Consider the following 121,896-nt stretch of genomic DNA (forward strand, 5'->3'; position numbering starts at 1 on the left):
TTCTTTTCTCTCTGGCAGGGGTTAGGACTATCTCATTCATGATATCTCCCTCCTGGGAGGGGCCAGACCTGTGTCTGTGAATGTCTGTTGATTGCAATCCACTAATTATAGTGACTCTGGGCAATGAAACCCCATCTTCTCCTCTACTAATGCAGACATTTTCATTGTCTCTCTGTCTGGTTAGTGGAATTCTCATTCGGGAAGCTGTGCCCTACTGCATCCAACAGTGGTTCCCATTGTGGACCATTTGATGGGGTTCAATGTCTGTGCAGAAAATAGGTCACTTTGGTACCTCTCCACACATGAAGGAATGATTGTGAGGACACATATGTTTCCCTCAAAGGTTTTTGAGAGTCATCAGATAGATACTCCCTCCTTCTCCTGACACCAAACTCAACATTTCCTTGCAGCTGCAATGATCCTGTCCTCCCAACCTCCTCTACCTTCTAACTGGAGGCCTCTGCTGGGTCCACTGGGTTTTTTCTTCACAAGCTTCCCCCCATACATTCCTGACCACCTCCCATTCCTCCAGTCTCAACCAAGGCAGGTCTGCAACACCAGAGTCAGGCAGCAGGTCGTGCTAGAGTTAAGGACCTGACTTATGGGGTGGGGAGACCTGGGGAATGGCTGTGGAAGTTCTGAATCCCCAGATTCCCCAGAAGGCTCTGAACTTGAAGAAGCTTCCTCCTCCTCCCTTGCTGGAGATGATATGGAGACCACTACCCCCCCCCCTCCAAGTTACATGTCTCATCAGGATATGTCCCCACCCCCTTCCTGGCCTCTAGGCCTCTAACTACAGTTAAGTCACAGCATTGCCAGCTGGGGACATGCCTCCACCTACAGTCCAGTCAAAACAGTAAAAATAAATGAGATCACTTCCTAGGAGGATTGCAGAAATCCATGCCCATCTTAAAGGTAAAGAGGATGCAGGGGTGATGGTCCCTACTGTATCTCTATATAATTCACCAGTATGGCCCCCAAAATAAGCCCTGGGGAATGACAAACTGCAGCATAATCAATCAAGTGGTAACCCAGATCCAGCCACTATAGTTTCTTTGGTTTTTGTTGCTGTTGTTCAGTCACTCAGTCATGTCTGACTCTTTGAGACCCCATGAACGACAGCATGCCAGCCCTCCCTGTCCATCACCAACTTCCGGAGTTTACTCAAATTCGTGTCCATTGAGTCGGTGATGCAATCCAACCATCTCATCCTCTGTCATCCCCTTCTCCTCCTGCCTTCAAACTTTCCCAGCATCAGGGTCTTTTCCAATGAGTCAGCTCTTCTCATGAGGTGGCCAAAGTATTGGAGTTTCAGCTTCAACATCAGTCCTCGCAATGAACACCCAGGACTGATCTCCTTTAGGATGGACTGGTTGCATCTCCTTGCAGTCCAAGGGACTCTCAAGAGTCTTCTCCAACACCACAGTTCAAAAGCATCAATTCTTCGGTGCTTAGCCTTCTTCATAGTCCAGCTCTCACATCCATACATGGCTACTGGAAAAAACCAAACCTTTGACTCTACAAACCTTTGTCGGCAAAGTGTATCTAGGTTTGTCATAGCTCTTCAGTAGATGTAGATTAATGTAGTCTCGGGAACATGGTATGTGGCTAACAGTTTAGTGAGTGCTGTGCTTTCCATTGTCATCTAAATTATGAATCAGTAAGAGTTTGTGGCAGATGAAATGAACAATGCTATACATTTATGATCCAGTCCAGGCTGTGTTAACTCTCTCAACCCATATATTGGTCAGAATATGGTCAGAAGGTGTTTAGTCCCTCTGGTTACCCCTCAGAATATTGCACTTATCTACTTCCATTCATGATGTCATGCTAAATGGACCAGATGAGGAGAAAGGGGAACTTGGAAAGTGATATGCACTCTGATGGAAGGTCAACCCTACAAAGATTCAGGAGCCTTCCATAGCAGTAAAACTTTTAGAGCATCAGTGGCCTGGGGTCCACCAGGAAATCTCATTCAAAATAGAAGACAAAGTGTTGTATCTCACACGTCTCACCATGAAAAAGGAAACATGAGTACTGGGAGGTCTCTTAGAGATCTGGAGACCAGGAAAGACTGCTTTGGCTCATATTCCAAGTGACCTAAAGTAGCTTGCCATGTTAGTCTGGGTCCCAGAGAGGGTCAGCAGGCGGGGTCTTGCAACCTCTGCTGCTCAAGCCCTATGATACACGCGGGATGGAGAGCAGGCAGGTCAAGAGGGCACCCACAGGCTGCATGAGCAGCCTACCAGACCCGCATTTCATCCTCACCTGCACTTCCTGCCACGTGAGGGATTCCAGATGAGAGACTTTGGGAGAAGGAAAAAGCCTGAGCTCATCTGATGCTCACAACTCTGCTGTAAGGCAGACAATAGCATCGCCCTCATTCTGCGTTTGCATAAAGGCGGCATGGAGAATGCAAATGAGTTGCTTGAGATGACACACTTGAAAGGCAGATAACGCAGCCTCAAGCCTAAACTCACTGTTCCCAATACCTTGCTATTTTTTTTTTTATTTTTTCTATTTTTATTTATTTTTTTAGACTGTATTTATTTTATTTTTCCCCATTATTTTTATTAGTTGGAGGCTAATTACTTTACAATATTATAATGGTTTTTGCCATACTTTACAATATTGTGGTGTATATGTGAATGTATATGTAAATGTGGTGTATATGTGAATATTATAGTGGTTTTTACCATACTTTACAAGATTGTGGTGTATATGTGAATGTACAGTAATGTGGTGTATATGTGAATGAATACATTCACATGAATCAGTCATGGGTGTACATGTGTTCCCCATCCTGACCCTCCCTCCCACCTCCCTCCCCATCCCATCCCTCAGGGTCATCCCAGTGCTCCATCCCTGAGCACCCTGCCTCATGCATCGAACCTGGACTGGTGATCTATTTCACATATGATAATATACATGTTTCAATGCTATTCTCTCAAATCATTCCACCCTCACCTTCTCCCACAGAGTCGACCGGTCTGTTCTTTACATTATACAGAGCTAAGTAAGTCAGAAAGAAAAACACCAATACAGTATATTAACGCATATATATGGAATTTAGAAAGATGGTAATGATGACCCTATATGTGAGACAGCAAAGGGACACAGATGTAAAGAATGCCTTGCTATTTTCACCGATCAGTTCTGTCCACTGAAAAAGCATGTTGGAGTTGTTATACTATAAGTCACCGTTTGCACTCAAGGGGGAACGACCTCTTTTGTAAGACCTATGGCTCAAAGACCCGTTTCAAAGACACAAGTCTATGTATATATAAGTAGAAATATAAATGTTACTCTCAGGGAAATGAAAATACACATGCAACCATACAGAAAATGACGACATCTCAGATGATGATTAATAAACACAGAACAAAGACAAAAAGCCACTTAAAGACAGACAAGAGATGCACTGACCTGAGAAAGATATGGAATGTTATTCTGGTCAATTCCCGCTTGCTGAAATCAGAAAAAAGGGGGGAAAAGAAAACATTACAGCAAGGAGTGTTAACAAAGAAAACTAAGTGTGAGGCCAATTTGTACACTAAAAAGAAAGGACTCCAAGAGCAAGAGTGCCTTGCTGGGCTGGTACACACCCAGATCAAGAAAAATGGCAGGCTAAAGTATGTCTTGTGGGGCTTCCCAGGTGGCTTAGCGGTAAAGAATCCGCCTGCCAATGCAAGAGACGCAGGTTCGATATCTGGGTCAGGAAGATCCCCTGGAGGAGGAAATGGCAACCCACTCCAGTATTCTTGCCTGGGAAATCCTCTGGATAGAGGAGCTTGGTGGGCTACAGTCCATGGGGTCACAAACAATCAGACATAACTTAGCGACTGAGCAACAACCACAAAAGAATGCCTTGCACACTTAAGCATAAACTTACATTTGCTCTTAAGATAAAATTTAAAAAGACCTGCCAGATTTTGAGTCTTTGTTGTTTTGTGAAGAGCTTGGCTTCATTTTGGATGTCATACAAATGTGTTCTAACTTTTCAAATACTCAGAAATAGCTACTAGGGTAAACCTGTGGCCCACCTCATATGTTTCCTTTTCTCACTGGTTTTAGAGCTGTTTTTGGTGGGAAGGTAAGCTTGGTATAAATTATCCTCAAGTCACAGAATAGAAACCATTGTAAGATTGTTTTTGATCACAAGTGCATTGGAGGGTACATTTGAAGTACCTATTCCTAGTTTTTAGTTGTACTGTTTACAAAATAGTTAAAACTACCCATTTCTGTTTGTGTGACAGTGATTGTGGGGTGGAGGTATAGTTGTATAGGATACTAAACTAATACAGAAAATAGCACAAAAGCCGTGGCTAGAAATAGATTTCTGTACCTCTGCAACTTTAAGGAACCGTCCCAATTTGGTCATTCTTTCGAGGAACTTGATGTAAATATCCAAACTTTCCCTGCATTGCTTCTTCCCCATGTCAAAATATTTCTCTAAAAATAGAAAAAAAATGACAAAGTAGCCAGTATTGTAGCAGTCCCAAGTTTCATTCCTTTCTGATGATTCTATGTTAATTCTGCATATGATTTTAACTTCTTGAAAACAATTACAGTTTTAATCCAGTAATGTTTTGCTTTAACAAACAACAACACTGCACATCTAAGTATAACCAACAGATTTTTTATACAGGAACTACTGCATGCTGGACACTGGTGCTGGTAATATATATGGCATTTAATAGCATACACATATAATTTAGATGGTTTAGTTTAATTTCTACAAATTCTAGTCTGGAATCTTTTTTGAGTAACATCAGGTTCTGATGGTCTCTGATAGAGGGGCTGTATTTCCTACTCTTTATAACTCAACAAATGTACCAGGCACTTCCTAAATGTAAAAATTATCTCAAATTGTCAACAACGAAACTGGTTAGGGCTAAATGATGACTGAAATTTCCTAAAAAGCCTAAGAAACATTTGTTTGTATATGATCAAAACAATAATTTGTAGGCTGTATCTTAGGAAAGTTAGAATTGTACTATTTGATGTTAGTTGAGTGGGACTTACTGTGTAATGAATAAATATGGCAATCCATGTTAATTTCCCAATAAATTTCCCAGAAATATCAGTTAGCACTTATATACAAATTGAAAAGTTCTAAAAGAGACACAGATGTATAGAACAGACTTTTAGACTCTGTGGGAGAAGGTGAGGGTGGGATGTTCAGAGAGAACAGCATTGAAACAAGTATACTATCAAAGGTGAAACAGATCACCAGCCCAGGCTGGATGCATGAGACGGGTGCTCAGGGCTGGTGCACTGGGAAGATCCAGAGGGATCAGATGGGGAGGGAGGCGGGAGGGGGGATCGGGATGGGGAACACATGTAAATCCATGACTGATTCATGTCAATGTATGGCAAAAACCACTAGAATATTGTAAAGTAATTAGCCTCCAACTAATAAAAATAAATAAAAAAGAAAAAAAATAAAGATGTTTATAACAGGGCTGAGTGGAGAATGAAGTAGTAATATATGCTTTCATGTGGATGAACCTTGAAAATATTATGCTAGATGAAAGAAGTCAGATACAAAAGGTCACATATAATTCTATTATTATGAAATGAAAATAGGTAAATCAATAGAGGCAGAAAATATATCAGTATTTCCTAGGGATCGGGAGAAGGCATAAGTAACTACTGACTACTAATGGGTATAGGGTTTGGTGATGATGAAAATATTCTGGAATTAGACAGTAGTGATAATTGCATAACTCTGTGACTATACTAAAAACTACTGAACTGTACATTTTAAAAAGTAAACGCAATAATTTTCAATTAAAATAAGTGCCAATTTATAATGTATATTGCTTAATAGTAAGCTTAAAAAAAGCAATATGATGTCTAATTATGTAAATATGTATGACCTTGTAAAGATCTTCTATTTTGAACCTAAAACACAGATGAATCTCAATGTAGATATAAAGGGTTTTTACAAATAAAGTATTTTTACCAATTTAGTTTTTAAAAAGTCATGTTTATTTTAGCTTACCTAGCAGATTAAGGATCCCCTCATTATAGGCTGCAAAGAGGCGAAGAGAATCCTTAAAGAGGAGCATGAAAGCGGCATGTATTATACCATTAGTTAGTTCATCAGCATTTGCCTGGAAATTAAAGAGGAATCGATTACCACCACATTTTTTTTCCCTCTCTCACCTACAATCAAACAATGCTGCTTAACAATATTTTTTTCAAAAAAGGATTTATAAACCTCTTACATTAAAATTCAGAAGAGCGTCAAACTGAATTTGAATAACTGGAAGAGTGTTCAGCAGCTCCTTAGTGTTCATAGTTCTCATCACACCATCTGTCCTATAAAAGATAAAAGAAGTTCATAACATCAATGCTAATTAAGAGTTTGAGAAGCACTGTGACATCAGCATCTTGAAAAATAGCTGCGTTTTTGCCAAACTACATATCAGAACAGATATATACTGCAATACTTCTTGCTTACAAACTAACAATATTTACCTACCCTCTCTTGGTTTTGGTGATGTCTGACTCCATCAGTCTATATGCGAGTGACTTTTCATTCAAGTACTTGCTATATCGTCTGATGAAAGCTGACATAGTATAGCCTAAAAATGAAATACCTTTTATTATTTCCAGTTTAACCAATGTTAACCATTTACAACATACATCAACAAATGCAAAGATTTATCATTCCACATTCACGCATATCCCTCAACAATATCTTTGAAACATAAAACACTAGAATGGCTTTTATTACTCACCGAGTACAGTATTTCTAAAACTTTCTGTTAAAGATTACTTTTAAAACGAGTTTATGCTTATTTATTTATTTTTAATTTTAATTGGAGGCTAATTACTTTACAATATTGTGGTGGTTTTTGCCATACATTGACATGAATCAGCCATGGGTGTACATGTGTTCCCCATCCTGACCCTCCCTCCCACCTCCCTCCCCATCCCATCCCTCAGGGTCATCCCAGTGCACCAGCCCTTCCTCAAAGTGTTGATATCACCTTTGGATATGGTATTGATGGTGACATTTCTGAACTGGAGAAATAACTGAACTTTACTAGTTCCTTTCACATTTTCACAGACACTATTATAAATCCTTAGCACGTTCCTGTCACCCCCTATCCCCTTGTTACCATCGTTCCGGTCTTCCTTTCACTCAACAAATGACCTTGCCCCTACTTCATAGACAAAATGTAAAGAGAAAGGTCATGACAGAAACTCAGCTGCTCACTATGGGCCTTGATTCATTTATTCAATTTACTTATTCAATTAACAATTATTCAGTGTTCACTATGATACTGTAGGTTCAGGATTGAACAATACAGACCCCCCACCCCCCGCCTTCCTGCCAAAAAAAAAAAAAAAAAACAACACCCTGCCTACACGGATCTTATACTCCAATGGTGACTGATAGACAAGCAAAAGAAAAGAAAAATACAGAGATGTTTAGTTGCTGAGAAGTGGAAAGAATAAAACTCAGACAGAGAAGGGATAAAGGGACCATGATCTTTGGGAGACTGAGCAAGGAAAGCCTCACTGAATAAATACCTGCATATGTGTTGCGTCAATGAATTTAGAAATTACTTTCCATCATAAAACGTACACCACATTACACCCTTCATCATTCAGAACCATTTTTTTTAAACTAGGCATGGTTTCCAGACCATTTCCCTCCTTGCCACAAAGAAATATTTCCATCAAAGAATCATCTTACCTTCTACGACACTTTTATCCAGAAAGTTGTGTAAAGTGAACAAAGAACTTCTCGATGCAAGATGTTGGATAAAACGCTGTCAAACAAGTGTGCCAAATTCTCAAAATTAGTTTTGGTTCACAAATAGAGTTCATTCATGATTTTGTCTTTGTGAATACATACTTAACATAATTCTATCATACATATCTTCTATTTCAGGGGCATTGATTAAGGTGAGCACCATCACACCCTGGGCTAGCCAACATAAGGATCTGTAGTGCTGCCAAGTCTGTTGACATACCCCCCAAATAAACAAGGGGTTAAACATTAAAGCTAATGTGAATACACACTTTTCACCCATGCCTTTCTATCAGTAACACCTCAGGAGTTAGGGACACTGACCCACCATGCAGTCAAAAATTCCCATATAATCCATAGTATATAAAGTGAAAGTTGCTCAGTCATGTCAGACTCTTTGCAACCCCGTCAACTATATATACAGTGCATGGAATTCTCCAGGCCAGAATACTGGAGCAGGTAGCCTTTCCCTTCTCCAGGGGATCTTTCCAATCCAAGGATCAAACCCAGGTCTCCCACACTGCAGGTGATTCTTTACCAGCTGAGCCACCAGGGAATAAAACCCACATATAATTTACAGTCAGCTATCTGTAGATATCATACCACTGTAACTGTGATTCCATCCATGCCTATGGAGTCAACCAAGCATGGATACTGTAGTGCTGTAGTATTTACGATGGAAAAAAGCCACATACAAGGGGACCTGTGCAGTTCAAACCTGAGATATTCAAGGGTCAGTGGCAATTACAGGATTAATTATTTTGATCATTCATGTTAAATTATTTAACAATTCAATTAATAGAAAAATAAAAAGAATACTTTGATACATCTCTGGACCCCACTGCCCAGAAATGGCAACTGCTAACTTTTGCACATATCTCCTTCAGTTCTACTTTTTGGCAGGAATTTATTTATCATTTATTTATTTATTTGGCTGAGTTAGGTTTTAGTTGCAGCACAATGGACCTTCATTTTGTCACGCGGCATCTTTTGTTATGGCGCACCGACTCTCTAGCTGTGGCGCATGCTCAGTTGGCCCATGGCATGCGGGATCTTAGTTTCCCAGCCAGGGATTGAACTCTCATCCCCTACATTGCAAGGCAGATTCTTAACGACTGGACCACCAGGGAAGTCTCTTCAACTCTATTTTAAAATAAGAGGCATAAGGCCTTACAGATAAAGTTAATAGCGGCCTTTGTCTCATCCTCAAGTTCAATTTACTTCTCCTACCTGGAAGGAAACATTATCAAAATTTTCATGTGCTATCTTTGCATCCTATTCTCTTTATAGTTTCATATATATACCTGTCACATGGACAAATATGGTATGAATTTTTAATATTTATAGAAATTATATTGGACTCTAAATATCATTCCGTGGCTTACTTCCTCTACTAGCAAAATGGGATACTTTATTAAATACTGATTGCAAAGATAAATTCACAAGTAAAAATGGAAAAATTGGTGTTTTCGTATCTACTTCCATGTACTTTCCCTACTTGTCATGAATGAAAGCAAAATGTAGTAAGCCCCTAACACACTGAGCATATTCAGCAATTGTGTCCTGACAGTCCTTTGTACTAAAAGGAAGGAATAGACGCCATGCTCACCTCATTTCCATACACCATGAGGTGATGGACAGTAACCAGGGCTTTGAACACCACCACCCAGCTGCTGCTACCAGTTTTCTCAGAAAGAATATCAGCCAGATGGACAACACTCATATTTGTTCCATTTATGTACTGGATCAGATCTAAATTAGAGACAGTGACAAGCATTAAAACACAGACTGAGAAAAAAAATTTCAAAACCAAAATTGGTAACTTTACCTGAAATCCAGATGCAATCAAATCTGAGACATGATAAAGAAAATCATCTGAAACATTTTCTTCATTTCAAGTAGTAAAATTTGTGCATGCCCGTGCTAAGTCACTCAGCCGTGTCTGACTCTTTGCAACCCCATGGACTGTAGCCTACCAGGCTCCTCTGTCCATGGGATTCTCCAGGCAAGAAACCTGGAGTGGGTTGCCATTTCCTCTTCCAGGGGATCTTCCCAACCCAGGGGTCAAACCCACTTCTTCTGCATTGCAGGCAGATTCTTTACCACTGAGCCATCTGGTACTAACCTGGTAGGTGATACTGAACGCCTGTTTATCCTATTTGTTCCATAGTTAATGAGGATTGTGATTGCATTGATTCTGCTCACCAGTGTCTCCCTAAGACCCAGCACAGTAGCTGGCACATACCAAGTTATGGAAAATACTTGTTAAATAAATGGATAAGACTCAAGAAGGTAAGTAACATGCTCAAGGTCATACAGGTAGTTCAGTGGAAGGGCTGGGATTTGAAATCAGGTTTGTTTGACTCTGAAGACCAAGGTATTAAACATTTTGTCATTGTGCCTCGCTCAAGAAAAGTGTCATTCCATGAAGGTTCAGTAAGGAGCTTTGTCTCCCTAAGTCTGACTTTGTGATTTACATCTTTTAATTTCTTACTGCTTTTTCTTCTTGAGTCCACTTCCCAACAGCCTTGTACCTGGTTTACTGCAACAGCTTTCTGCTTTCCTGCCTCAAGGTTATAACCATTAATTAATTGACTTTTACAGCCCCTCAAAAGGTAAGTTTCATTATTTTGTTTTCCTACTGAAGAACATACAATGATTCCTTGCTGTTTATCAGTTCAAAAGTTCTCCTTGCTTTCCAAACCATCTATAAACTATCATTCTAAAACAACTTCATCCGTAGCATTTATCCATTATGCAGCATCTTCATATGCACAGCAGTAGGACAGGTACTGAAGAGGGGGCTTAACAAATATGCTAGTGGATTAGAGTGACAGACTGACCCTGTAAAGTAAGATTTACTTATTCAACAAACATATATACTCAGTGTCAATGCCTAATACGTTCCAGTTGCTGTGCCATGTTTGGCAGGCTTCCCTGGCGGCTCAGTCGGTAAAGAATCTCCCTGCAATCCAGGAGTCATGGGTTCGATTCTTGGTGGGGAAGATCCCCTGGAAAAGGGCATAGGAACCCACTCAAGTATTCTTGTTTGGAGAATCTCATGGACAGAGAAGCCTGGCAGGTACAGTCCACAGAGTTGCACAGACTTGGACACGACTGAAACAACTTAGCAAACATGTCCATGCCATGTTTAAGGTTATGAAGAATGAGATTCTCTGCTATATTTTTTATCTTTAGGTCCGCTTCATTCCTCTTTCTGTGCAGTTTCCTCTGCAACCTTTTTATTTCTGCTTTGGCATGATTTCAGTCTTTGGACTGAATCTTTCAGTTATGCTGGTACTGATTCAAGTGCCCCTGTTTGGTTCCATGCACCCTTCACATTGGTAATTATTGCTTAACCTTCAGGCTTTGAAAAGTTAATCCTGGTACATGTTACATCCTAGTGCAGGGCTGGATTATATATACTGTCCCAGAATCTAATATGGGACCTGTTGAGAATAATCTTCAGGAAACTTTAAAAATATATATAGCGAGGGGAAATTAATCTGCTTAACTTTGGCGAACTGTTAGTTGCTGCAATGGGTGTTTACCCATTATCATGATGATAAGAAAAAATTATAGGAGACAAATGCACATTAGGTCAATGAATAGTTTTGAAGCCAAATAGCAAAATCAAGAGTTGATCAAAAGGCTGAATCGGCTACAAAAGTTGCAATAGCAATGGGATTTACATCTATTGCCAACAGCACAGATTGTTTATGAAGCCACTGTTCTGGTGCAAAGACTCAGACATGACTGAGTGCGCGCACACACACACACACACACACACACACACACACACCCCCATACACCACTGCTCTGGCACAAAGTCTGACACAACTGAGCACACACACACACACAGGCACAAACCCATACACCACTGCTCTGGAGCAAAGAGTTGGACACGACTGAGCATGCACACACAAAAACACACACAACCATCTGCCACTGCTCCAGTGCAGAGCCAAACATGACTGAGCACACTCACACACACACACACACACACACACACACACACACACAACTGCTCTGGCAAAGAGTCAGATATGACTGAGCATGCATGCGCGCACACACACACACCCATATGCCACTGCTCTGGCACAGAGTCAGACACAACCGAACACACACACAAAAAAAAACCACACACACACACACAGCCATACACCACTGTTCCACCACAGATAGTCGGACACTATTGAGCACACACACCCATATGCCACTGCTCCTGTGCAAATAGTCGGACATGATTGAGCACACACACACACACACACACCCATATTCCACTGCTCCAGCACAAAGAGTCAGACAGGACTGAGCACAAACACACGCACACACACACACCCATATGCCACTGCTCTGGTGTAGAGTTGGACAGGACTGAGCACACACACACATGCACACTCCCATATGCCACTGCTCCAGCGAAAAGAGTCAGACATGACTAAACATGGACACACACACACACACCCATACACCACTGTTCTACCACAAAGAGTCAGACACTACTGAGCACACACACACACACACATATATATGCCACTGCTCCAGTGCAAAAAGTCAGACACGACTGAGCAGACACACACACACACAGACACACACCCATCCATCACTGCTCCAGTGCAAAGAATTGGACATAACTGAGCTCACACACAGACATACACACACCCATACACCACTGTGCAAACAGTAGGACACAACTGAGTTCGCACACAGACACACACAAACATCCACACGCCACAGCTCCAGCACAAAGAGTTGGACACGCCTGAGCACACACACACACACATGCACACATCCACATGCCACTGCTCTGGTGCAGAGTCAGACACGACTCAGCACACACAGACACACACACACACACACACACCCATATGCCACTGCTCTGGTGCAGAGTTGGACATGACTGTGTACACACACACACACACACAGAGCCAGCCGCCACTGCTCCGGTGCAGAGAGTCAGACATGACTGAGCATGCATGCATGCACGCACACACACACACACCCATATGCCACTGCTCCAGCACACAGAGTCAGACAGGATTGACATGCACACACACAAACACACCCCCATACGCCACCGCTCTGGTGCAGAGTTGGAAAAGACTGAGCGCACAAATACACACATACACTCACAGCCATCTGCCACTACTCTGGTGCAAAGAGTCGGACACGACTGAGCATGCACACACACACATCCATATGCCACTGTTTCAGAGCAAAGAGTCGGACATGACTGAGCAGACACACACACACACAGACACACACCCATCCACAAAGAGTCAGACACTACTGAGTGCACACGCACACACAAATACACACACACCCATATGCCACTGCTCTGGTGCAGAGTTGGACATGACTGAACACACACACACACACACACACGCCTCTGCTCTGGCAAAAAGAGTCAGACATGACTGAACATGCAGACACACACAGACACACAAACCCATCCGTCACCACTCCAGTGCAAAGAATCAGACATGACTGAGCACACACACAAACACACACACACCAATACAAAACTGGATAGGCGCAGAGTAGGACATGACTGAGTTTGCACACAGACACACAGACACACACACACCATCCGTCACTGCTCTAGTGAAAAGAATCAGACATGACTGAGCACACACACACACCAACACACACACACCCATATGCTACTGCTCCAGTGCAAACAGTTGGACAGGAGTGAGCACGCACACACACACACATGCACACACTCATATGCCACTGCTCCAGTGCAAAGAGTCAGACAGGACTGAGCACACACACACCCCCATCCGCCACTGATCTGGTGCAGAGCTGGACATGACTGAGTATACACACACACACACAACCATCTGCCACTTCTCCGGGGTAAAGAGTCAGACACGACTGAGCATGCACACAAACACACATACCCAACACCACTGCTCAGGCGCATAGAGTCAGACATGACTGAACTCACACGCAGACACACACACACACACACACACCCATATGCCACTGCTCTGGCACAAAGAGTTGAACACGACTGAGCTCACAGACACACACACACACACACACACACACACACACATCCATATGCCACAGGTCTGGTGCAGAGCTGAACATGACTGAACAAACACACACACACATGCACACACACACATATGCCACCGCTCTGGCGAAAAGAGTCAGACATGACAACACACACACACACAGACCCATTCGTCACTAGTCCAGTGCAAAGAATTGGACATGACTGAGCACACACACACACACACCAATACAAAATTGCTCAGGCGCAAAGAGTAGGACACGACTGTGTTCACACACAGACACAAACACAAACACCCATCCATCACTGCTCCAGCACAAAGAGATGGACAGGACCGAGCATGAACACACACACACACATACCCATACACCACTGCTCTGGTGCAGAGTGTGACACAAGTGAGTGCACACACACAGAGACATGCACACCCATATGCTACTGCTCCAGTAAAGAGTCAGACACGACTGAACATGCACACACACACACACACCTGCATATGCCACTGCACTGGCACAGTCAGACATGACCGAGCACACACACACACACAAACACCCCCCAATACAAAACTGCTCAGGCGCAGAGAGTAAGACACAACTGTGTTCGCACACACAGACACACACACCCATCTGTCACTGCTCCAGTGCAAAGAATCAGACATGACTGAGCATACACAATCACACACACACACCCATATGCCACTGCTCCAGTGCAAAGAGACAGGACTGAGCCTGAACACACACACACACCAATACACCACTGCTCTGGTGCAGAGTCGCAAATGACTAAGAACACACACACGCGCGCACGCACACCCATATACCACTGCTCCAGTGAAAAGAGTCAGACACGACTGAACACGCATGAACACAAACATACACCCATATGCCACTGCGCTGGTGCAGTCAGACATGACCGAGCACACACACACACCCATACACCACTGTTTCACCACAAAGAGTCGGACACGACTGATCACACACACATACACGCACACACCCATATGCCACTGCACTGGTGCAAAGAGTCAAACATGACTGAACACACACACACCCATATGCCACTGCTCTGGTGCAGTTGGACACGACCGAGCACACACACACACACACACACCTGCCCATTCGCCACTATTATAACTCAAACAGTCGGACACTACTGAGGGCATAGACACACACACACCCACATGCCGCTGCTCCAGTGCAAAGAGTCAGACACGACTGATCACACACACTCACACACCCACACACCCACATGCCACTGCTCTGGCGCAGTCGGACACGACCGAGCACACACACACACACACACACACAGTCATCTGTCACTGCTCCGGCACCAAGAGTCAGACATGACTGAGCACGCATACAACACCCCCACAACCACACACAACTGCTCTAGTGCAGAGTCAGACACGACTGATCTTACACACACACACACACACACACACACACACACACAGAGCCATATGCCACTGCTCCACCACAAAGAGTTGGACACTACTGAGCACACATGCATATGTCACTGCTCACACACACAGCCATATGCCACTGCTCTGGTGCAGAGTCGGACACAACTGATCACACACACACACACACGCACACATCCATATGCCACTGCTCTGGTGAAAAGAGTCAGATACAACTGAACAGACGCACACACACACACCAATATGCCACTGTGCTGGGGCAGTTGGACACAACCGAGCACACACACCCATACACCACTGTTCCACCACAAAGAGTCAAACACTACTGAGCGTGCACGTGCACGCATGCACACACACACACATCCACATGCCACTCCTCTGGGACAAAGAGTCAGACATGACTGAGCATGGGCACACAAATGCAGACACACACACCCATCTGCTACTGCTCTGGTGCAGAGTTGGACGTGACTGAGCACACACACACACACACATCCACAGGCCACTGCTCTGGGACAAAGATTCAGACATGACTGAGCATGCACACACAAATACACACACACACAGACACACACCCATCTGCTACTGCTCTGGCACAGAGCTGGACACAACTGAGCACACACACACACACACACACACACACACCCATATACCACTGCTCTGGTGCACAAGTCAGACAGGACTGAGCACGCGCGTGCACACACACACACACACACACAGCCATCCGCCACTGCTCTGGCACCAAGAGTCAAACACGACTGAGCACGTACACACACACACACAGAGTCACATGCCACTGCTCCACCACAAAGAGTCAGAGACTACTGAGCACACACACAGACACACACTCATATGCCACTGCTCTGGTGCAGTCGGACACAACCGAGCATGCACACTACTGTTCCACCACAAAGAGCTGGACACTACTGAGTGCGCAGACATACACACATACCCCTATGCCGCTGCTCCAGTGCAAAGACTCGGACATGACAGAACACACACACATAGACGCACACACCCATATGCCAAGCTCAGGCACAAAGAGTGGGACAGGACTGAGCATGAACACACACACCCATATGCCACTGCTCTGGCACAGAGTCAGAGACAACTGAGCACACACAAACACACACACATACAGCCATCTGCCACTTCTCCAGTGCCAAGAGTCAGACATGACTAAGCATGCATACAACACCCACACAACCACACGCCCCTGCTCTGGTGCAGAGTTGGACACGTCCAAGCAAACACACACACACAGCCATACACCACTGCTCCACCACAAAGAGTCAGACACTACTGAGCACACACACACACAGACACATGCACACCCATATGCCACTGCTCCAGCAAAAAGAGTCAGACATGACTGAACACACGCACACACACACACACCCATATGCCACTGCTCTGGTGCAGAGTCAGACATGACAGCACACACACATACACACACACACACACACACACACACACCCATATGCCATTCCTCTAGCACAGAGTCAGACAGGACTGAGCACGAACACACAGACACACACACATGCACACACCCATAAACCACTGCTCAGGCACAGAGTCAGACACGACTGATCTCACACACACACACACGCACACACCCATATGCTCCGACAAAAAGTCAGACGCGACGGAACACACACACACACACCCATATGCCCCTGTGCTGGCGCAGTTGGACATGACCAAGCACGTGCACACACACACACACACACACACACATATGCCACTGTTCCACCACAAAGAGGCAGACACTACAGAGTGCATACACACACACACACGCACACACACCCCTATATGCCACTGCTCTGGAGCGAAGAGTCAGACATGACTGAGCACACACACACACCCATATAAAACTGCTCTGGCGCAAAGAGACAGGACTGAGCACACGCACACACACACACACACACACACCCATACTCCACTGCTCTGGTGCAGAGTCAGATACGAGTGAGCACGCGCGTGCACACACACACACACACACACACACACAGCCATCTGCCACTGCTCCGGTGCAAAGAGTCAGACACAACTGAGCTGCACGCACGCACACACACACAACCATATCCCACTGCTCTAATGCAAAGGTCGGACACGACTGAGCGTGCGCATGCACACAGTCACCCATAAACCACTGCTCCGGTACAGAGTTGCACACCTCTGAGCATGCACATACACACACACACACACACACACATACACACACCCATCCGCCACTGTTCCGGCACAAAGAGTCGGACATGACTGAGAATGCACACACACACAGACCCCCATACTTGCTCCACAGGGAGTCTCTGGGCAACAGATAACTTTAAGAATGGGACCCCTCTCAGAAGCCCGAGTTGTTACTCCGCTGCCTATTATGTCCCAAGGTTCAGGCTGAACGTGCAGAGTTCGACGTTTGGAGTTAAAGAGACCATAGTTTGGGTTCCAGGCTCAATCAAAGGCACTGGAGTGCGAACGCCCCCTCCCCCACGCCCCCGTGCCCATGGCCATGCGGTGGGAGGGAAGGGTGCTGGGGCTGCGGCAGGGCCTGAGCAGCCATAGAGCCTACTCACCCGCCAAGTGTTTCGGCTCGGGTTCGGTGGGTTCGTTGGTGGTCGCCGCGAGGGCAGCCTTGGACGCAGACGATCCCATAAGTGCGTCGCCGGCTGCCAGCCACGAGGATAATGGCAGCAGAAGCTGGTCCCTCCTCTTCCGGCCAGCTGACTGAGCCTGGACCCGGGCGATGGGAGGGGCGCCTGAGATGACGGAAGAAAGACCTTGCGTGGCAGCCGGCCTTCACCGTCACTCTGTCCTGCGCCCCCTGACGCGGGCCTGCAGAATTATGAGGTGAGGCATGAAGTCACGAGGCACCGGGGCCGAGTATAGGGAGTTCAGGGGGGTAGGACCCTGCGTGAGGCAGAGCATCTCAGGCGACCAAGGCATGATAGACCCTCAATAAGAGAATAAACAACTGCCATTGAGTGAATATCATGAGAAAGAGGGACATGTTGGGGACCACAGATGAAAGATCTGGAGATCTTTTGGTCTTTGGAAGTTAAGTGGTCATGTGACAGTGCTGTGGAAATCCTTGACCTGGCCTTCTTAAGGAGGCTTCCGTCACGGGTAATGGGACTTGTATCCTGCCTGAGTCCCTGGCCTTCAACCCTTCACCCAGCATCATATATGGAAGTTCATAGACTTCTTCATACTATTCCGTCTACCCCTGCAGTCTGTAGTGACCTTAGTACTCTCAATCTTGATAGTAATGTATGCCTTCTGTCTCTTTTTCTTCCATGATTGATCTGGCTAGACAACTATCAATTTGATTGATCCTCTCAAAGGACCACGGTTTGGTTTCATTGATTTTCTCTGTATTCTCTTTTCTATGTCATTGATTTCTGCTCCTATCTGTATTATTCCATTGCTTCTACTTACTTGCAGTTTATTTACCTCTTCACTTTCTAGTTTCTGAAGAGAGGTTCGATTCCTTGTTTAAGATTCTTTTTTATAATATAGGACATTAGGGTTAAGTACAGCTTTTGTTTCTGTCAAAGATATTATTTCAGTCTCTTAAATATTATTGAGATCTATTTTATAGAACAGAATATATGCGCTACAAAGGTAAATGTTCAGTGTACCCTTGAAAGCTGCATATTTTTTAAATTAATTTATTTTTGTATTGAAGGATAATTGCTTTACGGGATTTTGTTGTTTTCTGGCAAACTTCAATATGAATCAGCCATAGGTATACATATATCCACTCCCTTTTGAACTTCCCTCCTATCTCCCTCCCCATCCCACCCCTCTAGGTTGATACAGAGCCTCTGTTTGAGTTTCCTGAACCATACAGCAAATTCCCATTGGCTATTTTACATATGGTAATGTAATTTTCCATGTTACTCTTTACATACATTTTACCCTCTTCTCCCCTCTCCCCATGTTCATAAATCTATTCTCTATGTCTGTTTCTCCACTGCTACCCTGTAAATAGATTCTTCAGTACCATTTTTCTAGATTCTGTATATATGCATTAGAATAAGATATTTATCTTTCTCTTTCCAACTTACTTCACTTTGTATAATAGGTTCCAGGTTCATCCACCTCATTAGAACTGACTCAAAGGCATACCTTTTTATGGCTGAGTAATATTCCACTGTGTATATGTACCACAACTTCTTTATCCGTTTATCTGTCTAGGGACATCTAGGTTGCTTTCATGTTCTAGCTGTTGTAAATAGTACTGCAATGAACAATGGGATACATGTGTCTTTTTCAACCCTGATTTCCTCAGGGAATATGCCTAGCAGTGGGATTGCTAGGTCATATGGTGGTTTTATTTCTACTTTTTTAAAGGAATCGCCATACCGTCTTCCATAGTAGCTGTATCAATTTACATTCCCACCAACAGTGCAAGAGCATTCCTTTTTCTCCACACCCTCTCCAGCATTTTTTGTCTGTAGACTTTTTGATGATGGCCATTTTGACCAGTGTGAGGTGATAGCTCATTGTAATTTTGATTTGCATTTCTCTGATAATGAGCGATGTTGAGAATCTTTTCATGTGTTTGTTAGCCATCTGTATGTCTTCTTTGGAGAAATGTCTGTTTAGGTATTTTTCCCACTTTTTGATTGGGTTGTTTGGTTTTCTGGTATTGAATTGTATGAGTTGCTTGTATATTTTGGAAATTAATCCTTTGTCAGTTGTTTCATTTGCTATTATTTTCTCCCATTCTGAGGGTTGTCTTTTCACCTTGCTTATAGTTTCCTTTGCTGTGCAAAAGCTTTTAAGTTTAATCAGGTCCCACTTGTTTACTTTTGTTTTTATTTCCATTACTCTAGGAGGTGGGTCATAAAGGATCTTGCTTTCACTTATGTCATCAAGTGTTCTGCCTATGTTTTCCTTTAAGAGTTTTATAGTTTCTGGTCTTACATTTAGGTCTTCGAAAGCTGCATTTTTTTTTTCCTGCTCAATGCAGTGTTCCATTAAATGTGTTTTACAGTTATTTGTGATACAGTTACTTGTGATACAATACAAGTGACTGAAGCTCTGTTCATTTGTATTTTTATAGCCTTTGTCCCCCACCATGAGCTTCAGGTTGGAGACTTTATTTTGCTATGTCTTCAAGTTCAATGATCTTAGCTTTTGCAGAGTCTAATCTTCTCTTAATCCCGTTTTGGACAGTTTTCATGTCCAGTAAGGTGTTTTTCATCTCTAAAATTTCCATTTGATTCTTATCTTTCAATGTTCTCTTCATTAGGTTTACATTTTCCTTTAAACCCTTGTGGATAGCACAATAACTATCAAGGTTGTATGTTTGTCAACCAATTCCTTCATCTTTGACATTTCTGGCTCTGTTTCTATTGACTTATTTTTCTCTTTGACGTAGCTAACATTTTTTCTGCTTATGCAATTTTATGTAGATGTCAAATATTGTTAATTTTGCTTCACTGAGTGCTGTATTTTTATATATTCCTTTACAGAATGTTGAACTTTGTTTAGACAGGCACATACATTACTTTTATATCTCTTCTATCCTTTCAGCATATGTTTTCTCAAACAGCTTTATTGGTGTTTAATTAATAGATGATATTTAATTCACATATCATGGTGCAGTGGTAAAGAATCTACTTACCAGTGCAGGAGACCCAGGTCTGATCCCTGGGTTTGAAAGATCCCCTGGTGGAAGAAATGGCAACATAGTCCAGTATTCTTGCCTGGAAAATTCCATGGACAGAGAAGCCTGGAGGGTTGCAGTCCATGGGGTTGCAAAGAGTCAGACACAACTGAGTGACTGAGCATGCACACTATCATACCATTCACCCATTTAGTCTACAAATTGGTAGTTTTTAGTATATTCAGAGTTGTATGACCAGCACCAGGATCAATTTGAAACAGTTTACAAAGAAACTCCACACTCATTAGCCATCATTCCTCATTTCCACCTAAACCTCCCATCCCTAGTCAATCACTATTCTACTTTATGTCTCTGAAGATTTTCCTATTCTGAATATTTCATATGAAAGGACTCAGTCAATATGTGGAACTTTGAAACCGGGCTCTTTCACTTAGCATAATATATTCTAGCTTCATTGATGTTGTAGCATTAATCAGTACTTCATTTCTTTTTATGACCAAATAATATTCCATTGTATGGATATACTACAATTTATCCATTCATTGATGAACATTTGAGCCGTTTCCATTTTTGAACTATTGTGAATACTGCTTCACATGCAAGTATTTCTTTCAATACCCTTTTTCAGTTCTTTTAGATACATACCTAGGAGCGGAATTGCTTGTTCATATGGTTATTCTGTGTTGAACTTTATAAGGAAGTGCCAAACTGTTTTCCACAGGACTGAACCTTATTACAATTCCACCAGCAATGTATAAGGGTACCAATTTTTCCACATCCTTGCTCATATTTCTTTTCCATTTGTTTGATTATAGCCATCTGAGTGGATGGAAAGTGGTATCTCTATGTAATTTTCATTTACAATTTCCTGATGACTAATAATTTAGTAGAATTTTTTCATGTGCTTATTGCAATTTGTGTATCTACTTTGGAGTAATATCCATTCTGATCCTTTGCTAATATTTTTTTTATCATTTGCTAATTTTTTAATTGGGTTATTTATCTTTTTTCAGCTTTATTGAGGTATGATTAACAAATAAAAATTGTATATATTTACGTTGTACAACATGATGTTTTCTTTTAGGGTGTGAAAGATAAGGACTGTGAAATGATCACCATAATCTAGTTAATTAACACATCCATCATCTCCATACTTGAAATATTTTCTGTGGTTAGAACATTTATGATCTATTCTTTTAGCAAATTTCAAGTATGCAATATTATTAATTATGGTCACCATGCTGTGTGTTAGATCCCTAGAACTCATTCATCTTTTTTAATGAATTCATCTTGTAACTGAAAATGTGTATCCTTTGATCAACTTCTCCCCATTTCCCCCAGCCCCAGCCCCCAGCAAACATTATTCCACTTTCTGGTTATATAAGTTCAACATTTTCAGATTCCATATATAAGTGAAATCATATATCATTTGTCATTCTGTGCTTAGCTTATTTCACCTAGCATAATGTCCTCCAGGCTTATCTATGTTGTTAAAAACGGCAGAATTTCCTTTTTTTAATGACTGCATTTTATATATATACATACCTTTGAGATATTGCTTTCATTTCCTACAGATATATGCCCAAAATTTGGATTGCTGGATCATATGGTAGTCCTATTTCTAATTTTTTGAAGAATCTCCATACTGTTTTGAAAATGGCTATACTAGTTTATATTCCCACCAACACTGTATAGGGTTCCCTTTTCTCCACATCCTCACGGATACTTGTTTTTTGTTGTCTTTTTGATAACAGCCATCCTGACATGTGTGAGGTGATAGCTTATTGTGGTTTTGATTTGCATTTCGTTGATGATTCTCAGTGTTGAGCATCTCTTCATGTGCATGTTGGCCATTTGTACGTCTTCTTTGGAAAGTGTTTATTAGGTCTCAGGTCTATTCTTAAATTAGATTGCTTGTATTTTTTTGCTATTGTTATAAAAGCTTCTTATATATTTGAGGTGAAAGTGAAAGTCACTCAGTTGTGTCCAACTCTTTGTGACCCCATGGACTATATAGTTCATGGAATTCTCCAGGACAGAATACTGGAATGGGTAGCCTTTCCCTTCTCCAGGGGATCGTCCCAAACTAGGGATTGAGCCCAGGTCTCCCACACTGCAGGCAGATTCTTTACGAGCTGAGCTATCAGGGAAGTCAACTTGAGGTATTAACCTCTTATCAGATATATGATATACAAATACCTTCTCACGTTCCATGGGTTAACTTTTCATTTTGTTGATGGCATCCATTGCTGTATAGCTTTTTAGTTTGATGTGGTACCACTTGTTTATTTCTGCTATTGTTGCTTTGGCTTTCAGTGTCAAATTTAAAAAGTCTTTGCCCAGATGGATGTCAAGGAGCATACACCTAGATTTAATTCTAGGAGTTTTATCCTTTCAGATTTTACATTTAAGTATTTAATCCATTTGAGTTAAATGTTGTGTATGGTGTAAGATAGTGGTCCAGTTTCATTCATTTGCTTATGGATGTCTAGTTTTCCCAACACCATTTATGGAGAAGACTACCACCTCCCCATTGTGCATTCTTGGCTTCCTTGTCAAATATTTAGTTGATTGTGTATGTGTGGGTTTATTCTTGTACTTTATTCTGTTCCATTGATCTATGGGTCTGTTTTTATGCCAGTACCATAGTGCTTTGATAACTGTAATATTTGAAATCCAGAAGTTCCCAGCTTTATTTTTCTTGCTCTGGATCATTTTGGCTGTTTGGGGTCTTTTGTGGTTCCATACGATTTTTAGTATTGCTTTTTCTATTTCTGTGAAAAATACCATTGGAATTTTGATAGGGATTGCATTGAATCTGTAGATCTGCCACTGCTAAGTCGTGTCAGTCATGTCCAACTCTGTGCGACCCCAGAGACGGCAGCCCACCAGGCTCCCATCCCTGGGATTCTCCAGGCAAGAATACTGGAGTGGGTATCCATTTCCTTCTCCAGTGCATAATCTGTAGATCACTTTAGATATTATGATCATTTTTAACAATATTCATTCTTCCAATCCAGGAACACAGGATATATTAGAATTTCTTTTTTATTTTTATTTATTTGGCCATGCCATGAAGTTTGAGGGATCTTAGTTTCCCTCCAGGGATTGAACCTGGACCCTTGGTAAGTGCAGAGTGCTAATGACTGGACTGCCAGGGAATTCCCCATGAACTCAGGATATGTTTCCATTTGTTTGTGTCATCTTCAAATTCTTCCATTAATATCTTATGTTTTTCAGGGTACAAGATCTTTCATTTGCTTGGCTAAAATTATTTCTAAGTATTTTTTGATGCTATTGTATATGTGAATGTTTTCTTAAATTCTTTTCCAGATAGTTCATTAGTGTACAGAAATACAACTGATTTTTGTATGTTGATTTTGTGTCCTGCAATTTCACTGAATTTGTTTATTAATTCTAGATTTTTTTGGTAGAGTTTTTAGGTTTTTCTACAAATAAGACCATGCCATCTGCAAACAGAAATAATTTTTCATCTTTCTTTCCTATTTTGATGGCTTTTATTTCTTTTTCTTGCCTAATTCCTCTACAGAGGACTACCAGTATTATCTTAAAAAGAAGTGGCAAGTAGGCACCCTTGTCTTGTTTCTGATCTTTGAGAAAAAGATCACTTTTTACCACTGAGGATGATGTTAGCTATGGGCTTGTCATATGGCTCTTATTATGTTGAGATACATTTCTCCTAAAAAAAAAAAAACTGCAGAGTTTTATCATGAAGAGATGTTGGTTTTGTCAAATGCTTTTTCTGCAATTGTTGAGATGATTATATGATTTGTATCCTTCATTCTGTTAATGTAGTATATTATGTTTATTGATTTGTGTATGTTGAACCATCCTTGCATCTTGGGGATAAATTCCAATTGATCATTTTGTATGATCCTTTTATCATGCTGTTGAATTCAGTTTGCTAGCATTCTGTTGAGGATTTTTTCCATTTTGATTCATCAGGAAGTTTGCCCTGTAATTTTCCCTCCTTGTAGTGTCTGTATCTGATCTTGGTATAAGGATAATGATGGCCTTACTAAATGAAAATCAATATGGTCCTTCCCCTTCAAATTTTTGGAACAGTTTAAGAAAGATTCATTAATTATTCTTTAAATGTTTTGTATAATTCACACATGAACCCATCTGCTCATGAGCTTTTCTGTACTGGTAGGTTTGTGATTACTGCTTCAATCTTATTTATTGTTGGTCTGTTCAGATGTTCTATTCATGATTCAGTCTTGGTAGGTTGTAAGTTTCTAAGAAATTATGCATTCTATGTCATCTTACTCATTGGCATATAATTTTTCATAGTATTCTCTTATGATCCTTTGTATTTCTTTGGTATCAGTTGTAATGTCTTCCTTTTCATTTCTGACTTTATTATTTGAGTCTTCTCTCTTTTTTTTTCTTCATTTAAGTAGCTAAAGATTTGTAAATTTTATCTTAAAAAACCAACTCAGTTGTGTTGATCTTTTTGTTGCCTTTCTGGTCTCTATTCCATTTATTTCTTCTCTAATCTTTATTCTTTCCTTCTTTCTGCTTTGTGTTCAGTTTGTTCCTTTTCTAGTTCCATGAAGTGTAAAATTAGGTTGTTTGGTTGAATTTTCTCTTTTTGCTTAATGCATGCATTCATTACTCTAAAATTCCTTCATGGATGTGCTCTTACCACATCCCATAGGACTTGTTGTCTCCATTTTTAATTTGTCTCAAGGTATTTTTTAAAATTTTCTTTTGATTTATTCATTGACCCAGTGATTATTCAGGAGTGTGTTAATTTCCATGTATGAGTACATTTTACTCCTGTTATTGTTTTCTGATTTTATACCATTGTTGTCATAAAAGATACTTAATGTGATTGCATTTGTCATAAATTTAAGCCTTTTGTTCTCCAATTATGATCTATCTTGGACAGTATTCCAGTCCAATTTATCTATTTTTTCTTTTGCTGTTTATGCTTTGGTGCCATACCTAAAGAATCATTGCCTATGGTAACGATGACCCTATATGTGAGACAGCAAAAGAGACACAGATGTAAAGAACAGACTTTTGGACTCTGTGGGAGAAGGCGAGGGTGGGCTGATTTGAGAGAACAGCATTGAAATGTGTATATTACCATATGTGAAACAGGTGACCAGTCCAAGTTCAATGCATGAAAAACGGCACTCAAAGCTCGTGCACTGGGACAACCCTGAGGGATGGGATAGGGAGGGAGGTGGGAGGAGGGTTCAGGATCGGGGACACATGTACACCCATGGCTGATTTATGTCAATGTATGGCAAAAAACCATTACAATATTGTAAAGTAATTAGCCTCCAATTAAAATAAATAAATTAATTTTTTAAAAAAGAATCATTGCCTAATCCAGTGTTAGAAGTATTTACCCCTTGTCTTCTAAGAGTTTTATAAATTTAGCTCTTAACAGGGAGGTCTGTGATACATCTTAACTAAATGTTTGTGTATGATGTCAGGCAGGGGTCCAGTTTCATATTTGTCTCTGGTTTTCTTTTCTTATGATGACTTAGTTTGGTTTTGACATAGGATAGAATGAGTTAGGAAGTACTTCCTCCTCTTTTATTTTTGAATAATTTGTGAAGGATTGGTGTTAATTCAGAATTAGCATTAATTCAAAAGTTTCATAGAATTCACCTGTGAAACCATCTGGTCCTGGGCTTTTCTTGGTGTGAATTTTATAATTTACAAAAATAAAATTATGCTGTCTTTTATATTTATCTATGTTGTTGCCTTCACCACTGATATTTATTTCTTTGTGTGATTTTGAGTTACTCTCTGATGTTCTTTCATTTCAGCCTGAAGGACACTCTTTAGTATTTCTTGTAAGACAGATCTGTTAATGATGAATTATCTCCATTTTTTTTAATCTAGGAATGTCTTTTTTTAATTAATTTATTTTAATTGGAGGCTAATTACTTTACAGTATTGTAGTGGCTTTCACCATACATTGACACAAATCAGCCACAGGTGTACACATGTCCCCCATCCTGAACCCACTTCCCACTCCATCCCATCCCTCAGGGTCATCCCAGTGCACCAGACCTGAGCACCCTGTCTTATGCATCGAACCTGGACTGGTGATCTATTTCACATATGGTAATACACATGTTTCAATGCTATTTTCTCAAATCATCCCACCCTTGCCTTCTCCCACAGAGTCCAAAAGTCTGTTCTTTACATCTGTGTCTCTTTTGCTGTCTCACACATAGGGTCATCATTACCATCTTTCTAAGTTCCATATATATGCGTTAATATACTGTATTGGTGTTTTTCTTTCTGATTTACTTCACTCTGTATAGTAGACTCCAGTTTCATCCACCTTATTAGAACTGATTCAAATGCATTCTTTTAAAAAGCTTAATAATATTCCATTGTATATATGTACCACAACTTCCTTATCCATTCATCTGCTGATGGACATCTAGGTGGCTTCCATGTCCTGGCTATTGTAAACAGTGCTGCAGTGAACATTGGGGTACACTTATCTCTTTCAGTTCTGCTTTCCTCAGTCTGTATGCCCAGCAGTGGGATTGCTGGGTCGTATAGCAGTTCTATTTCCAGTTTTTTAAGGAATCTCCACACTGTTCTCCATAGTGGATATACTATTTTGCATTACCACCAACAGTGTAAGAGGGTTCCCTTTTCTCCATACCCTCTCCAGCATTTATTGTTTGTAGACTTTTGGATAGCAGCCATTCTGACTGGCGTGAGATGGTATCTCATTGTGGTTTTGATTTACATTTCTCTGATAATGAGTGATGTTGAGCATCTATTCATATGTTAGCCATCTGTATGTCTTCTTTGGAGAAATGTCTGTTTAGTTCTTTGGCCCATTTTTTGATTGGGTCATTTATTTTTCTGGTATTGAGCTGCATGAGCTGCTTGTATATTTTTGAGATTAATTCTTTGTCAGTTGCTTCGTCTGCTATTATTTTCTCCCATTCTGAAGTTTGTCTTTTCACCTTGCTTATAGTATCCTTCTTTGTGCAAAAGATTTTAAGTTTGATTAGGTCCCATTTGTTTATTTTTGCTTTCATTTCCATTACTCTGGGAGGTGGGTCATAGAGGATCCTGCTGTGATTTATGTCAGACAGTGTTTTGCCTATGTTTTCCTCTAGGAGTTTTATAGTTTCCGGTCTTACATTTAGATCTTTAATCCATTTTGAGTTTATTTTTGTGTATGGTGTTAGAAAGTGTTCTAGTTTCAATCTTTTACAAGTGGTGGACCAGTTTTCCCAGCATCACTTCTTAAACATTGTTTTTTCTCCATTGTATATTCTTGCCTCCTTTGTCAAAGATAAGGTGTCTATAGTGTGTGGATTTATCTCTGGGCTTTCTATTTTCTTCCATTTATCCATATTTCTATCTTTGTGCCAGTACCATACTGTCTTACTGACTGTAGCTCTGTAGTATAGTCTGAAGTCAGGCAGGTTGATTCCTCCAGTTCTATTCTTCTTTCTCAAGATTGCTTTGGTTATTCGAGGTTTTTTGTATTTCCATACAAATTGTGAAATTATTTGTTCTAGTTCTCTGAAAAATACCGTTGGTAGCTTGATAGGGGTTGCATTGAATCTACAGATTGCTTTGGGTCGTATACTCATTTTCACTATATTAATTCTTCGAACCAATGAGCATGATATATTTCTCCATCTATTTGTGTCCTCTTTGATTTCTCTCATCAGTGTTTTATAGTTTTCTATATATAGGTTCTTTTGCTTCTTTGGATAGATTTATTCCAAAGTATTTTATTCTTTTCGTTGCAATGGTAAATGGAATTGTTTCTTTAATTTCTTTTTCTATTTTCTCATTGTTAGTGTATAGGAATGCAAGGGATTTCTATGTGTTAATTGTATATCCTGCAACTTTACTATATTCATTGATTAGCTTTAGTAATTTTCTGGTGGTGTCTTTAGGGTTTTCTATGTAGAGGATCATGTCATCTGCAAACAGTGAGAGTTTCACTTCTTCTTTTCCAACCTGGATTCTTTTATTTTTCTTTTCTGATGGCTGTGGCTAAAACTTTCAAAACTATTTTGAATATTAGTGGTGAGAGTGGGCACCCTTGTCTTGTTCCTGACTTTAGGGGAAATGCTTTCAATTTTTCACCACTGACGATAATGTTTCCTGTGGGTTTATCATATATGGCTTTTATTATGTTGAGGTATGTTCCTTCTATGCCTGCTTTCTGGAGAGTTTTTATCATAAATTGGTGTTTAGTTTTGTCAAATGCTTTTTCTGCATCTATTGAGATAATCATATGGTTTTTATCTTTCAATATGTTAATGTGGTGTATCACATTGATTGATTTGCAAATATTGAAGAATCCTTGTATACCTGGGATAAAGCCCACTTGGTCATGATATATGATCTTTTTAATATGTTGTTGGCTTCTGTTTGCTAGAATTTTGTCAAGGATTTTAACATATATGTGCATCAGTGATGTTGGCCTGTAGTTCTCTTTTTTTGTGGCATCTTTGTCTGGTTTTGGTATTAGGGTGATGGTGGCCTCATAGAATGAGTTTGGCAGTTTACCTTCCTCTGCAATTTTCTGGAAGAGTTTAAGTTGGATAGGTGTTAGCTTTTCTCTAAATTTGTGGTAGAATTCACCTGTGAAGCCATCTGGCCCTGGATTTTGTCTGTTGGAAGATTTTTGATTATAGTTTCAATTTCCATGCTTGTGGTAGGTCTGTTAAGATTTTCTGTTTCTTCCTGGTTCAGTTTTGGAAGGTTATACTTTTCCAAGAATTCGTCCATTTCTTCCAGGTTGTCCATTTTATTGTCATATAGTTGCTGATAGTAGTCTTTTATGATCCTTTGTATTTCTGTGTTGTTTGTTGTGATTTCTGCAGTTTCATTTCTAATTTTGTCGATTTGATTTTTCTCCTTTTTTCTTGACAAGTCTTGCTAATGGTTTGTCTATTTTATTTTCTCAAAGAACCAGCTTTTAGTTTTGTTGATTTTTGCTATAGTCTCCTTTGTTTCTCTTTCACTTATTCCTGCCCTAATTTTTATGAATTCTTTCCTTCTACTAGCCCTGGGGCTCTTCATGTCTTCCTTTTCTAGTTGCTTTAGGTGTAAAGTTAGGTCATTTATTTGATGTTTCTCTTGTTTTTTGAGGTAAGCTTGTATCACTGTGAACCTTCCCCTTAGAACTGCTTTTACTCAATCCCATAGGTTTTGGGTTGTCATGTTTTCATTTTCATTTGTTTTGATGCATATTTTGATTTATTTTTTATTACTTCTGTGATTTGTTGGTTATTCAGAAGCGTGTTGTTTAGATTCCATATGTTTGTATTTTTAATAGTTGTTTTTTGTTCCCCTGTAGTGGACATCTAATCTTACCGCATTGTGATCAGAAAAGATGCTTGGAATGATTTCAGTTGGTTTTTGTTTTTTTTTTTTTTAATTTACCAAGGCTAGACTTATGGCCCAGGATGTGATCTATCCTGGATAATGTTCTGTGTGCACTTGAGAAAAAAGTGAAATTCATTGTGTTGGGGTGAAATGTTCTATAGATATCAATTAGGTCTAGCTGGTCCACTGTGTCATTTAAAGTTTGTGTTTCCTTGTTAATTTTCTGTTTAGTTGATCTATCCATAGGTTTGAGTGGAGTATTAAAGTCTCCCACTGTTATGTGTTACTGTTAATTTCCCCTTTCATATGTGTTAGCATTTGCCTTACATATTGTGGTGCTCCTATGTTGGGTGCATATATATTTATAATTGTTATATCTTCTTCTTAGATCGATCCTTTAATCATTATGTAGTGTTCTTCTTTGTATCATTTCATGGCCTTTATTTCAGAGTCTATTTTATCTCATATGAATATTGCTACTCCTGCTTTCTTTTGGTCTCCATTTGCATGAAATGACTTTTTCTAGCCCTTCACTTTTAGTCTATATGTGTCCCTTGGTTTGAGGTGGGTCTCTTGTAGATAGCATATACAGGGGTCTTGTTTTTGTATCCATTCAGCCAGTCTTTGTCTTTTGGTTGGGACATTCAACCCATTTACATTTAAGGTAATTATTGATAAGTATGATCCCTTTGCCATTTGCTTTGTTGTTTTGGGTTCAAATTTATAAACCTTTTCTGTGTTTTCAGTCTAGAGAAGATCCTTTAGCATTTGTTGAAGGGCTGGTTTGGTGGTACTGAATTCTCTCAGCTTTTGCTTGTCTGTAAAGCTTTTGAATTCTCCTTCATATCTGAATGAGATCATTGCTGGGTACAGTAATCTGGGTTGTAGGTTTTTCTCTTTCTTCACTTTAAGTATGTCCTGCCATTCCCTTCTGGCCTGAAGAGTTTCTATTGAAAGATTCAGCTGTTATCCTTATGGGAATCCCTTTGTGTGTTATTTGTTTTTTCTCCCTTGCTGCTTTTAGTATTTGTTCTTTGTGTTTGATCTTTGTTAATTTGATTAATATGTGTCTTGGGGTGTTTCACCTTGGGTTTAACCTGTTTGGACTCTCTGGGTTTCTTGGACTTGGGTGCCTATTTCCTTCCCCATTTTAGGGAAGTTTTCAACTATTACCTCCTCAAGTATTTTCTCATGTCCTTTCTTTTTGTCTTCTTCTGGGACTCCTATGATTCGAATGTTGGGGTGTTTCACATTGTCCCAGAGGTCCCTTAGGTTGTCCTCATTTCTTTTAATTCTTTTTTCTTTTTTCCTCTCTGCTTTATTTATTTCCACCATTTTATCTTCTACCTCACTTATCCTATCTTCTGCCTCAGTTATTCTACTGTTAGTTCCCTCCAGAGTGCTTTTGATCTCAGTTATTTCATTATTCATTATTGACTGACTCTTTTTTATTTCTTCTAGGTCCTTGTTCAACATTTTTGCACCTTTCAGCCCTTGTCTCTAGTCTGTTTATCTGTAACTCCATTTTGTTTTCAAGATTTTGGATCATCTTTACTGTCATTATTCTGAATTCTTTTTCAGGTAGACTCCCTATCTCCTCCTCTTTTTTTGTTTTGTTTTGTTTTGTTTTTTTGTTTTGGTGGGTATCTATCATGTTGCTTTACCTGCTGACTATTTCTCTGCCTTTTCATTTTATTTAGATTGCTGTGTTTGAGGTGGCCTTTCTGTATGCTGGAAGTTTGTGGTTCCTCTTTATTGTGGAGGTTGCTCCCTGTGGGTGGGGTTGGACGAGTGGCTTGTCAAGGTTTCCTGTTTAGGGAAACTTGCGTCTGTGTTCTGGTGGGTGGAGCTGGGTCTCTTCTCTCTGGATTGCAACGAAATGTCCAGTAGTGACTTTTGGAGTGTCTGTGGGTGTGGTGTGACTTTGGGCAGCCTGTATTTTCATGTTCAGGGCTGTGTTCCTGCATTGCTGGAGAATCAGTGCGGTATGTCCTTCTCTGGAACTTGCTGGCTGTTGGGTGGAGCTTGGTTTCCGTGTAGGTATGGAGACTTTTGGATGAGCTCTTGTCACTTCATGTTCCCTGGAATCAGGAGTTCTCTGGTGTTCTCAGGTTTGGGATTTTAGCCTCTTGCCTCTGGCTTTCAGTTGTATTCCTACAGTAGCCTCAAGACTTCTCCATCCACACAGCACAGATGATAAAACATCTAGGTTAATGGTGAAAAGATTCTCCACAGTGAGGGACAACCAGAGAGGTTTACTGAGTTACATAGAGCAAAGAAGGGGAAGGGAGGAGATAGAGATAACCTGGGGGAGAAAAAGGAGAGTCAAAAGGGGAGAGAGGAATCAAGCCAGTAATCACACCCCTAAGTAAAAATGGGTACTGAAGATTAGAATCTTTTTTTTTTTTTTTAGGAAATGCCTGTCTGTATCTAGTTTGCTGAGAATTTTTATGATGAATGGGTGTTGGATTTTATCAGATGATTTTTTCCCTTCATCTGTTGATATGATCTTGTGATTATGAAGATTAGATTCTTAAAGGTACAAAATTGATAACAAATACCAAAAAGCAAAGATTAAAACTCTAGAATAGAGATTAGACCCTCAAAAATACAATATTAAAAATACAAAACAAAATGAATCACAAAAATTATAATATATATATATATATATATGAAATTTGCTTTAAAAATAGGGTCTTTTGTTGCAAGGTAATAGTAGATTATAAACATGAAAATTAAAAGAGTAATAAAGAACTTAAAAAGAAAAAAATTAAAAATGATAATAGTAAAAATATATCTAGGAATTTGTCTGGAGTTGTTGGGGGCACTGTGGGGTCAGTTCAGTTTCATATAGTTCCTTGTTCCAGCTTATACTTCTTCTTGAGGTCTATAGGCCCCTTCCAATGCTTAGTCAATGCTAACTACAGGGTTTTAATCTGTTGCACCTGTCACTTCTAGAGTGGTTCCCTCTTCTTTGTTTATTTTGGCTTCCTCTGTCTACAAGTCTCTTCAGTGTCTAATTTCTGCCCTGACACAAGGGGGCCAAGGTGGTCACTTATTTAGGCTCACTTGTTCAGTTGTGTTGTGGGGAGGGAGGAACACTCTAAACAAATATCACTGGCATGTGTGGGGTGTGCTCACAGTGGATAGACCACACTTGGGTTTGCCCCAGCTCACAGCAGCGTGTGCTTTCCAGGTCTAAACTGCTCAGGCTCCAGGTTGCTCTGCAGGGGAACTGTCCAAAGTGGGCCCTGGGTTTCATGCACTTCTGGGAATGTCTTTTTATAACTTCACTTCTGCATAGTTTTCTTAGATATAGCTTTTTCTTTCAGCATTTCAATTATATCATCCCACTGCCTTCTGGCCTCTGGTTTCTAATGAGAATTCAGTTGTCAGTATTATTGAAATGTCCTTGTTTGTGATGAATTATTTTTCTTTTGCTGATTTCAAGATTTATTGTCTTTCGCTTTAGACATTTTGACTATGTGTTCTAGGTACGGGTCTCTTGAGTTTACCATATTTGGAATCTTTGAGCTTCTTGACTATGTAGATTCAAATAGTTCACCAAACTTAACAAAATTTCAGTCATTACTTATTATTCTTTTTCCCCTTTCTCCCCCTTTTCTTTATCTGGACCTCCCATTATGTATGTTGGTAGGCTTAATGTTGTCTGTTGGGTCTTTGGGTCCTGTTCCTTTTCATTTGTCTTTCTGATTCTCAGTCTCAGATAACTGACCTATCTTCAAGGTCAGTAATTGTTTCTGCCTGCTCAAGTATGCTGTTGTGCCTCTGTAGGGAATTTTTCATTTCAGATATTATACTTTTCAGCTCCAGAATTTCTGTTTTGTTCCTTTTAAAACTTTTTCTGTCTCCTGTTATTATCTTTCATTTTTTAAGGCATCATTCTATTGCTTTCCTTTTGCTCATTGAACATATTTACAACTGTTGATTTAAATTCTTAGTCTAGTAAATCCAGTGTCTGGGCTTTGTCTAAGATAGTTTCTATTAATATCTTTTTGGCTGTCAGCGGGTCATGCTGTGCTTTTTTTGCTGTCATAGTTTTTTGTTGGAAATTGGACATTTGTAGTACTGTAGTATGTAACTCTAAAAGTTAGATGTTTCCTTCTCCAGGGTCTGTTGTTGCTCTTTATTTAGTGAATGACTAAGTAAATCATGGTGCTGCCACCAGATAGAATAGTAAGTGACTATTTAAGATGATAATTGTGAAGTCAGTGTACTATGTAAAATTTTAAATATTATGTCAAATGAATAAAGTCTACATATAAAAATATAAGACGCATTAATACTAGAACTGGGTAAAAACAGAAATAAAGAGGAAAAGAAAGGAATAGCAAAAGTGATAGTAATTGTATTATGATGATATTATAGGTGAGTTTTCATTTGTACTTTCCAAGTTTTCTTTATTATATTACTTTTTGTGCTTTTATTTTTCTTATCCATTATGGTTTATCACAGGATATTGAATATAGTTCCCTGTGCTATACAGTAGGACCTTGTTGTTTATCCATTCCGTATATAATAGTTTGTATCTGCTAACCCCAAACTCCCAGTCCTTCCATCCCCCACCCGCTCTCCACCTTGACAACCAGAAGTCTGTTCTCTATGTCTGTAAGTCTGTTTCTGTTACTTTTTGTGCTTTTAAATATTGGACATTTTATTTTAGTTTTTATTATGAAAGTAGTACATGTTCATTGTTGAAATTCAAAACACAGTTTACAGAAGATTTCAAAGTGAAGAATAAGGCTCTGTTTCTCTGGTAAAGAATCCACCTGCAATGCAGAAGACCCCGGATCAATTCCTGGGTCAGGAAGAGAAGGATTTAGGCTACCCACTGCAGTATTCTTGGGCTTTCCTGGTGGCTCAGATGGTAAGGGATCCACTTGCAGTGCCGCACACCTGGGTTCAATCCCTAGGTTGGGAAGGTTCCCTTGAGAAGGGAACAGCTACCCACTCCAGTATTCTTGCCTAGACAATTCCATGGACAGAGAAGCCTGGGAGGCTTTAGTCCATGAGGTCACAGATAGTCAGACACGATTGAGCAACTTTCACTTTCTCAAGATAATTAGCCAATTATCATTTTTCATGTAGTATTTCATACATTGTACATACATGTGTATATAGAATCTTAATTCTTTATGATGTTAAACTTACAGAAAAGTTGGAAGAACAGTACAAAGAACTCCCACATACCCTTCACCCATATTGTTCCATTGTTAACATTCTGCCATAGTTGTGCCGTGTGCATGCATGTGTTTGTGTGTGTGGACCATCATTATCATTAGGCTTTTTCTGAACCATTTTTTTTTAGAACAAGCTGCAGACATCATGCTCCATCATCCCTAAATACTCTAATGTGCTTCTCAAAAATCAAAGACACTCTTATACATAACTACCACATTGTCAAGCAAAAGGCCAAGCACATACAGGGAGCTCTGCTTAATATTATGTGGCAGCCTGGATGAGAGGGGAGTTTGGAGGAGAATGGATACATGTATATGTATGCCTGAGTCACTTTGCTGTCTACCTGAAACTATCACAACATTGTTAATCAGCTATATTCCAATACAAAATAAATGTTTACTTAAAAAAGGTGAAGAAGGAGCAGGAAGAACATTGCAAGCAAATGGATTTGTGAGGGAGTTGGATTCAAATGTGCCAAAGTTCAGTGTGGAGAAGTTCATAATGCAAGGAATAGAAGAGGAAGCTGGGAAAATAAGCAGCAGTGGCATTGGAGAGGCATACTAATCCAAGAAATCTGAATTCTATCCTTGGGACAAGAGAGAGGGGAAACACACTTTTAAACAGCTGTGTGGAGTGCTGTGATTCACTTGTAACTGATCAGGACCCTATGAGGCCTTCCTAGAACAGACGCCCCCACCTATGTCCTCCACCTGTCTTTTGCCTCTTTTTAAAAAACCTTTAGTCAAAGAATAAATTTAATAAGAGAAGTGAGAAAATGAAGAAAGAAAGGAAAACAATCAGGCAAGACCAAATAATAGTAATTTAGCCATTAAACAAAGTCAAGGACCTTTAGTTCTTCCTCAAGGACTATAGATAATATTCTGAGCCATGTCATTTGAGCTGTTTTGCAGATTTTGAAATCCCCTCTAGTATGCTACCCACAAGCATGTAGTCCTCTAGGCTGGCTGGAACCAGAAATTTGATGATGCTGACACCCAATTACCTCACCACCAACCCATCAGAACAGTATCCATGAGCTGATCTTGCCTTGTTCCTTGAACACTATAAGACACCTCACTGTCCCTTCCAGGACGGGACACATAGTCTTAAGGGTAGGAGCCCACTGTGGCCCCCTTTTCCTGGCAAAGCAATAAAGCTACTTCTTTTTACTTTACCTCCCCACTGCCCCAAAAAGGCCAAGCACCAGAGTGCCTAATTGGGCTTATAAAGTACAAACAACACCCCCTTTTTAGATAAAGATGACTGCAGCACCAGTTGTGGGACACTCCACTGCCAAGGACCCCCCTCCAGACTGCAGCTCAGGAGTTTATATTCTGTAGTTATACCCTGCCTGGCGCAGGGCTCAGAGACTCATACATCAGCAGAATACAGAAGGCAAAGAAAAACTGTCCCAGGGCAGCCTCCTAGGGGAGATAAGAAGGTGAGAGGGAGATAGACTCACAAACCTCCCATCCTTGTGTTTCAGTTGGATCACAAGACATCCTGCCAAGACCCAGATAAGTCACAGCTTGAGCTCTGCTTGAACAGATACATGGAAGGTCATGAGGGCACTTTGGTAGGCCCATTCTCTATATCTTCACCACTGACTTGTCACATACCCAACTAAGAATTCTCAGGAGCATAGGTCACCCCATCAAGTATACTGTAATTAATTGTACTGATAGAGGCTTATACCCAATCCACACAGGACCAGACTATGACTGTGATTCCCTAGTATTATGATCAGGCCCACTTGGAGGACAGACTTCAGCCAGGCTCCCCAGTGGGAAGTAAGCCAGTTAAATATCTCATTGATCCAGGCACAGTAATGGGTTTTGCGGCTACACATACCCTGCCTTGACAAACCAGCAGGAAGTCCAGGACATCATCATTACCACTTACACTGAAGAATATAGAGTGGTTTGTGTATGGCAGGCTAGTATAGGCATGCTATTCTGAGAAATGGAATTATGTCCTGCCATTATCAGTAAATGAAGGCTGTCACAGTCATCAGCGATTGCAGCCACCATGTGGTGAATTGATGAGCCCTGAGGGAACTCAGGAAGGAAAGAACACCCACCATCCAGCAGCCATCAGACTGCAGCCACTCCCAATGGTGAGCCCTGAGGAAACTCAGCATAAAAAAACACAGGATACTGACCCCAGATAGCTGAGGTGCACATCAAAGAAATGATCTCAGTGAGCCCAGACTTTTGCATCTTCCCATACATAGAAAAGCACCAAATTCCTTAACTTGAGATAGCTAGGTGTTTTTTGTTTGTTTGTTTGTTCTCATTTATTTTTATTAGTTGGAGGCTAATTATTTTACATTATTATAGTGGTTTTTGCCATACATTGACATGAATCAGCCATGGATTTACATGTGTTCCCCATCTTGAACCCCCCTCCCACCTCCCTCCCCATCCCATCCCTCTGGGTCATCCCAGTGCACCAGCCCCAAGCACTTGTCTCATGCATCCAACCTGAACTGGCGATCTGTTTCACACTTGATATTATACATGTTTCGATGCTATTCTCTCAGATCATCCCACCCTCACCTTTTCCCATAGAGTTCAAAAGTCTATTCTATACATTTGTGTCTCTTTTTCTGTCTTGCATATAGGGTTATCATTACCATCTTTTTAGTATACTATATTGGTGTTTATCTTTCTGGCTTACTTCACTCTGTATAATGGGCTCCAGTTTCATCCATCTCATTAGAACCGATTCAAATGTATTCTTTTTAATGGCTGAGTAATATTCCATTGTGTATATGTACTACAGCTTTCTTATCCATTCGTCTGCTGCTTGGCATCTAGGTTGCTTCCATGTCCAGTCAGAATAGCTGCTATCCAAAAGTCTACAAGCAATAAATGCTAGAGAGGGTGTGGAGAAAAGGGAACCCTCTTACACTGTTGGTGGGAATGCAAACTAGTACAGCCACTATGGACAACAGTATGGAGATTCCTTAGAAAAACTGGAAATAGAACTGCCATATGACCCAGCAATCCCACTCCTGGGCATACACACCAAGGAACCCAGAACTGAAAGAGACATGTGTACCCCAGTGTTCATTGCAACACTGTTTGTTTGTTTTTAACAGTAATCTTTTGTTCCTACTACTTGTCCTTTGTTGCAAAACTTCTAAATAACCTGTCTTCTCTCTCCTACCACCTGCCTCCTTGGATCACTTCTCTCAGGGCTACTTGAGATGCTGCCTCCTAAGCTTAAGTCCTAAAAATTTCTGTCAAATAAAACATAACTCTCAATTTTTATGTGTATATTTTTTCAGTCAACAATTCATGTAAGAAGTTGTAGCAACCTCAGCAGCAGCATTTTGTTGAGCTGAGGGTCAGAGTCCAATTTTTTTTTTTTTTGGCCATGCCATGCAGTTTTCAGTTGGGCCCTTGGCAGTGAAGTGTTGTTGCAGAAAGGGGAACCCTTCCAGGGCTCGAGAATGGACTTTTGTCTAAAAATCAGAAATGAATTGTCTGAGGAGTCACACATGCTGACAAAGCAACAGACTTTATCGGGAAAGGGCACCCGGGTGGAGAGAAGGAGGCTAAGGGAACCCAGCAAGACTGCTCTGCCAAGTGGCTCACAGTCTCATGTTTTATGGTCATGGGGTTAGTTTCCAGATTGTGTTTGTCCAATCATTCTGACTCAGGGTCCTTCCTGCTGGAGCACACATTGCTCAGCCAAGATGGATGCCAGTGAGAAGAATTCTGGGACCTGGTAGGACATGAGTCCCTTGGACTGCAAGGAGATCAGACCAGTCAACCCTGAAGGAAATCAACCCTGAATATACATTGGAAGGACTGATGCTGAAGCTCCGATACTTTGGCCACCTGATGCGAAGAACTGACTCACTGAAAAAGATCCTGATTCTGGGAAAGATTTAAGGCAGAAAGAGAAGGGGGTGACAGAGGATGAGATGGCCAGATAGCATCACTGACTCAATGGACATGAGTTTGAGCAAATTCCGGGAGATAGTGAAGGATAGGAAAGCCTGGTGTGCTGCAGTACATGGGGTCTCAGAGAGTTGGACACAATTTAGAAACTGAACAACAATTTCATTTTTATTTCATACTGGAGTAGATTTGATATCAAATGTTAGGGTTTGTTTTAGGTGTTCAGGAACTTTTGTTTTAGGTGTTCAGTTATACAAAGATGTATATCTATTATTTGGGGGGGTCCTTTTCCCCAGATAGGTTATTACATTGTGTCCAGAAGATTTCCCTGTGCTATTCAGGAGGTCGTTTTGGATTACTTACTTGATATTCATTAGTGTGTGCATGTTAATTCCAAAGTCTTAAATAATCCTTCCCCCCTGACATTTTTTTGATAATCATAAATTGGTTTTATATGTTTGTGAATTTGTTTCTCTTTTGTAAACTAGTTTATTTGTATGAATTTACAGATTCCATCTGTGATATCTTATAACATTTGTCTTTCTCGCTCCGACCTACTTCACTTAGTATAATGTCTTGGTGCATCCACACTGCTGCCAATGCCATTATTTGTTTGTGTTTTATGGCTGAGTAGTATTCCCATGTAGGGTTATACCAGTTAGTCCTGTTTTCTGTTGATGAACATGTTGGTTGATTCCATTTCTTGACTATTGTACATAGTGCTGCCCTGAAAACAAGGGTGAACATGTGACTTCAAATTATGGTTTTCTCAGGATCTAAGCCCAGAAGTCACATTGCAGGATCCCATGGTTCCTCTATGTTTCGTTTTTTAAGGAACACCTATACTGTTTTCCATCCTGGCTTGCAGCCATTTACATTCCCACAAGAGTATAGGGGAATTGCATTTGCCCTCCACCCTCTGGAGCATTTATTCTCTGTAGATCTTTTTGATGCTGGCCTAAATTACCTCCAGTGTGAGGTAATTTCTCATTGTAGTTTTGATTTGCCTTGATTTAATAGTGAGACGGAGTATCTTTCACACGCTTTTTGATCTTATACAACGTGAGTACAATTGACCTCTTGAAACTGGCTTCTTGAAAGTCGGCCCATCTTTAAATTCTTTCCTGATAATTTACATGAGGAGATTACTTGAGGGCAGGTGTCATTTACAGCCCCGCAGGCCTTGTGAAGTTTGAGACCATTTCAGCACCGGTTTTAAAGCTGTTACAGGAAACAGCCACAAGGTGGCAGCATTTCTTCGTGCCCAAATCTGGTTACTTGGGCAAGCAGAAAGTGAAAGTGTTAGTGGCTCAGTCATGTCCAACTCTGTGACCCCGTGGACTGTAACCCACCAGAGTCCTTTGTCCATGAAATTCTCCAGGCAAGAATACTGGAGTGGGTTGCCTTTTCCTTCTCCAGGGGATCTTCCTGACCCAGGGATCCAACCTGGGTCTTGCAAGCAGATTCTTTTTTTTTTTTTTTTTATTAGTTGGAGGCTACCTGTTCCTGGATTGTCAATGATGGAATGTGCCAGAAGAAACACTTGAGGCTTGTGTCCCACTACTTCTTCCCCCTTATGCTTTATGCTCCAGACACACCCCAGTTCCTACAAGACTACTCTGCAGAGGGTGCTGTCATCTGTTGCTGGGGTGACCCTCAGGAAGAAGCCTGGAGGTGGGAATCCCATGATCAGGAGACATGGAGTCAGTCCAGGGAATTTTTCACAGCTCTTCCAGCCCAGAGGCTCCACCATCCTTTGGCTGCAGTAGGCTCGGTTTTTCTACGAGGGCCTGCCTGGACCTGGAGACTGTGGGCTTATGCAGGGGCAACAGGCAGTCCAGGTCCATTGGGAGGGGCAGGCCCCTTGGCTGGCATGTCCTCCCAGTTCCCTCAGCCCCACGACACTCCAGCCTTTGACCCCAGGCATGCTTAGGCTCCCAGGATATGACACCAGCCCAGGTCACCAAGGCCTGAGGGGAATAGACTCAGCATTTCTTCTTCTACTTTTACATATTTCAATATGAATTGGAGTGTATGGGTGATTATTTGCCTTTTCATACTGTTGATGTGGCTCTTGAGGCAAGAATATTGGAGCGGTTTTGTCATTTCCTCCTCCAGTGAACCACATTTTGTCCAGTGGAGGAGGGAATGGCAAAGGAGAGCTGAGAAAGCCTTCTTAAGTGAACAATGCAAAGAAATAGAGGAAACCAATAAACAGAACAGGAAAGACTAGAGATCTCTTCTAGAAAATTGGAGGTACCAAGGGAACATTTTCTGCAGTGATGGGCATGATAAAGGATAGAAATGGTATGGACCTAACAGAAGCAGAAGAGATTAAGAAAAGGTGGCAAGAATACACAGAACTACACAAAAAAGATCTTAATGAACTGGAAAATAACGATGATGTGGTCACTTATCTAAAGCCAGACATCCTGGAGTGTGAAGTCAAGTGGGCCTTAAGAAGGATTACTACCAACAAAGCTAGTGAAGGTGATGGAATTCCAGCTGAGCTATTTCAAATCCTAAAAGATGATGAGGTTAAAGTGCTGAACTCCATATGCCAGCAAATTTGGAACACTCAGCAGTGGCCACAAGACTGGAAAAGGTCACTTTTCATGCCAATCCCAAAGAAGGGCAATGCCAAAGAATGTTCAAACTACCACACAATTGTGCTCATTTCACATGTTAGGAAGGAGGTCATGCTCAGAATTCTTCAAGCTAGGCTTCAATAGTACATGAACCAAGAAATTCCAGATGTACAAGGGTTTAGAAAACAGAAGGAAGCAGAGAGCAAATTGCCAACATTCTTTGGATCATAGAGGAAGCAAGAGAATTCCAGAAAAACATCTACCTCTGCTTTACTGACTATGCCAAAGCCTTTGACTTTGTGGATCACCACAAACTGTGGAAAATTCTTTTTTTTTTTTTTCATTTATTTTTATTAGTTGGAGGCTAATTGTATTTTCTCCTGGTCTTTCTTTTTGTCTTCTTCTTCTGGGACTCCTATGATTCGAATGTTGGGGCATTTCACATTGTCCCAGAGGTCCCTTAGGTTGTCCTCATTTCTTTTGATTCTTTTTTCCTCTCTGCTTTATTTATTTCCACCATTTTATCTTCTACCTCACTTATCCTATCTTCTGCCTCTGTTATTCTACTGTTGGTTCCCTCCAGAGTGTTTTTGATCTCATTTATTGCATTATTCATTTTTAATTGACTTTTTTATTTCTTCCAGGTCTTTGTTAAACATTTCTTGCATTGTCTCAATCCTTGTCTCCAGACTATTTATCTGTAACTCCATTTTGTTTTCAAGATTTTGGATCATTTTTATTATCATTATTCTAAATTCTTTTTCAGGTAGATTCCCTATATCCTCCTCTTTTGTTTGGCTTGGTGGGCATTTTTCATGTTCCTTTACCTGCTGGGTATTTCTTTGCTTTTTCATCTTATTTAGATTGCTGTGTTTGGGGTGGCCTTTCTGTATTCTGGTAGTCTGTGGTTTCTTTTTATTGTGGAGTTTTCTCCCAGTGGGTGGGGTTGGACGCTTGGCTTGTCAAGGTTTCCTTGTTTGGGAAGCTTGCGTCGGTGTTCTGGTGGGTGGAGCTGGATTTCTTCTCTCTGGAGTGCAATGGAGTGTCCTGTAGTGAGTTTTGAGTTAGGTCTATGAGTTTGGTGTGACTTTGGGCAGCCTGTATATTGACACTCAGGGCTATGTTCCTGCGTTGCTGGAGAATTTTTGTGGTATGTCTTGCTCTGGAACTTATTGGCTCTTAGGTGGTGGTTGGTTTCAGTGTAGGTATGGAGGCTTTTGGATGATCTCTTATTAATTGATGTTCCTTGTAGTCAGAAGTTCTCTGCTGTTCTCAGGTTTTGGGCTTAAGCCTCCTGCCTCTGGATTTCAGTCTTATTCTTCCATTAGCCTTAAGACTTCTCCATCCATACAACGCTGATAATAAAACTTCTAGGTTAATGGTGAAAAGATTCTCCACAGTGAGGGACACGCAGAGAGGTTCACAGAGTTACATGAAGAAGAGGAGAGGGAGGAAGGAGATAGAGGTAAGCAGGAGGAGAAAAGGGGGGATTCAAGAGAAGAGAGACAGATCTAGGCAGTACTCTGTTCCCAAAGTGTTCTCTGCAGCCCAGAACACCCACAGAGAATTGGATTGAGAAGTGAAGGGGGAGGGAGGAAATAGACGTGATCTGGGGGAGAAAAAGGAGAGTCAACAGGGGGAGAGAGTGATCAAACCAGTAATCCCACTCCTGAGTAAAAATGGGTACTGAAGGTTGGATTCTTAAATGTCCAAAATTGATATCAAATACTGAAAAACAAAGATTAAAAATCTAGAGTAGAGGTTAGACTCTTAAAAATACAAAATAAAAATATAAATTTAAGAAATACATATGAAGTTCACTTTAAAAATAGGGTCCTTTTTTTTGCAAGGTTATAGTGGGTTATAAAAATGAAAATTAAGGAGTAATAGAGGAGTAATAGAGGACTTTAAAAAAATTAATTAAAAAATAATAATAATAGTAAAAATATATCTAGGAATTTCTCTGGAGCTGTTGCGGGCAGTGTGGGTTCAGTTCAGTTTCAGATAGTTCCTTTTTCCAGCTTACACTTCTCAATATCTATAGGCCCTTTCCAGTGTAGTCGGTGTTAACTACAGGGATTTTAATCTGTTGCACCTGTCACTTCTAAAGCGGTTCCCTTTGTTTATTTGGCTTCTGTTTGCAGGTCTCTTCAGTGTCTAATTTCCGCCCTGACACAAGTGGGTGGAGGTGGTCTCTTGTTTAGGTTCGCTTGTTCAGTCCTGCTATGGGGAGGGAGGGGCACTGTAGACAAATATCACTGGCATGTGTGGGGAGCACTCGCAGTGTTCCGGCCACACTGGGTTTGCCCCCTGCTCACAGCGTGTGTGCTTTCCTCGTCCACACTGCTCAGGCTCCAGGTTGCTCTACAAGGAGCGGGCCCTGAGCTGTGTGCACTTCCCAGGCCCAAGCCGCTCAGGTTCAGGTTCTCGGGTACTCCCCAAAGGCACAGGCTCAGTTGGACCTGCGTTTTATTCCTTCCCCGGCCCGAGCAGCTCAGGCAGCCAGGAGCTTGACTAGCACGCTCTCCCAGGGTGTGGTGTGCCATAATCCCCTCCGCAGTCCCAGCCTCAGTTTCCGCATGTGCCGGTTGGGTGCGCCTTGTGTCCCTTCTGGAAAGCTGGTTTCTGGCTGCGACCCTCCCAGCGGATGTCAACCATCCAGAATCTCAGGAAGTCTTTGGTTAGAGACTGGAAGCCTGTTTGCAGTTTGGTAGGGGATGCCGTCTCTGGGGCCGAGTTTGCCGCCTCCCCACTGCCTCCTGCCTCCAGTGGGGGATGGGCCGGTCCGCAGCCAGCTAGCTCTTCTCTGGTATTGTTCAGTCCTTTGTTCTGCAAACGGCCAGCAGTGCCTTTGGTTAGGGCTTTTCGCAGGTTAGTTCTCTCTCTCTTGCTATCCCACAGTTTAAGTTGCTATCTCATGTTAGCTCCATCAGATTGCCCTCAGGGCTTTCAGGCCTGGCCCTTACCCTAAGCAATGCCGCCCGCTCCTCTCCGTTCAGCCCCCACTTGCTGGTGGCGGATGCGAGCGTCTGGGGTACTTTTCTGCTGGGAGTTGCTTTTAGGCATATAGTCTGTGGGTTTTATTTATTTTTCCTCCCAGTTAGGTTGCCCTCCGAGATTCAAAAACTTCCCCCAGACCCGCCAGTGAGAGGGTTTCCTGGTGTTTGGAAACTTCCTCTATTAAGACTCCCTTCCTGGGAGGGATCTCTACCCTTAACTCTTTTGGCTCTCTTTTTATCTTTTATATTTTGTCCTACCTCCTTTCGAAGACAATGGGCTGCTTTGCTTGGTGCCTGATGTCCTCTGCTAGTGATCAGAAGTTGTTTTGTGGTGTTTTCTCAGTGTTCAAATGTTCTTTCAATGAATTTGTGGGGGAGAACGTGGTGTCCCCGTCCTATTCCTCCACCATCTTAGCTCCTCCTCGAAAATTCTTAAAGAGATGGGAATACCAGACCACCTCACCTGCCTCCTGAGAAACCTATATGCAGGTCAAGAAGCTACAGTTAGAACCAAAACTGGAACAACGGACTGGTTCCAAATTGGGAAACGAGTATGTCAAGGCTATATATTGTCACCCTACTTAGTTAACTTATATGCAGAGTACATCATGAGAAGTGCTGGGCTGGATGAATCACAAGCTGGAATCAAGACTGCCAGGAGAAATATCAATAACTTCAGATATGCAGATGACACCACCCTTACAGCAGAAAGTGAAGAGGAACTAAAGAGCCTCTTGATGACGGTGAATGAGGAGAGTGAAAAGCTGACAAAAACTGAGATCGTGGCATTCGGCCCCATCACTTCATGGCCAATAGAAGGGGGAAAAGTGAAAACAGTGACAGATTTTATTTTCTTGGGCTCCAAAATCACTGCAGATGGAGACTGCAGCCACGAAATTAAAAGGAGACACCACATGTCTTGGAAGCTTGCTCCCTGGAAGAAAAGCTTTGACCAACCTAGACAGCATATTATAAAGCAGAGACATCACTTTGCTAACAAAAGTCCATATAGTCAAAACTATGGTTTTTCCAGTGGTCATGTATGAATGTGAGAGTTGGACCATAAACAAGGCTGGGAGCCAAATAATTGATGCTATTGAACTGTGGTGTTGGAGAAGACTCTTGAGAGTCCCTTGGACTGCAAGGAGATGAAACCAGTCAATCCTAAAAGAAATCAACCTTGAATATTCATTGGAAGGGCTGAAGCTCCAATGCTTTGGCCACCTGATATGAAGAGCCAACTCATCAGAAAAGACCCTGATGCTGGGAAAGACTGAAAGCAAAAAAGCAGAAGCAGCCCACAGAGGGTGACATGGTTGGATGGCATCACCCACTCAATGGACATGAGTTTCAGCAAGCTCCAGGAATTGGTGATGTACAGGGAAGCCTGGCATGCTGCAGTCCATGGGGTTGCAAAGAGACGGACATGACTGAGTGACTGAACTGAACTGAATGGTCTAGTGGTTTTCCCTACTTTCTTCAATTTAAGTCTGAATTTGGCAATAAGGAGTTCATGATCTGAGCGACAGTCAGCTCCCGGTCTTGTTTTTGCTGACTGTATAGAGCTTCTCCATCTTTGGCTGCAAAGAATATAATCAGTCTAATTTCAGTGTTGACCATCTGGTGATGTCCATGTGTAGAGTCTTCTCTTCTGTTGTTGGAAGAGGGTGTTTGCTATGACCAGTGTATTCTCTTGGCAAAACTGTTAGCCTTTGCCCTGGTTCATTCTGTACACCAAGGCCAAATTTGCCTGTTATTCCAGATATCTCTTGACTTCCCACTTCTGCATTTCAATCCCCTATAATGAAAAGGACATCGTTTTTGGGTGTTAGGTCTAGAAAGTCTTGGAGGTCTTCATAGAACCGATCAACTTCAGCTTCTTCAGCGTTATTGGTTGGGGCATAAACTTGGATTACCATGATATTGAATGCTTTGCCTTGGAAACGAACAGAGGTCATTCTGTCATTTTTGAGACTGCTTCCAAGTACTGCATTTCAGACTTTTTTGTTGACTATGATGGCTACTCCATTTCTTCCAAGAGATTCTTGCCCACAGTAGTAGATATAATGGTCATCTGAGTTAAATTCAGCCATTCCAGTCCATTTTAGTTTGCTGATTCCTAAAATGTCAATGTTCACTCTTGCCATCTCCTGTTTGACCACTTCCAATTTGCCTTGATTCGTGGACCTAACATTCCAGGTTCCTGTACAATATTTCTCTTTACAGCATCAGACTTTATTTCCATCACCCGTCACATCCACAGCTGGTTGTTGTTTTTGCTTTGGCTCCATCTCTTCATTCTTTCTGGAGTTATTTCTCCACTGATCTCCAGTAGCATATTGGGTACCTACCAACCTGTGGAGTTCATCTTTCAGTGTCTTATCTTTTTACCTTTTCATACTGTTCATGGAATTCTCAAGGCAAGAATACTCAAGCGGTTTGCCATTCCCTCTCCAGTGGACCACGTTTCATCAGAACTCTCCACCATGACCCGTCTGTCTTGGGTGGCCCTACACTGCATGGCTCATAGTTTCATTGAGTTAGACAAGGCTGTGGTCCATGTGATCAGATTGGTTAGTTTTCTGGGAAAAGATTAGGAGCATGTTTTATAGCCCGTTTCTCTCCCTATGCAAAAATCTCTGAGCCAAGGTTCTGGAACAGCACATGGGTACACTGGCAAGCTTCTTTGAGTGATACCCCAGCTCTAGGACCTAAATGGTCAGGGCCAGGGTTAGTAGCCTGAGGTTTTTTCAGGCACAGAACCACCATTTCATGGCGTGGGCAAGGTGATCAGGGACCTTGATCTCAGTGCTCCATATCCAAGTTAGAGTCTCCTCCCATGTCTCAATTGCTCTTTCCTAGGACTTAGCCAAAGCAGCAGGGAGGTGGGGGCAGGATAAGAAATGCTTAAGTCCTGTTTCTCATGGGAAGAAAGCCCTCCAGCTGGGAGCTAGGGCTAGGTTGAACCCTGTGTTCTTGGCTGCACAAGTCTGGAATGGAATCTCGTCTTTACTGAGCTAGGAGAAGGAAAGGAGGGAGGAGATCTGTCACAGGGCCCAAGAGGGGGCTTTTGTCTAACGCCTGGAAGTCAACTGTCTGAGGAGACACACATGCTGACAAAGCAAGAGACTTTATTAGGAAGGGGCACCTGGGCAGAGAACAGTAGGGTAGGGGAACCCAGGAGAACTGTTCTGCCACGTGGCTTGCAGTCTCAGGTTTTATGGTGATGGGATTAGTTTCTGGATTGTCTTTGACCAGTTATTTTGACTCAGGGTCCTTCCTGGTGGTGCACACGTTGCTCAGCCAAGATGGATTCCAGCAAGGGTTCTGGGAGGTGGTGGGACATGTGGCATCTCCTTTTGACCTTTTCCTGAACTCTTCTGGTTGGTGGTGGCTTGTTAGTTCCATGTTCCTTACCACTACCTCCTGTCCTAAAATAACTCACGCAAATGGTTACTATGGTGCCTGGCCAGGATTGGCAGTTCCAGTCAGTGTGTTTCCCCTAAGAGATCTCAATTCAAATACTAGAAATTCTTAGGGAATTTTTGTGGATTTTCTTGAGTTTCTATTTGCTCCTCAGACTACTCCCAGGGACTTTAATAATTCAAAGATAATTTTTATAATTTTCACAGGGGAGGGGGTGTCTGCAGAATGCCTCACACTGTCAGGATGGAAGTTGATCAAAGTGTCATCTCTGAAAGAAGCTGAAGTTAAGGTACAGGAGAGAGAAATTTGTGGGGAGGCTACAAACCTGCTGGTACCAATAAGCACTGCTCTGAATTTACTCATTGTTTTAAGTGGCCTTTTGTCAGCTCTAACAAAGGAACTTTGGTCTGGGCTTATCTCATACTTTGTCTGCCCCAGCTCCAGAACCAGCCATTTCTCTCAGAGGGGGCCCTGGTTACCTTTAGTGAGAACCAATATCTGGGTGCTTGATGTGTTCATAGCTACTGGGGTATCATTTCTTCTAATCTAATGAATTGGACAGAGTCAGGAAATACATGCATCTATATGTGCACACAGCCCTATATCTGTGTATACATAAATTTTTCCTTGGAAAAAACTTTCACATTAATACTTCCAATTTCAGTCCAAGACCGTAAGATTCATTTTATCCTTCCCCCTATTCATGTTTGTATGTCATTTCTCTGACACTGACAAACCTGGCTTTCATTTCCATCAATATATTTACTTATTTGCTACATCATTTGGCCCCAACCAAGGCCCTCATCCCAGCCCTGCTTCCTCAGGCATGGCATGTACTTTGACACTTCTGAGTACCCACCTCCTCTCCCCACATTCCTATTTTACAAATTACAACTCAGATTATCAGGTTAGAAAAAGAATTTCAAATAGCCATAAATGTATCAGTGTAAATAGCTTAGAAGGGACACATGCTGAAGGCTGGCCTGTAAAAATACTCAAATCATCTTATTCCCCTCAGATTTTCTTTTTATCACTCTTGTTTGACAAAGTACATACCATACCTCCTAGTTCCTTATTTAAAACTTACAACTCTTTATTTTGCAATAATTACAAATTAACAGGAAGGTGCAAAAATAGTACAGGGAGTCCCAGTTTCCCCCAGTGGTAAGATCTTACACATCGCTATAGTCCAACTTCAAAACCAACATATTGACAATGGTACAATACTGCTGACTAGACTATAGAGCTTATTTGGTTTCACCAGATTTTACATGCACTCCATTTGTGGGTTTTTTTGTGTAGCTCTATATAGTTTTAGCACAGATATACATTCATGTAATCAAACCACAATCAAGAAATAGAACTGTTCTATCAGCATAAAGGAACTGCTTGTGTTGTTACCCTTTATAATCACCCATATCTCATAACCCCTCCAGTCCCTATCCCTGGTAACCATTAATCTGTTCTTCATTTTATAATTTTTTCATTTCATTATAATGTTATACATATGCAGTCATACAGTAGGTGACCTGTTGAGACTGACTTTTTTCATTCATCATAATACACTTGAGGTCCATCCAAGTTGTGTATATCAATATTCTGTTTCTTTACATTGCAGAGTAGTACCCATGGTGTGAATGGTTGGTTTAACTGCACACTCAACTGCAGGACATCTGGGTTGTTTCATTTGGTGCTATTACAAATAAAAGTGCTAATAACATCTGTATAGAAGTTTTTGTGCCAAAATAGGCTTTTATTTCTTTGGGATAGGTGTCCAGAGAAACAATTGCTGGGTAATAAAGAACATGTTTGTTTAGCTTTCGATCCCTGGGTCAGGAAGGTCCCCTGGAGAAGGGAATGGCAGCCCACTCCAGTATTCCTGCCTGGGGAATCCCTATGGACAGAGGAACCTGGCAGGCTACAGTCCATGGGGTCCAAAGAGTCAGACATGACTGAGCAGCTAACACTTTCACTTTAATGTTTAACTTTATTAGAAGCTTCCAAACTCTTTTTTTCAGAGTGGCTTACCATTTTACATTTCATTCAGCAAGGTATGAGATATCCAGTTTGTATGCTCAACAGCATCTACTATTGTCACTATTTAAAAAAAAATTTGGCCACACCCCGAGGCATGTGGGACCTTAGTTCCCCAACTAGGGATCAAACCCAAGCCCCCGGCATTGAAAGGCAGAGTCTCAATCACTGAACTGCCACGAAGTCCCCATTTTCACTATTATTTTCTTTAGCCATTCTGATAAGTACATAGTCATAATTCCTTGTGGTTTTAATTTGCATCCCCTGATTACTAATAAGATTCAATATTTTCTCCTATGCTTACTTGCTATCCACATTCCCTCTTCAGTGCTATGTCTATTCATGTCTTCTGCTCATTTTCTAATTGTATTATTTTTTCCTCTTGACTTTATATATTCTGAATTCATTGCGATAAATGGTTTGCAAGTGATTTCTCTCAATAACATCTTCCTCTTAAATTGTTTGCAGAGCAGAAGTTTTTCCTTTTGATAAAGTCCAGTATATTAACTTTTTCCTTTTAGGACTGTGCTTTTGGGGTGAAGGCCAAGAGCTTGTTGCCTAGCCCAAGATCCTAAAGATTTTTCTATGATTTTTTTTCCCTAAGGGTTTTACAGTTTTACATCTTACACCTAACATCATGATACATTTTCAAATTTGTATAATGTGTACAGTTTAGGTCAAAGTTCCTTTTGTTTGCCAACTGCACCAACATGATTTGTTGAAAAGACTATCCTTCTTCAGTTGAATTGCTTCTGTACCTTTGTCAAAATCGATTGGGCTGTCTTGATCACTGCAGCTTTATAGTAAATCTTGAAGTCAGGTAACGTGAGTCCTCCCAATTTTTCTTCTTCAAAATGGATTTAGCCTAATTAATTTTATTCCTGGATATTTTCATTCTTCCTACAGGGAAAGAAAAGAATAGAGAAGAACTGTGGCTGTGGGAAATGAGGGAAAATACAACATTTAGACTACATATGCCCTAGGAAAGTTCATGACCTTTTCTGGGTTCTGTTCCTAAGAGATGAAGTCTGACATCCAAATTATTATGGTACAGGTAGTTCTGGACTATACTTTGAAATTTGAAAAGCAATAATTTAGGGAGAAATGGGAAGAAAAAACAAAAACCAACCCTTTATCACTGTTGTTGGCATTAGGACTTTCTTTGTCATCTTTCTAACTCCTTCAATTCCCACTGTAATTTCTAGTATGAGGTAGGCTTGGCTCTTTTCTGAAGACACACTTATCATTTGTGGTTACACATGGTAAGAAGGATGCAACAGAACTTTTTAAAGCGTGATTTCTGTTACATCCTAGGTCCTAAATGTTTCTGGAAAAACACATTTATATTATACTAGAAGTTCTTAGGGTCTAGGATCTGCTCAATAGGAATTTGCTTCAAGGTCAAATGTGCCAGAACTCATGTTTTTGGTTATAAAGAGCACCCACATAGATTCAACCTTTCCTAGGTATCTCAGAATACCTATTTTAGAGATCAGGAAGGAAGACACGAGATACATGGCTGTCAGTGGGGGCAAAAAGTATAGGTAGAGTCACTTCTTTCCACTGACCCTCGTGTACTTATTTGCTTGTCCAACATAAGCATCCTAACTACAAAACCAAACATGAAATACTCTTCTTCCTTTAGCTCATTCCAGGGGAAAATGAACATTTAAGATATACTCCCCAGACATTTTATTATAGAATGTCCTTGCCAATGAACCTTTCACAGTCTTTAAAAAGCTTTCATATTCTACTTAAATCACCCTGCATCTGCTCTGTGTAGGCCAGTTCCAGGTAGGAGGGTTCATTAAGCCCCAATGAAACTTTCTGGAAGATGTTTTGTGTTTGTTTACTGCAGGCATAAGACACACCCACTGGGATATAAAAAGAGCTGCTCCCTCATCTTCCTACCCATCCTGTACGTGAAATTGCAGACTGTGTTTAATACAAATTGGAAGCAAAGCATTTTACCCCATTCTGTCTCCTGCTTTATTCTAGAGAAGAAAGTTCTTGCAGAAGCTCTTCCTTTTCTTGTTGCAGCTCCTGCACATGCTGTTGGTTTTGCTCCAGTCTGTCCTCCAACCACTGTAGTAGAGGTCCACTGACCGCTGACATCTGACTACACAGATTCTTGGTAAACACTTCAACAGAAGCAAAACACAAGGACAACGTTCCACCATCAGCAGCCCCATGCCAGGGAGTACAGGAAGAAGGGGAAGGAGGAGAACATAGAAAAAGTATAGTAGTAGAACTGACAGACAGCTTTGGATGGGCAGCCAGGGGAAAGCAGGATAACTAAGCAAAGAAGATACCTATTCGGAGGTTACCCTGAACATCCCTGGACCCATAATCCAGAGGGAAGCCTGCCTAGGCAGAGAGCAGAAAGATAACCAGCTTTTCACTCTCATAGCGAAAGGGCTAAGACCTCCAAAAGGGTCTCTTTCCCCAAATTTCAAGACTTTCCCACACTAATCCATAATCTATGCTGTCACCATAGATTGTGCTGTGCTTAGTCACTCAGTCGTGTCTGACTCTTTGCAACCCCTCGGACTGTAGCCCACCAGGATCCTCTGTCCATAGGGATTCTCCAGGCCAGAATAACTGGAGTGGGTAGCCATTCCCTCCTCCAGGGGATCTTCCCAATGCGGAGATTAAACCCCGGTCTCCCATGTGGCAGATGGATTCCTTACCTTCTGAGCCACCAGGGAAGCCCCATTACTCTTGCCTATTCTTGAATTTCATATAAATGGAACTATAAATTATGTAACAGTTTACATGACGCTTCTTTCACTTGGCCTAATGGTTTTGAGATTCATCAAGGTTGTTCATGTGATGCTTTGATGATTTAGTTGCTAAGTCGTATCTGACTCTTATGACCCCATGGACTGCAGTCTGCCAGGTTCCTCTGTCCATGGGATTCTCCAGGCAAGAATATTGGAGTGGGTTGCCATTTCCTTCTCCATCATATATCAGTAGTTTGTTCTTTTTGTTTCTGAGCAATACTTTTTTGTATGGATGGATCACCCTTTGTTGATCCATTCGCCTACTGAAAGACAGCTGGGTGTTTCCACTTTTTGGCTATTGTGAATAATGCTGCTGCAAACATTCCAGTCTTCCTTTGGGCAGCATGTATAGTATTCAGTTGTCCGCAGGGTTCAATAGAAAAGTTGGGGGGGGGCATGCTTAGCGACTGGCAAAGCTCTTGGGAGAGAAAACTCCAGGGTAATTTGTACTCACCAATTCAGTTACTTCAGCTAAATTTGCTTTGGTCATGTGAGTATTTTACTGCTTATACTTTAGGGAAAAAAATCTTACCTGAGCCATTATGGATCTTGGTTACTGAGTCCAGATGTGTAAGGCTAAAGGGATAGGATAAAATAGATTAGTAGCAGAGCATCAATTCATCTAATCTGCCTGGCACCAGTCTGCTGCCAGAACAGATAAATATGGATCATTTAACTTTCCATTCTTGGTAAATTTTTCATGACTGGGGGGACGTACTTTCATTCCAAACACTGAAATAATTAAAAGAAATAATCCGGAAATTACTGTCTATCACTGAAGGCGTCACATAGTACATGGGGTTAAGTTAGATGTTAATTTTTTCTAGCATCTAAAAAATTATCTTTGCCCCAGGAGGATGCAAAGTGCATCAGGAGAGAAACAAGTGGTAAAGAGACTGTTATCATACAAGGTTAGAAACCTGATGACTGCAAACTACCATAAAGGTTTTTCATAGGAGAGCGAAAAAGCAAAGGGGGCTCGCAAGTTGAGCTGCCAAAGATGACAGGACGGGAGGGAATGGGGACCAGGCCCTGAGAAGTAGGAAGATGAGCAGCGAGGGTCTTACCTGTGGATCCTCCTATAAGCATCTTGTTCTTCTTGGCACAGGATCTTGGGCAGCTCAACTGCTGACTCAAGGCATACTTTCCCAATGGTTATGTGAGGTACAATATGAATTGGGATTTCAATTCTCTCATACCTGGAAGACAACCAGGTCAGGTCATGTCAGTTTTTGTTTCCAGCTTTATTGAGGTATCTTGAAGGCAAGAGAAGGGGACGACAGAGGATGAGATGGTTGGATGGCATCACCAACTCAATGGACATGAGTTTGAGTAAACTCTGGGAGTTGGTGATGGGCCTGGCATGCTGCAGTCAATGGGGTCACAAACAGTCAGACAAGACTGAGGGACTGAACTGAATTGATGCAAACAGCTGATTCACTGGAAAAGACCCTGATGCTGGGAAAGATTGAAGGCGGGAGGAGAAGGAGATGACAGAGGCTGAGATGGTTGGATGGCATCACCAAATCAATGGACATGACTTTGTGTAAACTCCGGGAGTTTGGATGGGCATGGAGGCCTGGGGAGCTGCGGAACAGCCAGGAAGAGATACCCCACGTCCAAGGTAAGAGAAACCCAAGTAAGACGGTAGGTGTTGCAAGAGTGCATCAGAGGGCTGATAGACTGAAACCATATTCACAGAAAACTAGCCAATCTGATCACACGGACCACAGCCTTGTCTAACTCAATGAAACTAAGCCATGCCGTCTGGGGCCACCCAAGACAGACGGGTCATGGTGGAGAGGTCTGACAGAATGTGGTCCACTGGAAAAGAGAATGGCAAATCACTTCAGTATTCTTGCCTTGAGAACCCCATGAACAGTATGAAAAGGCAAAATGATAGGATACTGAAAGAGGAACTCACCAGGTCAGTAGGTGTCCAATATGCTGCTGGAGATCAATGGAGAAATAACTCTAGAAAGAATGAAGGGATGGAGCCAAAGCAAAAACAATGCCCAGTTGTGGATGTGACTGGTGATAGAAGCAAGGTCTGATGCTGTAAAGAGCAATATTGCATAAGAACCTGGAATGTTAGGACCATGAATCAAGGCAAATTGGAAGTGGTCAAACAGGAGATGGCAAGAGTGAACACTGACATTCTAGGAATCAGCGAACTAAAATGGACTGGAATGGGTGAATTTAACTGAGATGACCATTATATCTGCTACTGTGGGCTGGAATCCCTTAGAAGAAATGGAGTAGCCATCAGGGTCAACAAAAGAATCTGAGATGCAGTGCTTGGATGCAATCTCAACAATGACAGAATGATCTCTGTTTCCAAGGCAAACCATTCAATATCATGGTAATCCAAGCCTATGCCCCAACCAGTAACACTGAAGAAGCTGAAGTTGAACGGTTCTATTAAGACCTACAAGACCTTTTAGAACTAACACTCAAAAAAGATGTCCTTTTCATTATCAGGGACTGGAATGCAAAAGTAGGTAGTCAGGAAACACCTGGAGTAACAGGCAAATTTAGCCTTGGAGTAGAGAATGAAGCAGGGCAAAGGCTAATTGAGTTTTGCCAAGAGAACACACTGGTCATGGCAAACACCCTCTTCCAACAACACAAGAGAAGACTCTACACATAGACATCACCAGATGGTCAACACCAAAATCAGACTGATTACAGTCTTTGCAGCCAAAGATGGAGAATCTCTATATAGTCAGCAAAAACAAGACTGGGAGCTGACTGTGTCTCAGATCATGAACTCCTTATTGCCAAATTCAGACTTAAATTGAAGAAAGTAGGGAAAACCACTAGACCATTCAGGTATGACCTAAATCAAATCCCTTATGACTATACAGTGGAAGTGAGAAATAGATTTAAGGGACTAGATCTGATCGACAGAGTGCCTGATGAACTATGGATGGAGGTTTGTAACATTGTGGAGACAGGGATTAAGACCATCCCCATGGAAAAGAAATACAAAAAAGCAAAATGGCTGTCTGAGGAGGCCTTACAAATAGCTGTGAAAAGAAGAGAAGTGAAAAGCAAAGGAGAAAAAGAAAGATATTCCCATCTGAATGCAGGGTTCCAAAGAATAGCAAGGAGAGATTAAAAAAAAAGCCTTCCTCAGTGATCAATGCAAAGAAATAGAGGAAAACAAGAGAGTGGGAAAGACTAGACATCTCTGCAAGAAAATTAGAGATACCAAGGGAACATTTCATGCAAAGATGGGCAAATAAAGGACAGAAAATGGTATGGACCTAACAGAAGCAGGAGATATTAAGAAGAGGTGGTAAGAATACACAAAAGAACTGTACAAAAAAGATCTTCACAACCCAGATAATCACATGGTGTGATCACTCACCTAGAGCCACACATCCTAGAATGTGAAGTCAGGTGGGCCTTAGAAAGCATCACTACAAACAAAGCTAGTGGAGGTGATGGAATTCCAGTTGAGCTATTTCAAATCCTGAAAGATGATGCTGTGAAAGTGCTGCACTCAATATGCCAGCAAATTTGGAAAACTCAGCAGTGGCCACAGGACTGGAAAAGGTCAGTTTTCATTCTAATCCCAAAGAAAGGTAATGCCAAAGAATGCTCGAACTACCACACAATTGCACTCTTCTCACAAGCTAGTAAAGTAAAGCTCAAAATTCTCCAAGCCAGGCTTCAACAGTATGTGAACTATGAACTTCCAGATGTTCAAGCTGGTTTTAGAAAAGGCAGAGGAACCAGAGATCAAATTGCCAACATCTGCTGGATCATCAAAAAAGCAAGAGAGTTCCAGAAAAACACCTATTTCTGCTTTATTGACTATGCCAAAGCCTTTGACTGTGTGAATCACAATGAACTGTGGAAAATTTTTCAAGAGATGGGAATACCAAACCATCTGATCTGTCTCTTGAGAAACCTGTATGCAGGTCAGGAAGCAACCGTTAGAACTGGACATGGAACAACAGACTGTTTCCAAATAGGAAAAGGAGTACGTTAAGGCTGTATATTGTCACCCTGCTTATTTAACTTATATGCAGAGTACATCATGAGAAACGCGGGGCTGGAAGAAGCATAAGCTGGAATCAAGATTGCCGGGAGAAATATCAATAACCTCAGATATGCAGACGACACCACCCTTATGGCAGAAAGCGAAAAAAAACTAAAGAGCCTCTTGATGAAAGTGAAAGAGGATAGTGAAAAAGTTGGTTTAAAGCTCAACATTCAGAAAACTAAGATCATGGCATCTGGTCCCATCACTTCATGGGAAATAGATGGGGAAACAGTGGAAACAGTGTCAGACTTTATTTTGGGGGGCTCCAAAATCACTGCAGATGGTGATTGCAGCCATGAAATTAAAAGACGCTTACTCCTTGGAAGGAAAATTATGACCAATCTGGATAGATATTAAAAAGCAGAGACATTACTTTGCCAACAAAGGTCTGTCTAGTCAAGGCTATGGTTTTTCCACTAGTCATGTATGGATGTGAGACTTGGACAGTAAAGAAAGCTGAGCGCTGAAGAATTGATGCTTTTGAACTGTGTTGTTGGAGAAGACTTTTGAGAGTCCCTTGGACTGCAAGGAGATCCAACCAGTCCATCCTAAAGGAGATCAGTCCTGGGTGTTCATTGGAAGGACTGATGTTGAAACTCCAATACTTTGGCCACCTCATTCGAAGAGTTGACTCATTGGAAAAAGACCCTGATGCTGGGAGGGATTGAGGGCAGGAGGAGAAGGGGAAGACAGAGGATGAGATGCCTGGATGGCATCACTGACTTGATGGACATGGGTTTGGGTAGACTCCGGGAGTTGGTGATGGACAGGGAGGCCTGGTGTGCTGCAATTCATGGGGTTGCAAAGAGTTGGACACAACTGAACTGAACTGATGTAATTCTTATTTGTCTTATATACCTATATTTCCTAAGGTGTAAATTTGTATAAATTGACATTATCATATATATACATACACATTGTGAAACAAGCAACACACTCAAGTGCATTAACATATCTATCAGCTCACATAAGTACCATTTCTGTGCTGATTTAAGATCTCCCTTAACAAATTCCAAGTAGATACTCACCATGTTGACATTAGATCTCCTAAACTCGTACCCTTAGACAAACACTTCCTCATTTTCCCCTCTACCACCCCTGCCATCACCATTCTCCTCTCTAGGTCTAGTAGTTTGACGGGTTTAGATTCCACACGTAAGTAAGAGCATTGTTTTTGTTGTTCTTTGCTCAGTTGTGTCCAGCTCTTTGTGACCCCATGGACTGTAGCATGCCAGGCTTCCCTGTCCTTCACTATCTCCCCGAGTTTGCTCAAACTCATGTCCATTGAGTTGCCGATGCCATCCAACCATCTCATCCTCTGTCGTCCCCTTCTCCTCCCACCTTCAATCTTTCCCAGCATCAGGGTCTTTTCCAATGACTTGGCTCTTCATATCAGGTGGCCAAAGTACTGGAGCTTCAGCTTCAGCATCAGTCCTTCCAGGGAATATTCAGGGTTCATTGTCTTTAGGATTGCCTGGTTTCATCTCCTTGCTGTCCAAGGGACTCTTTCAGGAGTCTTTTCCAGCACCACAATTTGAAAGCATCTATTCTCTGGTGCTCAGCCTTCTTTATGGCCCAACTCTCACATCTGTACATGACTACTGCAAAAACTATAGCTTTGACTATACGGATTTTGCTGGCAAAGTGATGTCTGCTTTTTAATATGCTGTTTAGGTTTGTCATAGCTTTCCTTCCAAGGAACAAGAGGTCTTTTAATTTCATGGCTGCAGTCACCACCTGCAGTAATTTTGGAGCCCAAAAAACAAAATCTGTCACTGCTTCTACTTTTATCCCTTCTATTTGTCATGAAGTGATAGGACTGGATGCCATGATCTTTGACACACATTTAGGTTGTTTTCATTCCTTGACTACTGTGAGTAATGCTGTGATGAACATGGGACCCCAGATATTATTTTGAGACCCTGATTTCACTTCCTTTGGATATATACCAAGAAGTTGGTAAGTTTTTAATGCTGAGTTGTCATAATCAGAAGTTTTCTATAGTTTTAATAGAAATTTTTGGACATGGTATGCTTCAAACATTAAATATTCCTGTAACTCATTTAGTAACTCCAAAGGGGATATGGTTCAAACTGAGTTCATGTGGGGAGCAATTTGGAAGTACATTTGCAGAGCCAGTATTCTCATAGAAAATAAAGTCCTTATACTCATTCCCCAGACAAGAGAAATAGCTTACTAATACTGTTTTCAGAAAGTTGCCAATTAGGTGGAACACACTGATCACAAAGCTTGGGGAAAGAAGAACTGGAGATTCTTCAATGGCTCCATCAGCTTTGTTACGTGGAAGGGATTACTTACACAAATAGTCACTTGTTCTAATTCAGTGTTCACCTGATTTCCCATTTTCTCCCCTGGAAGGAAATAGGTACGTAATATACAAATATTTCCATTTTCACGCTAGAGTAGGCTTGTTACTCCAAGGCCAACCAATCTACCTCTAAATACTTCTCACCCCGAATACACCTGATCTCCACCTAACAGTGGGTTCAATGGAGCATCCAAAGTTGAGGGTCCCTGGCACTCTGTGACCTCATTGGCCCAGAGTTGTACCTTGACATAAGATCTAGCTCCCTTCTCTCTCTATCTCACCCAGCAGAATATGTCTGGCCCCCTTACCACTTCTCTTCAAAATAACATTAGATCTCTGAGCCAGAGAAATTCTGCAAGTAGAACAAATAAAGGTATCCAAACTGGAAAGAATGAAGTCAAACTCTGTTTGCAGAAGCCTTAGTCTTATATGTAGAAAACCCTTAATACTCCCCCATCACCTCACCCCCCAAAAACCTATTATGGCCCCACATCTGAAAGCTCTAGATGGGAAACGCTTCCTGGACACGGGCACATTCTTGTGGCTTGAAGAGATTCTTGGCTTCTGGCAGCCTAACTCCTATCTCTGTCTCTGTCTTCATGTGGCCTCCAATATCTGTGCACTTGGGAGGTGATTAGGCCATGACGTTGGAGCCCTCATGAATGGGGTCAGTTAACATCTTTATAAAAGAGGGTATTTTTCAATAATCTCTCTTCTGCTCTTTGGATCTCTGATCCTTTCACCAATACCACCTGTCTTGATTATTATAGCTTAATAGCATCTCAGTATCTGGGAATGTGATTCCTCCAAATTTATACACATTTCACCAGATCTTTTTGGCTATTAAGGTTCTTTTGCCCTTTCATAAAATTTTAGAATAGCAGGTCTGATCTCAAAAAAAAATTTTTTTTACTCTGGAAGTTTTATTGGTTCATAAGACCTTTGCATATAAAAGAAATACCCAAAACACTATGCAGTATTAAACCACAATTACATTTTTTTCTGCTGGGAATTTTATTGCTATTAAATCTACAGCTTTGAGGAGAATTGATATGTTTGCTGCTCTGACTCTTCTAACACATGAACATAGTGTATCTCTCTATTTATTTAGATCTTTGACTTTATTCATGAGTTTTGAATCATTCAACATACAAATCCTGTATGTGTTCCTTCTATTGCACACAACATGACTATCTATATGAGTTTAGCAAGGTCATAAAGTACAAGATTAACACAGACACAGATCAGTTTCTATATGCTAGCAATGAACATATGCGCAGGGAAGTTTTTAAAAATGTCATTCAAAATCTCTCTCCACAAAATGAAGTATATATAGGTTGTTTCCATGTCTTTTTTGTTGTTCACTCAGTCATGCCCAATTCTTTGCAACCCCCTGGACTGCAGCATACCAAGCTTGCCTGTCCTTCAATGTCTCCCAGAGTTTCGTCAAACTCATGTCCATCGAGTTGATGATGCCATCCAACCATCTCATCCTCTGTCACCGTCATCTCCTCCTGCCCTCAATCTTTCCCAGCATCAGGGTCTTTTCCAATGAACTGGCTCTTTGCATCAGGTGGCTAAAGTATTAGAGCTTCAACTTCAGTCCTTCCAATGAATATTCGGGATTGATTTCCTTTAGTATTGATTGGTTTGATCTCCTCGCTGTTCAAGGGACTCTTAAGAGTCTTCTCCAACAACACAGTTCTAAAGCAGCAATTTGTCAGCGCTCAGACTTCTTTATGGTCCAACTCTCACATCCATACATGACTAGTGGAAAAAACATACCTTTGACTATTTGGACCTCTATCAGCAAAGTGATGTCTCTGCTTTTTAATATGCTGTCTAGGTTTGTCATTGCTTTTCTTCCAAGGAACATGCATCTTTTAATTTCATGGCTGCAGTCACCATCTGCAGTGATTTTGGAGCCCACGAAAATATGGTCTGTCTCACTGTTTCCATTTTTTCTCCAACAATTTGCCATAAAGTATGGCACTGGATGCCATGATCTTAGTTTTCTGAATGCTGAGTTTTAAGCTAGATTTTTCACTCTCCTCTTTCACCTTCATCTCAAGGCTCTTTAGTTATTCTTCACTTTCTGCCATAAGGGTGGTGTCATCTGCATATCTGAGGTTATTGGTATTTCTCCTGGCAATCTTGATTCCAGCTTGTGCTTCACCCAGCCTGGCATTTCACATGATGTACTCTGCATATAAGTTAAATAAGCAGGGTGACAGTATACAGCCATGATGTACTCCTTTCCCAATTTGGAACCAGTCTGTTGTACCATGTCTGGTTATAACTGTTGTTTCTTGACCTGCATACAGGTTTCTCAGGAAACAAGCAAGGTGGTCTGGTATTCCCATCTCTCTAAGAATTTTCCACAGTTTGTTGTGATCCAGACAGTCAAAGCCTTTCATGTAGTCAATGAACTAGAGTAGATGCTTTTCTGGAATTCCCTTGCTTTTTCTATGATGCAATGGATGTTGGAAATTTGATCTCTAGTTCTTCTGCCTTTTCTAAGTCCAGCTTGTACATCTGGAAATTATCAGTTCACATGCAGTTCAAGCCTAGCTTGAAGGATTTTCAGCATGACCTTGCTAGCATCTGAAATGAGTGCAATTGTGTGGTAGTTTGAGCATTCTTTGGCATTGCCCTTCTTTGGAATTGGAATGAAAACTAACCTTTTCCAGTCCTCTGGCCACTACTGAGTGTTCCAAATTTTCTGACATATTGAGTGTAGCACTTTAACAGCATCATCTTTTAGAATTTGAAAAAGCTCAGCTGGAGTTCCATCACCTCCACTAGCTTTGTTCCTAGTGATGCTTCTTAAGGCCCACTTGACTTCACATTCCAGGATGTGTGGCTCGAGGTGAGTGATCACACCATCGTGGTTATCTGGGTCATTAAGATCTTTTTTGTACATTTCTTCTGTGTATTCTTGCCACCTCTTCTTAATATCTTCTGCTTTTATTAGGTCCTTGCCATTTCTGTCCCTTATTGTGCCAATCTTTGCATGCAATGTTCCCTTGGAATCTCTAATTTTCTTTAAGATATCTCTGATCTTTCCCATTTTATTTTTTTCCTCTGTTCCCTTACAGTGATCACTGAGGACGGTGTTCTTATCTCTCCTTGCTATTCTTTGCAACTCTGCATTTAGATAGTTTATATTTCCTTTTCTCCTTTGCCTTTTGCCTCTCTTCTTTTCTCAGCTATTTGTAAGGCCTCCTCAGACCACCAGCCTTGTTGTGTTTCTTTTTCTTTGGGATGGTTTTGATCACTGCCTCCTCTACAGTGTTACAAACCTCTGTCCATAGTTCTTCAGGCACTCTACCACGTCTAATCCCTTGAATCTATTTTTCAGTTCCACTGCATAATCAAAAGGATTTGATTTAGGTTATACCTGAATGGCCTAGTGGTTTTTCCTACTTTCTTCAATTTAAGTCTGAATTTTTCAATAAGGAACTCATGATCTGAGCCATAGTCTTGGCTATTGTGAATAATGCTGTAATGAATGTGGGTGTGCAAATATCTCTTTCAGATTCTGTTTTCAATGCTGTTGGATATACACAAGTGACATTGCTGGTCATACACATAGCAATTTTTTTTGAGGACCTTCTGTATTCTTTTCCATACTGACTACACCATTTTACATTCCCACCAACACAGCACAAGGGTTTCAACTTCTTCACATCCTCACCACACATCTGTTCTTTGCTGTGTTTTTATAGGCATCCTAGTGCATGTGAAGTAATGTCTCACAGTGGTTTTGATTTGCATTTTTTAATGATTAGTGATGTTGACCTCTTTTCAGATTTGTTGGCCATTTGTATATCATCTTTGGAAAAATGTCTACTTAAGTCCTTTGCCCATGTTTAAATTAAGTTATTTTGTCATTCAGTTGTAGGAATTCCCTATATATTCTGGGTATCAACCTCTTATCAGATATAGGATTTGAAAATATTTTCTCCCATTCTGTAGGTTGCCTTTTCAATTATTTCCTTTGATGATCAAAAGCTTTTAAGGTTAATGTAGTGCATTCGTCTGTTTTTCCTTTTGTAACCTGTGCTCTTGGTGTAATATCTAAGAGTGAAAGTGAAAATGAAGTCCCTCAGTTGTGTCCAACTCTTTGCAACCCCATGGACTGTAGCCTACCAGGCTCCTCTATCCATGGGATTTTCCAGGCAAGAGTACTGGAGTGGGGTGCCATTGCCTTCTACGAACAACATCATACTTAATGCTGAGACACTGATTTCTCCAAAGATCAAGAAGAAGGCTACCATGACTACTCTCACTGTCTTTAAACTGTATTCAGCAGTTTATTAGAGTTCTCACTGAATGCAGTAAGCTGAGAAAAATAAACATCCAGATTGGAAAGAAAGTAGTAAAACTGCCTTTAATCACAGATGATGATCTGTGTATTAACAGGCAATCCAACATACTCTTCAGAAAAAGTTACTAAAATTAACAAGTGAATGTAGCCAAGTTGTAGGATACAATCAATATACAAAAATCAAATGTATTTTGTATACCAGCAAAGAACAGTAGGAAATGAAATTAAAACAGTATGATAAAAACATGTAATATGTGGGGATAAGTCTGACAAAAGATATGCAAGACCTGTACACTGAAAATGACAATAAATTGTTGAGAGAATTCACGACCTAAATAAAAGTCCATGTTCATGGACTGGAAAACTCAGTATCTTTAAGATATCTATTCTCTTCAAAATGATCAACAGAGTCAATATCATCCTAATAAAAAAATCCCAGCAGGCTATTTTAGAAAACAGCCTGGTAATTTCTGAAAAAGTTAAATATACACCTACCATATGTTTCAGCCAGTCTGCTCCTAGGTATTTCACAAGGGAAGAGACAGTATATGTCCATACAAAGATTTGCACACTAATGTTCAAAGCAGCTTAATTTGTAATAGACAAAAACTGCAAGTAACTCAAATGTCTATCGACAGGTGAATGGATAAAGAAACTGTGGTATTAGCTGTACGATTTAATACTGTTCTATAATGAAAATAATGAACTATTGATATATCCTATAACATGGATGAATTTCAAAATAATTCTGTTGTTTGAAAGGAAACAAACAGTACATATTCTGTGTGTGTGTGTGCATGCTCAGTCACTCAGTCGTGTCCAACTCTGTGATCCCATGGACTGTAGCCTGCCAGACTCCTATGTTTATGGGATTTCCCAGGGAAGAATATTAGAGTGGGTTGCCATTTCCTCCTCCAGGGGATCTTCTTGACCCAGGGATCAAACCCATGTCTCCTGCATCTCCTGCATTGCAGATGGATTCTCTACTGCTGAGCCTCTACTTATATGCATATTTCTAGAAAATGCAGAGTAATCTTTAGTGACAGCAAACCAGGATTTCCTGGGGTTTGGGGAGGGACATGAAATGGTAAGAGGGAGGAATTACAAAGGGGCATAAAGAAAACTTGAAGGGTGATAGATGTGTCCATCGTCTTGATTGTGGTGATGGTGTGTATAGGTGTGTATATGTCAAAACTTATCAAATTGTATACTTTAAACATGTGTAGTTTATGTCAATTATAACTCAATAAAATTGCTTAAAAATAAAAGGAACCAGGGTTCCTTGGAGAAATGCTAAATCTAGGACTGAATGCAGGAAAAGGAGGAGATGAAGCCACAACATCTTCTTGTGTTAGAATATCAGGTAGTACTCAAAGAATAGTGGGAACATGTCAAGAGAACATAGGAGGGGCTTCCAATGGCCAATTCTGAAACAATGTGTGTCTCAAAATAGCTAGTGACAATAATAGGTTAAAATCTATTAGTAAAATAAGAATCCAGGTGTCCACACTAACGTAAATAAGTAAACAAATAGCAAGAAGGACAAGTCCTTCCCTGCAGTGGAATGCTAACTAGTAAATGTAGGTGGAATGATGGAATTAGACCATTGCCTTTATTTTTTATTTTTATTTTTGACCATTGCCTTTAATAACTATTTTAGTAATAAATAATTGGGAAAGACTCATTTAATGAATGCTAAAACTCCCCACAAAATACTTACTAATTTCAATGGTAAAAATTTACAGTGGAAAACCTCACAGACATTTCATTAAGCACATGCAAAGCTCCAGTCACATATGAAGGGACAAATTGATATCATGTGCCTCCTAAAACAAATCACTAAGAACACAATATTACTTTTGTGGTGTTATTGCCAAAACTGCATAATCTCCATCTAATTATGGTAAAACATAAACAAATCTAAAACAAAGGACATTTTCCCAGAATAACTGGCCTATATTCTTATTTTCAAATGGATCAGGAAAAATAATGCATTGGTATAAAGAAAAAAAATAATGGAAATATAATAAAATTCTGACATTTGAGGGATCTGGGTAAAAGGTACATAGGAATCCTTTGTACTAGTCTTGCAACTTTCTGTAAATCTGCAATTATTTCAAAACAATGTTGTAAAACATGAAGAGTAATGACTAAAAGAATGAAAACAGTAAGGACAATTTCTAAAACTGAGAAAAAAGCAGGTAATGGAAAACTCCATCAGAGTAACAGAGAGAAGGAAAGGTAAAAAGAATTAAGCAGGATGTATGACAAAAAGAATGCAGAAAGAATAATGGTAGTCATACTGCCCCATGTATCAGCAATGATAATAAATGAATGCATTGCATTCACCTAAAAATAGACAGATGTTCTGATTGCTTAAAAGCAAATAGCTCAAGATCTTGCTACATTCTATTTACAAGAGACATACCCAAAGCAAAATAACTGAGAAAGGTTGAGAATAAAGGGATGGAAAAAAAAAGTTATAACAGGAAAGGATACTGACAAGAACTGCAACATGAAAACAAACAGGGAGTTGCAGAGATCGCTGGCTGCACCAATTAAAATCTCCTTGGTAACAGAAGGCCAAGTTTCAGCCAGGACAGAGGTATCTTGACAGGCCTCCCTGGGAGATCAGGCATGGGGACCTGACTAAATTCTGCCAAGGAGATGAAAATGGAATTGTTTTCTGGGGCTGTCTGGGAGGGTCACTTATTAGAAACCGGCAGACCTGGGCCCAGATCCTTTTTGTCCTCCTACCTTTCCTCCTCCTTCTGTCCCTCAATGGAGATGTGCTGGCTGGAGCTCCAGAAGTCTCGAGGACCACGAGGGGACCTTAGGATGGAAACCATACACCAAGATGGTGAAGCAGAAGGTAGGAGTCTGATAATATCGCAGAGTCCTGGAATACCTATCTCCAGACTTCTTCTACCCAAGCAAGCATCTTTCTTCTTTAATTTTACTTATTATTTTTCCTAATATATATAGTTGAACCTCATCCTAAGAGGTTCAACCTCATCCTAAGAGGTTCAACTATTACTGTGTAACAGCTACAGTAATCAAATAATAATATTCTTTACAAAGAAAGAAGGCATATTTAAATATATGCATAAATAGATAGGACAAAGAGAGACACTTCATAGTTTAGGAAAAAAAATATAAAAAGTTATGAACCTTTATCCATTCTTTATGCACTAACAATACAGCTTCAGAATACACAAAGTTAGTGTGTTAGTCGCTCAGTCGTGTCTGATTTTTTGTGACCCCGTGGACTGTAGCCCGCCAGGCTCCTCTGTCCATGGGATTCTCCAGGCTAGAATACTGGAGTGGGTAGCCGTTCCCTTCTCCAAGTGATCCTCCCCAACCAGGGATTGAACCCAGGTCTCCTGCATTGCAGGCAGATTCTTTACCAGCTGAGCCATGAGGGAAGCCCACATAAAGCTAACCATGATTAAACTATAGGAAGTAAACAAATTTAGTTACAATGGGAGGTTAATATACATCTCTCTCAATGAGGAAGGAAATAAGGATCTGTATAACAGCGACAGTAATCAGAACACTATGGTACTGGCATAAGAAACAGACAATAGACCAATGGAACAGAATAAAGTATAGGAATAAAGTGAAGTCGCTCAGTTGTGTCCAACTCTTTGCAATCCCATGGACTGTAGCCCACCAGGCTCCTCCATCCATGGAATTTTCTAGGCAAGGGTACTGGAGTGGGTTGCCATTTCCTTCTCCAGGGGATCTTCCTGACCCAGGGATCGAACCTGGGTCCCCGGCATTGTGGGCAGATGCTTTATTGTCTGAGCCACCAGGGAATCCCAAGTACAGGAATAAACTCACACACACACAGTCATAGAAGGCTATAAGGGACTTGAACTCGAGACAATACACATATATTTCAATTCATATGAAAAAGTTATGAAAGTCGATCATGTTTTAAGTCAGGCAACAGCCTTTTCATGAACAGGCCAAATAGTAAATTTTTTAAGCTGTGTGGGCCCCAAGGTCTCTGTTACAACCATTCAGCTTTCCAGTTGTTAACTGGAAACTAGTCATCAGTTCAGTAGCTCAGTCGTGTCTGACTCTTCACGACTCCATGGGCCACAGCACGCAACAAGTCACAGGTAGTATGTAAACAAATGGGCATGGCTGTATTCCAAGAAAACTTGATTTCCAAAATAGGCACCAGGCGCATGTGGCCTACAAGCTGTATTTTGTGGATCCCTGTTCTAGGTAACAAAGGAAATACCAAAAAACTTCCATAAAGCTGATATCACACAGGCGACAGTTACCATCACGTAGTGTTAAAAATTAACATAAGAAGAAAAAATATCCCCTCAAACTCCAGTGCAGATCCATACATCTGGAAATTTTTTAATGTATTTCTAAATAACTCTCAAGTTGAAAAGGAAGTAAAACCAGAGAACAAAATGAGTTAGAAGTTAAAAAACCTCACTGGAACTACTATACAACAAAACCTATGTAATGGAGACAAGTGAGGAAGAAAATTTATGGCCTTAAAGGTATTTATCAGAAACCAAGGGAGACAGAAAATAAACTTAGTTTTCACCTCAAGAATTTAGAATAAGATAAAAATAAGAAGAACACCACAGCAATAATAAAACATCCAGAAAATGAAGAAATTACTAAAGAGAAAAACAGAATATTTTTTAAAAAAAAGAAAGAAATTGAGTTGATCAAGAGAACCTAATGCTGGGCCTTTGAAAAGACCAACAAAATAGATAAGCCTCTGCAAACAGTGTATCAAGAAAACAGCAAGTAAACAGCATTAGCAATGGAAAAGGGGACATACTTAGAAGAAAGCTCACACAATCATTCACCCAAGAAATATTTACTGAATGGCCACTGTGTGGCAGGCCCTGACTTAGGCCCCACAGTCAGAGACAACAGTCTAGTGGAGAGACCATAAATAATGAAAAATTAAATTAATTGGCTCAGACAGTAAAGAAATCACCCACAGTGCAGAAGACCTGGGTTCCATCCCTGGGTTGGGTAGATCCCCTGGAGGAGGGCATGACAACCCACTCCAGTATTCTTGCCTAGAGAATCCCATGGACAGAGGAGCCTGGCGGGCTACAGTCCATGGGGTCGCAAAGAGTCAGACATGACTGAAGTGACTTAGCACAGCACAGCACAGTGTGATAAATGCTACAAAGAAAATGAAACGTTTAAAAAAGAAATGTAATTAGCCTCCAACTAATAAAAATAAATGGAAAAAAATAAAAAATAAATGTTTTTCATTAAATGCTTATTTAATAAAAATAAATAATAAAATATTTAAATAAAAATATTTTTAAAATATATATATTTCCTCAAGCCAAGAAAATGGAAAAGTTAGATGAAATGGACAATTTTCTAGGAAATATAAATTACCATTACTGACTCAGAGAAAACCTGGGGGGAAAAAAAAACAAAGAGATTTAAATAGTGAGGAAGGGCTTCGCTAGTGGCTCAGCGGTGAAGACTCCACCTGCCAATGCAGGACACACAAGTTTGATCCCTGATTCAGGAAGATCCCACATAGGGTTAGTCACTTGGTCGTGTCCGACTCTTTGCGAGCCCACAGACTGTAGCCTGCCAGGCTCCTCTGTCCATGGGATTCTCCAGGCCAGAATACTGGAGTGGGTGGCCGTTCCCTCCGCCAGGGGATCTTCCTGACCCAGGGATTGAACCTGGGTCTCCTGCATCACAGGCAGATTCTTTACCATTTCAGCTACAGGGAAGACCTTGAGATTGACAGTCACCCCCTCAAGATGCCACGTGCCGTGGAGCAACTAAGCCTGCATGCCATAACTATGGAGCCTTGTGCTCTAGAGTCTAGAGCTGCAATTGCTGAGCCCATGTCTTGCAAATACTGAAGCCTGAGAGCCTAGAACCCCTGCTCTGCAACGAGAGAAACCATGCACACTGCATTCAGAGTAGCCGCTGCTTGCCGCAACGAGACAAAGCACAATCCCCAGTGCAGCCAAAATTAAATAAATATAAATTAAACAGCGAGGGAAAAATCTACACCCTCAGAAGGGATGAGTTGATTAATCAAGAGACATTCCAGTCTGATGTAGCCTGTTCCAGCACATACAACTATTACAATGATAAAATAAAATATAGCTAAGGTATATTGGGGGCTTCCCTTGTGGCTCAAGCTGGTAAAGAATCCACCTGCAATGCAGGAGACCTGGGTTCGATCCCTGGGTTGGGAAGATCTGCTGGAGAAGGGAACAGCTACCCACTCCAGTATTCTGGCCTGGAGAGTTCCATAGACTATACAGTCCATGGGGTCACAAAGCGTCGGAGATGACTGAGTGACTTTCACTTTCACGGTATAGCTAAGAGAAGAATTCTCTTAAACAGATAATGAGTATCTGTCGAAAATCTACAGCAAGCATCACACTTACTGGTAAATTATTAAAACCTGTTTCCCTGAACGTGAGAATAAACACGGCTGCCTAATAGTATCCCTGAAAGCCCTAGCAAATTTATTAAGGCAATAAAAAATAAATAAAAGGCATATAGATAAGGAAGAAAGAAAATTGTGACTATTCACAAATGATCTGATTGTGTGTGTAGAAAATTATACAAAAGGCTTCCCAGGTGGTACCAGTGGTAAAGAAGCTACCTGCTAATGCAGAAGATACAGGAGACTTGGGTTTGATCCCTGTGTTGGGAAAATCCCCTGGAGAAGGAAATGGCAACCCACTTCAGTATTCTTGCCTGGAAAATCCTATAGACAGAGGGAGCCTAGTGGGCTACAGCCCATGGGGTTGCAAAGAGTTGGACATGACTGAGCTGTACACATTAGAATTAATAAGTAAATTTAAGTTGGTCACTGGGCACAAGACCAACTTACAAAAATCCACTGAATTCATATATACTAGCCAAAAAGTAGGAAATTAACTTTTTAATATGATGCCATTTATGATAGCTTTACAGTATTTTTAAAACAAGCATCAAATAGCTAGGAATACATCCAACAAAGGATGTGCAATACATCCAACCAAGGGCCTCTATACTGAAAATTATAGCATATTACTGAGAGGAACTGAAGAGCCACACAAAAGGAGGGATATAACATGCTCATGGAGTGGAAGACCTCACTTCAAAAATGTCAGGTTTCCCTGAATTGAGCTATATATACTTAGGCAATTTTAATCAGCATCCCAGCAGGTCTTTTTCCTGGGGATATTGAGAAGCTAAATTCTGCAATTTATGTAGAAATGCAAAGGACTACGAATAGTTGAGGCAACATTTAAAAGTACACAGCTGGACAATTCATATATTATCAAATGCAAGACCTGTTGTAAAGCTACAGTAATCAAGACAGTGTAGTACTGGTACAAGGAGAGACAAATAGAACCAAGAATTCAGTAACATGAACACATAAATGAATGCATGACTGATGTCAAAGAAATGGTCTTTTCAATAAACAATTCTAACTGGACGTGATGTGAAAAAAAATTGATCTTGCCCCCAGCTTCAGACCATACACAAAAATCAAATCCAGGTGTTATTATAGATCTAAATGTGAAAGGTGAAAAAATAAAACTTTGAGGTAAAAAGTAGAACATCTGAATGAACTTCAGGTAGGAGAAAGAGCTCCAAAGTGGGGGGGGGGGGGGGGGCGGAGGAAATGATATGTATTAAAATTAAGAACTGAAAAAAAAATAAAATTAAGAACTGGCATCAAATATTTGAAAGTGAAACCAGCCCAACATGTAAAGCAAATATCTTGCAATAAAATTTAAAAAAAAAATATTTGCAAGCCACATATCTCCTAAAGAGTTAATACCCAAAATATATAAGGAATTCCTAAACAGAAATAGTGAGTGTCACAGATGTAGAAAACAAACTTACGATTACCAGGGGGAAAGTGGGTGGTGGTGGGGAATAAGTTGGGAGATTGGAATTGACATATACACACTATTATGTATAAAATACATAATCAATAAGCACCTACTGTATACCACAGGGAACTCTACTGAATACTCTGTAATAAGCCATACAGTATGGGAAAAGAATCTAAAAAGGAGTGGATATATGTATAACTGACTCAATTTGCTATACAGCAGAAACTAACATAATACTTAAGTCAACTATACTCTAATAAAAACTAAAAAAAAATGAACTCCTACAACTTTAAAGGAAAAATAAAAGTCATGCAATTAACTTCCCAGTTGACTCAGTGGTAAAGAACCCACCTGCCAATGTAGGAGGTGTGGGTTTGATCCCTGGGTCGGGAAAATCTCCTGGAGAAGGAAATGGCAACCCACTCCAGTATTCTTGCCTGGAGAATCCCATGGACAGAGGAGCCTGGAAGGCCATAGTCCGTGGGGTCTCCAAGAGACACAACTAGGCGTCTGAGCACACATACACATCCAATTAAAAATGGACAAAGGACTTGGACAGAAATCTCCAGACATAGAAATGTCCACCAGGTATAAGGTAACCAATTTATCTATTCATCAGGGAATGTAAATGAAAACTACAAGATATCGCCTCACACCTGTTAGGATGACTAATATTAAAAAAGATAAGTGTTGGCAGTGAGTTGGAGAAATTGGAATAAACCCTTGTGCACCGTTGTTGGGAAAAACAGTATGGAGGTTTCTCAAAAAACTAACAACAGAGCTACCATATGATCCAGCAACTCCACTCCTAGGCATATATACAAAGGAAATGAAACCAGGATCTCAGAGATATCTGGACTCTCATGATCACTGCAGCATTACTCACAATAAACAAGATATGGAGACAACCCAAGTTTTCTCTAGATGAATGGATAAAACTGTTATATGCATACATATTATAAAGTGTAATGTATATGTGTGTGTGTGTGTGTGTGTGTGTGTAAGGAATATCATTCAATATTAAAAAAACAAGGAAATCCTACAATTTGCAACAACATGGATGAATCTGGAGGACATTGTACCTAACTAAACAGGCCATCACAGAAAGCCAGATACTTCATGATTCCACTTATATAAGGAATCTAAGATAGTCTAAGCAGAGCATACAATACTTGTTGCCAGTGGATGTGGGTAGGGGAAAGAGGCGTAGTTATTCAGTGGACATACAGTATTGCAGATTTCAAATTTTGTTGAGGGTAACTCTCATGTTGTCTTCTTACCATGAAAACAAAATTAAATGAAACAAAACAAAAACAACAGAAGGAAACTTCAGAAGTGTTGGATATGTCTATTCCTTGACTGCGCGGATATTTAATTCATATTTCAGGCTTCCCAGGTGGCTCAGTGGTAAAGAATCCACCTACCAGTGCAGGAGACAAAGGAGACACGGGTTCGATCCCTGGGTCAGGAGGATCCCCTGGAGAAGGAAATGGCAACCCACTCCAGTATTCTTGCCTGGGAAATCCTATGGACAGAGGAGCCTTGCAGGCTGTGTAGTCCATGGGGTCACAAAGAGTCAGACACGACTGAGTGACTGAGTACACATTTATCTAATAACAGTCAACTTGTTTACTTTTTTTTCCCATGATGGAGATTTAAACTTTAACTTTGCTAAAGGCATTATTATTTTTTTTTAAGGCATTATTTTTTTTTAAAATTTACTTGGTTCTCAACCAAGTGTAATTTTAACTAACACAAGCTAATAAATTGTTACCACATGTTATGGACCTGAATAAAAACATACTGATTATTTGACTTTAATTTTGGGGTTAGGAACATAGGGCTTGATCTATTTGGGAGATGTGAACACAGAGTTTAATTCAAGGACTATATATGTGTGTAGTGAAAGTCACTCAATCATATTCGACCCTTTGTGACCCCATGGACTGTATTTTATGGAATCCTCCAGGCTGGAATACTGGAGTGGGTAGCTATTCCCTTCTCCAGGGGATTTTCCTAACCCAGGGATCGAACCCAGGTCTCCTGCATTGCAGGCGGATTCTTTACCAGCTGAGCCACCAGGGAAACCCACATATGTGTGTAAGACAGATGCTGTTCATATAATAAAAACATGCTAGAACTAAAAAAAAGAAAAAGTTTTCAACTTTACGAGTGACCACAAAATGCAAAATAAAGCCACAGCGCAATACTCTACCAGAATGGCAAAAATGAACAAGACAGATGTTACTGAGTATTAGCAGGAATGTGCAGGAAGCAACTCTCCAACATTGGTGTTAGGAGTGAAAAACAATAAACACGCTTTGGGAAAACTGCTGCATTATCTACTAAAGCTGAATATATACATATATACATATGCATTCCACTCCTAGATATGTACCTAACAGAAATATCTAACAAATGTACATCTGTTCACAACAAGAATATTCATAGCAGCGTAATTTGTAAAAGCCTTTTAAAACCTGAAATTATCTCTCAATAAAAGAATAAATAAACAAAGTATGGTATATTCAGACAGTGGAACACTATACAGCAATGAGAATTACTAAAATGTTGCTTCATGTAACCACATGGATGAACCTCACAAACATAATACTGATTGACAGAAACTAGACCCAAAAGAGTACATATTATATGGCTCTATTTACATATGGTTCAAAAAATAGGTGAAAGTAACCTATAGTGTTAGACATCAAGATAGCAGACAATCAAGATTCCACCCAAAGCATCTGACTATAGAGCCATGTTCTTAATTTGATTTCCAAACAAGAGAAAAAAATCCAACTTATTTTATAAACTAATAATCCTGATACCAAAACCAGACAAGAGAAGTCCAAGACAAGAACACTGCACACTAATCTCACATATGAACACAGATGTAACAATCTTAAAACCAAATATTAGCAACTAGAATCTACTTTGTTAAAAGAACAATATATCATGGCAAAGTAGAGTTTATCTCAGGAATGTAACAACAGTTCACCATTTTAAAAGCTTTCAATGTAAATCATTACCTTTACTAACTTTAAAGGGACACAACCACATTATCATCTTAGGAAATGACAAACAGGCATTTGATAACACTCGAGACAATTATGATTAAAAATTATCAGTAAACTAGAATTAGAAACTTCCTTAATTTAATAAAGGAATAGAGGGTGTCTACCACATAATCATAACAAACTCATACTTAATGGTGGAACATCAGAAGTATTCCCATTAAAGTCAGAAAGAATGCTGTTTGCCACCCAACTCTGATATTCAAATCTATAGGTCCATAATATAGGTTCTAAATGCATAACATAGGTTCTTATAAAATAAGAAGAAAATACATAAAACTATTATTTATCATCATGAAGAAAAGAAAGGTCTTTGAAAGAAGAAAAGCAGAAAGCATAAATAAAATGAAGGATAACAGTGATTCATTGTTTTAAAGCTTTCACCTGACACATGACACAATAAACAAAGTCAGCTTGGGAGTAAATATTTGCAACATATGCGACAGACAAAAAGATGAAATTTCTAGAACATGTAAAGAAATCATGCAAATCAGCAGGAAGAAAGAACAAATAACTCTATATAGAAAAGTAAAGAATATGAATGGGCAACTCAGAACTGCCAAACAGGAGATAGGCGCTGTCACTAAAACCAATTTACAGGTGGCATACTGTTAACTCATCTGTCAGACTGGTAAAAATTAATGTTTGAGGGACTTCCTTGGCTGTCTAGTAGTTAAGAATTCACCTTCCACTGCAGGGGGCACAGGTTCCATTCCTGGTCAGGGAACTAAGATCACACATAGTTATTGTTCAGTCGTGTCCTACTCTTTGCAACCCCAGGGACTGCAACAAACCAGGCTTCACAGTCCTTCACCATCTCCCAGCATTTGCGCAAGTTCACATCCATCAAGTCGGTGATGCCATCCAACCATCTCATCCTTTGTCTTCTCCTTCTCCTCCTGCCTTCAATCTTTCCCAGCATCAGGATCTTTTCTAATGAGTTGACTCTTTGCATCAGGTGGCCAAAGTATTTGGAGTTTCAGCTTCAGCCTCAGTCCTTCCAATGAATATTCAGGGTTGATTTCCTTTAGGATGGACTGTTTGGATCTCCTTGCAGTCCAAGGGACTCAAGAGTCTTCTCCAACACCACCTCAAGTTTCTTAACCTTGGAGGTCATTCCCTCATTAGTAAAAGGGGAACAGAGTTGTTACAAGTACCTGGTAAGTTTCCATTAGCATGACTTTTAGCAGATGTCTCCCCAGTGTCTATTGATCTAACCATATGCTTTTTCTGCTTTAGTTTGTTGATGTGAAGAATTATATAACATCCTGAATTACCTTGAAATTTCCTGAAGCTGAATGAACTTTATATCTGTGGATTAAACTGAACTTGGTCATTGTGGATTGTTCCCTAATACAGTTATATTTATTGATTTTTTTTCTGAAGTTTGACATCTATATATGAGATGGGTCAATAGTTTTCTTCTATGTTATCTCAAACTGGGTTTTGGTGTTAAAATTATTCTACCTGTTTTAAAAATGGAGGAACTTTTAAGCTTTTCATATTGTCTATGATCATGTAGAAATTGAATTAGACCCATCCATCTTTCAAAAGTTAGAATTCAGCTGTAAAGCTATGTAAACTGGCTGTCTTTTAAAATTACAGATCCTTAATCACCATTTTCAATCTCTACTTTGGTAATTAGACTGAATAAGTTTTCTTAATTTCTAAATTTCTTAATTTTGATATGAGACTATCATATGAGTGCAATCACACCGTAGGTAGCCTTTGGAGACTCACTTCTTTCACTCAGACCATGAAATTCTTCCAAGTTGTTGCTTGTTATCAAAAGTTCATTCCTGGGACTCTTCCCTGGTGGTCCAGTGGCTAAGACTCCGAGCTCGCAATGCAGGGGGCCTGGGTTCAATTCCTGGTCAGGGAACTAAATCCCACATGCGGTAAGTAAAGATCCTGCATTCTACAACTAAGACCCCAGGCAGGCAATTAAATGTAAATTTCTTTTAAGCTCATTCCTTTTTACTGCTGATTAGTTCTTCAATGGAAGTCTTAGGCTTTCATAATCAATTCACCTATTGAAGGAATTTGGGTTGCTTCCACTTTGTGGCAATTATGAATAAATTAAGAAATATACACACATACATACATATACATATGCAAACAGGGTTTGTGTGAAATTGTGTTCAGTTCTCTATGGAGTAGGACTCCTGGGTCACACATTAAGCATACATTCAACTTTATACAAAACTGTCAAAGAGTTTTCTAAAGTGACAATACCATTGTGCATTTCCACCAGCATCATGAGAGTTCTAGTCTGCATCCCTGCCAGCATTTGGCACTGTTGGTAAGTTTTATTTTAATGACTCTAATGGGTATGTAGGGGTATCTCATTGCAGTTTCAATTTTCACTTCCCCAGTACTTAAGGAGCTCAGTATCTTTTCCTGAACAGTGATGTTCAGTTAATCTTTTTATGTGCTTACTTGCCATTCTTACATACTTCTCGGTGAAGTATCTGCTCATATCTTCTGCCCATTTTTTATTGGGTTGTTTCCTTTTTTATTGTTGAGTTTTGGGAGTTCTTTGTATATTCTAGATACAAGTCTGTTGTCAGATAAATGATTTGAAATATTTTCCTACTGTAGCTACTGTTTTCATTATCTTTAGTTTCTTTCATTCTGTAGTTTTTAATTTTGATGACATGTTCACATATTTCTTTTATAGAAAATGTTTTTTAACAATTTTATTGTAGTTGATTTACAATGTTGTGTTGGTTCCAGGTGTACACCAAACTGAATCAGTTAAATATATATATCCACTCTTTTTAAGATTCTTTTCCCATATAGGTCATTACAAAGTATTGAGAAGAGTTCCCTGTGCTGTATTCAATTTCAGTTTTTCAGTTCAGTTGCTCACTCGTGTCCAACTCTTTGCAACCCCACTGACAGCAGCATGTCAGGCTTCCCTGTTCATCATCAACTCCCAGAGCTTGCTCAAACTCATGTCCATCCAGTTGGGTGATGCCATCCAACTATCTTCTCCTCTGTCATCCCCTTCTCCTCCTGCCTTCAATCTTTCCCAGCATCAGGGTCTTTTCAGATGAGTCAGTTCTTTGCATCAGGGGCCAAAGTATTGGAGTTTCAGCTTCAGCATCAGTCCTTCCAATGAACACCCAGGACTGATCTCCTTTAGGATGGACTGGTTGGATCTCCTTACAGTCCAAGGGACTTGCAAGAGTCTTCTACAACACCACAGTTCAAAAGCATCAATTTCTCTGTGCTCAGCTTTCTTTGTGGTCCAACTCTCTCACATTCATACATGACTACTGGAAAAACCATAGCTTTGACTAGACAGATATTTGTTGGCAAAGTAATGTCTCTGCTTTTTAATATGCTCTCTAGGCTGGTCATAGCTTTTCTTCCAAAGAGCAAGCGTCTTTTAATTTCATCACTGCAGTCACCATCTGCAGTGATTTTGGAGCCCATGAAAATAAAGTCTGTCACTGTTTCCATTGTTTGCCCATCTATTTGCCATGAAGTGATGGGACCAGATGCCATGATCTTACTTTTTGTATAGTAGATCCTTATTATTCATCATATATAGTACATATATGTCAATCCCAATCTCCCAATTTATCTGCATCCTCCTTTTTCCCCCTGGTAACCAAAAGTTTCTTTTCTACATCTGTGACTTTGCTTTTCTCTTACAAATGAGTTCATGGAAAATGCTTTCAGTTCCAAGAATAAGAAATTGTTGGCAAGCCCAGTATTCTATAGATTTTCTATCTTTTCCCCTAAAACTTCCATACTGTTTTCAGTTTGGACCTATGATCCCTTTAAATTTTTGTTTGGTATGAGATTTAGATTGACGTTTATTTTGTATATGGTAGTCGAACTGTCCTAACACGTGTTGACAAGGCTATCCTTTCTCTACTAAATAGCTCTTCAGCTTTGTCAAAAATCTTTGTGGGGGTCTATTTCTGAACACGACTCTGTTCCACTAATCTAGGTATTTATCCCTTAACCGATACTACACTGTCTTATTATCATTTCATAATAAGTCCTAAAACTGTGTAGTGTGATTCCGCCAACTTTATTCTTCCTTTTCAAAATGAAGGTTTTCAACTTTCTTTGCCTTTCCATATAAATTTTAGAATCAGTTTGTATCTACAAAATATTCTTGCTGAATTTTTGACTATTGCTCTCTAAATCTATAGATTATTTTGAGAACTGAAATCTGGACTATTAAACTGCTGAGTCTTCTAGTCCATAAACATGGTATGTCCTTCCATTTAACCAGGTTTTTTTGATACCTTTCATCAACATTCTGTGGTCTTCAGCATGTAGATTTGATAGATTTTGATAATTTTTACACATGTTTCATTTTTTGTAGTACTGTGTTAAAAATTTGTTTCTGATTTTCCATTGCTAGCATATAGAAATATTCCCTTTGTGTGTTGACACCATCCTGTTGCTATCATTTAAATCACTTACTAGTTCTATGAATTTCTTTATAAATTCCTTGGGATTTTTTATGCAGACAACCATGTTTTATGCAAGTGGGGATTGATTTATCTTTTCCAATCCATATGCGTTTTACTTCTTGCTTTATTGCACTAAGACTTCAGGCACAAAGTTAAATAGAAGTGGGCAGAGGGGGATTTTCAGCACCAAACTCTACTTCTAGGACTATTATGATTGATAGACCTTTAAATCTACAGGTCTCTCCAGCTCTGTTTTTAGGAGGTAAAATTCAGAGAACATAAAATTCACCACTATAACCATTTTAAAGTGTGTGATTCAGGGACTTGTACATTCACAATATTGTGCAACCATTACCATTAACCTAATTCTATAATAGTTTCTTCACCCCAAAATGAAAGCCCACACCTGTTAAGCAGTCACTCCCTGTTATGGTCTGAATTGTGCCCCCTCTCCACGCAAATTCAAATGTTGAAACGTTAAGCCCCAGTACCTCAGAAGTTGACTGCATTTGGAGAAAGGGCCTTTGAAGAGGTAATTAAAATAAAATGACAGTTAAGGTTGGGTCCAAGTCCAGTCTGACTGGTGCCCTTATAAGAGGAGGAAATTTGGACATGCAAAGCAACAGGCATGCACATGTATGGGGAAAAGGCTACGTGAGGACATAATGAGAAGGCAACCATCTGCAAGCCAGGAAAGTGAAAGTGAAAGAAAGTGAAGGTCGCTCAGTCGTGTCCGACTCTTTGCAACCCCATGGACTATACAGTCCATGGGATTCTCCAGGCCAGAGTACTGGAGGGGGGTAGCCTTTCCCTTCTCCAGGGGATCTTCCCAACCCAGGGATCAAACCCAGGTCTCCCACAATGCAGGCAGATTCTTTACCAACTGAGCCACCAGGGAAGCCCAAGAATGCTGGAATGGGCAGCCTAGCCTTCCTCCATGGGATCTTCCCGACCCAGGAATCGAACCAGGGTCTCCTGCATTGCAGGTGGATTCTTTACCAACTGAGCTATGAAGCCAAGAAGAGACCTCCAAAGAAACCTGGTCTGCCAGCACCTTGATCTTGGCACTTCCAGCCTCCAGAACTGTGAGAAAAACATTGACAAATTTCTGTTGTTTAAGCCACTCAGTTGGTGCTATTTTTTACAGAAGCCCTGGCAAAATAATATATTCCCAGTTTATCTCTTTCCTCTAATTTTTGTCACTACAGATCTGCCTGTTCTGGACATTTCCTACCACGTGGCCTTTTGCACCTGGCTTCTTTCACTTAACATGTATTCAGGGTCACAGCATTTATCAGTACCTCATTTCTGTTTATGATAGAAAAGTCCAGTGTATGTTTATACTACTTTTTGTTTATCCACTTATCAGATGATGGACATCTGGGTTTTTTTCACTTTTTGTCTATTTATGGACAGTGCTCCCATGAACATTCAAGTACATTTTTTTTCCCATTTAAAATTCTTTTTTTTATTTTTTTTCATTTATTTTTATTAGTTGGAGGCTAATTACTTTACAATATTGTAGTGGTTTTTGTCATACATTGACATGTACATATTTTTTTTGAATACCTGTTTTCTGTTGTCTCTTGTATACACTTAGGACTGGCATTGCTAGGTCATATGGTAATTCAGTATACACATTTTTGAGGACATCACCAAACTTTTCCACAGCATCTGAATCATTCTAGATTCCCACTTACAATGAGTCAAGGTTCCTTTTCTCCACATCCTCAGCCACACATTATTTTCCTTCAAAAAAATTATAGCCATTCTAAAGTGAAGTGAAGTGAAAGTCGCTCAGTCGTGTCTGACTCTTTGTGACCCCATGGTCTATACCGTCCATGGAATTCTCCAGACCAGAATACTGGAGTGGGTAGCCTATTCCTTCTCCAGGGGATCTTCCCAACCCAGGGATCGAACCGAGGTCTCCCGCATTGCAGGTGGATTCTTTACCATCTGAGCCACCAGGGAAGCCCAAGAATACTGGAGTGGGTAGCCTTTCCCTTCTCCAGGGGATCTTCTTGACCCAGGGATCGAACCCAGGTCTCCCGCATTGCAGGTGGATTCTTTACCAGCTGAGCCACAAGGGAAGCCCATGGTCGTCCTAGTATCTCTTTACAGGTCTTAAAGACTAATGATGTTGGGCAGCTGTTTCTGTGGTCACTATATATCCTCCTTGGAGAAGTGGCAATTCGAGTCCTTTGCCCATTTTTAAAAAATAAGGTGAAATTTACATAACATAAAATTAACCATTTTAAAGGCAACAACTCAATAGAATTTAGTACATTTACAATGTTGTAAGACCACAACTTCTATGTAGTTCTAAAAAACTTACATTTCCCCAAAATAAAATCCCATATCAATTAAAGCAACTGCTCCCCATCCTTCCCTCTGACCAACCCATGCCAAACACCAGTCTTTGTCTCTATTCTGGATACTTCATATAAATGAAATTTTACAGTATGTGACCTGTTTCGTTTGACTTCCTTCACTTAGCATTAATGTTTTCAAAGTCCTTCCACATTGTAGTATGTTTCAGCACCTCATTCATATTTTTGCAATGAGTAATAGTCCACTGAATGCATATATCATTAAATTTTGTTTATCCATTCATCAGTTGATGGACATTTGGGTCGTTTCCAACTTTTGGCTATTGTGAACAGTGCTGCTCTGAATATTCATGTCCAAGTGTCTGAGTACCTGTTTTTAATTCTTTTTGGTATATACCTAGGAATAGAGTTGCTAGATCATATGAGAATTCTGTGTTTAACTTTTTGGAGAACCTCCCCCTGATACTTTTTCACAGCAGCCTCACCATTTTACATTCCCCATCAGCAATGCCTGAAGGTTGCAATTTCTCCACATCTCTGTCTATATTTGTTATTCTCCATTTTTAATATTATGGTCAACTCAGTGGATTATGGTGGGATCTTGTTATAGTTTTGCTTTGCATTTTCCAAATAACTAATGATGTTGAGCATCTTTCCATGTGCCTGTGAACCTTTTGCATATTTACTTTGGAGAAATATCTATTTAAGTCCTGTACCAATTTTTAAGATGTCATTTTATACATTCTGGATACTAGACTCATTCAGATATCAGATTTTCAGTATTTTCTCCTATTCTATAGGTTGTCATTTGGCTTCCCTGATAATGTCATTTGATGCAGAAAAGTTGTTATGAAATCCAATTTATCTGTTTTCTTTTGTTATTCATGTTTTTGGTATCATATATAAGACTCCATTACCAAATCCAATGCCATGAAAATTTCAGTTCAGTTCAGGTCAGTTGCTCAGTGGTGCCCAATTCTTTGCAACCCCATGAACCTCAGCATGCCAGGCCTCCCTGTCCATCACCAACTCCCGGAGTCCACCCAAACCCATGTCCATCAAGTCAGTGATGCCCTCCAACCATCTCATCCTCTGTCATGCCCTTCTCCTCCTGCCTTCAATCTTTCCCAGCATCAGTGTCTTTTCCAATGAGTCAGCTCTTCACATCAGGTGGCCAGTGTATTGGAGTTTCAGCTTCAACATCAGTCCTTCCAATGAAAACTCAGGACTGAGCTCCTTTAGGATGGACTGGTTGGATCTCCTTGCAGTCCAAGGAACTCTCAAGAGTCTTCTCCTATACCACAGTTCAACAGCATCCATTCTTTGATGCTCAGCTTTCTTTATAGAAATTTTCTTTCATGAAAATTTACCCCTATGTTTTCTTCTAAGCATTTTATAGTTTTAGCTCTTCTGTTTATGTCATTGATTTAATTTTTATACCTGGTGTATGTGGATAACCAGTTGTTCCAGCACCACTTATTGAACAAACTCTTCTTTCCTCATTGAATGACATCAGCACCTTTCGTGAAAACCAATTGGCCGTAGATAAGCAGCTTTATTTACTTCATTAGTGTCTATGTCTCTACTTTTGCCAGATCCACAAACTTTGGTTAGTGAAACTTTGTAATAATTTCTGAAATCTGGAAGCATGACTCCTCGAATTTGATTCTTCTGTTTTGATATTTTGACTCTTCAGGACAGTTTGGAATTCCATGAATTTGAGGATCATCTTTTCCATATCTGGAAAAAGGGCCATTGGAATTTTATAGGGATTTTACTGAATCTTTGGTAAGTACTGTCATCTTCACAATATTGTGTCTTCTGATTCATGAACAAGTGATGTCTCTTAATTTATTTAGGTATTCTTCCTTTCAGCAATGTATCCTAGTTTTAACTTTACAACTCTTTCCATTCTTGCTTAAATTTTTTCCAAGGTATTTTATTATTTTGGATGCCATCATAAATGGATTTTTAAGTGTCCTTTTTTTGATGGTTCATTGCTGGTGTATAGAAATACAACTGATTTTGAACAGTGCACCTTTGCTGAATTTGTTTATCAACTCTAGTAGCTCTGGGGTGTTTAACATTTTCTATACATAGGATCACATCACCAGCAAATAGCTTTACTTTTTACTTTCCAATTTGGATGCCCTTTCTGTTTTTGCCTAATTGTTTTGGCTAGAACTACCAGTAAAATGTTGAGTAAAAGTGATAAAAGTGGGCAACCTTGTCTTGTTCCTGATCTTATGGGAGAAATCTTTCAGTCTTTCAACGAGTAAAATGTTAGCTGTGGGATTCAAAAAAGCCCATAAATATTGAGACATGTTCCCTAGATCCCTAGTTTTTTGAGTGTTTTATTATGATTTTTAAAGTTGTCAAATGCTTTTTGTGCATCATGTGTGTTTTTTTTTTCTTCTTCATTCTATTAACGTGGAGTATTAATCAACTGATTTTCTTATGTGCTGTTGAATTCAGTATGGTAGTCTTTTGTTGATGATTTTTGCATATTAAAAAGATTATATGTCATGATCAAGTGGGATTTACCCTGGCATACAAGTGATATTCAACATAAGAACTAGTTAGACAAAGATATCACAAAAAATTGTAAAATGTTATTATGAATACAGACGCAAAAATCCTCAACAAAATACCACCACACTGAATCCAATAGCATCTTTGGCCTCTGGAAAGAGTTTGAGAAGGATTAGTGTTAATCCTCCTTTAACTGGGTGGCAGAATTAACCAGTGAAGTCCTCTGCTGGTCTTGGAATTGTCTTTGTTGAGGTGTTTCTGAATACTGAGTCAATCTATTTAATTTTTATAAGTCTGTTCAAGTTTTCCATTTCTGTTTGAGCCAGTTTTGGCAATTTGTTTTTCTAGGAATTTGTCTACTTCATTTAGGTTATCTAACAGTTGTTCAGTTCTACCTTATAACCATTTTTTTATTTCTGTAAAGTGAAAAGTGAAGTCGCTCAGTCGTGTCCAACTCTTTGTGACCCCATGGACTGTAGCCTATCAGGCTCGCCCATCCATGCATTTTTCCAGGCAAGAATATGAGTGGGTTGCCATTTCCTTCTCCAGGAGATCACCCTGACCCAGGGATTGAACCCAGGTCTCCCACATTGTAGGCAGACCATCTGAGCCACCAGGGAAGTCTATTTCTGTAAAGTTGGTAGTAATGTCCCTGCTTTGATTTCAGATTTTAGGTTCTTGTCTCTTCTCTCATCTTTATTAGTCACGTATGCAGATAGATAAAGATAAGTCAATTTTGTTGCTCTTTACAAAGAACTAACTTTTGCTTTCTTTCATTCTGTTATTTCTCTATTCCCTATTTTCTTTGTCTTTATTAATTTCCTTCGTTAACTGCTTAGAATTTAGTTTGCACTTCTTTTTCTCTTTCCTTAATATGTAAAGTTAGATTACTGATTGGAGGTATTTTTTTAAAGTTGGCTTGTATAGCGATAAATTCCTCTGTGAGCACTGCTTCTGCTGCATCCCATAATATTGCTATGTTGTGTTTTCATGTTATTAGTTTCAAAATATTTTCTAATTTATCTTGTGATCAACACTGGTTGGTTAAGAGCATGTTTTTTCATCTCCACATATCTGTGAATTTTCCAGATTTCTCTCTGTAACTGATTTCAGATTCCATTCCATTTTTATAGAAGATATTCTGTATGATTCCAATCTTCAAAACTTTACTGAGGCTTGTTTTGTGAGCTAACCTGTGGTTTATCCTTGAGAGTGTTTCATGTGCCCTTGGAGAGGGTGTGAATTCAGCTGTTGTTTGGTAAGGAATTTTGTATGTCTGTTAGGTGTAGCTTGTTTATAGCATTATTCAGATTTATTTCATTATTTTTTTCTAGTTGTTTTATCCTTTATTGAAAGTGGGGTGAAGTCTCCCACTAGTGTGTTTCTCTCTTCAATTCTGTTAATTTGTGTGTGGTACATTTTGGGGTTCTTTTGTTAGGTGCATATATGTTTATAATTGTTATGCCTCTATCATTTTATGTTCCTCAATTCGTCCACTACTGCCTTTTGTATAATAAAGACATTTTCTAGTACACTGTTTTCTTTCCTTCCTCCCTTCCTTTCTCCCTCTCTCTACTATGTATCTCTATTTTCTTAATAGTTTCTCAGGAAACTGCAATTAACATATTTTTTTTTAATTTTATTTATTTATTATTTTTGACTGAGTTATACAGTCCAGGTCAGAATACTGGAGTGGGTAGCCTTTCCTTTCTCCAGGGGATCTTCCCAACCCAGGGATCAAGCCCAGGTCCCCCGCATTGCAGGCAGATTCTCTACCAGCTGAGCCACAAGGGAAGCCCTACAATTAATATCTTAATTTATAAGAATTTAGCTCAAATTAAGGACATCCCTAGTGGCTCAATGGTAAAGAATCCACCTGCCAATGTGGGAGATGCAGGTTCAATTCCTGGGTTATACACCATGTTTATTTCTGAGTGCTAGTATTATGGGTACTTTTCTTCTTTCTGTATTTTATGAAATTTTTTTGTGATAAGTATGTATTATTTGGGTCATCCCAGGTGGTTCCGTGGTAAAGAATTTGCCTGCCAGTACAGGAGACAAAGGTTTGATCCCTGGGTTGGGAAGATCCCCTGAAGGAGGACATGGTATTCTTCTTGCCTGGAAAGTTCCACGGATTGAGGCTCCTGGTGGGCTACAGTCCACGGGGCTGCAAAGAGTCAGACATGACCCAGCACAACAATAATACTTAGTCATATTCACAATGTTCCTACATAACTCCATTCCGATGCTTTTGTATTGTTGTTATCACATCTTTCTACAATATGTGACTATCAACTTAGATTTATAACTGTTGCTTTATGTAGTTGTCTTGGAGTTGAAATTTGTGGATGTACAATTAGGTTCATACCTTTCAAAAATTTGAGATGTTTTTGACCATGATTTCTTTGGATACATTTTCTGCCCCTTTCCATCCTCTACTCAGACTCCTATTATGAGTTCACTGATCATGCTTTAAGATGCCCAGCAAGTCTTAGGCTCTTCGTTTTTCTTCATTCTTTTTTTCTTTCCTTAGACTGGATAATGTCAATTCACCTGTCTTCAAGTTTGGTGATTCTTTCTTTTGTCTTCTCAAACCTGCTATTGAACCCATCTAGTGAATTTTTCACTTCCTTTATTGTACTTCTCAGTCTAAGAATTCTTATTTGATTCCTTTTTATAACTTCTCTCTTTATGGATATTTTCTATTAGATAGTCTCTATCATTCACATGACTTTCTTTGGTTCTTTGTATATCGTATGCTTTAGCTATTTGAGAATATTTTAAACAGCTGATGGACAGTCTTTGTCTAGTAAGCCCAATGGCTTGGCTTATTCCACGAATGCTTTTCCTGCTTACAGCCCATAATTTGTTTATCTGAATGCCTTTTTGTTGTTGAAAACTGGGGTTTGTCATTGCTGCTTGTTTTATCTGATTTTGTTTGTGCATTTAGTGACTTTCCATAACTAATTTTTTATAGTCTGGATTCTTTGCTATGTATGGCCAGTGAGGTCTCTTTCCTGTTAGCTTAGTGGCCATCTAATGACTTGAGAGGGATTTCCTTATATATGGAGATTCTGGTGTTTCTTTCTGGATTTAGTATTTGCCTGCTTGCTATAAAATATTGATTAGTTTCTAGAGTTCCAATAAAGTTGATTCTGACAGTTTTTGCCTGACTATTCACTGCTTTTATGGAGGTCTTTTAAAGTTTCCTACTCTGCCATTTTTACTGATGTGGCTCTCTCTAGTCACTTTTTCAATGTTAATGTTCAATTTGGAATTCTTTAACCATTAGGGTTATTAATGAAGAATAAAAGTATTTTCAGGCAAGCACAGACTCAGGTTTAGCTCAAATGCACACTTTTCTTAGGAAGTTACTAAAGAGTCTTTAACAGCAAAATGACAGAGTGAACCAGAAAAATGACATGAAATCCAGACAACAACAGAGCTAACTCAGGAGGATAATGAAGAAAAGTCCCAGGACATTAGCTGAGACCTGATTAGCAAAGGAAAAGGGAAGGCTTTAGGGAGTGATCCTAGGAAAAAGCAAAGATTCCAAAGATCTCCATAATACGCTTAAGAATTTGGAGCTCAGGGAGGTGATAAAGGCACAGAAATAAGAGATAAAAAGCCATTCAGAACATCATGAAAAAGCAAAAAGCTATACAAGAAAGGAAATAGAATCACAGCATACTACTTTACAGTGCTTGGTTGTACATGGAATAATATTTACAGAAGCATGACAATATAAACATTTTGCTTCCTAATCTTAGAATCAACAAGCAGACAAAGCACAGAAAACGCAATTATGATCACAAACACAGAACCCAGATTTTTGCAACTGTCAAAGTATCAAGGTTTATGGTAAATCTGTCAGTAACAGTAGGGAGTCAAAAGATATTGTCTGTTATCTGCTGTTGATAGGATACTTAAAGCAGCAAACTACTTAAGGTTAAAAAAGTAACAACAGAAGAACAGAAAGGAGGAATATAACTACACTGGGCAGAATGGAGATGGGGCAGTATCAGTGGGCTAAATCCTCCTTTGTGAGAAGAAGAGCTAATATCTAAAATTAGTAAATCAAGAAAAAATATCAAAAGTATGTTATTTAGAGATATCAAAGGAAATATTAGAAGAACTAAAAACAAGATTTGGAGAAAGAAGTCATTCCTCCTGAGGAGTAAGACTATTGATCATAAAATGTGTACCATTCTGTATTTTTATTCACATACATCTATTACTGTGATGAAAACTGTAACCCTTGTGTATGATTCAACATTCCAAACCCATGTAAAAATACAATGAAGTCTTCCCACTTCCTCTCTGCTGCAGTGACTGATGTGTTTTTGTCCAGATATTCATGAATGGTATAGCATTCTATACATACTATTCTTGTACCTTGCCTTTTACTATTTAACAATGTATCTTGGAGATGTATATGTATCACTCCTGAGCTTCCTCCTATTTTTAATAGCCGAATATTATTCTATTATTTAGATATATCATAATTTATTTAATCAGTACTGTACTGAGAGACACCTGTTCTTTTCCCCAGGTCTTTGCTCTTTCAAACAACGATATTATTAGAAATTGAGCAATACTGTAAGAAAAAAATCTGAAGCATTCTTTGCTTCTGTCTCCCAATGAGATATTGAATGTTGCTTTCATCTCTGCCTACTTGGTGCCTGCCATGGTGTATGGCATGCAGTAGATACTGTATTTGCTAATTTAGCTTGAACAAAATTTCAATGAGGGAAGTAAGCTAGGTAAACATTTCAATGAGATGCTGTACATCTAAAATCAAGTTTATGGCACAGGATACACAAGAGCTTATACAAATCTGTAAGACTGCATACTCAGTCTTTGTTTCACAATTCATCAGAGAAAGAAAATGTTAACAGTATAACTCAGTTTAGAATAATACTAGAAAGGAAATCTGGGACAGGGCTGTAATGATGTAATTATTGGCAATGTCCAGACTACTTATGTTAGCCTAGCTTTGTATATCCCCAGTATCCAAGATACTAAAGAGATGCTAACTCCTCACAGAGATGTTAGTAAGTATAAGTAGACTACAGAATTCTCTGCATCTTACTAATGAGAGAAATATTAATAAAATGAAACAAAACAATCAATTCCCTGGACTGGAGATTAACCCACCCATACATACATATATCTCTGTCATACTTACTCTGAGCTCTTTTGGGCCTGTATGGATTGAAAGCAAGTATAGAGTACCCGTCCAGTCTTAAAAAAAAAAAAAAAAAAAAAGAAAGAAAAAAAGAAATAAAAGTCACACAGAGGATTAGTATTGAAAAAAGTACAGCAACTTAGTAGACTGTAACCTAAAACTCAAATGCCCCTCTGGAACTGGAAGGTTAGAAGAGATTTCTAAAGATGGAATATGCATAAATCAGTTTCTGTAAGAAGGATAAAATACTCAGTCAACATGAAATGGCTACAATGAAACATCTGCTCATATGACAGCAGAGAAATGGTCACAAATGCGAGACCCAAGAAACTGAGAAACCCATTCAGACTCCTTTGTTGGAAACTGACAAACTGATTCTGTAACTATCTATAATGACAATAAATAAATTTATGACAAAGCCAGAAGCATTTCAATGAACTATGAAGTTCAAGATACTGAACTTCAATGTTTTCAGAAGAGTGATGTTATGAAGACTATTCACTATGAACATAGATCCAGAGACTATAACTAATGTGCTAAACAACAGAACACACTTGGTGAGCTGGCAAAATTCACACTTGCAGTGTGAAATTTTCTTTTCATTTGTAGTGACACATAGTAAAAACTCTTGATCAGAACATAAAACTCAAACAGAGGCACTCTAAATAGAGAATGGCGTGCATGCTAAGTTGCTTCAGTCATGTCTGACTTTTTGCAACCCTGTGAACTATAGCCCGCCAGACTCCTCTGTCCATAGGATTCTCCAGGTAAGAATACCAGAATGGGTTGCCATGTCTTTCTCCAAGGGATCTTCCCTGAGAATGGCAAGACTAGCCATTGATTGAGCTACTTAACTATTCTGAGCTTCAGTTTACTTATCCAGAAAATATGGATAATAGTAACCCTCAGAGGCTGTTGTCAGGGTCTGAGCATATTTATGTCAAACACATAATGACTAAGTGCCATACAATACATGATAAATGGTGGCACTTGTTACTATGATTAGCCATCAAAAAATATACAGAATCTGGCCACTTCTCATTGACTCCACTCCTACTGCTGTAGTCAAATGTCCATTATCTCTTCCCCAGTTACTGCAGTTTCTCCTTAACTGGTTTCATGGAAGTCATGGATTCTGCACCCTCTCCTTCCCTGTGTCCCCACCAGCACCCCCTACCCCAGACATCACTGGTGGATGAGCACACGAGTTATCATCCAAACCAGGATACTTCCAAGAAGTAAAGGTGTGGCCTGAATAGGAGATTGGGGGCAGTGGGGTGAAACTGGGACTAATGGAGGCAAGCTGGGACAGAGGGTCCTGTTGCAGCCACACTGACTTCCTCGATGTCCCCCCAAACATGCCATGCTCACCGCAGGGTCTTTTCACTGGCTCTTTCCCCTGCCTGGAATGCTCTTCCCCCAAGAAATCCTCAAGACTTGCTCCCTCACTATCTTCAGGTCCTGACTCAATAACCCTGCTCATTGAAACCTTCCCTGGACACATTATGCAAATTCCCAAAGATCTTTCTCTATTCTGTGTGTGTGTGTTTATACCTGCACATGCCTACATGCCCACATCCACAGAGAGACACACACACACAATACCTTTGTATTTTTATCTTCTATGAAGCAGGAAAATATAAGTCCTACAAAGCCTTGATCCATCATCTGGTACATGGCTTGTGTGCGGACATCTGCAAAGAAACAAAGATAAAAATCCACTGTCAGTGAACTCTATCTCCCAGATGTGAAAACATAAAGATACCCAGGATTCAGATTCTAAAAGGACAATGGGGATATATTGGAATGACAATACTCTTGTCAAAGTATAAGCTTTTTCCTTCGTTATGGAAATACTATGGCAATTAAATAATAAAATGTACTAATGATTCTAGGATGCCTAGCCCATGACTAGCCCTGCTATGAAACAGAGTGTAGAAAGAAGATGGAAAACTTCTATTAGCCCCAAAACACTTGATAATTTCTTGCAGGAGGACTCCAAAAGAAAATAAAAATGCACGGAAAGGAGACAAAAAAAGATTTCTGAGAATAAACTTTTGATGGGACAGCTTCTAAAGAAGTGAATATATTAGACCTGATATTAAAGAATGGCAGTGTTGAACTATTACCTAGGAAACCATTGTACAGAAGTGACTGCTGTATTTTAAATGGATAACCAACAAGGACCTACTCTATAGCACAGGGAACTCTGTTCAATGTTCTGTAGCAGCCTGGATGGGAGGGGAGTTTGGGGGAGAATGGATACATGTATATGGATGGCTGAGTCCCTCTGCTGTCCAAATGAAACTGTCACAACATTGTGAATCAGCTGTTGTTGCAGGTGTTCAGTCACCCAGTCATGTCCGACTCTTTGCGAACCCATTGACTGAAGCATGCCAAGCTCTCTGTCCCTCACCACCTCTCAAAATTTGCCCAAGTTCATGTCCATTGCATCAGCAATGCTATCCAGCCATCTCATCTTAATCTTTCCCATCCTCAGGGACTTTTCCAATGAGTCAGCTGTTTGCATCAGGTGACCAAATTCAGTTATCAGCCCCATCCCAATTCCCAAGAAGGGTACTACTAAAGAATATGCTAACTGTCGGACAACCACACTCATCTCCCATGCGAGTAAGGTCATGCTTAAAATCTTGCATGCTAGGCTTCAACAATACGTGAACCATGAACTTCCAGATGTTCAAGCTGGATTTAGAAAAGGCAGAGGAACCAGAGATTAAATTGCCAGCATTCGCTGGATTATAGAGAAAGCAAGGGAATTCCAAAAAACATCTACCTCTGTTTCATCAACTACACCAAAGCCTTGGACTGTGTGGATCATAATAAACTGTGGAAAGCTCTTAGAGAGACGGGAATATTAGACCATCTTACCTGTCTCCCAAGAAACCTGTATGAGGGTCAAGAAGCAACATTTAGAATCCTGTATGGGACAACTGACTGGTTCAAGATTGAGAAGGAAGTACAACAGGGCTGTCTGCTGTCACCCTGTTTGTTTAACCTGTATGCTGAGCACATCATGAGAAATGCCGGGCTGGATGAGTTACAAGCTGGAATCAAGACAGGCGGGAGAAACATCAACAACCTTAGATATGTGGATCATACCACTCTAATGGTAGAAAGCAAAGAGGAACTAAAGGGCCCCTTGATAAAGGTGAAAGGAGAGTGAAAGAGTTGACTTAAAACTAAATATTACACTAAGTTCCTGGCATCTAGCCCCATTGCTGCTGCTGCTGCTGCTAAGTCGCTTTAGTCGTGTCCAACTCTTAGCGACCCCATGGACTGCAGCCTACCAGGCTCCTCTGTTCATGAGATTTTCCAGGCAAGAGTACTGGAGTGGGTTGCCATTGCCTTCTCCAGCCCCATTACTGCATGGCAAACAGAAGGGGATGGTGACTGCAGCCATGAAATCAAAGACACCTGTTTCTTGGCAACAAACCTAGACAGTGTGTTGAAAAGCAGAGACATTATTCTGCTGACAAAGGTCCATATAGTCAAGGCTATGACCTTCCCATATGGTATGATCACCTATATTATCAGCCTATGGTATAATGGTTCCAAATTGGTATATGGTTCCAAATCGGGAAAGGAGTACGTCAAGACTGTATATTGTCACCCTGCTTATTTAACTTATATGCAGAGTACATCATGAGAAACGCTGGGATGGATAAAGCACAAGCTGGAATCAAGATTGCCGGGAGAAATATCGATAACTTCAGATATGCAGATGACACCACCCTTATGGCAGAAAGTGAAGAAGAACTAAAGAGCCCCTTGATGAAAGTGAAAGAGGAGAGTGAAAAAGTTGGCTTAAGGCTCAACATTCAGAAAACTAAGATCATGGCATCTGGTCCCATCACTTCATAGCAAATAGATGGAGAAACAATGGAAACAGTGACAAACTTTATTTTGGGGGGCTCCAAAATCACTGCAGATGGTGACTGCAGCCATGAAATTAAAAGACACTTACTGCTTGGAAGGAAAGCTATGACCAATCTAGACAGCATATTAAGAAGCAGAGACATTACTTTGCCAGCAAAGGTCCATCTAGTCAGGGCTATGGTTTTTCCAGTGGTCATGTATGGATGTGAGAATTGGACTGTGAAGAAAGCTGAGTGCTGAAGAATTGATGCTTTTGAACTGTGGTGTTGGAGAAGACTCTTGAGAGTTCCTTGGACTGCAAGGAGATCCAACCAGTCCATCCTAAAGGAGATCAGTCCTGAATATTCATTGGAAGGACTGATGCTGAAGCTGAAATTCCAGTACTTTGGCCACCTGATGTGAAGAGCTGACTCATTTGAAAAGACACTGATGCTGGGAAAGATTGAAGGCGGGAAGAGAAGGGGGCGACAGAGGATGAGATGGTTGGATGGCATCACTGACTCAATGGACACAAGTTTGAGTAACCTCCGGGAGTTGGTGATGGACAGGGAGGCCTGGAGTGCTGCGGTCTATGGGGTCGCAAAGAGTCGGACATAACTGAGCGACTGAACTGAACTGATGGTATAATCAGATCTACCCCAATACAAAATAAAAAGTTTAAAAAAAAAAAAAAAAGAAACAGACTCACAGACTTAGAGAACAAACTTATAGTTTCCACGGCAAAGGACAGAGGGAAGGGATAGTTAAGGACTTTGGGATGGCCATGTCCGCACTGCTGTATTTAAAATGGATAATAACAAGGACCTACTGTATAGTACATGGATCTGCTCCATGTCATGTGGCAGCCTGGATGTGAGGGGGCTTTGAGGGAGAATGGATACATGTATATGTATGGCTGAGTCCCTTTGTGGTCCACCTGAAACTATCACACCATTGTATGTTAACTGCCTATACTTCAATACAAAATAAAAAAGTTTGGTTTTTTTTTCTAAAAAAAAGTGCCTATAGTAGAATTAAACACTACATTCCAGGGAATAGAAACAAAATCTCACTAAATAGTTATGCAATTTTTGAAAAGGAAATCATAAACACCAAATAACGTTTGAAAGGATTAAAAATTACCAAACACTGAACAGATGCCAAGTTGAAAGGTCTGAAGCCTTCAGACCACTATTTATGGATACAAAAGATCCAGCAAAACGGTGCAGAGAGCATGGTTTCATCTGGTGCCTTATGCCAATTTACCTTGTTTTAGATGTTCTTAAAGATACTTTGCATTTATACCTTTTTATCTGGATTGGGACTTCTATCTACCATCTTCCTAAATAAAAAGGGAACTCCTGACATAGATGATTTATGGGCCTAAAGCCAGACTAGGTGCACATAACTTGCCTACCACATATATGCAACTCAACATGTCCAAAAGCACAGACTGGATTTCCTCCACAGGATCTATTCCAAATGCATCCCCTTCTCAATCAGCAGCAACTCCATCCTTCCAGGTGAGAGTGTTCATGGCCTCAGTAGAGAGGCCAGAGGTCCCCAAATGGCAGGAGGAAACAAACTTCTCATCCTGCGTTGTCATGGCAATGCCTGGTTCTGCCTAAACTTAACTCCATCTCGAACTTTGAGCTCTGCAATGCATTTTTCTCACGAAGTGTCTTTCTGAAGCCATCATAAGGAACTATGTATTTGCTTGGAGATCAGCCTGTCTTCAAGATTCTTGGCAATTGTTTTACGGCCTGGGGATGAATCACCCTTTGTCAGTGTGATCTCAAGAAGCATGTTGTGGGTGAGGGGCCTGGTGCCGCTCTGTTTTGGTTTCTCTGATTAGCAACTTGCTTGCTTATAGGTATATAGTTCAGTTCCATTCAGTTGCTCAGTCGTGTCTGACTTTGTGACCCCATGAACTGCAGCACGCCAGGCCTCCCTGTCCATCACCAACTCCCGGAGTTTACTCAAACTCATGTCCATTGAGTCAGTGATGCCATCCAGCCATCTCATCCTCTGTCGTCCCCTTCTCTTCCTGCCCTCAATCTTTCCCAGTATCAGGGTCTTTTCCAATGAGTCAGTTCCTCACATCAGATGGCCAAAGTAGTGGCATTTAAGCTTCAACATCAGTCCTTCCAACGAACATTCAGGACTGATCTCCTTTAGGATGGACTGGTTGGATGTCCTTGCAGTCCAAGGAACTCTCAAGAGTCTTCTCCAACAACACAGTTCAAAAGCATCAATTCTTTGGTGCTCAGTTTTCTTTATAGTCCAGCTATCACATCCATACATGACTACTGGAAAATAGGTATATAACTCCTTGCTAAAAAGTAGCTAGGAGGCACTCTTTCTGCCCCCTTCTGATGTCTGTGTCAGAAGCTTTCTCCATCTCTTTTAGACTTTAATAACACTATATTATACACAAAAAGCTCTGAGTGATCAAGCCTCATCACTGGCCCTGGATCAATTTCCTCTGGTCTGGGGGCCACGCATCTTGGCATCAGTCACGGCTTGTGGCAGCAACCTTTCACAGGGTCCCCACCATCACCTCCCCGCCCTCACTTCCCACCAGTGTCCCCCTTGATCACTCAGCTCCAGCCACACTGGTGTTACTGCTTTTCATCATATACTCCAGCCATGCTCGTCCTCAGGGCCTGTGCAGTGACTATTCCTCTCTGCCTGGAATGCTCTTCCCCAAGATATTTGCACAGTCATTCTCACTTCCTGCAAGTTTTGGATCCCCCGTTACTTCCTCCATGAGGTCTAACCATGCGCCTTAAAATATAGAAACTCTTTGCCCCTTACCTTGATGTACGTCTTTTCATCAGATACCTTAATTCCTTGTCAATTACAACCGAAAAGCCGAACCCAAAAGATATACTTTAGTCTAAAGGATGGCGGTCTATGAGAACTTCCTGCAACTGTGTTGTCCAGTTTTCTTTCAGCATCAGATAGTCTCAAGGCACAAAAGAATGCCCACTTCCCATTTCTTGGTGTGAAACAATCACATATATAATCTCTCATTCTCTTAAAAACCTTTATTCTGGGGCCTGTGGTCTCTGTTTCAGGCAAGTTGAGAGTAAATGACAAAAGATGAGAGATGATATGCACAATTTGTCTTTAGAATATGAGCCCTGAGTTAGCCATCCTATTATAATAAAATTTTGGTTCCGCCTTCACTTACTCTGGCTCTTGTCCTAACAGAGTTTCCATCTTAGTCGGTTTGCTACGAAGAGCACGGAAATGTAATATCCAACAACAAAAAAAAATGTTGATGATTCTGAGGAGTATTGACTTGTAATTTCTAGAAGAGAATGTTTGTTTAGGAAAATGTAAATGTTTTAAATGACTGGTTATAGAAAACTGCTTAATTAAAACCACAGCCTATATTTGTCACGGTAGGTTGATGGGATCCAGCAACTTTTGGTGATAAATTAACTAACAATGACATCACTCTAACAGTGTTTCATTTCTTACAAAACGACTGAGTAGGTATCAAAAATAAGAGCATACCTACAGTCACATTTGTCTTCTTACTATGCACTTCCAAACACAGGAAAGTGAATGTAAGAGTGACTTAAAAATAGTGCCAAGTATCATGCAATTTACAATATGCTACTGCTGCTGCTGCTAAGTCGCTTCAGTTGTGTCCGACTCTGTGCGACCCCATAGACGGCAGCCCACCAGGCTCCCCCGTCCCTGGGATTCTCCAGGCAAGAACACTGGAGTGGGCTGCCATTTCCTTCTCCAATGCAGGAAAGTGAAAATTGAAAGTGAAGTCATTCAGTTGTGTCCAACTCTTAGCGACCCCATAGACTGCAGCCTACCAGGCTCCTCTGTCCATGGGATTTTCTAGGCAAGGGTACTGGAGTGGGTTGCTATTACCTTCTCCAATTTACAATTTAGGCTGTGCTATTTCAATTGCTTGGCTTTTTCTTTTGGAAACCATGAGTAAGTAAGTGAAGTTGCTCAGTCGTGTCCAACTCTTTGCGACCCCATGGACTATAATTCTCCAGGCCAGAACACTAGAGTGGGTAGCCTTTCCCTTCTCCAGGGGAATCTTCCCAACCCAGGGACTGAACCCAGGTCTTCTGCATGGCAGGCAGATTCTTTACCAGCTGAGTCACCAGGGAAGCCCCTTGGAAACCATGCCCTTTAGGTAAAATTTGGGGAAGTTAGTTGCACAGGTATGATGTCACTCAACTATCTCTTTCCTCACCACCAAACTTAAGCTTCCTCTTCCATTTCCTGTTTTCATAAATAGCATTCCCACTTGATGGGACAAAGCAGACCCTGGGTAATCAGAGGCCCCCAATTCACGGAAACCTCTGTTTAGATACTGACTCTGCTACTTAGTAGCTGTCTTGTCTGGGATGAGGCCTTTCAGCTCAGAGCCTGGGCTTAGTTTCTTCCCTTAAGAGCCATGCAGCCCTCATGATTATCTGAAAAGTGTTTCAAGAAGTAGAGAGTGGTTGTAGAGTCACATGCTACATAATGTGGAGACTTAAGAATGTTTCCTAGATTTTCAACGTGGATGTCTCTGGTGACTTTGGCATGATCCACTTCAACAGTAATAGGCTAGGAGCCAGACTACAGTGGGGTGAGGAGTAGGCATGACAGCATTACAATTCTTGTTACACATATACACACCCCATTCTCACAGCCTTCTCTCTCTCTTCCTTTTCTTGAATGGAAAAAAAATGTCATTTACTCTTTTCATTCGTTAACATAGCTAGGGATTCTTTCCCTATGAAATGTATGTACTGTACATACTTTAAGTCAATCTTTTTTTAAAATTCATCACTCATTTTTTTTCCAAGGCCTGCTAATACAGGGCCACTGTTTGACTCGATTCTGAAATGGCTATTTGGAGATAAGCTGTATACAGCAATTTATCAGGGAGATCATTTTTTCTTTACTTCTACTCACAGTTCGACCACCACAAATCCTCTTAAGATGGCAGCTGAGAGACCTAATGGATTCTTCTTGTTAATCATTCAAATGGTGTCTGCCCTACAACTTTAGATATTCAATTGTACTCTCTCTTTGTCCTTAAAAGAGTTTTGCTGATGAATACTGTGGCATCTTTTTTTGGTATTGTAATAAACATGGGACAAAAATGCCATATAGAGTCATCCCTCAGTATTTGCAGGGATTTGTTTCAGGACACTTAACTCCCAGGGCAGATACCAAAATCTGCAGAGGCTCAAGTCTCTTCAATAAAATGGTGCAATATTTGCATATAACCTAGGCACATCCTCCCATATACTTTAAATCATCTATTATTAATATAATACCTCCTGCTGCTGCTGCTAAGTCGCTTCAGTCATGTCTGACTCTGTGCCACCGCACAGACGGCAGCCCACAAGGTTTCTTTGTCCCTGGGATTCTCCAGGCAAGAATACTGGAGTGGGTTGCCATTTCCTTCTAATATAACACCTGATACAATGTAAATAGTTGCAAATACTATAACAGTTGCCAGCATGCAGCAAATTCCAGGTGCTCAGTTCGATGAGCTAACAAAAAAATTAGAACGATGCCAGTAATTTCAATAATTGTAGGATATCAATATAAATTTATCAATTTTGATAAATGCACACTGTGACTATATAAGAGAATTCTTTGTATTTAAGAGAGTCACACCAAGAGTACTTAGGAGTAAAGGGGGATTAGGGTCTGCAACTTACTCTCACACACACATGCATATACATACATGTATGTAGACAGAGTTATACAGCAAATGTTTTGAAATGTTAACATTTGGCAAATCTGCAGGAAGAGTATTCAGGAATTCTGTGTACTATTTTATCAACTTCAAGTCTGAAATTATGTCAAAATCAAAGTTAAAAATACCACTATTCTTGTTGCCACAGGTTCCAGCTTCCAACTTTTTCTCTTCCATCAAACAAAGTGTTTCGATCCACTCCCTGGAATTGTGGCAATAACAAACAGGGTGAGGAAAGATGAATTTAGAGCAGGTACATTTTAGAAAAGCTCTCCCAGGTGACTGAGAGGTAGTCTTCACCACATGAAGAACCACGACTCCTAATTTGGGGGAATTCATGTCACAGGGTAGATGAACACAGAAGTGTTCTAATCCACTGATGACTATGGCTAGGACGAGAACCTCACAGTGGAGAGACTACAGACCTAGGAGACAGATCTGGTTCAAACCTCAGCTCTGCTAACTCCTCACTGACGTGAGGGGGGAGACCTCTAACTCACAGGGTAGAGGAGAAAACATTCATTTCTGCAAGTCAAGTTATTCTACATCTTTCCAAAGAGTCGGGTACAGACAAAAAGATGACCATGATTAGACAAAAGGGATAAAAATCAAATGAGAGAAAACAATTTTGTTTAATTATACTAATTAGAGGGGTGAGAAGGTAGCTTCAGAGCACCAAGATATAGGATGATACATATGTCAAAGAGAAAAAGTAAACATCAAGTTTGTAAATGCCCCCCTTTACATCTTTGATTCTTCCAAATGGGAGTGTACCAGACAGGCACATTCAACAATTTTCAGTTACAGTTTATTTATTATTAGCAATAAGACTCTATTTGGGTATCAGCCAGTTGTCAGGTTTTAGTCCTGATTTCCTGAACAGTGTCAAAATGGAGCGCTGAAATTTTATCTCTGTGAACAACAAATCAGTATGACATAAATCAGTACTTTTAAAACTGTAAAATGAAAATAAGGACATCTACTTAAAGAGAGGACTTCCCTGGTGGCTTGGATGGTAAAGAGTCTGCCTGTAATGCTGGAGACCAGGGTTCAAGCCCTGGGTCGGGAAGATCCCCTGGAGAAACCATAAGCCGTGTAGCAGAGAAGGAAAAATGATATTCATTTCTAAAAACAATAAACACTGCAACCCTAGAATACTTACCAACATGTGAAGGCCAAACAGTTATATGGGGATGGGAGTGATACCAACCCACAACTCTCATGGGGCGACCCGTCAGTTCAGCCAACCTGTGTGTCTGTCAAGGTATTTTCAACTTGTGGAAACAAAATCTGTGATGCTAATAAGGGCTCAGAGAGCATCTTAAAGTTTCAAATAAACCCGTTACAATTTAATGTCAACAAAAGTCTAAAAAGGTCAAAGGTCAATGCCAAAATTTCCCACACTTTCCATCTAAAGATGAAGGTTTTTCTTTTTTAAAAAAGCAGAATTGGTTTCCATTCTTGGATACAGTTATAGCCTCTTAATCCAGTTTAGCTAGTATTTGGATGTCACATGATTAACTTGAGTAATCCTCTATTCTCTCTCTAGTCCAACCTATCCTTATCCTCTTAAGAAGTGCAAAATTTTTAAAAAGTCATGTGGGGGCTTCCTTGGTGGCTCAGTGGTGAAGAATCTGGCTGCCAGTGCAGAGGATGCAGAACTGATCCCCGATCTCGGAAGATCACATATGCCATTGAGCAACTAAGCCCATGCACCTTAACTATCTGAGGCTCTACCTTGAGATAAGAACTCAGCTGAAGAGAAAAGGCTGTCCCCTTCTGTTGCTGGTTCAATTTCCTGAAAATGACTTACGTTGAAACCCAACAGACCTGTCTACACAATTAAGTCTAAGACAACTTTTTAGGCAATTCCCTGGTGGTCTGGTGGTTAGGGCTCCATGCTTGTATTGCACTACCATCAGTAAAAGACTGAAAATAACCTCAACATCTGCATGAGGTCAGCCCAACCATCAAGGGCTGTGTTATGCAGGCTTAAGAGTGAGGTATCTCTGTATCGGTGGACAATTCTCTAGGTACACTGTTATGTACCATTACAGCTACCATATGTATTCAAAACTCTGTAAAAAAGAAAACATTCGTATATGTTTCTGTATGCAAATAATTCAACCATAAAGATACATGAAGACGTGATAGTCCTGGTTATGTCCAGGGAGGAATGGGTGGGGAACTAGGGCATGGAAGCTGGAGAGAAGTACTTATTTTATACACACTATTGTACCTTTTAAAAGTTTCTACCATGCATGTTTTCTAGTTTTCAAAGTTACTTTTCAATTGACTAGAAGATTAACTTATTCCAAAGGAATGATAAATTACTAAAACCACTGATGCAAATTTGATTTGTTATGGTTGACCTATGGAATCCAGAATCATGGGAAGCAAATGCCCCATCTGATCACATAACCAAGCAACTGGATCTAAGGGGTAAATATGAGAACTGAGAAACAGTCACCAAGCAGAAAAGGAGCAAACAGAGGAACCTGGAAGCCTCAGAGCATATAAACGCTTCTCATCGACCAGTAAGGATATCTCTGCCTCTGTTGAGGCCGCAGACAGCTGCTCTGGAGAAATTTCCACACGATCCTTCCTCTTATCGGAACGTCGCAGGATGATGACAGAATGAATGTGAACAATTCTGACGGTGTCAACCTACAGGAAAATCCACAGAAATGTTTACTTCTGTCTCTCTCCAATAATTATCTCCTCCTGCAATTAGAGGACACATCATATTACACTATCAGGTTAAAAAGTTGCCATCTTAGAAAACTGGGATTTTTCTCATGCATGATGGAATGTTTCAAATATATCCAAACTCAATATATACATTTCCAAACAAAATGTGAGATTTACATCAAGGGAGGACTTTGGCAACAATCAAGTAATAATCATTTGATTTCCAACTATGTGCAAAAATACAACGCTGAGCGCCGACCACCTAACATGCGGTTGCACAGCAAGAATCATATGTGAAACTACATTAAAATAATGCAGTAAATAAATGCTATAGAAGCTCAGGGAAAACGAGTCACTTATTTTGAAATAAAAAAAGAAAGAAAGAAAGCTTTCCAGAAAAGGCAGCCGAATGTATCTTATCTCCTAATTGTTGTGTGTATGTGCACAGATAGACAGAATTTCCATAGATTCCAAATTGACGTCAGTAAGATGTTTGGGAGACAAACTGGCCAACTGATTGAAATCAAGAACTCGAGGTGGAATGGCAGACAGGCTAAGAAATGTTAGAGTGGAAATATTCAAGGTCTCGGTAGCAAGCCGTGGTCTGCAGGATGACGTCCAAGGAAGGAGACTATTTCAGATCACTTGACCATGAAGTACCAGCCTGTGTGTATGTCCAAGATGGAAGAAACAGACTGGAGAATCATTAAGAAGAATCTGCAAGATTTCAGAGCTTATGCAACCTAAGTGATACAGACCAGGAAACTGTCAAGGTTGAAACTCAGAACAGAGGAAGCAGATCAAAGCTTAGAAAGGGTCTAGGAGAGGGAAGATGAGAGCGTTTTCAGGTGAGCTGAACTCAGATGAGAGCCTGGAAATCAAGGCAAGGAATTGTGTGAGGACAGGGAACAGAGGTCCAGGGTGAATCTAGGGGTGCACCCATGGTTTAGGATGGGGTACAGTAAGAGGAACAAGGAAAGGAGACAGAGGGGTCAAAAGCAGAACGATGCAATGGTTGAAGAGTTTCAGGAGAATAGGTGGGTATGGAATTGCCAGAAATTACAAGGACGAGGGTGAAATCTGAGACATTTGAAGTAAGTGATAGACCCTATACTGTGCAGCAAAGCAGCCATGAGGCACATGCGGCTACTGTGCTTCACCTGTGGTTCCTTTTCACGCCTTTTTTTTCACCTCATGAACTCTTTCATAGATTTTAAATTCCCTGCTCATCCTATAGAGTATGAGTCCTTCTCCCCTCCCACACAACTTCACTTATTACACACACATATCTGCTAGAGCTTACACATGTCTATTTGTTGACAATCTCCTCCTCTAACAGAGTTGGACCATAAAGAAGGCTAAGCGATGAAGAATGGATGCTATTGACCTGTGGTGTTGGAGAAGACTCTTGACTGCAAGGAGATCCAACCAGTCTATCCTAAAGGAAATCAGTCCTGAATATTCATTGGAGGGACTGATGCTGAAGCTGAAACTCCAATACATTGTTCACCTGATGTGAAGAACTGACTCATTGGAAAAGACCCTGATGCTGGGAAAGATGGAAGGCAGGAGGAGAAGGGGACAACAGAGGATGAGATGGTTGGATGGCATCACCGACTCAATGGACATGAGTTTGAGTAAACTCTGGGAGTTGGTGATGGACAGGGAAGCCTTGCGTGCTGCAGTCCATGGGGTCGCAAAGAGCTGGACATGACTGAGTGACTAAGCTCAAGTACCAGAACATCTCATCCTCCGTCGTCCCCTTCTCCCACCTTCTGTCTTTCCCAGCATCAGGGTCTTTTCCAATGAGTCAGCTCTTCGCACAAGGTGGCCAAAATATTGGAGCTTCAAGAGACATGAATTTGAGGAAATGCTGGGAGATAGTGGAGAACAGAGGAGCCTGGCGTTCTGCAGTCCATGGGATCACAAAGAGTTGGACACAACTTAGCGAATGAACAATAACTACTAGAACACAATCTCCTTAAGGGCAAGCAACATGATTTAGTTATTTGCTAACCCCAGCCACCATACAGTATCTGGCAGGCACAGAGGATACAATAAAGAAAATTAGGGAATTTCCCTGGTGGTCAGCGGCTAAGACTCTGCACTCCCAATGCAGGGGGCCTGGGTTCAATCCCAGGTCGTGGAACTAGATACCACATGCTGCAACTAAAGACCCCACATGCCACAACTAAGACCCAGTGCAGCCAAATAAATCAATGTTACCTTTAACACAAAAAAGTAAAGAAAATCAAAAGTAGAGACAGAAAGAAATTCGACCTTCCAGGGAGCAACAAGGCAAGAGCTGACTTTGAAACAGAACCAAGCATAAAGAGAATGGGTGACATTTTCATGTGCAAAAAAACAGAGAGATCATTATCAGCCCAGAAACACTAAAAAGAGAAAGGAAAATCTCAGGTATGACAAAGTGAGGAACACTGTAAAGGGTAAAATATGAGTAAATACAAATACAGCCAACCCGTACAGAACAGCATGACAATGTCATGTGGGGCTTAAAATAGTATATCAATAAAATCCATGCAAATAGTAATCCAAAAGGTAGGAGGATGGAAATGAAATTTCAATGTTCAAAGCTCTACTGTTATCAGGGAAATATTAAAAACAGTAACTTGTATTAGACTAACAAATCAAGAATGCCTATTGCAATATGTAGGATAATAACTACAAAAAGAGTAAAAAATTTTATATCTAATTAATGGAGGATCACAGGGAAATAATATACTGATGAATTCAAAAGAAGGCAAGGAAGGAGAGAAAAAGAAAAAAAGGTCAAATAGAAAGCAAAAATATGACAGTTATAACATATATATATTTATAGATCTGTGTGGTGTGCATGTTATATATATAATTACATTAAATGTATTTGGACTAAACAGTCCAATTCAAATGATTTTCAGACTATAGATTTTTTTAAAAACTACAGGCTGCCAATAAGAGACACACTTTCAAATATTAGTACACAGAAAGGCTAAAGATAAAAGGATGGAAAAAGATATTCCATGCCAACATTAACTAGACAGGTAAGGTTGCTCAACTCATGAAGTTTCATATCGAATGTGCATGGTACAAACTGACAGAGAATTCAAGATGAGGACATGGACTCTGAAAAAATCAAATTATATCATTAAACTATTTTAACAGGAGTTGCTGCCCAGGGTGAATTTTCTTTCTCTACTCAGAGAAAGGTTAGTGCCTAAGAGGAATGAAAAAAAGAAGTTTAGAATAGGGTGGTGAGACCAGCCCAGGTCTCAAAAAGAAAATAAAATAAGCACAGAGGTCACAGAGGACTGACAGATGTCCCCAAAAGTCACAGGGAGCTGAAGGGATTCAGGAACAGACTGTTATGGTTATAGTCACACAGGAAAGAAGATATTCCAGCTGGACTAGATCAGCCCCTATCCTTTTCCAGTTCCTTTTGCGCTTCTGCCTTGGTACAGATCAAAGGTCAGCAAACTATGGCTGGCCTGGTCTCCCTCAGGCCAATTCTGGCCATGTTCATTCATTTATCTTCCAGTAGCTGCTTCTGCACCACGCTGGCAGAGCTGAGGAACTACAGCAGAAACTGTATGGTCCCCAGTGCTAAACATATTTACCATCTGGCCCTTTCCAGCAAGTCTGCACCCCCTAGCATGGTGCTCCAGGGATCCTGGGCAGGTAACCCTAATTTCCTACTGCAGGGGAGGTATGCTAATTCAAACAAAATGTGTTTATCAAGTCTGTCCGATATGTGAGGCACTGCATGAGGGTTAAAGTATACAAAGATAAACAGGATACAGTAGTTACATCCAGAAAGAGAGACAGGTTGACAGCTCGAAGACAACATCCCTGATGTACCCTAATCGATATGCTACAGGTCAGGGCAGGTTCCTTTAAGGCATCTGCACTGAACCACAAGGGAAAGGGAGTCAGCCAAACAGAGAAGGATAAGCAAGCAGCCCAGACATAATACCCAGCAGACAGAAAAAGTGAAACAGCACAGCATCAGCTAGAAACTGACATCATTTGCCATGGTTAGAACTTGGACCCACCTAGAGACATGTAAGGAGAGAAACAGATATGAGGTCAGGAAAGATCCTGACTTCTTCACTAAGAAGACTTAATCCTAAGGAAAAAAAAAAAAAACAAAACAGAAAAGCCACTGCCTTTTCAGCAGACTTGTAGCAGAGTGCTGTTCTCAAAAGATCACATCATAAGCAGTCACAAGAAAAGCCTACAAGGTAGGACAGACTCCCAACAAGGAGACCGTGGAGACACCATGGTTCCCAAACATGACTGCATGTGAGAATCACCTGGGGAGCTTTGCAGACTGCCGCCACACAGGTCTCACCAAAAACCGAGTCGGAATCAGGATTCTGTAGCGACTATTGGGCGATCCCAAGATGCGGCTAGGTTTGGGAACTACTGTGGCAGGAGGAATGTTGGAGGAGAGGGTTTGGGAAAGAGGAAAGTTTTGAACACTAAACATGGATGTCCAGAAGGCAGTGGAGTATGAAGTTCTGGAGCATGGGGTAATTTATACTAACTAGCATCTACCAAGCATTAGCAACCAGGCAGAATGGCCAACATTTACTGGCTACCTGCCACGTGTTGGGCATTTGGAAAAGTGCTTTTCATGTATTAACTTAATTGAACTCTCCCCATGACCCAGGGAGGTTGGTACTACTGGAATGCCCACTCTGCAGATGATGTTTTATACACATTATGCAGATCCAACTCTCTCAACAATTCTAGGAAGCTGGCGGCTATCATTATCCCTGTTTTAGAGATAAGGAAAGCAAAGCTCACAGATGTGAAGTCACATGCCCAAAGTCACACCATAAGTATCAGAGAAAGTGTTTGCAGACAGATCTGTCTAACCTCAATGTCTGCTGCAGGTAAAGCCACAGGGAAGTTCATGTTGGCCAAGAAGACATTCTGGGAAGAGGAGGTGAAGGCAGAAACTAGGAGACTACCATATTTGAGGCAGAAGAGGAAAAGTCCATAAATGATGAGAAGGAGAGAAGGAAGGAACAGGTAGACACAGCTATTAAAGCAAGGACACAAGAGCAGTTAACTACAGGAACAGACAGAATTGAGATGTTATTTTTCCTTCCTTTCTGAAAAAAACAGTAATTGAAGCACAGCTGTATTCTAAGGGAAAAAAGCCAGATCACAGGAATAGGCTGAAGACTCAAAAGAGAGAAAGGATATTTGAGAAGCAAGGTCTGTGAAGAAGCTACAGCTTTAAACAGGAGTAGATTTCTTTCCTAATTATGGGAAGAAGAAAGGCAAAATGGTTTAACATGGAGAGGATTGTATGTGCGGGTAATAATTAGATGGAGTTGTTGCCTGATAGCTTTTATCACCTTCATCATCTGCTTCATGGGAGGACAGAATTCATTTTTATTGTATTTTACAGAAGCGTCAGTCTGTAACACACTAGGGGAAAAATTAACTGGTCCTAGAGCTAAAGGAGATCAGTCCTGGGTGTTCACTGGAAGGACTGATGTTGAAGCTGAAACTCCAATACTTTGGCCACCTGATGAGAAGAGCTGACTCATTTGAAAAGACCCTGATGCTAGGAAAGATTGAGGGCAGGAGGAGAAGGGGACGACAGAGGATGAGATGGTTGGATGGCATCACTGACTCAATGGACATGAGTTTGGGGGGACTCCGGCAGTTGGTGATGGACAGGGAGGCCTGGTGTGCTACAGTTCATGGGGTCGCAAAGAGTCGGACATGACTGAGCAACTGAACTGAACTGAAGAGCACAATTAGGTTGAGAAGCATGATACTCGACCACAAAAACTGGAGAATAACAGAAAAGGTGGGGCAGGAGTGTAGACAGGTTGCCTGTAACCAGAGAGGGGTTGCCTGAGTGACTGTTGGAACTTGTGATAAAAAGATAACAGGATGCGAACCAGCCAAAGTCTCAAGGAAGATGGGAGAAGGGCCACAAACCCAGCAGAGGCCAGCGAGGAGGAGAGCTGATGGCAGCTACTCATTTCGATGGAGTAGGAAAAATTCACTGCAAAGAATAGGTCCCATTCCTAGTGAGGAGATTCTTCATCTGATTTTACTAGAGAGAACAACCCCCCCCCCCCTCGCCAGCCACAAATGAAGGTCTGCAGGAAGGAGGTTCATCCTCGGCTGAGCCCATCAAACAGAAATCCATCCCCTAGTGCAAGTTTGCATCATGCAAAATGAGAGCACACGTACCTTTTCAGCAACTGTGCGCATTTCAGTTCCAGTATATGTAAATTTGGGGTCATTCCTTTTGGGGATAAATTAGAAAAAAAGGAACTGAGCTTGGGAATATAAAAAAGGTCTCAAAGCAAAGTAACAGGATTAGCAGTTTTTGCAATGAAACAGTAGAGACAGAGAAAGAAGAGGGAAATAAACTGAGACTAGAGCTGTGCTCATGACTGTTAGGAGGAGTCTGAGACACATGCTTAAGTGGCAAGTGCACAGTTTTCATGGTCAAAGCTAAAGTCCTATAACGCTGGATATTAAGCAGTTGAGTTTGCCAAGGAGAAATTCTGCTATGCTTTGACGTTTCAATAAAGGTAACCCAAAGCTTTCACGGCCAAAAGCATTCAAGCTGCTGGAGATCTCCGAGATCCCTGTAGGGTCCACCAGGGGGAGGCAGAAAGCCACTGACAATTTAGACAGAGAAATGGATTAATTGAGGGACACAGCCCCTTCCCATGCAGGCCATCTGCCCCAAAGAGCTTTCACTTAGGATCTTGGTTCCCACAACCATATTTTTCACAACCATATCTCAACTGCCAATCCTCCTAACTAGAAAGTCAGGTGGAAAACAACTTTCAGAGGTGGGGTGGGATTGAAACTGGGTTATTGAGGGAGCTCCAGAGTCATCATGGTAAGTTAGAATACAACCGGTCCAAAATACTGGGAAAGCTGTGATAATTTGGCGTTAACAGTAACAAAGAGATCAAAAGATAGGAATAAACAAATAGACTCTTACCTTAAGTCATCATTTAACTAGAGTGGGAAAGAGCAGAAAAGATTATTGATCACATTAACCGTATTAGAGGTACACGATGCAGATAAAATGAAAATCAGGTGATAGGTTCCTGTACACCAGCATGAAAGCCTGGTCAACTTTTACTTCGGATTGTCAATAAGTAAGCTCGGTCTCTTTCGCCCCCTGCAATATTTAACGCAGCAGAAATTTGCGATTCTTGGAAAGTCTCACCTGTCTTAGGTTATTTGATGCCCTCAAAATGACTCCTAGAGGGACAGTGAAGGCCCTAATCGTGGACGCCTGCTTCCTAATACACTGATGGCCTCACTATAACAGATTCCTTCTGTTCTGACTCGCGGGTTTGGTCACTGGGGTGGTAACTCCAGATCTAAAGAAAAGCCACACAGTACAACCCGCCTACCAATGTAGGAGATGCAGGAGACCCAGGTTCTACCCCTGGGTGGGGAAGATATCCTGGAGGAGGAAATGGCAAGCCACTCCAGTATTCTTGCCTGGAGAATGTCACGGACGGAGGAGCCTGGCGGGCTGCAATACACGGGATCGCAAAGAGTCGGCCAGGACTGAGCACACCCAGGAGAAAATGCAAGTCTTCCCTCCCCCCCGCCGCTCCCCAAGGCTTGATGGGGACCGCTGGGGGCTTGTGGAAGGCTCCAGAAGCTTTCAGCGAGCCGAGGCAAAGGGAAGGACCTATCCAAGGATGAGCCGAGGGGGCCTGTGGCCTGCAGAGCCCCGGGCGCGGCCAGCAGCCACCCGGGGAAGTGGGGGGACCGCTCGGCAGGGTCCTGGCCGAGCTGGGCGGCTGACTTACCTCCCCAATGCACAGCCCCATCACCTCTTCCTTCTCCGTGCTCAGAGCGTGGTTGAGACACACGAGGAAGGCGTCCGACTCCAGATGGACCGCTTGCACTGCCTGCACCACCTGCACCGCCATCTTGGCCCGGCCCGCTCACGTCCGCCTCCGGCCAGCTCGGGCCTGGCCAACCCGCCACTCAGCCGGGCGGGTTCCGCGGGGGGCGGGGCCTGGGGCTCGGGGCGGGGCGGGGCGCGCGGGGGCGGAGCTGGGGACGTGGGAGCAGGGCCTGGGGCGCGGAGTGGGCGGGCTCGCGGGGGCGGAGCTTGGGACGTGGAGGCGGGGCTTGGGACGCGGAGTCGGGGCCTGGGGCGAGGGACGGGGCGGGTGGGCGCGCGGGGGCGGAGCTTGGGACGTGGGGGCCGGGCGTGGGGCGGGGCATGGGGCGCGGGGCCGGGCGGGCGGGCCCACGGGGGAGGAGCTTGGGACGTGGGAGCGGGGCCTGGGGTGCGGGTGGGCGGGGGCGGGGCTTGGGGCGAGGCGGGGCCTGGGGCGCGGGGCAGGGTGGGCGGGCGCGCGGGGGAGGAGCTTGGGACGCGGGGGCGGGGCCGGCCCAGCGGCACCTGGGAAACGCCCGCGCCGGTTGAGGCAGGCGTGGCCGTCGGGGCGGAGGGCGGTGGCCGGCCGCGGGCAGGACGTGGGGCCGGGCTCGGGGGGCGGCAGGGAGGCGGCGCTGTCGGGCCGCGGGCGGACGTGGTGTGTGAGGAACGGGCGTACGGCCGGGCCGGCGCCTCCTGCTCGCCGGCGCCCATTTTGCCCGCCCGCCGAGAAGAGCCGTGCGCGGCCTACACGCTCCGGGGACCTCCCGCCAGCGGCATCACTGCCCCCGCCGGCCTTCTCGCGCCCAGGGGACACTCTTTGGAAATTGGGTCCCGAGTTAAGGTGTTCTTTTATTTTGTTTCCAAGTTAGGGGCCCTAAATTTGGGACCACTCTTTCACTGGACCACTTCCGGTAACCGGCCCGCGCCCCGTAACTTCGGTTCGGTGACCTCGGCTCGGAATGCGCCTCGGCTCGCCCCGGGCTCACGTCCCGATCTCGGCTTGAGTGGCCCGGGGTGGGTGACCTGAAGTTGTAGCCTCGCTGCTCTTGAGGCGGATTAATTAGCCCAAGAAACACTATATTCATGTGAGTAACCTCTTGGCAGAAACAGTGCTACACTGTATCTGAAAAGTATCACTCCTAAGCTTGGTGGCTGCTACTTTCTCCGAAGGCTTTTAGGTATCTCTGTGTTTGATACAGGGAAAGGGAAAGGGGAACTCAAGTTTCGATTCGAGGTCGGATGTGTCTCAGATCGCCGCAGATACGCACGAGTTTCCTCAGCTCGCCTTGTCTCGGTGATATCAGACCCGGTGAAATTATACGTAAAAGTCATTTTCTTTGGAGGTGTGATAAACACGCCATAAGGGAAAGTACGCATCTCCCAACTGCCAAGGCTAGAAATTACACGCAGGTTCTCGAATGAGTCTAAATCAAAGACAATCTATGCGGTGCTGCCGCTACGGCCGGTCAGTGCCTGTTGGTTTGACCGGTTTCGTGTGTAGTCTGGGAGCCAGGCGAACAGGCCAGTACTGGAAAGGGAACACGCCCAGGGTGCTGCTGGAGGACGTGTTGATGCTTTGCTCTTCTCCCAAGTCAGTTCCAACCCCAATCTCCCCACAAATAGGGCCAACGTCCCGTGGAACTATCAGGAACATCCATGCCAGCAACCTCCATTGTTTACCTGAAGTTTAAGAATCATATTACAGATCCTTCCACTATTCGTTTTGCTAATGATGAAGCAGGGGCGACATTTCAAGTGTGCGATTATACTCGACCTATCCAATTTTGCTCTTAAGCTTCGATTTTACAGCATGTATTCTTTTCAATTGCTCTTCGCGGCTAGTGTGCCCTGAGCTGATGGTGCACGGATGGCTGTTGTTATTATGTTTTCTAATGGGACTTCTTCCGTTTATAACCACTTTTAGGCAGCACTAAAAGAGAAGAAAAACACCTTTTGTCTGTGGTTGGTGTTAGTCAATCTCACATTCAACATTGACAGTCTCTTTTATAATGCTCATGGGTGCATTAGACAGCTCTAAAGTTTAATTGGAGTAGAAAAAAAATAACATTTATGTCAAGTTTACTATGTGCTAGACTACGAAGCATCTCTATGTCTCATATGTGTAAACTGCCCCAGTTGGAACCGGCGTCTGCAACTTCCTAGCTGTGTTACCTTATGCAAGTTAGCTAACTTCTCTGTGCCTTACTTCCGTCATCTTTAAGTGAAGGTAATCATAGTATCTCATGAGTGATTGTGAAGATGGCAAGTGTCAATATATATAAGACATGTAGAAACTGCTAAGTAAGTGCTGACAATCATGATCAATATGTTCTTTATCTCATTTAACATTTTAGAAAGCTGGAGTGTAGAGAGCTTAACTTATCCGAGGTCACAGAGCTAAGAAGTGGCAAAACCAGCATTCATATACAGGCCAGGCTGACTCCAGGGCTGGCATTCTTGATATTAATAACTTCACTCATTGTAATTAGATGAGTTTATTAATTCACTTCAAATAAAATAAGTGTATTCGACTGATTCAAGTTTGAAAGCTGTTCAAACACCTGGAAGTTAAACCAAATTATAAATTTTTAAAAAGAGACAATAATTCATTCTATACATGAAAAATAATGGTTGTACTTACATACCTAAGGAAGTCCTTCTTTGTGATCTGTCATCTATTTAAAATAGTTTACAAATCGCCTTACTAATAAATAGTCTATCTAGGCCAGTGTGGTCCCTGGTCATATTCAGGTTACCATCAAGGTAACCCCCATGGGGGCAATCTTTTTTAGTGTATTCGTGGGTATGCTCAGTCGTTTAGTCATGTCCAACTCTTTGTTACTGCATGGATTGTAGCCTGCCAGGCTCCTCGGCCCATGGAGTTTTCAGGGCAAGAATTCTAGAGTGGGTTGCCATTTCCTCCTCCAGGGGATCTTCCCCACCCAGGAATCGAACCCATGTCTCTTATGTCTCCTGCATTGGCAGGTGGATTCTTTACCACGAGCGCCACCTGGGAAGCCCTACATTCATGGGTAATAAAGGAATATAAACACTTTTTTTGGCCACACTGTGAGGCATGCAGGAACCTTTGTTCCCCCACCAGGGATGGAACCCATGCGCCCTGAATTGGGAGCACAGACTCTTAACCACTGGACTGCCAGGGAAGTCCCTGTAAACACTTGTTTGAGTCCACTTGAATTTGCATCTGGTAGTGTTCCTTGAGTTGAGTGGAACAGGGTTATGTTCTGTGTGTTGTATTGCACTTTGTACCTAAGTTTATCTTGAGGTTTTCAGAGATTCATCTTAGTTCACAGGGCCCTGAAGTTTATGCACAAGTGTCATATAGAGAAGAATGTTCTCTAGTCAGATAAATTGGGGAGAATGTTAAAGTTTCGTGACTGCATAACTTGCCAGAGCGTTTATTATCCTTAGGTGCTTTATGCTTCCCTAAGATTCCCAAACTTACTTGACCAAGAAAAAGTTAGGGGCCAGCGTCCCAAGGATCACCTCTAGGGAGACTGTGTTCCGTTCATACAACCTGTGATTCTGGGGCTGCTAAGTCGCTTCAGTCGTGTCCGACTCTGTGTGACCCCATAGACGGCAGTCCACCAGGCTCCCCTGTCCCTGGGATTCTCCAGGCAAGAACACTGGAGTGGGTTGCCATTTCCTTCTCCAATGCATGAAAGTGAAAATGAAAGCAAAGTCGCTCAGTCGTGTCCAACTCTTAGCGACCCCATCGACTGCAGCCTACCAGGCTCCTCGGTCTGTGGGATTTTCCAGGCAAGAGTACTGGAGTGGGGTGCCATTGCCTTCTCCGATGATTCTGGGGGCTTTGCTCTTCATCCCTCTCACTGAGCCTTTGCGTTTCTCAGCTGAAGTTCTTGTTGATTTGCATTCACAGGGCAGCTTCTCAATCCCTTGATCCCTGCAGTTGCCTTCCACTGGGCCATCACGCATCTCCGAGTGGGAGTCCAGGGCTGTGTGCTGGGGCTTGTCCCCAGGCTCACCCCACCGACGTCCAGCATGTTGTCCTGTGGGTCACAGTGGTACACGTGGTGCCCTTCCTCTAAGAATATTTCGCAGAGGTTCACAGGCCTCTTGGTAGTGAGTCTTCCTAACTTAGCCCATCCAATTGGTCGGCCCTCTATTCTGCTGGCAGTATCTCCTTTCAAAGTCAGGGTAACCAGTAAACGTTTGCTTTTCCTTCAAAACATGTAAATGTCAGTGTGACAATCTGTTAGTTGTTGCCAGGGCCTACCTGTGAAGTTGAGATGGCCCTAAAACCCTCAACGCTGGGTTTCTACTTTAAAGGCGGGTGGGGGGAACACACCGATTTCTTCCGTATTCAAAATTCAGACTTGACTCTCTTTTTGACATTCCTAGTTACTGTTTTTCTTTTCTTGGATCGCTCCTTTCCAAAGCTGTGGGGCGGGGGGCAGGGAAGAGAGGCACAATAGTTGTGTCTGCTAAATGGAAAAAAAGGCTTTGAACAAAATAACAAACAGCTATCTAATCTACCCAAAGAATGAACCACATGTTTATATATAAAACCATGTTTATATGGCCTTTTGTCTGTCTACTCAGCATACCATGTCCATCCACGCCCAGGAACACTGACTAGTATTTGAGGCTCACAGTGCCCCAGTACTGCCCAGTACTATGTTATTCCTTCTGTCTAGGTGCTTGTAATACTATATTGGGGTGGGGCGGGGACAGGACTTGTGAAATAAGCAGAGCAAAATGCAAAGCAATTTATAATTAGTGGCCAAAATGTGACTTTTAAACATAAATGTTCAGTAGTCATCAGAGGCAAGATGTTTTCATCAAGGAGGCAGACATATACCCTCTGTGGTCACAGCACTGAGATAGGCAGAGAGGACTGGGAAGGCATATTATACGTGAGTGGACAGGGAGACTGCAAGGAGATCCAACCAGTCCATTCTCATGCAGACCAGTCCTGGGTGTCCATTGGAAGGACTGATGTTGAAGCTGAAACTCCAGTACTTTGGCCACCTGAAACGAAGAGCTGACTCATTGGAAAAGACCCTGATGCTGGGAAAGTTTGAGGGCAGGAGGAGAAGGGGACGACAGAGGATGAGATGGTTGGATGGCATCACCGACTCAATGGACATGAGTTTGGGTAGACTCTGGCAGTTGGTGATGGACAGGGAGGCCTGCTGTGCTGCCGTCCTTGGGGTCGCAAAGAGTCGGACACGACTGAGCAACTGAACTGAACTGGACAGGGAGAACAAGGATACGGCACTAGACACAATGAACCTGCTATCAGGGGGAAGTTGGTCTCAAATAATAGTGATAGTGGCGCTGGTTGTCATTGGTGACAGGTGGGATGTACCCACTGAAGAAGAGGAGGAAGTACAGGAAAAGTCATAAGTTTTGAGTCTGCAGGATCAGGAGAGGCTATGTTGCCACCGAGAGAAATCAGGATTTGGTTAAGGAGAAAGCGTTCTGCCTTTGATGGGTTTGAAATAAGAGAGTCGTGTAAGACAAAGGGCTTTCCTTGTAGCTCAGTCAGTAAAGAATCTGTCTGCAATGCAGGAGACCCGAGTTCTATCCCTGGGTTGGGAAGATCCCCTGGAGAAAGGCATGATGACCCACTCCAGTATCCTTGCCTGGAAAATCTCATGGACAGCAGAGCCTGATGGCCTGCAGTCCATGGGGTCGCAGAGTTGGGCACAACTGAGCGACTAACACTTAACTTACTTACTCATAAGACAAAAGGTATGATAAGCTCAGAGTCAGGTCCACTCAGGGTACAATGGGCAAAGCAACTGTGATGCTCATAAATCATTCATGCCAATCAAACCATTTCCTCCCTCTCTCAAATATTTCCATGTACCTTTCAGTGAAGGTAAACTAACAAGGAAGGTAAACTAAAAATTTCCTTAACTAATGTTAAGGAAAAACAACAAATAAGACTCAGCTTGTTCTGGCAAAGAAGGCTGGGTTCATCTCAGTTCTCTCGGACTTCACCCTGCGTTCTGGCTTCTTGTTTGCTCTTGACAATCTCATTTTGAGGGTTTAGCAACCTCCCAAGCCGTATTGCAGCCCCTTTCCTACCTAATGGTCACCCAGTGGGAATAGAAGGCCTCTGTTTTTTTTGGAGTGGATTCCCCAATGGCATGTCTGCACCCTGCCCAATGTAGAGGTCCAGGGAAGCCACCCTGTGATGCTGTAACCTGGCCCCCAAAGGTTCATTCCTGCAAAATGCAGGTCAAGTTATTGTGAGACCCTGAAATCCGATCCATAAGTGGGCAGAGGATCCTCATAGTAGAGCTGAGTTTGTGTTACGTAAGAGTTGGCCCCGAAAGTGTGCTTCGCTTACACCTCTCAAAGAGCAGGTGGGCTTTTCTGCTCTTCTGACTTGGGAAAACAGAATGTAAAGCCATCCATCTGTGGGAGAATGGGCTCCTGTGACACCTGAAGCATAAAAATGAATTGAGATGGGTAACTCTCATTTGCCGTCTCTAAACTCTGAACCATCATGATCCCAGAGTCTCTTGGAACTGAAACATTCCATGATGTGACCTTATATATTTTCCCTAAAAAGAAAACTGCCTTCAGGAAATGCCTAGCCCCTATAAGTAAGCTTTCTAAGAAAACTGGTAAATAGGTCGTTTGCCCTATAAAATAAAATTCTGATTGCCATTTAGAAAGCCACATACATGATTACATGATTTGACCTGCACAGTCTTACCTTTTAAGACGGAAACTGCTTGGAAAGGGCTTTTACTTGGGGACGGATGGCATGCATGCGTCTGTTCTACTGCTTTCCTGCCCCAATAAGTGTGTCCTGTGCACTGCTGTGCATACTCCATGGCTCACTACATTTTGTCCAATGCTGCTTGCAGAATGCAAAGACTGCGAGACCAGCCCCCGACCCCTGGCTTCCCATTAGCGCTGTTCCTACGTGTCCCCAGAACCCCTTCCCTGCCCAAGTTCTCAAGTGCTTCGCCGTCAGCAGCCTCACCCGAGGTTCCGCCCCAAGTTTCAAACCAGCCACGAGCTTCAGATGCCCTGGGTTCAGTGTAGACAGTGCGAGTAGGCGTCAAAGAGGTTGGCTTCTAGTTGGTGGTTGCTAGTACCAGGTCCCCTGGCTCATGGGTGTGTTCAATCCAAGCCCCAAAGTCACACCTGTGTCCTGTGCACGGGTGCTGCAGGCTTAGCTGGAGAAAAGCAGGGCTAGCATTGGACCCCAAAGCCCAGGATGGCAGGACAGGATGTGGGGGCCCCACCCGATCGCCTCTGGGTTCACCAAGAGGGTGTCTACCGCGACGAGTACCAGCGCACGTGGGTGGCCGTCCTCGAAGAGGTAATTGTTTCTCCTTTGCGGATTTCTTGATCGATTTTTTGCTTTCAAGCACATCCATCGCACCATCCTGAAGTCTCTGGTTTTCTGTGTGATCGCTTCTCTCCACCAGGAGACGAGCTTCCTAAGGGCCCGAGTTCAGCAAGTTCAGGTTCCTTTAGGTGATGCAGCCAGGCCAAGCCACCTTCTCACCTCCCAGCTACCTCTCATGTGGCAACTCTACCCCGAGGAGCGCTACATGGACAACAACTCTCGCTTGTGGCAAATCCAGCATCATTTAATGGTAGGCCTGTTGCTTAATCATGTTTTTTTTCATTGTCCTGGGCCTCTTATGACAGAGTACTCTATAAACTTTTCTTTTTCTGGCAGGTCAGGGGCGTACAGGAGCTGTTGCTTAAGCTTTTGCCTGATGATTAACCGGGTATGTATTTTCTCTCTCTCCCCCGTCCCTACCCTGCTGCTTCTTTTTCGCTCTGATCGTGGTGATGCTAATGATCTTTTCTTTTCCACCCCGCCAGGTGCTGGGATTCTAGGAAGAGATGCTCCACTGTTCTGTTCAGTAAATGACAATCACGACATTCACCACTGCAGTGCACCCACCTGTGGGCCTGGGGGTGGGGTGGGGCACGGGGTGAAAAACTGCTCAAGAACACAGAAGTTTAGAAAGGGCCATGAAGAACACGGAAAGTGGAACTGCAGAGGAAGGGTTATGCAGGCAGAAAGCAAGCCAACACAAGCACGTAGTTAGGATACGTAACTTGCCATTGACTCCTTTGGAAATTGCCATAGACCCGTTAACGGACATCATCCGCTGGACCTGGGATCTGATGAATCCCACAAAAGTCAGCACCTGCTACAGAACAGATGCCCCGATCACCAAGGACTTGGTACTGATTTAGAGAGAAGAGAGCAACTGCTAGCAGCATCAGCATCTCTTTGTCGCTTATTTGCCCTGCAGCAATTCACCTGCCTTTCCTTCTCCCATCCTGTAAATATCCTAGGTTTTGCGCCAGTGTTTCCCATCCCAGTACTGACCTAACTCAGATCTACTGAGAAGTTAGGGGGCTCTGAGGGGAAAAAAAGAGAGAAAGGAGATTATTTGCATTCATGAAATAGCTACCAAGGCTCCTGGGCCTTTTTCCTTTCTGAAATGGTGTCTTCACATTATTAGAAGTTGCTGATCAGAATCATGGGCACTTAAGTTTATTCTCTGGTTTCAAATATCTGAAGTTGGTTTCTGTAAGAACTCCAAGAAAAAATTTAACTGCTTACCTAGCACCTTTCTCAGGAAGTAGTAATAGCACCAAATATTGCTGATTCACTACCCGATAAAGACATTCCCTGAGTTAAAATACTCATAGCACTTTATGTACATTAAAAGTAAGGTTTTACTTGTTAAAAAATCTCGGGAATAATAGCAATCATGTGTTCAGTCCTTACTGCCTTCCAGGCACTGTTCTATGCAGTTTATCGCCTTTATGACATTTAATCCTTCCATCAGTGCTTTCAGGTAGGTATTATCCCTATTTTACACATCAATAATTAGGAAAAAGGCTCAAGGAGTTAAATCGTTTGTAAAGGTGGTTCTGTAAGTCATAGAGCCGTCAGGTTGCAGCTCTGGCTCCTCTAGCCCAATGTTGGTTTACAGTGGTCAAGATGAGTTGAATTCAAGGGTTTTTTTCAAGCTATTTATATCTTCCAAGCCAAATGCAATATTATACAAATACAGCATATTCATCCTCTGAAATGGAAGAATGTTTTAGTGTAATTGTTTTCCAGCAATTGTAAGAGCATACTGCTTGTCTCAGAAGAAAATTCCATCTAGAGGGGGTTTAAAGTCTTTATGTATAAAAAACAAAATAAACATAATTTTTCTTATTTTAGTTTTCTGGATATGCCGCAGAAGGATCCGTGCCAGAAACAAGCCTGTGAAATACAGAAATGTTTACAAGGTAGTACGTTAAATGCTTTTTCTATGTTTCCACTTTATCTGTGAACTAACAAGAGACCAAGTGTTCTTTTTATCAGCAGACAATACTAACTCTACTCACAATATAATATTTCTGTAATTAATTTATCCTCAAGATTTTCCTCATTATATCAACAAAGATGGCAGAAAATAAAGCAATGTGACCTAAGCTTAGGGTTAACAAATCCTGGTTGTACGTTTAGAATCACCTGGAGAGCTTCAAAAACTTGCCTAGAACAATTAAATCACACTCTCTGCAGCTGGGGTCTGGGTAGGACTCAATTGAAATAGTTAACCAGGTGAATTTTTAATACACAGCCAGAGTTGATAATCACTAAGCTGAGCAAAGTCATTTTTAAAAAAGACTAGTTTTAAATGGGTTGGTCATATTTTACAAACTCACTTTGGTGGCCGACAACTCACTTTTTAAGAGCAATCAGGCTAGAAGGTGTGGGGGTGAAAATGCAATTGGGATTCAGCAACTAACTTAAAGGCAAAAGTTAATTTCAGCTAAGGCATATTTGATATGATTTGTCCATTTTGCTGGACCAAGTGCTAGAAGATTTTAGTTTTTTAAATCAGCCAGTGATTACTAGCAGAAAGCTACAAGGCTATCTGAATTTGAAAACTGATTTTTTTAATCATTTTTTTCCCATTATTAAAGTAACAGACATGGATCCCCATGAAAATATAGAAACAAAAGAGGAGAAAATGTTCAGAATTCACCCAAAGACTCACCACCAAAGAAAACCCTTGTTTGTGTATTTCCATTGACCTTTAACTTTCATTCTTGGACTTTTCCATTTATGATGAAAGCAATATTTTTAAAATCTTTTAATCTGAAATGTTAATGGAAAATAAGAATGCCATTTTATTCATCCTTTTCTTTCCTTTCTCCAAATTGACAAAAAAGGAAGGGGAATTCCCTGGCAGTCCAGTGGTTAGGACTCCATGCTTTCATTACCATGGGCCCAGGTCATCCACCCCCTGCCCGCCTGCCTGCAAAGAATGCTTTTCACAATTTCTTCTCCCACATAAATTCTTAGGTGATTCTGATTCTTTCCTGATTTGAATTAGCATCATATGGCTAAAGGAGAATACACATCAAGTTAGAGCTGGTTACACCCCCTTGCTAAGGTGAAAGCTGGAAGGAGTGAAATAGAGACCATTAAATACTCGCTGAATGACAATCGCAATTGAAAGGGCTTTAAATAACATTGACTTAATCCTTTCACCCGTGAGATGGATATAAGCTTTGTAACTTGTCCAGGGTCACAGAACTAGTAAGGGGCACAGTGATGATTGGAACTCCTTTGGTCTGGGTCTAAACCTGGACTTAGCCGCCCAACCATACTCTTGCTAATCTGAATTGTCTTTCCTATCCCAGACTAACCCCCATGCACCCCATTTTAGTACTGGGGGACTCAAATCAATCAGCTTACCTAGAACCTTTAGATCAAATCCTCCTAGACTTAGGGTCTATCTTTGGCAGGGATATGCAAATGTTTTATGTAAAGGACCTAACAGGAAACATTTTAGGCTTTGGAGGTCAGGAGGACTTTGGGTGGGTGGGTGTGGCTGTGGGTGTGGGTGTGTGTTTACAACCTTCTGTAAAAACCATTCTTAGCTCATGCATGGGAAGTCGCTTCAGTCATGTCTGACTCTGTGCGATCCCATGGACTACAGCCCACCAGGCTCCTCTGTCCATGGGGATTCTCCAGGCAAGAATACTGGAGTGGATTGCCATGCACTTCCCCAGGGGATCTTCCCAACCCAGGGATCAAACCTGCATCCCTTATGCCTCCTGCATTGGCTGGTGGGTTCTTTACCACTAGCGCCACCTGGGAAGTCCCCAAATAAATTTATTCTTAGCTCAGCTGTTAAAAAGAGTAGAATTCAACCCTGAGGCTGCAGTTTCTCAACCCCTAATGCAAAGGTTTCTTTGGGAACATCTGGCAGCCACCTTAAACTGAGTGCAAACTAATGTGCAAGGGATTAGTGACTCCTCCCTACAAAAAAAAAGAGAGAGGAGGTTAGAAACCGCTGCCCTAGAAGAAGGCACATAAGTAATCAGCCTTAAAGAAAAAGAAATTAGATGTGAAAATATCTTTCGAGCACTTTGTGAATCATACTTTTCTTCCTTATTAAGCTGCGATGGGTCTCTAAATCAGAAAGAATTCAGTGGACGTGGTTACATCCTCTTTCTTCCATGTCTGTAGGTACATTAAGGTGAAAAGGACTGGGAAGTTCAGGTCTCAACGTCCCTGTGCCTGAGTCCTATGAGATCATGACTAGGGTCTGCCTGTCTGTCTTTCAGCCAACAACTACATGGAATCTAAGTGTCAGGCTGTCATCGAAGAACTGCGTAAGTGTTGTGCTCGATATCCCAAGGGAAGATCTCTCGTCTGCTCAGGATTTGAGAAAGAAGAGGAAGAAAAGCAGACACTGAAGCGCACACTACAGTAAAGTTCTGCTGAGAACCGAAACGCTGCTCTACGTTTCCACCATGCGGGTTTTATTTATCCTCCTGACTCTTTCTTCAGGCCAGGTAGCAGCAAATATCCAATGAAAAAGTCAACTATAAAAGTTAATATGCCATCTATGCAGAACAAATATAAATATATTGAACAAATGTGTAGAATGTGATAAAACTGAGCTGCTAAAATAAATCTTTTCAGTGAACATTTTTGGTTTGGTATGTGATATTTTGCTTTCTTGTTACTAAAGGCAGATTTGACTGCTTGTTCGAAAGGCGGCAATGGAGGGTCAAGTGTCAGTAGAAAAGCAGGCAAGCTGGAGAGGAGGTATACTCTTGTCCTCACTCCAATTCTGAAGATTATGATCAGCCATGACAGTTTTTAAAGGGAAAAGGAGGAAGAATCTCAGGGAATCATTGAAGCAGGAGGTTGGCTTCTGCATCCTTCTCCTTTGTGTGCAGACTAGATGACTCTTCAGATGTTATCTTGCTGGCAGGATTACTTATGAGGGCTACTGGGGGCGGAGGCCTACTTACTTCTGTCTAGGAAAAGAATCAACATGTTAGGCGAGGCATGGTGTGCATTCTGGAGAACATAAGTCAG

General features: G+C 41.2%; 2 protein-coding genes across 9 annotated transcripts; one reads left to right on the forward strand and one right to left on the reverse strand.

Annotated features, from left to right (window-relative positions):
* Positions 1-49,420: 49,420 nt before the first annotated feature.
* BRCC3 (BRCA1/BRCA2-containing complex subunit 3) lies at positions 49,421-109,625 on the reverse strand. The gene is made up of 11 exons (XM_061137847.1): positions 109,438-109,625; positions 108,609-108,625; positions 107,840-107,894; positions 101,477-101,596; positions 100,092-100,179; positions 90,922-91,010; positions 89,317-89,372; positions 54,237-54,368; positions 53,702-53,745; positions 52,358-52,527; positions 49,421-51,286 (listed from the first exon to the last, which is right to left on the reverse strand). Exons 1-10 carry the CDS (start codon positions 109,558-109,560, stop codon positions 52,376-52,378), a joined length of 876 nt encoding a protein of 291 aa, XP_060993830.1. The 5' UTR covers positions 109,561-109,625; the 3' UTR covers positions 49,421-51,286; positions 52,358-52,375.
* Positions 109,626-110,133: 508 nt separating this feature from the next.
* MTCP1 (mature T cell proliferation 1) lies at positions 110,134-121,498 on the forward strand. 8 transcript variants are annotated; one of them, XR_009692094.1, is made up of 6 exons: positions 110,226-110,605; positions 116,699-116,850; positions 116,960-117,130; positions 117,217-117,268; positions 117,366-118,799; positions 121,134-121,214. XR_009692094.1 is itself a non-coding variant. In XM_061138021.1 (6 exons), exons 4-6 carry the CDS (start codon positions 117,387-117,389, stop codon positions 121,280-121,282), a joined length of 237 nt encoding a protein of 78 aa, XP_060994004.1. In that variant the 5' UTR covers positions 110,226-110,605; positions 116,960-117,130; positions 117,217-117,268; positions 117,366-117,386; the 3' UTR covers positions 121,283-121,498. The 8 variants fall into 8 exon arrangements, 7 of the variants coding, with proteins under 7 accessions (XP_060994007.1, XP_060994004.1, XP_060994001.1 ...); XM_061138021.1 differs by lacking the exon at positions 116,699-116,850 and having other exon boundaries at positions 117,366-117,406; positions 118,732-118,799; positions 121,134-121,498; XM_061138018.1 differs by lacking the exon at positions 121,134-121,214 and having other exon boundaries at positions 117,366-117,406; positions 118,732-118,799.
* The last annotated feature ends 398 nt before the right edge of the window (positions 121,499-121,896 follow it).

This window comes from Dama dama, chromosome X (assembly GCF_033118175.1).
Source record: "Dama dama isolate Ldn47 chromosome X, ASM3311817v1, whole genome shotgun sequence".
Classification (NCBI taxonomy): Eukaryota; Metazoa; Chordata; class Mammalia; order Artiodactyla; family Cervidae; genus Dama; species Dama dama.

What these genes read in the sequence shown, in the direction of transcription:
- MTCP1 (XM_061138018.1), top strand. Translation starts at nt 116,746, where the DNA reads ATGGCAGGACAGGATGTGGGGGCCCCACCCGATCGCCTCTGGGTTCAC. An exon ending in GGGTGGCCGTCCTCGAAGAG is followed by an intron (nt 116,851 to 116,959) that starts GTAATTGTTTCT and finishes TCTCTCCACCAG; the next exon opens with GAGACGAGCTTCCTAAGGGC. An exon ending in AAATCCAGCATCATTTAATG is followed by an intron (nt 117,131 to 117,216) that starts GTAGGCCTGTTG and finishes TTTTTCTGGCAG; the next exon opens with GTCAGGGGCGTACAGGAGCT.
- BRCC3 (XM_061137847.1), bottom strand. Translation starts at nt 109,560, where the DNA reads ATGGCGGTGCAGGTGGTGCAGGCAGTGCAAGCGGTCCATCTGGAGTCG. An exon ending in TGCGCACAGTTGCTGAAAAG is followed by an intron (nt 101,597 to 107,839) that starts GTACGTGTGCTC and finishes ATTTTCCTGTAG; the next exon opens with GTTGACACCGTCAGAATTGT. An exon ending in TAGAAGATAAAAATACAAAG is followed by an intron (nt 89,373 to 90,921) that starts GTATTGTGTGTG and finishes TTTTTTTTTAAG; the next exon opens with ACTGGACGGGTACTCTATAC.